The sequence below is a fragment of the Acartia tonsa genome, chromosome 9 (genome assembly GCF_053477335.1).
Source record: "Acartia tonsa isolate MP-2025a chromosome 9, ASM5347733v1, whole genome shotgun sequence".
NCBI lineage: Eukaryota > Metazoa > Arthropoda > Copepoda > Calanoida > Acartiidae > Acartia > Acartia tonsa.
This window is the reverse complement of record NC_137268.1, coordinates 3,659,484-3,781,503: the sequence shown is the minus strand read 5'-3', so window position 1 is coordinate 3,781,503 and position 122,020 is coordinate 3,659,484. Positions and strand designations below refer to the sequence as shown.

The following is a 122,020-nucleotide window of genomic DNA, read 5'->3' as shown; positions in this document are numbered from 1 at the left end:
GATACATGATGCTCATGCCACCATCTCTTTTATTTTAATGTTCAAAGCGTGATCAACTTAAAAAAAATTAAGTATAATCGATTTCATATATTTTTAAAAAATGTAATATCAATCTCAAAATTGCAAAATACTTTATTTTTAAACTAAATCAAAATTTTCTAATTTTCCTTAATAGAGGAAAAAAACAAATATTTTCTTTAATTTGTTGATTTGAAAGCAAAAAATCTTTTGGCAGTACTAAATCTAATAGCAAACAATAAAACATTTATAGAAGCGAAGCTCAATAAAAAATAAACTAACAGACATTTACGATTATTAAACATGAAAGATTTTACAAAATTACAAAGTTGCCTAAGGAAATACTTACCTTTTAGATTTTATCATAGAGAAGCTTAGGTATTTTTTTCGAGGGGCGATTTCTCTTTTGAGGGCAAAGTTACCCTATATAAGAAAAAGTTATAAAAATATTCTGAGACCTATAATATCTCTAATAATGCGATATCTCTTAGAAGTGTGTTGGGTCCCTACCCCAAAATACGTTTAAACCTTCCCGACCAAGAAGCTAAATTTTAAAGTTCGGTTCATCAGTTCATCGGTTAGCTCACAAACAGTGAGAACTATATCGGTATACCAGTTAGCGAAATCCTTTACTACAAACAGATAGACATCCTGTTACTTTAAAGGGAAACAAGAAGAATGTAAAATAATATATTTCCTGTAATATTTATCATATTAACTGGATACGATGATGGGATATAAACAACTTTCGCCTAAAAGTAATAATATTAACAAGGATGACAACATCCATAAGTAGCGAAGCACAAAATCTATTATAAAACAAGGATGACAACATCCATAAAAGCGAAGCTCTAAAACGGTATGACAGACGAACATTAACACTTGTAGAGTGTCAGAACTGCGTATAAAAAATATGAATATATAAGTTTTGACAAAGTTATACGTAAATTTGTTGAAAAAGTAAAGTTTTAAATCTATAGGACAATTCTAACATGCCTAAATTACCGAAAAAGCTATCCGTCTCGGACGTAATTACCAACCCTAACAATAGAGAAAACAAGGATGACAACATCCATAAAAGCGAAGCACTGAAACGGTAGGACAAACGGACATTAACACTTATATAGTATCTGAACTGAAAAATCGGAACATAAATGTATAAATGTCGAATCAAAAGTGTAGGTAAATTTGTTGAAAAACTGCTTAAAAACAGGATAATGTTTATGGACATACTTACATTTTTTGACCTGATTATAGAGTTGCTTCGCTTATAATATTGTTCTTTGTTGTCCCAGGAATCAATATACCAAAAATCAGATCAAACGGATAATTAAAACACTTGCAAATTTGTTGCTAAAATAGTAGAAAAATCAACATGTTTAAAATGGACGTACGGACATTCTGGTAATGATTATAGAGTTGCTACGCTTTCTGAATCGTACCCAACTACTACAGGAATCATCATGCAAAGTTTGAAATCGATAGGACAATTCTAACATGCCTAAATTAACGAATAAAAGCTATCTATCTCGGACGGACGGACGTACGGACGGACCGACCCTAATTATAGAAAAGCTTCGCTTTTAAAAATAAAAGAGAGGAATCGAAGCAACTAGAAGACGAAAATAGGCAGTGGGCCTAGAGGCCTACTCAGCGCCGTTGCCGCGCTAAAATTTATTGCTATTCCACTACTTTTCAAATGGGAGGATTAAAAATTATTTTAAAAAATATTTTTTACTTTTTACTATTTCCATATTTAGGGCAAGAATATTAGATTAGATATTATCGTTTTAATGATTTAATTAAAAATTACATAGAATTTTATTTTTATTTTAAAAAATTTGTTCATGAAAGATGAATCCTTCTATTTCTAAAAAGGGCGAAATTTTTTTCATAATGAACATTCAGCTGATTTTGACCGCCCACGGCTGTTTGCTAAATATCGCTTTTCTTTTTATTCAAATTATTATTTAAGATTGACTTACAAAAACCCTGGGCGGTTTTTGATTTTCGTCTGCTTCTAAATTTAGGGATGGGGAAGTAGTATTTTACCATGAAAAAGGGGTGAGTATTCATCCTCTTATCCTTTTTCCTTATGGCTTTTAATAAGGATAAATAAAAATATTTTTTGGATAAATACCTATTGGTTTTCTTATGATATGTTAGAGACAGCCCTAAACCAGAACAAAGCATTTCCAATACTTACTTTATGACTATGAGCAAAATCTACTAGTTCTTTATCTATCCAACCTAAAATTAAGATAAAGATTAAGACAGTAGAACAAACGGATATCAACACTTGTAAAGTTTCAGAAGTTAATAACCAGAAAAAAATGTATATCTAAAGAAAATTGTATGTAAATTTGTTGCAAATTTTCTTAATACAGAATACTGTAATGTTTATATATCATTGGTTCCTTTCATGCCCAATTTTTAAACAAAAAAGTTTTTAGGATAAAAATATTCTAGTACCTGCTAAAGCTACAGTAGTTATCTTATTCCAATCCATTCTAAAAATATATTCTGAATAAATGAATGAAATAAATGAAAGTTTAATATTGATAAACTAATGATTATTTCTAGATGAAATGTACTCTTTTCTTTACATTTTGAAATTAGTGGTTAAAAAATTTGGACTTGTATAGTTTGAAAAAACCCATCATTATTTATTTAGTACCCAAAGTAAAATAAATGAAGGAGAATGTATTGCTCATTGGGTATTATCCTCTTACAAATATATTTTTTCAGTTTTTCAAGTCAGAAAAAGTCTTTAAATGATATTTAACGCTTTTCTAATGATGTTGATTATAGTCATATGTTAAAATCTTACCTTTTCCAAACTGTTGAATTACATTTCAGAAGAAAAACAAAAACTTCGCCACCGTAGACAGGTTTAGAATCTTAAATATACATATAAAGGTTCGAATCTAGTGCAGTTCACGGTAAAATGTTCCTGGAAACGATAAAATAAAAAAAAAACTATGAATAGGCTGCTACCGGTCAAACGGCTGTACGTACATTGCAAATCAAGATAAAGTGTCTTTTATACAGACCGACACACACACAGAGATGCTGTTACTTTTATAAAAGGACTAGCGGTTTCGCCCCTAAAAAAATTTTTTTTAATTTGTGGGGGGGGGGGGTATTTTTCATTTTTTGGAGGTGTTAGGGGTGTCCCACCCCACAAGAAAATAGTTATAAACCTTCCCGGGACCTATAAGAAGCTACCCTGTAAAGGAAAACCCGATCGGTTCAGCGGTTAGCGAGATCCTTTGCTACAAACAAACAGACAGACATCGTTCTACTTTGTATTATAGATTACCTGTTTTCAAAATACTAGCATTACGTATTTGGCTGGATATTGTATTTTCTTGTAGTGTTGAATTCACACAGTCAAAATGAAATAGTAGACCTAAAATATTTTAGATGATTATAAATCATAGTTACATCATTTTATTTCCACTATTAAATTTTTTCCCCGTGGTAAAATATATTGGTCCCTATTTAAACTTAAACTATGTGTAAAAAAAAATACCCCAAAACATGCTTAGAGACAGTCTGGATGTTTTATAGTAAACTAGCGGCTACGCCCCTAGAGGCCTCTAGTGGCATTTAAATGTTTTTTTTTTATTTTAAATATCTAATTTGAGAAATAATTTGTCTGTGGTCAATCAGCTGTTAAATTCATGTCTCTACGCAGCGCCACTACGCTAGCGACACTAAGCGACGGGAATATTTCACATTTTTTCGATTTTATTGTGATTTCCCTCCCCCAAAATAGTTTTAAACCTTCTCGGGACCTATGAGAAGCTACCCTGTTAAGGAGAACCCGATCTGTTCAGCGGTTAGCAAGATCCTTCGCTACAAACAAACAGACAGACTTCGTTCTACTTTGTATTATAGATTACCTGTTTTCAAAATACTAGCATTACGTATTTGGCTGGATATTGTATTTTCTTGAAGTGTTGAATTCACACAGTCAAAATGAAATAGTAGACCTAAAATATTTCAGATGATTATAAATCATTGTTACATCATTTTATTTCCACTATTAAATTTTTTTCCCGTGGTAAAATATATTGGTCCCTTTTTAAACTTAAACTATGTGTAGAATAAATAGCCCAAAACTTGCTTAGAGGCAGTCTGGATGTTTTATAGTCAATAACAATGGGTATGTTGACAATTAGTTTCAGCCTTCTATCTTAAATAGCAGCCGAGAAAATCACATTTTCCCCATAGCTTTACAGACTGACTGACAAACGGACAGACATAGTGCAATATAGAGTAGCTGTGCTACTAATAAAAGCATGGAATAGCTGTGACTGCATATTATCCGAAATACAAGCAGCTCGGCTATGAATAAAATTTTGGCCTAAAATTAAATTAAAAATTAAAAAAGATTATAAAAATGCTTACCTAAACAAGACAGTAATGTTTTCCATAGCATTCTTATTTTATTCTGAAAATGTTAAACGTGATCATTTTTATTATTTAAACGAAACATCACATAAATCAACCAATTACGTGTAAATGTTTGATCAAAATAGCTTTTAAATAATGTTAAGAAAAAATAGGGAGTATTTTTTTCCAGGAACGATTTCTCTTATAAGGGTGAAGGTATCATTTCTCAAAAATAGTTATAAACCTTCCCTGTAACTATAAGAATTTTCACTTTAAGAAGAACCATATCAGTCTAGCGGTTTGTAAAATCATATTACAGTAAAACACTAAAAGGGGAAGGGGTTAAATAATTGTATGTCCCCATCTCAAGGACTTTGTACGGACTATTAATTAGGTCTTTGAAAATCAACCAATATTGTCGCGAATATTAAAACAGCAAAGTAGCATGCAGAAAACAATTTGATAGCAGACGAAAAAGGTCCTAGGGAAAGGGGGCAGGTAGTTATCTCTATAAACTTCCATACTATAGATCTGTTAAAATCACACATACACTTATATGTAACATATTCTTTTAAATTTTCCCACATGATAACTTATTTAGTCCTTAGTCGTGCATTTATGAAAATCCTTTTTATCCTTTAAAAACCTTATTCAAAAAAAGGCAACTACGACGACTTTTCCTCAAAATCTCCTTTCCAAAACGCGGCATTAAGAAACACCGTGTCAAATATGAATGATTTGGTTTAAGAATGATGGTGTCATAACTTTGTCAAAAGTATTTTCAGTCAGGGAGGGAAGGAACATTGGGCTGTTTATTACACTAGTTCCCAAAGTTTTATAATAACGTCGTTTTATTATTAGTGGCTTAACAACTTTGGTGGATTTTAACGAATTTCTATTCATTGATTCATTATGTGTCCAAATATTTCAACCACTAATTGTATTCTAAAGAATGGGTTATTTTGTGTATAATCATTAATTTATCTGCCATTGTATTACCTCTTTAGATTCCTGATTTTCAGTTGGCAAAAACTTTACAGCAAAAATGTGTCTTCGATCTTTGAAAGTACGTGAAACTCAGATATTTAGGGATGCGTAATTACTGACTATCAGCCTTGGTATTTTATAACTAATCCTTAGCCACAGTAAGTCCGCTATCTAAATAAACAGGTGGCATAAGATTAAAACTCCCTTTTTTTAAAACAATCTAAAACAACAAAGATGGTAATTTAACTGAAACCGCCATTTTTGCTATTTAATTCAGCAGCTATCATTTAACTTTCGCTGCCAAATTAGGACTAAGCTAATCGACTATTTTGTAATAAATAAGCCTTTAAGAGAACTTGATTTGATTTAAAAACAATCTTATTATCAGAGATATTAAGTCACTAGACAATGGTCGCTAATATTGGTTGAAAAGTTTAGATTCAAAAAAATTTTCCCTGGGGGTAAATTTTAGGGGGGGTAAACTAAATTTACCCCTGCAAACAGATTTCAGGGGGGGTAATAACCGACCCCCCCCCCCCCCCAAGCAAATTTAAAACCCGGGGTAAAATAATTTTGGGGGGGGTAAAAAAAATTCCCCCCCCCAAAAAAAAAAAAAAACGAATTACCCCCCCTTAAAAAATTTTTACCTCCCCACAAAAAAAAAGCTTGGACGCCCCTGCTAAGGGATGCATCATTTCCATTCCATTGGCCTCCCTCCCTCCCTGGTACAGTTTTTAAATAGGCAGCATAGTAATGGTAGAATAATACCTGAGCCAACGAATGAGAAAATGTGTTTATAAAACTTTGGGTACCAGTACAATTCAAAGTCCAATGTCTCCTCCCTCCCTAGTCCCATTGCACATTCAAAGAAAAAGTTTTTATCAAAGTTTGTTAAAGAAAATTTGATAGGTTCTTGGAATATTCTTTAACAGTCTGGCTTCGAAACCGATTAATATCCGGTAGATTACTAGATAGGAACCGTTTCTTAGCCACACTGAAAAATCATGTATCGTATTATATCCAGTTTTCTATGAATATAAAAAATTTACTATAATAATATTAAAACCAGTTTTGTTAGCCCGTGCTTTCGGTATCTTGGGGCCAGGGACGTCCAAGGTTTTTTATTTGGGGGGGTAAAATTTTTTTAATTGAGGGTTATTTGTTATTTTTTTACCCCCCCCCCCCAAAAAAAATAAAAAAAAATTTACCCCGGGGGTTTAATTTGCTTGGGGGGGGGGGTAATTACCCCCCCTGAATTATGTTGGCAGGGGTAAATTTTGTTTACCCCCCCAAAATTTACCCCCGGGGTAAAGTTTTGGGGGGGTAATTTAAATACCCCCTCCTAAATGGTTAGGGGTGCCTACGGCACCCCCAAGGTAGGGGTAAATTTTTAAATGGGGGGGGGGGGTAAAATGAAAAAAATTTTAAGGGTGCCTACGGCACCCCCAAATTCGTTTAGGGGGGGGGGGGTAATCCGCACTTTACCCCCCCCCCCTTGGACGTCCTTGCTTGGGCCTAACAAAACTGTTTTTAATCTCATAACTGTACATAACTCTTAATACATTTTTATATTCACGGAAAGCTGTTTATAATACGATGAGATAAATAACTGGAATAGTATCCGATGGCTTCACTGAAGCCTCTAGGGTCGGAGACACAAAAAAAGAGGGATAAGAAGGCCATTTGACTGTCAATAGATAAATTTGATCCACAGAAGGGTAAGTTTGGAAGTTTGGAAGCCCTAGGAAAATGGGGATAGATGTCACAGCTTTTGGCCTACCTATTCTATTGGCGTCATAGTAGAGGTTAAGAGAAAGGGAAGGGGGAAAGAAACTCCCTAGAAAAGAGACGGGTTACAGGGTATTTCCTGACGTGAATAAAATAGGTAGGCCAAAAACAGTGACATTTTTTTCCCATTTTGCTGGGGCACTATAGACAACTACTGCGATATAAATTGAGATAATTGTCAATGTTTAAGTCTACAAAATATTTCATATTTGGTTCATTAAATTTCATAACATCTACTGGGTATTTCCATTAGATTAATCGATATATTATTTCTTGGATGTTGCACCATATTTTCGCCTACTCTAGTGAAATAGTCATTCCAGCTGGCTAATTTAATTACACCACTATCCACACCGCTTATAACACCCCTCCCCGCCTACTGGATGAACAAACTGACCAATAAATGAGATCTATATTAGTAAACTAAATTGACGACAAATTTTTCCCTGTCAATATATCCACGTATATCATATATCTATTTTTAATATTATTATATATGACTGTTTATTTACATTAAGAACAAATATGTCAACAACCATAATAGCGAAGCTTACTTAAACAATTAAGAATTATTGTTGAATTTTAATTAAATTAAACTATCTTGAAGATTCCAAGACAAAAGTGATAATAACCAAATTTAATATAACAAATATATTAGATTTTAGGGGGTTGTTTTACGGGGGGATGTAGACCCTTGTCAAGGGGGGTGTATAGGGGTGAGCAGCTTAGGTGGTGTATCAATCCCCCTTCCTTAATTTTGCCAGGTGGTTGGGTGAAACACCTCCCTATACCCCACTTCTGCACGCTTGGGACCAATAATATAACCAACCATAATATTATTTAGTTATTCTTAGTTTAGCTACGTGATTTGTTTTATAACGATCAAGTTATCCAATAAATGTAAAATCATAGATGCATAATTCAGACAACTAACTGCCCCAAATGGTTGAGACCCCTTACTGTTTTTTTAGGTACTTGGCTGTGTTTATATTTCCGACGCTATTAGCTGATTGAACCTAGTAAAATGACGTTAAAAAAATTAGCCGATGAGAGGCCACTATAAATTTTACCATTGGTCAATTACAGTGTATACTGGCCTCTCATTGGCAAATTTTTTTTTACGTCATATTCAGAGTCAGACACTTTTACTAGGTTCAGCTGATTTCAATGACCCATTACAAAATCGGGACAGGGTCCATAGCCTGTGAATTGAATTACTTATAGCTCATTTCCCCTCTATTCTTTTACTTTAATAGTTATCCCATGCCAAAAATAGACCCTACCGTCACTAATGCAGTTACAACTTATTATTCAGGCCCTAATTATAGAATATCCTCGTTTTCACTAAGAATCAGTCATAATTTTCCATATTAAAGTTATCAGACATAAACAAATATCAGTGGTATAAAGGGATAAGACAATGCCCAATAAATTGATGTACATCCCCAATGCTGGGATGGAAGACCAGTTACGTGCACGCCGTCCATCCTGCACCGTGCATCAATGATCCTAGGAGCTACACCAGAAGAGTCCTACTGTGCTGGAAAGGTCCTAGGGTAGATGCCAGACTGAATTCTGGTCACTTCCCCCAGTTCAGGGGGTTTGGGTAGGGCTAACAATCCTTCCCTAGAAAAAACCTGCTCACGTTCAATCTGCACAAAGTAAAGACCAATTTAACTTTGGGCTCGGGAACGAAGTAGAGGTTGGAAACAACATAATGATGTTTGGCTGGCACATATCATTTTCGAAAACTATATACTTTCCGGAAGCCAATCTTTATGAGGAAGGTATTTTTAGAAAGGGGAAAATGTGTAGAAAACACCCATGTAAATTAGAAAATCCGCAGAAATCATTTTTAAAAGTTATTGGCAAACATTTGCAATGTTAATTTGCTAAATCAATTTTATGCCCTAAATGACATATTCTGAAATAAATCTTATATGAAAGTTTATTATCTTTGAGTTTAGGACATGCTTAAGACGTAAAAAATATTTTCAGTGTTACTTTTTTCGCCCTACATGTGAAAAAAGGCATTTCTCACATTTTATTATAAAAATTGCATATAAACAAAATAATTATTTTTTTCTACAGTCAACACAAAAATTGGCATAAAATCTTTCATTTTAAATGTAAAAGTCAGATAAAGAATCCTTTTTAGAGCAAATATAGTGGAAAAAGCAACCAAGACGTTTTAGCAAAGTATGAATATCTAATGAAATAGATACTTTTAAATTTTGATATACATATCAGATAAAAATATATAAAAAAAGAGATCAAAAACTATAAAACAAGGTATTTATTTTTTTCACTCTGTCACTGAATAAAGAGCACTTTTAGGTTTGATTTTAACCAATGCAGCACTTAAACACTCATTTTTCAAGGTAAATAAACAATATAAATGCAATTATACAATTAAGTCAGTTTAATAATACAGTAAGCCTTTTTATAGCAATTTTTTGTTGTTGAAATTATTCTTTATTTCTATAATAAATTGTATTAAAATCTAATGATTTGAAAATTCGTAATTAAGAACTTCATTTACACTGTTTTGACATATAAATTACAAAGAAAAAGATTAAATCCTTTAAGTTTGAATAATACTTTATACATTTACATAATAAAAACATTAAAATTGTTAAAGATTAAAAAAAAAGATAAAAATAAGTAATTTTTAAAATCATTTTGTGTCGTCTTCATAAACTATTTCCCCTTTTATATTTTAGTCTGGTAGAATTCATAATTATAAATAACCTTTCTTGAGCATATATATGTTTTATTGAAATTAATTATAAGAATGTAAAACATTTTTTTATTGATTTAATATTAACAATTCACCTAACATTTTGTTATTTTACTTTTTTTTGAAACTCTTTTATTCTTATTAATAATTCTATTTAACACAAAAAGCTCATAGGGAGTTGATAACCTTTATTTCTTGCTTTGTATTCTAATCAGGTATTTTATTTGACTAAATTTTTTAAAACTATACAGCATGCATGTTTGTGTCAATAATGAAGACATTACGGGTTTTTATGTACAAAAAGTTGTTTTAAAGCAAGAAAATATAATCTTTCTAGTAACTAATATACAATTTCGTAGTTTTATATATGTCTGTATTTTGGTTTCTAAAAAAAGTACTATACCAACAAACATGCATGCCTGAAAATTAGTTTCAATATTCGTATTAAACAGGAAAAAGAAACTAAGTCGTCGTTATAATTATTGTTTGTTATTTTTGGTGTAAGGTTTTTTTTTAATGAAACTTTTTTGGATCTCATGAATTTTATTTCTGCGGATTTTCTGGTTGCCAGAAATGAAATCTACGCATCTTTTTTAGCTAGATGGCATTTGTCTGGTTAAGATTGGATAAAAAATTCTTTGGTTGGTTAAATTTAATAAGTGTGCTGGGAAACCGCTAAAGGACCAGTCAGGCGGATGATTCTGAATTCCCGCAGACCAGCAAAAATTTGCACCTGGAATGTTCGGACAATGTTTCAGTCAGGCCAGACAGAAAACATTTGCCGAGAAATGCTTAAAGCCAAGGTTGACATCCTGGCTATCACCGAATCAAGGTGGACAAATAATGGAGAGTTTAAACATCATTCTGGCTTGAAAATACTTTACTCAGGCCATATGAATGAGGATCTAGGACATAACCAAGGGGTGGCTCTTATGCTGACCAAGCAAGCAGAGCAGGCCATGATCAGTTGGCAACCCCATGGTCCAAGAATCATGGAGGCTTACTTCAAATCCTCAGATAAAAACATCAATCTGAGAATAATAGTAGCATATGCTCCTACAGAACAAGCAGATACAGAGGTCAAAAACGAATTTTATGACCAGCTTGACTCTGTATTTAAGAATGGTCATAAAGAAAAGGACCTGACCATGCTCCTAGGAGATTTCAATGCTCAAGTGGGGAGTAATAATGAGAATTTAGAAGAAGTCATGGGCAGATATGGCCTAGGCTTAAGTAATGGCAAGGAAAATGACAATGGTGATAGACTTGTAAGTTTTTGTACTGAAAACAAACTTGTCATTGGTGGAACCATCTTTAAACACAAGAAGATTCATACTGCCACCTGGAGATCACCAGATCAAAGAACCTTTAATCAGATAGATCACATCTGTATATCTAGACGTTTTAAAGGTTCTCTCCTTGATGTCAGGGTTGAAAGAGGACCTGATGTTAATTCTCTTCTATCTTCTAAAGTTCGGCTTAGATTTAAAAAGCAGGACACAAAGCCTAACCCCAGGAAAAAGTATAATTTAACAACCCTTCAAAACTCTGAAAAGCTACAAGAGTTTAAGCTCACTCTAAAGAACAGATTTGAGTTGTTGACTCTTCAAGAGGATGATGGAGTTGAAGATATTTGGCAAGGTATCAAAAAAGTTTATAATGATTCTAGCCAAGAAAAATTAGGTTTCAAAAAGGCTAACCAAAAGCCGTGGATCACTCAAAGATCCATTGATCTCATGGATCAAAGAAGAGAGGTAAGACAAAAGACACTCTCCAGAAACTCTCCAGAAGATAAAGACCTGTATAAGATGCTCAGCAGGGAAATCCAAAGAAGTGTCAGAATTGACAAAAAAGAACACTTGGAAAACCTTGCTATGCAAGCAGAAAATGCTGCTAATCAAAATAGAATGAAAGATGTCTATGAGATTACTAAGAGCATTGCAGGTAAAGTACACAAATCAGGATCACACATCAGGGACAAGGATGGTTCACTCCTTAAAACTGATGAAGATATTCTAAATAGATGGGCAGAGCACTTCACTGAACTGCTAAATCTTCCAGTTCCAGAGGAAGAAACTGAGATTCCACCCTCAGATGCACTTGACATTGACTGTTGAGCGCCAAATCTATTGGAAATCAAGGAGGCCATTAAAAGTTTGAAAAATAACAAGGCCGCTGGACCTGATAACATCCCAGCTGAGGTCATAAAAGCAGACCTAGATACATCTCCTGAGGCATTCCTACCTCTGATCACAAAGATATGGAATGATGAGTTATGCCCAGAGGACTGGAAGAATGGACATATCTCAATACTAGCCAAAAAAGGAGACTTGACCCAATGTGGAAACTACAGAGGGATAATGCTCCTTTCAGTACCTGGCCGTATCCTTAGTAAGATTCTTCTTAATAGAATAAAGAAGAAGGTTAATGAAAAGCTAAGACCTAATCAGGCTGGATTTAGACCAAACCGTTCCACTATTGATCAGATAACCTCTCTAAGAATCATCATAGAGCAATCCAAGGAATGGAACTCTGAGCTTTTTGTAAACTTCATTGACTACAAAAAAGCATTTGATTCTTTAGACAGAAGATCTCTCTGGAAAATCTGCCGACACTATGGCATTCCAGAAAAGATAATCAATATCATTAAAGCTATCTATCATAAAGGAGGTGGAAATGTAATGTATAAAGGTAAACTATCAACCTTTTTTGAGATTGTAACAGGCGTCAGACAAGGATGCCTTCTTTCTCCCTTCCTTTTCCTCCTTGCCATTAACTGGATCATGAAGAACTGTGAAAGTAATGATGGCATTCGCTGGGAGCTATTTGGCAATCCCAAATATTTAGGAGATCTGGACTTTGCTGATGATATCGCTTTGTTAACAAGCAATAGAATTCAAATGCAAAGAAGGACTAACAGGATAGCTGAAACCTCCAAGAAAATTGGACTAGAAATAAATGTTCCTAAAACCAAAATACTCAGATTAAATGCAAATTCCCAAGAACCAATTACTATTGGAGACCAAATTCTTGAGGATGTAGCTTGTTTTGAGTATCTTGGAAGTAAAATTGATGAAGCTGGAGGCACTTTAACAGATGTTAAAGCTAGAATTAACAAATCTAGGACAGCCTTTGCCAGCCTGAACAAAATTTGGAATTCCAACAACATCTCCATAAAGACCAAGTTAAGACTGTTCAAGTCAAATGTTCTCTCTGTTTTGCTGTATGGGGCTGAAACTTGGTTCCTAAACACAGCAGTGGTCTCCAAACTTCAGACATATGTCAATAAATGTCTAAGGAGAATCCACAAGATCTTTTGGCCAAATAAGATCACAAATGCTGAGCTTCTAGAGCGCAGTGATATGTCAGACATTAAACTGACAATAAAACAGAGAAAATGGAGATGGCTGGGGCACACTCTAAGGAAAGGGCATGATGATATAACCAATCAAGCCTTGACTTGGAACCCCCACGTAGGAAAGAGGAAACCAGGTAGACCAAAAACAACCTGGAGGAGGGAACTCTTAAGTGAACTGAAAGAAAAGAAAATTCCATCTTTCAGCAATGCCTCAAAACGTGCCCAAAAAAAGGAAGATTGGAGAACCATTGTGCATGGCCTACGTTCTGCCGAGAACTAAAAGGCAATGATGATGACATCCCCAATGCTGATACACAAAACTACACATACTATGAATAGTCGTCGAAACATTTAGACACTTAATGAACTAATCAATCAAAATTCAATAAAAGTCCCCAACAAATATTAAACGTTAATATAAAACTTTCGGGACTAGTGTAAGAGACAGTCCAATGTCCCCTCCATCCCTGAACAAATATATCCTTATACTAAAGTAACAGGATGTTTGTCTGTTTGTCTGTGTGTCTGTTTGTTTGTCTGTGTGTATCGAAGGATCTCGCTAACCGCTGAACCGATCGGGCTCTCCGTAACAGGGTAGCTTCTCATAGGTCCCGGGAAGGTTTATAACTATTTTGGGGAAGGGTACCACCACCCTCCCAAGAGAAATCTTTACTTTTTCTTTTAAAATCTGAAATAAGAAATTGGGTTATCAAATTCGACTCTACCCTTCTCAAGTGCCCCTAGATGCCTCTAGGGGCGTAGCCGCTAGTATTTGTATAAATCGATTATGTGTCGATAATCCCTAGTGGAAACGCCCATATCCTTTTCTATCCATCCAGAGTATTTGAAAAATAGGTAAAAACCTGCCTGAGATTTATAAATGCTTACCAAAATGAAGATCCTAATCGATTGGAGTCGTTTGCAAGATTTTAATAACTAGACAAACAAGGATGGCAAAACCAATAAAAGCGAATCCCATCAAGTTTACAAGGTGTGTCTGTACCGAAGGATCTCGCTAACCGCTGAACCGATCGGGTTCTCCCTAACAGGGTAGATTCTCATAGGTCCTGGGAAGGTTTATAACTATTTTGAGGGAGGGTACCACCACCCTCCCAAGAGAAATCACAATAAAATTGGTAAAATTGAAATATTCCCGCCGCATAGTGTTGCTAGCGTAGTGACGCTGCGTAGAGACATGAATTTAACAGCTGATTGACCATTGACAAATTATTTATCAAATTAGATATTTAAAATTTTAAAAAAATTAAATGCTTCTAGAGGCCTCTAGGGGCGTAGCCGCTAGTCAAGAATATAAACAGAATACATAAATATTATAGACAATTGTCCACGAATAGGAAAATAAAACATGAAAAGTTTCAATCTTGTTTTTTTTGCCGTAGAAAATATTAATAGGTTTATCATTACTTGGATCTTACACCAGATTATCATGTACTCTATTAAAGTAAAACGTGTAGCTGGCTAAAATATAACGATATCCCCTATCAAACCCCCTTTACCCCATCCCCACCCCTCCTACTGGATGAACGAAGTATTAACTGTCCCATAAGTTATGTCTATGTCAGCAACCTACATTGACGATATTTTTTCCATTGTCATAATATCTATTCCAGTACGATACATGTTTTTCTTATTAAATTAAAAACTGGTTTTAATCCAGCTGAAATACTAACTGAAAATATTTTCTGCCGGTTAGTCTATGAAGTTAGCTTACTATTGCTTCGCTAATAAATTGCTTTTATGTAACTGTGTTTTATTAGGCGAAAAATATTTTAAACATTGCTCATATGTATTGAGTAATGAAAGCCAGAATTAACTGGTTAATTTGTCATTTAATATTTTTATATTTCTAATCTCATTTACAAATAAATTTATCATTTATCAGTTATACGTATGGTAATACTATACAGTCAATATTGAGTAATAGCTAGTCGTAGGAGAGGTGATAGGTTCGATTCACGGTCCGACACACCGTCATAGCTAGAGACGTTAAAAATGGTTCTTACTGCTGCTATGTCAGGTACTTGTCATTAGAGTAGGGGGGGGGATGTCTTGGCTATTAAACAGGCGCAACTCATTACAATGCATAGCTAGGAATTCACAAACAAAAATCGCGCAATCAAAGGGTTGTTTGTATATTGGATGTTACTTAATCCAACATCCTTGGGTGTTAGAGTATTGCATCCCATTACAAGCTGATAGTTGAAACTATATTTGCTAAAAATAAGATATTTTTACAAAATATATCTAGTCTTGGGAATCTATCTGTAATAACAGTCGAAAATATCTCATTTCTCCTTAGGATAGATAAAGTAAATATATGGTTGCTACTTAAACAAGGATGATAACATTCATAAAAAAGCGAAGCTCTAAAACAGAAAGAAATACAAACAAACTATAACTCTTGTAGAGTGTCAGAACTTAATAAACAGAACATTAATTTGAAAGTCTAAACAAAATTTTAAATAAATTTATTGAAAAATTGAGTAAAAGGACATACTTTCATTTTTAATCTGTAGTCATTGCCTCGCTTGTAATATTGCGTCTTGTTGTCCTAGGAATCATTATTCCAAAAATCAGATGAATAGGATTATATCCTTCAAAACGTTGTTGCCAAAAAAGTAAAGAAAATCAGCATGTTTTTAATGGAAGGACGAACAAAAGGACCGACCATAATAATAGAATAGCTTCGCTTTTGTAAGACCTATATTTAGCTAAATCTCAACGTTAATTTTGCTCATATAAAGGAACTCTTTGACTTATGGGCTAAAGTGCATGTTACATGGTGAACTGAAATTAGTTTCCGAATGTGAACACATTTTCCTAGGTGTTTCCCAATCCTATCTCAATATTTGCTACTAGCTAAAAAACCTTCAAACTTCTAAAAAAAAAATCAAAATTTGAAAAATTAAAACTTTGAATGTATAATGTATAAATCGTTAATACATTCAAATTTTGATTTTTTTTTGAAGTTTGAAGGTTTTTTAGCTAGTAGCAAATATTAAGATAGGATTGGGAAACACCTAGGAAAATGTGTTCACATTCGGAAACTAATTTCAGTTCATCTGTTACATACATGTGATTTACTGAATTTTAGTTTCCAAAAGTGTACCTAGCATCCGCGTTTTATCTCAATATTTACTACTAGCTAAAAAAGCTTCAAACTTCAAAAAAAAATTTAAATTTGAAAAATTAAAATATTGAATGTATATAATGTATAAATCGTTTATACATTATATCGCTTTTCCCTTTGACCGGAGTAGCTGAAAATAGCGTTAGCAATAATTGGGTTATCTGCTGTACACATTTGGAAATTATTGAAGAAATAGGCAATCCATTTTCAGCACATCATTACATGTGTATTTAATTAGTGTCCTAATAAACCTACTCATACAGCTAATAAATAAATTTACCAACACAAATAAATGTAGAGTTTCTTGGTTTTTTATATTCCCAATAAGTTAAAATTATTTTAATTATCGTGCTTCATTTAATTCATTTAATATATTTAATTATTCAGGGATGTAAAGGGATAAGACAATGGCTGATTAATTGTTTTACATACCCAATGATGATACACAGAATTAATCCTTCTGTCGATTACGATTAGCGGTTGAAACGTTTAGACACTCAACTTAATGAACTAACTAATGAAAATTCAATAAAAGTTTCCAAAGTTGCGAAGCCAACGAATAAGAATTATTATAAAACTTTATGGACATCCCAATGTCCCCTCCCACTCTGCTTTTCAATAATCATTTTAGTTTTGTAAAAATTTGAATTAGCTGTTTATATGAACACCTAATCACCCCATATATAGTTCTATCTTGATAAGATGAAAAACGAATGTTTTTCCACTGTGCATGCAGGGGTACAGCTACAGAGGAATGGCTGATATAAATTTTATTTTCCTTGTTAATATATCGAAAAGTCAGATTAAAATAATATAATTTGAAAAATAGCCCCGAGGGTCCGAAGACCCGGGCTAAATGAGATTACTTTATGATTTTTATTAATTTTTAATATTTATGGAAAATTGTCTGTAGTACGATGCTACGACATGATTTTTTAGTATGGCTGAGAACTTGTTCTTATCCAGCAAAAATTAATCAGTTCAGAAGAAAAACTGAATATTATTCTTGTTAACTTTAGATTTACAATGCAATGGTATAAATTAAATGCAAGCCTAGCTGAAATTACTCAAAGCAAAATTATTTTTGTCTAATTTAGATGAAATTTGACAATATTGAAGCAAAATTTGAAATTATAATTTAATTTGGAAACAAATATTGCTCCGTTGACAAATTTTACAATAATTTATAATTTAAAGTTTTGGTAATATTTTTTCTCATATTCATTTGAATCCGGTGGATAGGAACCGGTTCTCATGAATACGAAAAAACTATGTCTAGCATCGTATTATATCCAGTTTTCTACAAATATAGAAATGTACAATCACAAGATTAAAACTAGTTTTTTTAGCCGGTGCCTTCGGCACCACGGGGCTAAATTCTCGATTTAAAGAAAACTTTAATTGACTGATATTTTAGGATGGTTTTAGGCTATTGTCTTGTCCCAATTACAAAGCCTCCCCAAGCTACGGGTGAAGCAATTATTATTCTTTTATAAAAGTATTAGGAACTGTGTGTATGTTTGTAACGAAGTAACTCCCTTACCGCTGAACCAATTTGGTTCTCCTTTAATGTATAGTTTCACAAAGGTCCTAGGAAGGTTTATAACTATTTTGTGGACGGGTACTACCACCCTTTAAAGAGAAATCTCCTCTTTAAAAAAATTACCCTACCCCAAACATTGAAAAAAATAACCAATCAACCTCCCTTCACCTCAAGAGGCCTCTAGGGCCGAAGCCGCTAGTTTTATATAAATGAGATAAGATTGAGACCAAGCAATGTACTATATTATCTTTTTACTTTAATCTTAAATACATCTTGCTAACGGTAACAGTATTTGATAGTTATCTTACTGATATAGTAGTTATTTATAGCATTGTATTATAGACAGCTTTCCGGGGATATAAAAATAAAAAATTTTAGGACTAAAACCTGTTTTGTTAGTCCGATTGGCAAAAATTTGTATTATTTTTTTTATTTTAATATTTGTGGAAAATTTTCTTTAGTACGAAGCTAGACATGATTTTTCAGTATGGTAGAGAACCGTTTCTAATCCAGCGGATATTAATCGTATTCGAAGCCATACTTGAATAGTATTCAGTGATATAATTAACAATATAATTTACATAAATACATATTACATATAAGTATGTAGGAAAATCTCATCAAATATTGTTTTGACGATAATATGATGTCGTTTGAATAAAAGCATCTCGATAAATTGTCACCTATTATAACCTTTTTATTTAATGTCACTAGCGGCTATGCCTCTAGCACCTAGGGGCTCTGTATTCGAATAGCCAGAGAGAAAGCTAGAAAATAGCTTAAAACTATCCAAATACTTTAATCTGAAATTGAAATTGTGTAAAGCAATCACAGGACCTATTGGAAGCTTGTCAAAAATAGAGAACCCAAACTGTTCAGTGATTTTTGAGATCTTAAGCTTCAGATAAAAACCTTACTATTTTATGTAATTTTAATAGTCAATACAAAACATTTCAATGTAGATTACAGAAAACCACCAAAGGGGAAAGGGGTAAAATAACTGTATTTCCCCATCCTAATGACCTTGTTCGGACTCTCAATTAGGTCTTTGAAAATCAACCAATGGTGTCGGGAATATTGACAGCCAAGTAGCAGAAAACAATTTGCCAGTAGACGAAAAAGGTCATTGAAAAGGGGTTGGATCATTTAGTTATCTGTACATGTACATACATCTTTACTATAGATAAGCCGTGACCACTTTTATCTAATGCCACTAGCGGCTTTGCTTTGCCCTAAAGTATAGTATGAGAATCATTACATCTTCTGCTACTTACCCAGCCGAAAAATTGCTAATGGGTCGCAATTTTTTTAGGCCCCCCCATTTTTGTTTTTGTTTTGGGGACGCCTAAAACCACCACAGGACAGTAAGTATAATCTCTGAAGAGTAAAATCCAATCGATTCAGTGGTTACCGAGATCTTAAGGAACGGACGGACAGACATCATTATATTTTGTAATTTGTAATTTGAAATTTAATGTAAGAGATGGCTAACTATTTTTTTGCGGAAAATAACCTAATTTAATATTTACCAACTGAATTTCTCATTTTTAAAAGTGAAGCTTTTCCATAATTAGGGTCGGTCCGAATAGCTTTTTTCGTTAATTTAGGCATGTTAGAATTATCCTATCGATTTCAAACTTTGCATAGTGATTCCTGTAGTAATTAGGAACGATTTAGAAAGCGTAGCAACTCTCTAATCATTACCAGAATGTCCGTACATTTATTTCAAACATGTTGATTTTTAATTTTTTAACATTAAATTTTTATGTGATAAAATTATCTGATTGGTCTGATTTTTGGAATACTGATTCCTAGGACAACAAATTTCATTGTTATAAGCGAAGCATCTCTATAATCAAGCTCTAAAGTAAGTATGTATTAAACATTATCCTGAATTTAAGCAGTTTTTCAACAGATTTACTTACAATTTTGTTTCGTTCTTCTTTTATACAGTTTTATTCTGATTATTCAGTTCTGACTCTATACAAGTGTTAATGTTTGTTTGTTTGTCCTACCGTTTCAGAGTTTCGCTTTTATGGATGTTGTTATTCTTGTTTTACCATAAAAAGAACTTCATTAAAAGTTAGTAAAAAAAAGTTTAAAACTTAGTAAAATTGATTCCCTGATGGTTAAATAATCGTTTTTAGTTTTGCAGCTAACCTATAACTAATTAGGGGTGTGTCTGTCCGTAAGTCACTCAAAGACATTTAGTTGATATAATAATAAATATATAAATAATACTGGGAAGTTTCTATGCTCATTTTAAATATGATTCAAGCCAGGAGGTATGGAAGGGGACAATAGGCAATTAATTAAATTTAAGAGTTTTTGCTTAAAGGCCATGAAAAACAGATTTATCCAGAAAATTTGAAGAAAATGGTATAGTGTTACACAAGTATCACAGTATAGTTTCTATCTATGAAATGATAATTCATTGAGAAAAAAAATTGTAAAAACCAGCAGTAAAATTTTATTGCATATAAGTTTTTTTGTTTGCTGGAAATTGTGTTAATATTTTTATAATTTTATTTATTTTTGTCTGCTAGGATCATAACATATTAAGCGGCAAATGCGAGCGAGTCACCAAAGTCTTGTAAAATCCTTCACAAACACTTTGGGCAGGTCCCCAAGTTTTGAGACTCCTAATAATTGAATATTCAATCCATTGTCCCCCCTACTCCTGGATTCAAGCAGAATTTTGTTCAAAGTTCTATGTCATGAAGAATATAAAATGCATTGCTCTTTTATACATGTTTTTTTTCTAATTTTCTAATAAATTAAGCATTATTTTTTATGGATGTTGTCATCCTTGCTATGATAAAAGTTTACTATGATCTAAACTTAATGTTAATTTAGATAGATAGAGAAAAAAAAAGTATTAGCAATGTAGCAAAGCAACTCTATAACTCTGTTTCTGAAAGTATGAAAGTTCTTTTGTATCTAATATAATACATACTTTTTAAAAGCGATGCTTTTTCTGTAATTAGGGTCGGTCCGTTCATCCATCCGTAATAGTTAATCATTAATTTATACATGTTAGAACTGTCCTATCAATTTAAAAATTGGCATGTTATGTAAAATTTAGAAAAAGTAAGAACTCTATAAAAGATACCAGAAAGTCCGTACGTCCATTTTAACAAGCTGATTTGTTTAATTCTTTGACAAGAATTTTTTCATGCAATAAAATTATCCTATTCATGTGATTGGACAACATAGTACAACCTTATAAGCGAAGCTTCTCTACAATCAAGTCTTAAAAATGTAAGTATGCCCTTAAACAGTATCCTGTATTTAAGCAGTTTTGTACCAAATTTACTTAAAATTTTGTTAAATATTTATGTTCTTCTTATTTAGTTCTGACACTCTACACGTGTTAATGTTCGTTTATCCTAATATTTCAAAGCTTCGCTTTTATGTATGTAGTCATCCTTGTTTTTGTCAATTTGGGTGTGATTTAATTATACTATTATTTCAAACTTCTTTTTTAGACAATTGACCCCTAAAATATTGCAAATTTCTGTTAATGCTACACTGGTTGGGGATGTTACATTTGCAAAAACGTGAATACGTATTTTGTAGATTTTGCATATTCAATAACCATCCGTTATTGTACTAAAAACAAGGATGACAACATCCATAAAAGCGAAGCACTGAAACGGTAGGACAAACGGACACTAACACTTGTATAGTGTCAGAACTGAATAATCAGAATATAAATGTATAAATGTCGAATCAAAATTGTAAGTAAAATTGTTGAAAAACTGCTTGTTACAGAATAATGTTTATGGACATACTTACAATTTTAGGACTTGATTATAGAGTTGCTTCGCTTATAATATTGTACTTTGTTGTCCCAGGAATCAGTATACCAAAAATCAGATCAATCGGATTATTAGATCACATAAAAAATTGTTGTTAAAAAAGTAAAAAAAATCAACATGTTTAAAATGGACGTACGGACATTCTGGTTATGATTATAGAGTTGCTACGCTTTCTAAATCGTACCTAACTACTACAGGAATCACCATGCAAAGTTTGAAATCAATAGGACAATCTAACATGCCTAAATTAGCGAAAAAAGCTATCCGTTACGGACGGACGGACCGATCCTAATTATAGAAAAGCTTCGCTTTTAACAAGGATGACAGCATTCATGAAAGCGAAGCTCTGAAATGGAATGACAAACGAACATTAACACTTATAGAGTGTCAGAACTGAATAAACTGAATATTAATTTATATGTCTAATATCTACACAAAATTGTTAGTAAATTTGTTGCAAAACTGATTATATACAAGTTAATGTTTAAGGACATACTGACGTTTTTAGGACTTGATTATAGAGATGCTTCGCTTACATTGATGTAATAGGATTCAGTATTCAAAAAATCAGATGAATAGGATAATTTTAACATTCAAAAATTTGTTGTCAAAAAAGTAAAAAAACAGCTTGTTTTAATTGGACGTAGGGACTTTCTGGTAACGATTATAGAGTTGCTGCGCTTTCTAAGTCGTACCTAACTGTTATAGGAATCAGCAGGCAAAGTTTGAAACCGATAGGACAATTCTAAGCTGTTTAAATTAACGAAAAGAGCTAACTGTAACGGACGGACCGTTCAAATTATAGAAAAGCTTAGCTTTTAATATTTGATAGGATTAACTGAATAATTTTAGTATCAACATTGCAAAAGATGATATTATTATAGAAATTCTAAGGATGATTTTGTCTATAATTAAACTGAAAGCTTCGTAAATATTAACACAGCCGGGTCGAAACAAATGGGTGTCCGCCATTTGGGGCAGATATTTGTCGGGGTTTCACATCTATACTTTTACTATTTCCAACCCCGCCCGCCCCCTCAATGTACTATCAAAATGTTTAAATTATGAATATTAAAATTTTTCCATTAGTGCTCGTGATGAGCATATTTTGTTTATATAATACTCAGCGAGAGATGGGATAATTGGAATAAAAATTCTACGTGTACCCAAAGTTTTTAAAACTCGATCTCTCATTAGTTGGATAAAATACTGATTGTTAGGAACTTTTCAACTGATACCATAATATATATACTAGCGGCTTCGCCCCTAGCCTCTAGGGGCTTTGCCCCAAGAGAATTAATAAAACCAAATTTTCGTATTTTAGATTTAAAATAATAATGTAAAAAAAAAATTTCTTTGAAGGGGAATTTTTTTTAGGGGGGGGGGCCGGTAGTCGACCTCACTATTTTAATTTTAGTTTTAGGGGGGTTGAGGGTGTCCCACCCCCCAAGAAAATATTTATAAACCTTCCCGGGACCTATGAGAAGCTACCCTGTAAAGGAGAACCCGATCGGTTCAGCGGTTAGCGAGATCCTTCGCTACAAACAAACAGACAGACAAACAAACAGACAGACTGACATCGTTCTACTTTGTATTATAGATATAAAGGTTATCTTTTATATTCTTAGGGTGTGTAAATCATGACTTATCCCTCAATTTTATTAAAAACATTCCCAGTAGCGATGCTATTCTACTAGAGATCTCAGAGTTCTCAGCCATACTAAAAATAATGTATAGCATCGTGTTATATCCAGTTTTCTAGGTATAGAAAATGTACAATCATATGATTAAATCCAGTTTTTTGTAGCCATTGACTTCGGCACCTCGGCACCCAGTATGGCTTCGAAACCTGTTAATATCCACTGGTTGAGAACCAGTTCTCGCCCCTCGGAGATAACAAAACTGACTTTAATATTTTAACTTTTCTTTTTATCATCCGCGGAAAGCTATCTATAATACGATGCAAAAATCCTTATAGTTAAGTACCAGGACGTCTTTGTTTTTGTATGTTTGTAAGTTTGTACTGAAGGATCTCGCTAACCGCTGAACCGACCGGGAAGGTTTATAACTATTTTTGGGGAGGGTAACACCACCCTTAACAGAGAAATCAACAAAAATATATATAAAAAACGCCGCCCTGCGGACATATTTTCAATTAGCTAAAATTATAACTAACTCCATCTATCGGCGAAAAAATATTTTGGTGAATAGCTGATTTTAAAATAGATTAAAAAGAAAGAATTTACATGTCCTCAGAGGCCTCTAGGGGCGGTGCCGCTAGTAACTACTATTGAGTGATGCCGGTAAAAAAAAATTTTAGTTGGGAAGTTCTTTTACAATTAGGGTCAGCTGTCCTTTCGAAACGGATCTTTTCATAAATTTAGGCATGTTAGAACTATCCTATTGCCTTTAAACTTGGTATGATGAGTCATGCAACAGTTAATTTTTCTTAATCATATAATTATCCTATTCATCCTATTATTAAAATGATTACTTGTTCAACTAGGTAAAATATTTCACAACAAACTTTAATATTCGTCATATTTGAATCGGTTTAGATTTAGCTAATAATGGAAAAATTCAACAAAATTATTATTTTTTGCAAATTTATTATTTCTATGATACAAAATATGGAATATTACTATATACATTTTATAAATATAATGTTTCTAAATATTTCTATCCAAAGTGGGCAACTCTTTCAACATCTTTCACAATTTTTCCAACAACTCCCTTAACAAGGCCACCTAAAAGTCCACCACCACCAAACAGACCGCCTCCAAGACCACCACCACCCCCAATTCCCCCACCTGCTCCACCGCCAAAGCCGCCTCCAGCTCCGCCACCAATACCACCGCCAGCACCTCCACCAAAGCCGCCTCCAGCACCACCACCAATTCCACCTCCAGCGCCACCGCCAAAGCCGCCTCCAGCTCCGCCACCAATACCACCGCCAGCACCTCCACCAAAGCCGCCTCCAGCACCACCACCAATTCCACCTCCAGCGCCACCGCCAAAGCCGCCTCCAGCTCCACCACCAATACCACCGCCAGCACCTCCACCAAAGCCGCCTCCAGCACCGCCACCAATTCCACCTCCAGCACCTCCACCAAAGCCGCCTCCAGCACCGCCACCTATTCCACCTCCAGCACCTCCACCAAAGCCGCCTCCAGCACCACCACCAATTCCACCTCCAGCACCTCCACCAAAGCCGCCTCCAGCACCGCCACCTATTCCACCTCCAGCGCCACCACCAAAGCCACCTCCAGCTCCACCACCAATTCCGCCGCCAGCACCTCCACCGAAGCCGCCGCCAATTCCTCCTCCAGCTCCTCCACCAAAGCCGCCGCCAGCACCACCTCCAATTCCTCCTCCAGCGCCACCACCGAAACCTCCACCGCCTCCAAAACCGCCACCAGCACCTCCACCAAAGCCGCCTCCTGCACCACCACCAAAGCCGCCTCCTGCGCCACCGCCAAAACCGCCTCCGGCACCGCCGCCAAAGCCACCTCCAGCCCCTCCACCAAAACCACCTCCAGCGCCTCCGCCAAAGCCGCCTCCAGCGCCGCCACCAATACCACCACGTCCCTGCGGGGCGGGTAGGACACTTGATATCATCAGACACAAAGATATGCTCGTTATAGATCTCATCCTAAAATAGTTAAATAATTTTTTTAAAAGTTTTATCGTAACATGTTTGGTGTAAAAACAATTTGCTATTTACTTTGAAATATAATATTATCATTTATATATGTAGTCTCGATGTTAGTAGAGAATACCTTTCCGCAACTATTAAAATGAAAAATTATAAGATTAGACCAGATTTGTTCGCCCTAGAGTTGTTAATGGCTGTATAAATTATATATATGGGAAAAATTAAGCTTAGTATTGAAATACAAAACAGTATTTAAAAAATAAAACATACCTGAATTTATTTTTTCAGAGAGTCTTGTAATCCAATTGAAGGACCAAGAAAGACTGATTAGAAAACCCAGAGTACCATCTTTTTATACAAGTTTCACAAATAAAGCTTATGGGATTAAGCTTACCGCTGATCTCAGTAAGGAGGCGGAGTTATATGATACCAGACTTAAATCTAACATTTTAATGGGCGGGGCTGAAAGTTTTAACGTCTCGGAAATTTAATCCTACCCCTCCTCCCCATTTTCCCCCTTCTTGTTTATATAACACAACATATAGTTTTAAATAATATTTTTAATCGTTTATTACCTGTCTTTTAAACTTATTTTCCTTTTTTAATTTTATTATTTATTAATATCTACTGGATAAGAATCGATTATCCACCTTACAAAAAAATCCTGTATAGCATTGTATTACAGACAATTTTCCGCAGCAAAAAAAATAAAAATCATATAATTAGATTAAAACCATTTTTACACATTTTATATAAATCATACCAGAAACGCACAATCAACTCGGACCAACAATTTTTAAAAGCGAAGCTTTTCTATTATTAGGATCGGTCCGTCCGTCCGTCCGAGATAGATAGCTTTTATTCGTTAATTTAGGCATGTTAGAATTGTCCTATCGATTTCAAACTTTGCATGATGATTCCTGTAGTAGTTGGGCACGATTTAGAAAGCGTAGCAACTCTATAATCATTACCAGAATGTCCGTACGTCCATTTTAAAAATGTTGATTTTTCTACTTTTTTAACAACAAATTTTCAAGTGTTCTAATTATCCGTTTGATCTGATTTTTGGTATATTGATTCCTGGGACAACAACGAACAATATTAAAAGCGAAGCAACTCTATAATCAAGTCCAAAAATGTAAGTATGTCCATAAACATTATCCTGCTTCAAGCAGTTTTTTCAACAAATTTACTTACAATTTTGCTTCGACTCTAATACTTTTAAATTCTGATTATTCAGTTCAGATACCATACAAGTGTTAATGTCCGTTTGTCCTACTGTTTCAGTGCTTCGCTTTTATGGATGTTGTCATCCTCGTTCCAGATATTACTATCAATATCCACTGGATTAGAACCGGTTTCGAAACTTTACATTATATCGTATAGTATTATAGACAATTCTACATGAATAATAGAATAAAATTCTAAAATTATCCTTACAATTTTTTTTTCGTTTTCCGCGGAAAGCTGAATAAAATATGTCGATAAATAATATATTGAATTCAAACAATTAGTTTATAAGTAATGGTAATTGACTTATGTGTATTTAATATCAGAAATAAGAAAAGCTATTTTTCTACAGTGCTATGTTAACATGGGTGACAACATCCATAAAAACGAAGCTCTGAATTGGTAGGACAAACGAACATTAACCCTTGTAGAGTGTCAGAATTGAATAAGCAGACCATAAATATATAGACAAATTTGTCAGTAAATTTGTTGCAAAACTACTTAAATAAAGTATACCTACTGTTTTAGGACACACTTACATTTATAGAAATTGATTACAGAGATAATCAGATAAATAGAATAATTATATCACAAAAAAAACATTGTTAAAAAAGTAAAAAAACAAGTTTTAAATGAACGCTTTCTAAAGTTTACATAAGTGATTGAAATGTCTCATGATTTTTCATAAAGTTTAGACATATAGGGTTTGTTGAAATGTAAACAGGGACACATTTTATTTATAACAAAACAGGATCTTTGGGTATAGGACAATCCAGGATAAATAATGATATACATACATCTCTTATGTCAGTTTGAAAACTAGAGGAGATAAGCTTTTCCATTGGTATGTCTAACATTTTTTTAGTATAACTATGGTCTGAACAATAACTGTTTTAAAAAGCCTACCCTAACATTTTTTACCGTATTTTTAGAGGATTTTAGGCGAAAATGAAAAAAAAATATTTTGCGGATTTTCTCAAAAAGCCCCCAAAATAAAATTTTATTTTTACCTTTTCCAGTTGTTGAAATGTAAACAGGAACAAATTTTATTCATAACAAAACAGGGATCTCAGGGGATAAGACAACCAAGGATATATTATTGATATACATCTGTTACCATGATTAACAAAATTACCCATTCTGAAGATCAAATTATTGACAGATAAGTTTGTATAACCCAATCATAATATGATAGGTTTCAAAAGTTTTTAATAAACAAATGATAGAAGGGGTGTATATTCTTTGGGGACTGGTGTGATTTATGGTACAATGTTCCCTCCTTCTCAATGTACAAAAAAAAATCTAATTTTGGGAGGAAGAAGGAATACTTTCCAAAAATGGATAAAAACCCTCTTTATGATATGAGAAGATTTACTGAATTTGAGAGTGATATTGCTATTAAGGTTAGTGAGATCTTTCGGTACAAATCACCATACAAACACACTTCATGTTACTTATACAATGAAAGTCAAGTGTATTCCTTAAACCTTTTTTTATACTTTATTTGTGTCTTAATCCTGGAATAATAAAATGTTCCATATTGACATTAATTCTACTATTTCGAGGGAGGGAGGGGACATTGGACTGTAAATTTTTCTGTCCTCAAATGTTTTATTAACACGTTCTCTAATTTGTTGACTAACCATTTTAGACAAAGACTGGTAAAGTGGGGATTACCCCCCCCCCCCTCCATTTTAAATTTACCCTGGAAGTGCCGTAGGCCCCCCCAACCATTAAGGAGGGGTTATTTACCCCCCCCCCAAAAACAATTTTGGGGGAAAATACCCCCCCCAAAATAAAAAATCCCTAACAAAAAAATTTTTACCCCGGGGGTAAATTTGGGGGGGGGGGGAAATAATTTACCCCTGCCAACAGATTTCAGGAGGGTAATTACCCCCCCCCCCCCCACAAGCAAATTTTACCCACGGGGTAAAAATTTTGGGGTGGGTAAAAAAAATTTGCGGCGCGCTTCGCACTGTGCTTCTTTTAAATTTTAATTGTGTCCAAACTTTTAAACCAATAATATTTATCTTCAGAAGAGGATTTTTTTCGTAATTGGAGGTGTGCATCAAATTATCATCCATTGTCTTATCCCTAAAGTTTCCCCCTTCCTGTCTAACTCATGTGACTTTTTGTACTATAACTATGTTTGTCTGACACAACATTTTTACATTTTGAGATATTAAACGGGGAGGAAGAGGTTCATTGTCTTATCCCTTACTATCCATGGATATTAATAGCACAGAGAGCGAAGCTTTTCTATAATTAGGGTCGGTCCGTCCGTCCGTCCGTCACAGAGAGATAGCTGTTTACGTTAAGTTAGACATGTTAGAATTGTCCTATCAATTTCAAACTTTGCATGGTGATTCCTTTAGTAGTTAGGTACGATTTAGAAAGCGTAGCAACTCTATAATCATTACAAGAAGGTCCGTACGTCCATTTTAAGTATGTTGATTTTTTTACTTTTTTAACAACAAATTTCTATGTGATCTAATCATCCGATTTTTGGTATGTTGATTTCTGGGACAACAAAGTATAATGTTATAAGCGAAGCAACTCTATAATCAAGTCCTAAAAATGTATGTATGTCCATAAACATTATCCTGTATAAAGCAGTTTTTCAACAAATTTACTTACAATTTTGCTTCGATTCTGATTATTCAGTTCTGACACTATATAAGTGTTAATGTCCGTTTGTCCTACCGTTTCAGTCCTTCGCTTTTATGGATGTTGTCATCCTTGTTCTAAAGGAACTGCCTTCAAAAATCGCGGATTTTGGAGAGACGTTACTTTTTTTTGTTGCGCGATTTTTTCTAACCCAATAACCTACAATCAAGGGACATAAACCTTATAAATTTTTGTTTCGACTGAAAACGATCAGATCCCATGGCTTATAATAATTAGGTATTTTTATTAATATTGTTATTTGTTGGATTAATTTAACTATTTAAACATTTTTATACTTAGGTTCTTACATGAAATGAAAAAATATGAAAAGTCTAAAAGTACTTGATATGCAGAACTAGCTATAGTAAAATCTTGTTTCTTATAATCAAAATAGTGTTCTAGTAAATCAAAAAAAATTACATAAATTAGCAAATTTTTTTTTCAAATAAAATATATTAATAATAGAGCTTAATATTTGAAATGATTTGAAGCAGCTTAAATAGTGCCTAATAAAAAATGACGTCATACAACACAAATAACCAATGATAGGACAGTATACATTGGTCAATGTATGTGAATACTGGTCTATCATTGGTCATTTGTATTGTATGACGTCATTTTTATTAGGCACTGTAAGCTGCTTTACTTTTGAGATGTATTACCACCTCTAACAAAAAAAAAGCTTAGACATCATCCTCAAGAAGAGGATAAAGATCTCAAATACTATCGTATTTGATTTGATTTATTTGGGGAAACAATGAAACATTTGCAGAATATCTACACTTCTAAAAATTAGCCTAAAAGTATAAACACCATTACTTAAAGTTACAACGGAGAATTTGTAAAAACTCTTATGACTCCTAGAGGTTTACACATTTAAAACATAGGATGGACATGTGTATTAATATGTTTATACAAATCTAATTAATTTTTTTAGATAGCTAGAATTAATATTTATTTAACATTTAATTAACCGAAACTGAACAATTTAGATAGTCGTACAAACGAACCAAGCAATTAAAAAATTTTACGTATGAATGTACTTTGATTTTGCATTATAGATTTGCGATGTTGTTAAAATAATTCCCAATCGTACTAGGATCCTCTTTCACAGGACAATTGGCTTATTTACAGTATTGAAGACAAATTTAGGATCAGCCATTTAAAAGATTTTACTTTAAGTCTAAACCTATACTTTATAAATACAAAGCATACCAAAAAAATATATGATAATCGATATATTATTACTCGCAGCTGGCTAAAATAACGATACCCCCCATCCACTACCTATACCCTGTTTCCTCCCCCTCCCATTGGATAAACGAACTGACCAATAAATGAGGTCCATATTATCAAGCTAAATTGAAGACAAATTTTCCCCTGTCAATATGTCTAAGTATATCCTATATCCATTTATATGATTTACTGAGATATAAAAAATTATTATTCAGCTATTTAAGTAGATTACATACACTGCAAAAACATAAATTTTATATAAACTGCATAATAATACGAGGGGAAAAATTTTAATGTATGATCTTACTAAGCAATCAATTATCAATCATTAGTGATAGAAAATTAATCTAATAATCAAGTGATTAATATAGTACATGATAACTATTTTAATGTTATCAATAAGATAACATTCTTCAATTTAGGGGCTTGATAAGGGGCATTTTATTTAATCCCTTAGATTTTAAGATAAGAAACAGTTGCTTATAGACATTTAAAAAGCAAAGTTGTTAAATTTTTGGTGATTTTAAATTCAAAGTACAAATGTCATCAAAATTTTATTATCATGTGATTTTTTCATATGTTTAAATTATTCTTGGGCATGTTAGCATGTTAAGCAGTTTTAGTTGAACTTTTATGGGAATTATATTCATAGCTAGTAATAGTTATTTAAGGCATCTTATATATTTTAGACAGCTTTCCGCGAATATTAAATTGAAAAATTCTAAGAATCAAACCAGTTTTGTTAGCATCGATGAACCGAAGTTCCGGGTTAATTATACTGGTATTAAACTTATGACTTTTATTTTAATAGTCATAAAAAATTGTCTGTAAAACGATGCTATACATAATTTTTCAGTATTGTTGAGAACCGGTTCTAATCCAGCGGATATTAATCGGTTTCGAAGTCATATTGGAATAAAATATTGGCTAACCTATAATAATTTAGTGAGTATAAGCAATGGAAATTGAACGCTATAATAACAAGGATGACAACATCAATTTAATCAAAGCTTAATAAATTAGATGATCAGACAAACAAACCTTAACAATTATAAAGCATTTAACATTAAAATTCATTTAGAATCCTAAGAAAGAATTCGTAAAATATAAAGAATAAAGAAGGCTTAAACTTTAAGATATAAAGATGATAAACTTGCAACTTAAATTTTACCTAGTCGTTTTAGGAATCAGTTTTTCAGGGTTATTGATCACCTTATACCTTATTTTTTGAAGACTATTTTATAACAATTATAGAGTTTGAAAGGCCATCTCAACTCAAGGCTGTTTTATCGATCAAACTAACATCTTTGTACAATCCAAATTATAGAGAATCTACACTTTCTAAATTGTACCTTTTCGTCAAAAGTTTGAAATCGATATGATATTTCTTTTCTTGCCTTAATTTGATATAAGAGCTATCCGATCACCTAGTTTACTAAAAATTATCCATATTTCAGACCCCTCACATTGCATATTGGCAAACAGCCGATTAAATATTTTTAAGGTTTTTAATCACATCCACGGTCGAGAATAGATATTTATCGCATCGTATTATAGACAGCTTTCCGCGGGTATTAAAATGAAAAATTATTAAAGATTAGACCAAGTTGGTTAACTCCGAGGGGCCGAAGGAACAGGCTAATAAAACTGTTATTGATTTTAAGATTTTTATTTAAGTAATCATGGAAAATTATATCTAATACGATGCTATACGTGATTTTCAGTTTGGCTGAGAACCAGTTCTTATCCAGCGGTTTCGAAGCTGTACTGGAATAAACTATCTATAATACAAAGTAGAACGATGTCTGTCTGTCTGTTTGTCTGTCTGTTTGTCTGTTTGTTTGTAGCGAAGGATCTCGCTTACCGCTGAACCGATTGGGTTCTCCTTAACAGGGTAGCTTCTCATAAGTCCCGGGAAGGTTTATAACTATTTTGGGGGAGGGTACCACCACCCTATCAGGAGAAATCGCCCCTAGAAAAAAATTACCCCTCCCGAAAAAGAGACTCCAACGAAACATAAACCAATTATTTCTGTAATTAGATATTTTAAATAAAAAAAAACATTCAAAGTGCCACTAGAGGCCTCTAGGGGCGTAGCCGCTAGTAATTTTTAATTGATGATATCCCAAAATTTTCTATGGCCCCCTCAAAAATTGTTGTTGTTGGGGGAGGGGGGGGGGGTACATATCCATATTTATCCTGTAAAGTTAGTCAGGGTATATTACCCAACCCCCCACCTTAAAAATTGTTTTTGGCGCTTCAAGCTATGGCTTTATACCATCAGTTTATTCATATTTCATATTGACTACCTCCCCCCATATATTCTTTTTATGAAAGAAAGTGCTTTGCTGTACTAAAAGGTATATGAAAATGTGGATGTGGTTAAATAAAAGAGCTTATTTTTTTGTTAGACTGTGACAATGGCCAACCATTACCAGTCTATAGATGATGATCAGGACAGGCGGAGCAGGAATCAGTGCCAGCAGGTGGCGTAGATAGATAGATAGATAGATAGATAGATAGATAGATAGATAGATAGATAGATAGATAGATAGATAGATAGATAGATAGATAGATAGATAGATAGATAGATAGATAGATAGATAGATAGATAGATAGATAGATAGATAGATAGATAGATAGATAGATAGATAGATAGATAGATAGATAGATAGATAGATAGATAGATAGATAGATAGATAGATAGATAGATAGATAGGTAGATATACAGATAGATAGATGAAATCTAGCGGGCTTGGTGCCCACGACGCACCCTACACACTTACTTGCGGTGTAAAGTGTCCATTGCCCTATAATTTTCTACGATCTTTGTCTTAGAAGTCCTAACTGTTAAATGCATAGTAATGCGTTGCACCTGTTTTGGGCCTAGGCATTCCCTCTACTCTAACTATTTATGTCGTAGACTTGGCATAGCCGCAGTAGGAACTATTTTTAACGTCTTTAGTTATGACGCATTTTTAATCTGAGATTCGCACCTATCACCTCCCAAACGGAGAGATCTTAATTGACAGACAAAAATCTTACTACTTTATATAATTCTAAAATACATATTCATCTCCAAAGCAAAAAGTACATTTTATAATTAAAAAATTTGACATGTGAACGCTGTTTCTAAGTTCACTTTTAAAGCCGGAACTAGAATATACATAAATCATATGATTTTAAATGTCTTAAAAATTGTCTTTACGCAAGCTCAAACAAATCTGAAAATTTCCAGAATTTATTTACAAATTAACATATTTGATAATTTCAATTAAAACTGTTTATATCAAGCATCAAATGATTAATTATAAATTAAGTAGTAGTACGATAAACTAAAGAAAATTAGGGTATAGTCCCTTTCGTGGCAACGCACGTTAAGGGGCGATTTTTCGTATTTTTTACAGTAGCTTTTCTCCTATTTCTAGTCCCTGCGGGGGGCTCTAACCCTGCGGGGCCAATTGCGTAACCCTGTGGGGCAATCACCTAACCAAACATAACCTTACCTAACCTAAAATAACCTATATAAAGCCTTTTTAAAAATACGACTAAACGCCCCTTAAGGGGCGTTGCCACGAAAGGGACTATTCCCGAAAATTATTATGACAAATATTTGTATCTCCATCTTTATGTCGGCTTGCCTGTCAATCGTATTTCTGTCTGCCTGTCTGTAACACTAACATGTTTCGTATATATTTCTTTCTATTTAATTCCACTTCTCTTCCTTTTTAAAAGCGAAGCTTTTCTATAATTAGGGTCGGTCCATCCATCCGTACGTCCGTCCGTAACGGATAGCTTTTTTGCTAATTTAGGCATGTTAGAATTGTCCTATCGATTTTAAACTTTGCATGGTGATTCCTGCAGTGGTTAGGTACGATTAAGAAAGCGTATAAACTCTATAATCTTTACCAAAATGTCCGTACGTCCATTTTAAACATGTTGATTTTTTTTACTTTTTTAACAACAAATTTTTATATGATCTAATTATCGGATTGGTCTGATTTGTTGTATACTGATTCCTGGGACAATAAAGTACAATATTATTAAGTCAAAAATGTAAGTATGTCCATAAGCATTATTCTGTATCAAGCAGTTTTTCTGACACTATACAAGTGTTAATGTCCGTTTGTCCTACCGTTTCAGCGCTTCGCTTTTATGGATGTATCATGTTGTCATCCTTGTTCTATTTAATTCCACTTCTCCTTCTTTAATTCCACCTCTTAAACTCTCCTCTATTTTCTTACCTATTTTATAGGGAGTAAAAAGAGCAAATCCTAAACACAAATAGCTTTGCTTCTATGATCATAATCATTTAATTTAAATTAATTTTAGGCTGTTATGATGGGCGTATCGGTTGTCTGTATAATTTCTGTTGTTGCCTGCATCTGTGTCACAATTTCATATGCTAAGCAAGATTATAATAGGTAAAGTATATTTATCGTAATTTAGACCGCTTTCAATCGGCCCCTAAGGGTTAACAAAACTGGTTTAATTCTTAAATTTTTTGTTTAAATATTTGTAGAAAACTGGCTGCAATACTATACGATACATGATTTTTAGTATGAATTAGAACCATATATCCGGCATTAAAATCAGCCTGATATCTAGTATCCGGCATTAATAATCAGCCGGATATCCGGTATCCGGATAGTTTCAATATCCGGTATCCGGGCGGATATTGAAAATTGCCGGGTATCAAGCCGGCCCAACCCTTCTTACAACCTTGCAGAGTTTAAACTTTTCTAGCAATAATCCACTGAAGAGGTAATTTTGGGAAAGTTGCATTTATATCTATTTTCCTATGATTTATGATTACTGAAAAACAGAATTACAATTCAAATAATTTGGAGGAAGTTTAATTTATCTTTTGATGTCCTTTCCCTGAATTAATGAAATAACAAGGATGACAACATCCATAAAAGCGAAGCTCTGAAACGATATGACAGACGAACATTAACTCTTGAAGAGTATCAGGACTGAATATAGAAAATATGAATATACTAGAGTTGGCTCAATATAATTATCTCCCTATTGGCTAGTTTTCTATATGCATATCTATTTCTCAATAAATCTATTTTCCTCACCCGGCATTACTATCTAAAAGAAAGTAAATATTTAATAATTTAAATGATTTTTAAAAGATTTTTTTAAATTATATTTTTTTCTTTACATTACCATCACCAAAGGGTTAATGATGATGATTACAATTTTAGTTATTTGAACACACAAAATGTCGCCACAATCGAATTCTTTTAAAACATAGTTTTCTTAAATTTATCATATTATAAATTTAAATTTTCTTTTTTATGATTAGAAATTAAATACATCAATATAAGGTAAATAGCAACATGAAATTAAAAAAAATGAATTTATTTTTAATAAAGTAAAATAATGGGTCTTATCGTTCTGGGCAATGAGAGTTTATTATGGATTATTGGAGCACTATGAGTTTTAATCATATATTCCTTGGAAAACTTGAGCTCGTTTATAGACATTTATTTCCTATATAGATCTGACATGGATCTTGAAGCAATTAAGCAGGCCGTTTTGTACATGTTAAAAATTGGAAGATTTCATTAAATAAAAGTAATCGCAAATATACTTAGTAAATAAGTTTTGAAAAAATTATAAGTAAATTTGTTGCAAAACTTCTGACATTTTTAGGAATTGATTATAGAGATGCTTAGCTCAAAATATTGTACCTTATTGTAATAGGAATTAGTACTCCAAAAATCAGATCAATCGGATGATTAAATCACATAAAAACTGTTGTTAAAAAAGTAAAAAATCAACTTGTTTAAAATGGACATACGGACATTCTGGTAACAAGCCTTTCTAAATCGTACCTAAATACTACGGGAAATATCATGCAGAGTTTGAAATCGATAGAACAATTCTAACAAGCCTAAATTAACGAAAAAGAACTATCCGTTACGGACGGACGGACTGACCGACCCTAATTATAGAAAAGCTTCGCTTTAAATCATTGTAAATAAATATAATTTAATGATATGTTTAATTAAGATTTGTGACGCATGAAGATATTTTGCCACCTCAGTTTAGAAGCATCAGAAAACGTGAGTGTTATGTCTTTCTCGTATTCATTCGAATCCGGTGGATAGGAACTGGTTCTCATCCATACGAAAAAAAAACTATGTCTAGCATCGTATTATATCCAGCTTTCTACGAATATAAAAATGTACAATCATAGGATTAAAACCAGTTTTTTAGCCTGTGCCTTCGGCACCTCGCGGCTAAAAAAACTGGTTCTAATCTTATAATTGTACATTCTATATCCGCGGAAAGCTGTTTATAATACGATGCGAGCTTTCGTAGCAAAGCTTCTCTATATTTACTGCTGAATGACGGTTTGTCCACCAATCCGTATTTTCGATTCTTATAACAATGGATATAATTTATACGAGGATATATTGACAGGGAAAATGATTTCGTCAATATACCTTGTTTATTTGAACCTCATTTATTGGTCAGTTTATTCATCCAGAAGAGAGTATCGTTATTTGAGCCAGCTGCAAGCATTACTTATCAGAGTACATAAAATCTGTTTCTTAACTTCCGAGTAAAACAATATCGATTCATATAATATGGTTTATTTAAACTATCCTATAATATAAGGTAGTAAGGTTTTGTTTGTTGGAAGCTTAAGATCTCAGAAATTGATGGTCCGAATGAGTTGTACTTTTCAGTGAAGCTTTATAAAAAATTGGGGGGGAGAGTATGGTTCGGAGCACCAGAATTTTTTTTTATTTTTTATTTTTTTAAAAACTACCTCATGGGGCAAAGCCCCTAGAGGCTAGGGGCGAAGCCGCTAGTGATTTAATAAATTAAAAGTCTAAACGACATTCCAATGACATTATGACTAAAAAAATTGTAAAATTATAAGCCCACAAACTTATTACAGGGATCACATCCCGTTTCACGCCAATTACTCTTATTTGTTTGAAATGGCTAAACCGTCCTTACCTTACTTAAATATGTTCAACATATATCATAAATAAATTTTGTGTAAGATGCGCTTCTAATGGATAATAGACATTATTGTTCTTGGTTTAACAATTGTTATATTCATTAAAAAATAGATTCTTTTGTATCCAGGGATGGAGGGGATAATGGACTATAAATTTTAGTTGTACCCTTAGTTTTAAAACAAATTCTATCATACCCAAGCTTAATAGCTTTTGATCTAGTTTCATTATTTAAGCAATAAAGAAAATTTTCCTGAATTTAATGAATCAGTATAAGATGGATTTTTCTTTGGTATCGCGTAGTTTTTAGATAAAAACACAAAAAAGTGAGATATCCTCTTTCAACGTTTAAATATTTGAATAAATTAATAAAAATATGTTTTAATAGCAATTTATTGTCTATTTTTATTGTCTATTAAATAAAATAATATAGAAAAGTATATTCTTTTAAAAATCAAGGATGACAAAATGATATTGTTGAAAAATAAGAAAAATTAATTAAAATGGTAGACACAATAACTTATAAAATAGATATTAAAAGGCTTAGGGGATTATTCACAATAAAGAATTCTTAAGCAGAGGAAAGAACACTTTGACGTCCAAGGTTGTTTACCCCCTCAAACCTTTGACTCTCCTCATTTTACACCCACAAAATAAAAAGCTTGGACGTCCCTGCTATATCTTATTATTTAATGGATGGACAGACGGCCGGACGGACATAATTGTAGGCTAATAAATTAAGAAAAGCACTACAGGTTTTTTAAAAATATCTGTAATACAAAGTAGAACGATGTCTGTCTGTTTGTTTGTTTGTCTGTTTGTTTGTAGCAAAGGATCTCGCTAACCGCTGAACCGATCGGGTTTTCCTTTACAGGGTAGCTTCTCATAGTTCCCGGGAAGGTTTATAATTATTTTCTTGGGGGGTGGGACACCCCCAACCCCCCAAAAAATTAAAAATAAAATAGTGGGGTGTCGACTAACCCCCCCCCAAAAAAAAATTTTTTTTTTTCTTTTTATTTTTTATTTCAAATCTAAAATACGAAAATTGGTTTGATCAAACCTCTTGGGGCAAAGCCCCTAGAGGCTAGGGGCGAAGCCGCTAGTATCTTATATAGCAGCTGAGAAAATATACTTATTTATATTGTAGGGACATACAAACATGCTAAATATGCTTTAAAAGGCTTTGATACTTGAAAAATAGCTTTTATTGTTTATTTATTAACCTTATTTCAAATATTCTATTATTTCAAGTTGGATTTTTTTTCTTTTGTATGTTAAGTTAATCGATATATTATTACCTGGATGTTGCACCAGATTTTCATGAACTCTGATAAATTAATGCTCGCAGATGGCTAAAATAACGATAACCTTAACCCCATCCCCTTCCCTCCCTCTGATTGACCGAACCAATAAAAGATGTCCATATTAGCAAGGTAAATTGACGACAAATTGCCCATGTCAATATATCCACGTATAATCTATATCCATTGATATGATTTTATTATTTATATTATTTTCTGTTATGATTTTATAGAAATTGTAAACGTGATGTTATAAAATATATTCATCATTAAATGGAAACTCAGAAATTTAAACGTAAGAAATATAAAAAACAAGGATGATAACATAAATAAAAAACAAAGCTCGACAAATCAGACAGACAAAAATAAAGAAACAACGCATTCAAAATTTAACATTTTTTTTAAGTCTAAAAGCGTGTAATATGTTTAAACTAGCGGCTACGCCCCCTAGAGGCCTCTAGTGGCATTTAAATGTTTTTTTTTATTTTAAATATCTAATTTGAGAAATAATTTGTCTATGGTCAATCAGCTGTTAAAATCATACTCTACGCAGCGCCACTACGCTACGTAGAGACATTCATACGCTAGCGACACTATGCGGCAGGAATATTTCAATTGTTTTCGATTTTATTGTAATTTCTCTTGGGAGGGTGGTGGTAACCTCCCCCAAAATAGTTATAAACCTTCCCAGGACCTATGAGAATCTACCCTGTTAAGGAGAACCCGATTGGTTCAGCGGTTAGCGAGATCCTTCGGTACAGACACACAGATACACAGACACACAGACAAACTTCCTGTTACTTTAGTATAAGGATATTAATTGATAACAGTAGAGATCTATCGGGATAAGTTAATAGCCGATAAATTGATGTATATGCCCAATTGTGATACATAAAATTATCACTTAATTATAGAGTTGTTTCGTTTATAACATATTGCCTAATCACCCTAGAAATTATCATTCTAAATTTCATTATAGGGATTTAAAATACTATGATGTTGTAAGATAAGGTTAAATATCAAAATTTCACCAAATTCACAAATAGATCTGTATTTTATTTCTAAACTAAATAAATTGGAAGAAGGAAATCAAAACATTGTTCCTTTTAATAATATATGTTAGAGTTCAAATTTATTTGGTACTTGACAGTACAAGTAAAATTAGGAGCAAAGCTGCTACTAAAGTTGGTCTGTGGGTTGTACGTGTTTACACAAATAGTGCTACAAATCCTATTATAAAGCTTTTTGTCTGTAGCCTTAGATTTCCATAACTAATGAACCGATTAAGTTTTACATTTTAGGGAGACTTTATATAGTTCCCGGGATGGTTTTAGGCTATTTTTCATCCATTTACTCTATATCTACGAATTCAAGGCCCCTAGATGCTAGTATATATATAAAACAAAGACTTTTCTATTTATAATTCACTTTTAATAAGTTCTCAACTACTATTTTTTTCAAAAAGATTCGCCAATTCGCCAACAGTACCATATTTTAAGTTCTTGTTTTTTTAGATTTATTAATACATATATTTTTGAAGTGCCCTTGAATGGAAATGATGAAGTTATTGGATTCAGCTTAAAAGGTCTGCCTCCTCCAGATACTCCTGATCCACAGGTATAAAAAGACTGTCCAGTCTAAATTAATTAGGTTTTTTTCGTATTCATTCAAATCCGGTGGATAGGAACCGGTTCTCATCCATACGAAAAAACTATGTCTAGCATCGTATTGTATCCAGCTTTCTACGAATATAAAATGTACAATCATAAGATTAAAACCAGTTTTTTAGCCAGTGCCTTCGGCACCTCGGGGTTAAAAAACTGGTTTTAATCTTTCAATTATACATTCTATTTATATCCGTGGAAAGCTGTTTATGATACGATGCGAGAAATAACTATTATTACTCCTAAACCTGTTTCATAGTTATGAAAAGACTGTTCATTGCAAGTATAATTAAGTTTTAAAAGACTATTCTTCTCAGATACTCCGATCTCCAGGTATAAAAGACTGTCCAATATTGATTTAGTTTTTAAAAGGACTATTCTCTTTATTTTTACAATTATAAAAAAAACTCTCCATTTCAAGTATAATTTAGTATAAATAAGGACTATTCTTTCTATATACTCTTGATATATAGGTTTAAAAAGACTGTCCTGTCTAAATTTTGTTTAGTTTGAAAGGATTGCCATTTTCTTATGTTCCTAATCTGATTCAAAGTTACAAAAAGACTGTCCATTCTAAGTGTGATTTAATTTAAAAGCACAATTCTTTCCAAATACCATTAAAGGTACTAAGAAAGAGAGGTAATGTCTGATTGAGCCAATAGGAGAATCGCATCGGTACATACATTTAATTTCATTGGTTGAAATTGTGTGCACATTTTGTTACGAACGCATGTTTTTTTTTCATTTGATACATATATAAAAGTCAGCTGTAAACAGTATATTTTCTCAGTAGAAAGCTTTGCGAAATCAGAATTAATTGCCCAAAAATTACGTCTTCAATTTGAAAGTTTCAAACAGAGGTGGATTCTTTTTTAAAAAGTTAAGCTGGCTACTCGCTGGTGAGGCAAAATTATTTTTGAGGAAAATCCTCCAAAATCGAATAAAAAAATTTACAAAAAGTAAATAAAAATCTTAAAAGGGTTATTAACATATGATTTTGTTTAATTTTTGTAAATTTTTAATGTGCTCTTGGATGATTTTTCACAAAAATAATTTTGCCTCACTATCGAGTAGCGAGTCTATCATTTTTTGAGAATCCACATCAGCTTGAGTCAAAATTTGAGTCCAGTCTAAATTTATTTTAGTTATAGTATTTCTAAATCTGTCCATTGAAAAATTTTCTTAGTTTTATCAAGATTTCATACAGGTTAAGTGGGTAAGAGATAATATTTGTCATCAAAGTGACAGCCGGTTATAAAAATACGAGTTTGCTGCTGGTGCATTATTTGCCAAATGTACCACTTTTCTGCACTACCTCTCCGATTTTGTTAATACTCTATATTTTGGTCCGTTGGGTCATTCAAGGATGCTAGATGGGCAAAAAAAAGTTTCAGAGTCCCTGGATGTCTAGATATCTAGCTATCTATGAAGGTAGGTAACAAAAATGTAAAAAACACCCATTTTTTCACAATTTTAAAAATTAATTTTTTCATCAATCTTACATCCAATCTATACATTTTATACACCAAAATGATCGTTTATTCATGTAAAAAGCGTACATAATGCTATTTTGGCCAAAACTCTAATTTTACAGGGTGTCCAACAAAAAGTGTAAATTGGATATCTAGCGTAATACCCAAAATACCTGTCCGAAAAATCATTTTTTTTTGGCTTAAATCCTGTGTTTTATCTGTGTGCATATGTGGTATATAACGGTTCGGACCACCCGGGACTATAAGGTTGTCAAATTTCACTTTGGGACACCCTGTAAATGTGATTTTTGCATCTGTAGAGCTAAAACTTGGTCCAAATTGGCTATTTTTTTCAAATTACTCTAATATGTGTCTTAGTATGTTTGGCCATAGTGTTTTCTGACCAGATCAATATTTTCATATTTTTTGGACACCCTGTATATTCAAAAAAAGAGAAAAAATTTTTTTGTTTTTTTGTAATTTTTTTTCTATTTTTAAGTTACTTAAAACTGTCATATAGATACAGATTTTGACTAATAACAATAATATTTGCCTATTTTACAATTTCTTACACTTTTGGGACACCCTGTGCATGTTTTTGAAAAATGATGGTTTTTGCCCATTTTTGGGGGGAAGAAGTTGTTTTAGGGCCATAGACTATTTCTTCATTTCTGTAGAACTTTTCAAGACACATCATTTGTTATTTATGCAAAAACCACAAAAACCGAACCGTTTTGCGGTTATTCACCGCCAAAGGCAGAATTTTTTTACGTTTTTTGCCGTTCCCGAGGTTCTAATGGGCATTTGTAGTAAGAAGACGTTGATTTATCAAGATAACTGTGAAATACTTTTATTTAGGCATTTTAATTTACTAAATTTTATGTGAAGTAAATTTTTTTGTATATCCAACCGATTTTTGTCAAAAGGAATTTCAAATGCACATGATATATGTTTCTTTTATCACTTATGTTATAGCAATTATTTATATTATATTATATTCACTTTATTTTCTTGTTATAACAATTGAAATCTACCTCGACGAAAAACGGTTAGCTGCACAAAAAATTTTACTTAATATGAAATTTAGTAAATTAAATTACCTAAAAAAAAGTATTTAAGAGGGATCTTGATAAATCAACGTTTTCTTTTCACAAATGCCCATTACAACCTCCGGAACGGCAAAATTGTAAAAAAATTCCGCCTTTGGCGGTGAATAACGGCAAAACGGTTCGGTTTTTGCGGTTTTTGCATTAATAACAAATGATGTGTCTTGAAAAGTTCTACAAAAATGAAGTAATAGTCTATGGCCCTAAAACGACTCCTTCCCCCCCAAAAGAGGCAAAAACCATCATTTTTCAAAAACATGCACAGGGTGTCCCAAAAGTGTAAAAATTGTAAAATAGGCAAATATTATTGTTATCAGTCAAAATCTGTATCTATATGACAGTTTTAATTAACTTAAAAATAGAAAAAAAAATTTAAAAAAAACAAAAAAAAATTTTCTCTTTTTTTGAAAATACAGGGTGTCCAAAAAATATGAAAATATTGATCTGGTCAGAAAACACTATGGCCAAACATACTAAGACACATATTGGAGTAATTTGAAAAAAATAGCCAATTTGGACCAAGTTTTAGCTCTACAGATGCAAAAATCACATTTACAGGGTGTCCCAAAGTGAAATTTGACAACCTTATAGTCCTGGGTGGTCCGAACCGTTATATACCACATATGCACACAGATAAAACACAGGATTTAAGCCAAAAGAAATGATTTTTTTCGGACAGGTATTTTGGGTATTACGCTAGATATCCAATTTACACTTTTTATTGGACACCCTTTAAAATTAGAGTTTTGGCCAAAATAGCATTATGTGCGCTTTTTACATGAATAAACGATCATTTTGGTGTATAAAATGTATAGATTGGATGTAAGATTGATGAAAAAATTAATTTTTAAAATTGTGAAAAAATGGGTGTTTTTTACATTTTTGTTACCTACCTTTATAGATAGCTAGATATCTAGACATCCAGGGACTCTGAAACTTTTTTTGCCCATCTAGCATCCTTGAATAACCCAACGGACCAAAATATAGAGTATTAACAAAATCGGAGAGGTAGTGCAGAAAAGTGGTACATTTGGCAAATAATGCACCTGCTGTTTCTGTAGACTAAATAATATTTATAGGTTGATCCTCCTCCAAGTGAGAGTAGGATGGGTAAATACGAGTATGCTGCTGTTTCTGTAGACTAAATAATATTTATAGGTTGATCCTCCTCCAAGTGAGAGTAGGATGGGTAAATACGAGTATGCTGCTGTTTCTGTAGACTAAATAATATTTATAGGTTGATCCTCCTCCAAGTGACAGTCGGATGGGAAAATACGAGTATGCAGCCGTCTCCGTTGATTCTATTCCTTGCGCCAAAATTGGAAAGTAAGTAGAAAAATAAACTAAATAATATCATAATAATTATTGACCGCATTGTATTATAGACAGCTTTCCGTGGATATCAAAAACTGGTTTTTATTTTATGATATTCATTTTAATGTTCGTGGAAAATTGTCTTTAATACGATGCTATACATGATTTTTCACTAAGGCTGAGAACCGGTTTCAATCCAGAGGATATTAATCGGGTTTGAAGCCATACTGGAAAGCCATTACCTTGTTGAGAAATAATAAAATATGAAATAAATTGAAGTTTTGACTTAAATTGCGTCATGACTCTATAAAAAAGCTCATATTATACCTACTTTAATAAAAGTAGTTGCAAAATATTTTTATAACTTTCAGAGAAATATCCTTTTAATAAAGTAAAAGAAAAAGGGGGCATGAGCTATATGTAACTCTGCCCACAGTGCGGGGACCCTGACACAATTTTGTATTGGGTCTTTGAAATCAGCTGACATTGTTGGAAATATAAAAACAGCCGATTAGCTAACATATCTATTGTATAGATGAATATACAGACAACTACCTCCTTTTCTTTATCAAAGACCTCTTTCGTCTGCTTCTAAATTATTTTCTGCTACTTGGCTGTGTTAATATAAGCGACACCATTGGTTGATTTTCAATGACCCAATAGAAGGATTGCACAAGGTGGTCGCGATGGGGAGATACAGTTATTTAACCCTTTCTCCCTCTAGTGTTTTATACTTATGATAGTATATAGTTATACATTTATTATTTAATAATGTTATGTAAGCAGAGTGTCTGGTGCATTGTATATTCTCTTAGGAAATGAAAAGAATCATTAGTTATATGTCATATTACATTTATATTAGAGTCAGTATAATACTACTTCTAGGGATAATGGATATAGAAAATATGTGGATATATTGACAGGGGAAAATTTGTCGTCAATTTAGCTTGATGATATGGACCTCATGTATTGGTCAGTTTGTTCGTCCAGTAGGAGGAGTGGGGATGGGGGGGAGTATTATTATTTCAGTCAGCTACAAGTATTACTTTATCTAAGTACATGAAAATCTGGTGCAACATCCAAGTAATAATATATCGATTCTATGGATAAAGATGAATATGATTCTTGAAGAAAAAACACTGTTTTGCTTTAATCCTCAAGCTAATTCAATTTATGCTTGCTCTTCATACCGCGTCATATTGAAAGACATTAAAAAGTGTGCTTACTACTTCTATATCAGTTTTGCAATTTTACTGGTAAAAGTAGAGTAATGCTACGGCCAAAAACAGACGTTAGATGCTATACTCCAACCCCCGACATATTCCATATTTTAAAAAAAAAAAAAACGTTTATATATTGTCATTTAGGAAGCATTTTTTTTTAATCGGAGCATTCTCTAATTATTCAAAAGTAAGAATTTAAGTAATTCAAGAATTTAGTATCTTGCACATATTTTTGGAAGGAAGTTGTAATCCTTTGAATGGGAGGGGAAAAAAGGGGAACTTTTTGGCTTTTCAAATTTCAGTATTAGAGGGGGTGTTTACACCCATTTGCACCCCCATACCGCATACACATGTTTAAGATAAAATCTTAGAAGTCAACATTAAAATTTGAAATTTAATTATACAGAAATAGATATTCAAACTACTAATGTCCTAAATTTAGTCCTTAATAATAATTTTTGCCTGGCCGAAAATTTGTAGTCAAAACAGGTCTTGATATCCATGTCCATGATATATACACATTTTTTATGGCTATGTGATATAACAAGGACAGTTTTTTAATATAGTTGCACACAAAAAAAGAATTAGAATAAATCTGAATAAAGAATTTGGAGTGGGAAATTTTGGAATGGAAATATTGTAAGCCCCCTATGGGCAATTTTAAAATTATCTTTCTTTTTCCTATTTCAATTTTTCTCATTATCATTTTCTTTTATTCTTTTTTCATTTTTTTCTTTAATTATTCTCATTCAATTTTTTCATTAATTCTCTTTCATTCATGTGCTCTTTCATTTATTTCTTTTTATTTATTCTTTTTTTCATTTCATATTTGTTATTTTTTATTTATTCTCTTTCTCAATATCAATTTGTTTCAGGAATGTTATGTTGAGAGGTGGAAACTCGATGGATTCAGCTGTTGCGACTATGTACTGCAACTCTGTTGTAAACTCTCAGGTATGATAGAATTGTCCAACTAACTTTAAACTTGATGGATTCAGCTGTTGCTACCTTGTACTGCGACTCTGTTGTAAACTCTTTGGTATGATAGAATTGTCATATTATTTAAAATCCATAGAGTCAGCTGTTGTCACCATGTACTGCAACTCTGTTGTAACCTCTCAGGTATGATAGAATTGTCATATTATTTTAAAATCCAGTAGAGTCAGCTGTTGTCACCATGTACTGCAACTCTGTTGTAAACTCTCAGGTTTGATAGAATTGTCATATTATTTTAAAATCCAGTAATCAGCGATGCTGTGAGTATTGGAGCAAAAAATATGACGTAACAAAAAAAAATAGCCAATAAGAGGCCGTTATTGACCAAAAATTTATAGTGGCCTCTCATTGGCTAATTTTTTTTGTTACGTCATATTTTTTGCACCAATACTCACAGCATCGTAGTCAGCTGTTGCCACCATGTACTGCAACTCTGTTGTAAACTCTCAGGTATGATAGAATTTTCCTACTAACATTAAACTTAATGAATTCAGCTGCAACTCTTTTCTTAACTGTCAGGTATGATATAATTGTCATATTAATTTGAAACCTAGTGGATTTAGCTGTGCCACTATGTACTGTAACTCAATTGTAAGTTTTCATGTATGATAGTATTGTCATATTAACATAAAACTTGCCATCATGTACTGCAACTCTTAAGGTACAATAGAAATGTCCCATTAGCTTGAAACTCAGTTTGTTTATCAGTTTCCACAATGTAATCTTATTTCTGTATTCAATATTTGGATATTATAAAATTGTTTTACTGAATTAAAAGTACAGAAATTTGGTAGCATTTTGTATTTTGACATTTTTTTAATCGTATTTATATTGTAATGTATTTTTAGAGTATGGGACTAGGAGGAGGCTTTATCATGACTATTTATCTTGCCAACGGAACCAGGTGATATTTTTAACAAAGCTAAAATTGATTATTATATTTCGGTGGGTCTATACGTCAATAGCAACTTTATAATCATTTTCAATACATGATTATTGGGGCTTCTGTTAAAAAAAAAACAATAATAGTCCTATTCACCTGTTTTTTGGAATATGTATTCTTAATCAAAGCATCTTTATAATAAGTTTTTAAATTTAAATATGACCACAGGAAGTATACTGGGCTGGATCTTTAAATCATTTTAGTGGGGAGCCAGATCGGGGTGAGCCAACTTTCCACCAATGAGAGCACAGCATTTTATAAAATGCTGCGCTGTGATTGGCTGAAATTCGGCTCACCCCGATCTGGCTCACCACTAAAATGATTTAAAGATCCAACTCTGTATAGAAGTAAATGTAGGATAGATATTTAAATATGCTCGTTTGTCTGACTTTCTTAATCAATAAGCTATGCTAATATGGATGTTGTAATCCCTATTTGTAGTAGGAACAAGGATGACAACATCCATAACAGCGAAGGTCTGAAACTGTGTGACAGACGAAAATTAACTCTTATATAGTGTCAGAACTGAATATACAAAATTTGAATATGTAAGTTTTGCCAAAATTATACGTAAACTTGTTGCAAAGCTTCTTAAATACAGAATTCTGTTTAAGGACATACTGACATTTTTAGGAGTTGATTATAGAGATGCTTCGCTCAAAATATTGTACCTTATTGTAATAGGAATCAGTACATCAAAAATCAGATCAATCGGATGATTTTAACACATAAAAAATTGTTGTTAAAAAGTTTTTAAAAATTAACATGTTTAAAATGGACGTACGGACATTCTGGAGTAGGTTTCATGGCCTGTACTGGATAAAATAGCTTTCATTTCCCAAAATGTACAAAGTAGGTTTTACGGTCTCAATTGGAGGATATAGGTTGATAGCTCAAATTATATTATGTTTCAAGGCCGTAACTAGATAAAGTTTTCCTTATATATATATATTATAATTGTTTACTTCATTAGTCAAATAACAAGTATAGAGAAAAGAAAAAAAAAATTGGTACTTTCCCCTAAATTGAAATGGTGATCACAGGAATCCCCCCCCCCCCCATTAATTTTTTAGATAAATTGGAAAATATGGGTGTTGTGTTGCCCCGCAGGATTACAGGACCACGAAACCTTGAACAAAATTGTCTTTTATAGCTGGAATTTAACTGGATACTTTGTTGTAAGGGGTAACATCACAATAAAACATTAGCAGTCTATCAAAAATAGTATACTGCGAAAATCACATTTCCCACATAGGGTTTAGTGAAGCACTTACAAAAGGATATTTGGACAGATGGGTAGATAAAGTGAATTATAGAGTAGCTTCGCCTTTTAAAAAAACAAATTAAGTAAAAATTTTCGGTATTACATGAAATATGCAGGGATATAAAGGGATAAGACAATGTCCGAAAAAAAATATTTACATTCCCATTGATGATACACAAAATTGTCCCTTCTGTAGATTACAATTAGTGGTTAAAAAACATTTAACTTAATGAACTAACCTATCCAAATTCAATAAAAGTCCACAAAGTTGTTAAGCCAACAAATATGAAAACGTTGGGGACTAGGTAATAAGAAGCCCAATGTCCCCTCCCTTCCTGTGAAATATGAGAGTATGAATAAAAATAATTTATTATGATAATCTACAGGAGACACTTTTAGGATTAAGGTTCTTATCAGTATTAGTCTCTTCTCCCAATCTTGAGATAATATTATTTAATACTTATATTTGCGGGAACTTTTGTTTAATGAAATCTTCCAATTTTTAACATTTACAAAACAGCCTGCTTTATTGCATCAAGATCCATGACAGATCTATATAGGAAATAAATGTCTATATATGAGCTCAAGTTTTCCAAGCGATAAATGTTTAAAACTTATAATGCTCCAATAATCCGTAATAAATTCTCATTGACCAGAACGATAAGACCCTTTATTTTACTGTATGAAGAATAAATTAATTTTTTTATTTCATGTTGCTATTTGAATTATATTGAAGAATTAAATTTCTATCCATAAAACAGAAAATTTAAATAATTAATATAGTAAATAAAAGAAAACTTAGTTTTAAAATAATTTGATACTAGCGATACGTGGGTAATGTGCTCAGCTATTGAACTAAAATTTATCAGTTAACTCAACATTTTAACCCTTTCAGGACAATAATTTGAAATAAAAAAATATTAAGATCCTAAAATAGTTTTAAAAAAGAAATCGTCAGGAAGAAGATAATGGAAGAATAGGGTTAATAGTCAGAATTCAGATAACCAAAAGAAAGTAAACAAACCATTGAATAAACCTAGCCAATAGCGAGATATTTATATCGAGCCCAACTCTAGCGAATAATATTATTAGTAACGTAACTATTATATAATATGTACGTATGTAAGTCCGTCTGATCGCACACAACTTGATTGGTTGGTATAGACTAGTTCGGTATGGCTTCGCTGGCCCCTCGGGTCTAACAAAACTGGTTTTAACTTATAACTATTTATTTATTTTCATATCCGTGGAAACCAGTCTATAACAGGATGCGGTAAATAACTATTCTAAATATTTATATAGAAACAGTTATTTATCAATAAAAATTAGATCAATCAAATGGTTCCAGGACAAACGCAGGAGTCCCAAACGTCGGAGTGGACAAACACAGGAGTGTTAAAATATTAAATTTATTAAGTATATCTATACAGATAAGGTTAGGTTAAGATATGAATGAACAAATAAGCCCCCCGCAGGGGTTAGGCATTTAAAAAACCTATAAGATGGTCTAAAATAGGTTAGGTTAGGTTAAGTGTCCACTCCGACGTTTGTCCACTCCGATGTTTGGGACTCTTGCGTTTGTCGTAGGACCAATCAAATTTGCTGCGCTACATATGGACTTGATTGTCATTGTTAAATATAAAAATCAATGAATATATTATAAAGAAATTTATTCTCAAAGATGTCTGTTTTTATTCTAATTTCAAACCTACTCTTCAAATTGTAATTGGTTGGTTGGTTTGTAATGCTTTTGACGGTCTTGTCTTAAATATGAGTACATTTATTTCTTAAATACCTGCTCTATTTTTTTTCATTACAACATATCACAAATAAAAGTTTTTTTTTTAAAGTTTGATTTAGGTTATGTTATCCAGGGACTTTTTGAAAGGTTTTTGGGGGGTAATTGAATGGAAGCTTTACAAAGTGTCTCAGAAATTGAGCCACGTGACGTCATAAAAATGAGAGATGAGAAGTGGGAGTGAAAACCCCTATAAAAAAGAAATGGATAATCCCTCATTTTTTTTTGACGTCACATGGTCGATTTTTTGAAACACCTTGTAAAGCTTCAATTAATGTGGTTAAAAATTGAGTTTAGGTTATGTTAGGCAAAGCCGTCAAAGATTTTTATTTTGACAGTGGAAAATGAGGGATTTCAAAAAGTTTGAGAGGGAGTATCTAATGTAGTTATTAAAAATGGGGGGTAAAATGAGAGATTTCAGAGTTTGAGGGAGGGATGAGGGCAAAAAACACCCCTTTACCCCCACCCTTGGACTTCTAAGATGTTAGGTGAAATGGTGGCTAAATCAGCCCCGCAGGAAATGTGCCTTATTGGGACAAAATATATGTATTTCAAATCTTAAATGGTGCTTTCTTTGAAAAAAAAAAAGATGGCCCTAATAAACTATTAGAAAGAAATGCATACCTCCATCAATTTTTACATGTCCACGTGTAATATATGTAATCAAAAGCTTTACAAAAGTCTAACTGTTATTATATTACAAAATACGGTACTTTCTTACAGAACGCCAATTAATCACTGATTACCACTCACATCCCACCCCCTTTTTTATTAAATGAAAAATAAGGGGAATATTTTTTGGCCTGCAGGGCATCCGAGTACCTTATATATAACCTAACCTAACCTGATCTTAAGTAAACAAACCCCCCTTACTTTTTATTTATTTAAAATAAGAGGGAGGGGGCGGGTTATAAGTGCACAACAGGATATTTGAGTGAAGACGCCACTAATACATTTTATGTATCTTTTCCTATGTTATATTTATATAAACACGAAGACGAAGAAAGTCCCTCAAAAAAAAAGGCTGACTTCATAAAAATGATGGATTAGGAGAGGAGGAGTGGGAAAGAAAGCCCCTAAAAAAGAGATGGAAAATCCCTTATTTTTATGACGTCACATGCTGATTTTTTGAGAGACTTTCTTTGTCTTCTATAAACACTTTTTACAAATATTCAATAAGTGAAATAGGATTACTCACAAAGCTTTTTATAATATTTTTCCTTGTGGCAATATTTAGAACAAAAATAATCTGGTTTTTTTTGGAAGTCATTTACAAATATATTTATTTACAAATATATTTTTGTTTTGCTAAAAAAATATGTATCTTTTAAGTAATGTAGAAAGTTTTATGTGTTTTTCGCACCATAAGTCATGTTATTTTTCTTTGTGATAGTGTTTTTGGTGGTGGCACTTTCAATCCACTAGTTTTCAAGATATTAATATTAATTAATATTTCAAAGTCTTATTTGAACAATTTATTTAGCCTTGCTCTGATTGCCCGCGAGACTGCGCCCGCAGCCGCCTTCAAAGACATGTTCCATGGTAATTCCAACCTCAGCCATTATGGTCCACTTGCCAGCGGTATCCCAGGTACATAGATAGATAGATAGATAGATAGATAGATAGATAGATAGATAGATAGATAGATAGATAGATAGATAGATAGATAGATAGATAGATAGATAGATAGATAGATAGATAGATAGATAGATAGATAGATAGATAGATAGATAGATAGATAGATAGATAGATAGATAGATAGATAGATAGATATATAGATAGATAGATAGATAGATAGATAGATAGATAGATAGATAGATAGATAGATAGATAGATAGATAGATAGATAGATAGATAGATAGATAGATAGATAGATAGATAGATAGATAGATAGATAGATAGATAGATAGATAGATAGATAGATAGATAGATAGATAGATAGATAGATAGATAGATATATAGATAGATAGATAGATAGATAGATAGATAGATAGATAGATAGATAGATAGATAGATAGATAGATAGATAGATAGATAGATAGATAGATAGATAGATAGATAGATAGATAGATAGATAGATAGATAGATAGATAGATAGATAGATAGATAGATAGATAGATAGATAAATAGACATCAAGCTAATGAAGAAATACCAGAAATAAACTAATTGTTAAAATGGTAAATAGATTAATTCATGAATAGATAAATAGATTAACACACTTCTGAAATCAATGATAGATAGGCAGATGGGAAACAAACTAATGTAGAGACAATTATTTCTAGATTTGGTGTATAAATGGATTGGTGATATTTTATACTTTACAAGAAATAACCAAATAACTTTTTAGGCTTTATCATGGGAACTTGGGAGTTGAAACAGAAATTTGGAAACCCAAGCATTACATGGGAATCTCTGCTCAAACCTTCCTATGATATGTGCTTCAATGGCATCAAGCTAAACTACCATGCCTACCAGTAAGATTTTGAACGTTTTTGTTAGGTAAACATCAATTCAACTTATATCAAAATATACTTAAAATTTGTTTTAATGGCATTGAGCTAAAATCCATATTTAACAGTAAGATTTTGTGCTTTTTTTGAGGTAAAAATAAATTCAACTTCAATTAAAATTTACTTGAAATGTGCTTTAATGGTATCAAGCTAAACTACCATGCATACCAGTAAATTATTTTGTCTTTTTTATTGGAGAAAGATCAATTTAACTTTCATTATTATTTTTAAATTACTCTTATGACATGAGCTTTAATGGTATCAAGCTAAACTACCATGCTTACCAGTTAGTTAGTTTGTCTTTTTTTTATTTGGTAACATCAATTTAACTTACTTGAAATTTGCTTTAATGGAAGTGAGCTAAAAACCATATTGAATAGTAAGATTTCGTGCTTTTTTATTGGGAAAAGATCAATTCAACTTCCATTAAAATTTACTTGATATATGTTTAATGGTATCAAGCTAAATTACCATGCCTACCAGTAAGTTATTTTGTCTTTTATTGTTAAGTAAGATCAATTTAACTTCAGTAAAAATTCACTTATTACGCTACTTGTTTTCTATTCTTAATGATTGAGAATAGGTCAACTAAATATAAACAAATTCTTAAAACATATTTTCAGCCGAATATTTTAATCGTATATTCTTTTCGCTATCCTCCCCCCCCCCCCCTCCCTCTAATAAACTGACAGACAAATAGAGTTATAGAGTAGATACTCATTGGTCATGTTAATAAACGACGCAACAGAATGAGAAAATGAGCCGTCTATCCCTTATAGCAGCTAAGTAAATTTCAGATATACATAAATGGATCCTAGAGTATTTGTAAAATTTTACTGTACACAAAAAAATGAGGAAAATTTTTATTTATTTTGTTTTGAGAGTTTTTAATTTGAGCAGAAACAAATTATTTTGTTGTGAAATGTGAAGTAATGAAGTGGAAAAATAGGAATTAAGGTTTAAGCAAATTTTTCTATAAAATATTCTTTAAAGCTTGTAATGCTGGGTATCGATCTGGGATTGTGGGTAATTTGGTACACTTTTTGGTTGATTTCAGGAATAAGGTATAGCCAACAAGCGAAATAAATCTAAAATAATATTTGAGGACATATAAAAAGGTCGTCAAATGTTGACCCCCAATAAAAGCTGAAAATACTAAAAGGTTTCGTGATTTTTTCCGTTTTAAATTCGTTGTTAGTATAAGCAGAATTGATTTACTTACCATTTTGTGCAAACATCCTGTACTTTAAAATAGGTCAAAATGAAGAAAAATTTATTTTAAAATTAAAAATATAACTATCTTTATAATGTAGAACGATGTCTGTCAGTCTGTCTGACTGTCCGTCTGTCTGTCAGTCTGAAGCTTAAGATCTCAGTAATCACTGAATCGATTAAACTCTACTCTTCAGGGAATATAATTATACCTACTGATCCTGTGATGGTTTTAAGCTATTTTTTGGGAGGGTTAGGACACCCCCAACCCCACAAAATAACTAAAGATCCCCCCTCAAAAAAAAATTTACATTTTTTAAAAATCTAAAATACGAAAAATTAGGTTGATCAAACCTATTGGGGAAAAAAAAGCCCTTAGAAGCTAGGCGCGAAGCAGCTATTTATATTGAAAGTATGAAAAGCCAAATTTTAAAAGAAAAAATTTATACGAATTTTTTTATTTTGGTGACAGGGTTAAAGAATCGCGAAAAGCTCAACAAAAAACCTGCCAACCTGATTATAACTGACCGAAACATTATGTCCATGTTAGCAACCTATATTGACGACAATTTCTCCCCTGTCAAAATATCCACGTCAATTCTACATCCATTATTTTAGTATGTTGCATCAAGAAAGAGAGCGAGTGATGAAGGATCCCGGTCTATCAGGAGTTTTTGTCAACCCCAGAACTGGAAATATCTGGCAGGAGGTAAAAAAAACTATTTATTGGTACTTTACCTCAAAGTACCTAGCGAGCACAGACCCCCTCGTTTCTAAATCAAATTAAAAACAAGGGGGGGGATTTTTTCTCATAGTCTTTACCTAGCGGGGTTGTAGTTTTCCTATATGCCTAACATCTGCTGGCCATCCTATACCTGCATTGCCATAGCTCAGCAGGGCTAATCTCTACCCAATTTAACCTATCCTAAAGTAAATTAAAAACACATGAAAAATTACTCCCAAAAATAATCTCTTGCTAAGATTTTCCTGATAAAAAAAACAAGAATCAGTTTTGCACAAATACCTCATTTATCATCTAAAAAACTTTTTCATAAAACGAATATATAACTAAACATAAAATAAGGATATGGAATATTTATTATTTTACTTAAAGCTAAAAAAAAATTTTCATCTTTGCTACTAGCTAAAAAAAAGTAAACTCTTTGTTATCATGTTCTATAGGTCGACTTCTGCCTTTTGTAAACTATGTAAACTTAAATATGTAATATTTATTGTATCGTATTATAAACAGCTTTACGTGGATATAAAATGTATTAGATAAAGAGTATGGTTTAGAATCGGTTCTAATCCACCGGATATTTATCGGTTTAGAATTGTTACTGGAAATGTTTTCCCCTTTTAGAAAAAAATGTTCTTTATCTACTTTTAGTTTAATGTTTGTCTTTTATTATTTATTTTGTATAAATATGTCTTTAACAGAAAAATAGGTTTTAGGAACTAAAGTCTGAGGTTTGTTTGACATTCTGGTAAAGAGTAAAGTTTTTGCGAACTATATATACGTACAGTACATATGTAGTCCTTCTTTAAGCCTAAGTTTTATTATTACTTGGATTTTATCATGTACTCAAATAAATTAAAACTTGTAGCTGTCTAAAATAACGATCCATTTACCCAATTACATCCCCTCCTACCGGATGAACGACTTGACCAATAAAAGATGTCTATGTTAGCAACTGTCATAATATCAGTGTATATTCTATATCCATTACTACAATGCATTTGCTAGTTCAAATCTTGTTACGGGTGAGCTCAAACACATTCGCAATATTCTGGGTACCAGCCCAATGTCATATCCCTCCCTGTCAAACCAAAAGAAATTACCTAAAAGGTCGGTTTTATCTATCTCATTTTCTGTGTGTGAAAGATAGAGGGCTATAACAGTGTGACTTTTTAAATATGAGTATGACTGAGAGTTGGAATTTTTTAATATCTCTATCCTGGCGGGCACAGGATACAAACAAACCTGGCAGGGTTATCCAGGTAAATATCAAAAATATTTTTTGACATAAACACAGCATCTATCTTACCAAACTACTAAAGTATCCTCTAGTAGTAAATCCTAACTGTCAAAGGTTAAGAGTTTTAATTTAGCTTTTTGAAATATTAACCTAGCCTTCCTTTTTGGTAGGGGGGTGGGGGGATAAATTGTATGTACCTTGTCACATTATGGTTTACTAGATAAACAACAAACCAAAAATAACTTTCTTTCAAATACCAATTACTCAAGCTATCCGTCACAGACTTGCCAACTTTAATTTTAGAAAAGCTTCAGATTTTTAAAAAGTTTATTGAATGATTTTTGAACTGTCAAAACCAGACTTAATATTCCTAGAAAAATATTCAATTACATTTTCAAATTTAAATATTGAAAGGAATAGTTGTACAAACAGATTTTCTACTTAGCATATTTCCTTATTCATCATGGCTCGCAGCCGATCGTCAGCCGCCTGTAAGCCTAAGGAAAATCACCTATTTACTATTTTAAAAATCAGCAGGAAATCTAAACCTCACCCAAATATGGCAATTTCTTTTTTTGAATTTTTGAGAACCAAAACAGGTTTAAATTTAAGGCTTCGTCGCGGTTGACCAGCGGCTGCCAAGCTATAATATTTATGTTTGTCCGATTTTTCAAGTGATGCCCCGAAAACAAAATAAATAGAATGAATGTTTTTTCCACGTAATTAGTAAGAAACATGGAAATCCTATTATATAAAATGAAAAGCTTTTTTTGTCTGTAGCAAAGGATCTCGCTAACCACTGGAACGATATGGTTTTCCTTTGCAGTGAAGATTCTTATAGGTCAAGGGAAGATTTCTCCCACCAAAAAAGGATTTCTAGTAAATTAAAAAGCATTTCGTCAAATGTATGTTATTCTTAGGTTATTCTTAATGGAACAAATCCTACAGAATTTTTTAGGCTGGCCCAGGGGTTTCCTAGGATTTTCTAGTTCTTGAATATTCATTTAAGATTTGGCCAAGAATTTCTTTAAATAATATTAATATTTGATATATCAATCAGCCATTTTTAATTCATTTTATGCCATGTATATATAAATAATTGACATAGGTCATTGAAATTGCATTTCAATCGAATGCTAATATATTTAATGGGATAATAAGTTCATTTAAGAAGCTCTTTATGTTGCCTTTTTTGGTCTCCAGAATTGTTATTGTTAAACTTCAATGAAACAATGTGAATTTCACAAATTAATTTGCTTTTAGGGAGATACCTACACCTACAAGTCTTTGGGAGAAACCATCAAGGCCATTGCTGAGTAAGTTACGTTTTATCTATTTTTAATCCTATTTGTGTCAATCTATCTATCTATACATCTAACTATATATCTATCTATTAACCATTTATCTATCTATCTATCTATCTAACCCGCGACCGTGGCTCAACACGTAGCGCATCCGCTCGTCGTCGGGAAGGTGATAGGTTCGAATCTCGGACTAACATCGCATCATAACTAAAGACGTTAAAAATGGTTCCCACAGCTACTATGTCAGATGCGTGACGTAAATAGTTAGAGTGGGGGGGAATGCCTTGGCCCAAAACAGGCGCAACTCGCTACCATGCACAGTTGGGACTTCTTAGACAAAGCTCATGCATCTCAGAGAGTTGGTTGTCTGATGGGTGAATGGACACTTAACATCGCAATCATAAGTATTGTATGTATGTTCCAAGGTGCGTTGAGAGAGGTCTAGTACCCGAAGCGACACCTAGCCCCCTAGAGTCTTAATCTTTTAATCTATCTATCTATCTAGACAAGGACCTGGAGTATTCTATGATGGATATATTGGAGAGAACCTGGTGAAGGATGTACAAGCTGGTGGTGGTATCATTACTATGGATGATCTGAGATCTTACAAGTAAGTTCATCCATAAGGTGGCGATATAAATGAAGGCAATTGTGCTTTTTGTTCCTATCTTTGTAGCATTTATGTCATCGTGACTTGGCCCATGAACAGGCACATTTTGTATCCATGCAATGTTAGGCCATTTAGAAAACAATATGCCAAGAATAATATTTTTAAAAATTGTTATGATAATATATTCCGTCCACCTCTATGGAATGTTTTTCGATGTTTTCACACAAATAGCCTGTTTTGCACTTATAACCCCCCCTCCCCCCACCATATTTTAAGATAGATTCTTAGTTCTAACCCTGTGGGGCTACAAAGTACCAAACCTAAACTTACCTAAAGTTATATACAAGCAAACGAAAAACTACTCCTTCCCTTTTTCAATCTTTTATAAAATAATTACCAGTGCTCAACAAAGTACTTTGAGTAAAAGCCCCGCCAGTTCTGCTCTAACACTAGCAATCTATATTAAGGGTGCAATGGGAGCCCACAGTGAGCTACAAGCTGGTGAACAAAGGGCTGACCCTAATCTCCTCCCCTCCCCCCGGCAGTGGTGTCATCACCAACTCCATTGTTGGCGTCATGGACCTGTACAACCCTGACCCCCTGGACAAGCACAGGCCCCTCTATTGGCACAGGTAACAAAGCAAACGTATTATAGACAGATTTTCCGCGGATATTCAAAGAAAAGTTATAAAACAGTTTTGTTAGCCCCGATGGGCTGAAGGCCCGGGCCAACAAAGATTGTATCATTTTTCTTTTTGTTATTTTTGGAAAATTGTTTGTTACACGATGCTAAACATGATTTTTTTATGACTGAGAACCGGTTTAGGATATTAAACGGTTTCGCAAATATACTGCAAATATTATTATTAGCATCGAAGCTACTCTATAATTGGAAAATCCCGTCAGTCTGTCGCCCTTCCGTCCGTAAATTTCTTGTCTGTTGTTCAAGATAAACAACTGAAATTCTTCTTTGTAGATTCCCTTAATCTATGAGCATCCAGAACATAATTTGCGCGGTCGTTTGTCGGTCATGCTACAAAAGACCAATACATATTTTATGTAAAAAGGTTTTCACTTTCATCGTATATATTCATTACTTTATAACTGACTTTGTCCGTTTGCACGTCAATAATATTTTTTGGCGCTTCGCTACATTTTATTTTATTAATTCTAAAAGAGGTAACTATAACATTTTAAGATTAATAAAAAAATAATATCCAAGAAGAAGACAAAGAAAGTCCCTCAATGACGCCATAAAAATGAGGGATGAGGAGAGGAGGAGTGGGAAAGAAAACCCCTAAAAAAAGAGATGGATAATCCCTCAATTTTATGACGTAACATGCTGATTTTTTGAGAAACTTTCTTCGTCTTCCCCAAGAAGCTATTAAAGAAAACAAGAACAAAACGAATTGTTTTGTGTTTAGACTTGTGGAAGCCACCAAATTTGCTTTTGCCAAGAGAACTGACATGGGTGATTGGTCTATTCCTGAAATCAGGTATTATTATATTTATTATATACTAGCGGCTACGCCCCTAGAGGCCTCTAGTAAATGTTTTTTTTTTTTATTTCAAATATCTAAATTGAGAAATAATTTGTCTATGTTGCGTTCAAGGTTCTACGCAATGGCGAGAATATTTTTGTGATTTCTCGGGGGGGGGGGGGAGGGTGTTGGTACCCTCCCCACAAATAGTTATAAACATTTCTGGGACCTATGAGATGCTACTCTGATAAGGAGAAACCTACCGGTTCAGTGATTAGCGAGATCTTCGGTACAGACAAACATCCTGTTACTTTATTATAAGGATTAATTCTAGTGGTTATGCCCATAAAGGCATCTAGGGGCACCTAAGGTAAGGGGAGAAAGTCGACCATGTATTTTTATTTTATTTTATAGGGTTGGAAATTTTTTTGGGGAAAAAGGAATTACCTTCCCCAAAAATAGTTATACTTCACTGTAAAGGAAAACTATTTAAACTATGTTTAGCTGTTAGCGAGATCCTTTGCTACAAACAGACACAAATATTGTTTTTGTAGCAAAGCTTATTCATAAAAAAAAACATATTAAAATATCATGTTTTTATCTGTAGAGAGCACGTGCAAGAAATTGTTGCGAATCTGTCCAGCCCTGATTGGAGCCAAAACATCAAGTAAGATAATTTATCTATCTATCTATCTATCTATCTATCTTTTGTTCTATTAATCTGTCCAGTCCTGATTGGAGCCAAAACATCAAGTAAGATAATTTAAGTAATTTTAGTTTATGGAATTTCTTGGCCTAAAACAGGCGCAACTCATTACTATGCTCAGCACCATATTTAGAGAGGTCTTCCAATCAAGGAGTTGGTTGTCTGTTGGTGTTACCCTGGGCGAATGAGTGCATTACCCTGCAATTCCGACGTAGAGAAAGTTGAAGGTGGCGTGAAAGACATCTAATGTCACCTAACCCCCAATAGGTCAAGAGGTCAAAGCAATTTAAGTAGTATTGGAGTATTCTATCAATAGGATATTTCCATCATACTTTCCAGCGATTTTATTCATTTTATTAGCGGGTAGGTTAGCTGCAAATTGTTATTAAAGTGTTGCAGTTCTACTCCAATTTTTTTATGAGCGTTAAATTGAAGGGCATATTTTTAAATCCATGTTGCGGCAGCTATGGTATGTTGGCTGCGATTAATTATACGTTAAAATCATCCCTCTTATAATTTTTTTAGATGTTTTTTACTATTATTTTAGATCTCATTTATCTGTATTTAAATTTCACTGTCCTGTCCCTGTACTTTGATATTATAGAAATCTGATTTGTTATTGATTTAAACTTTCTAGGGATAAGATTAGCGATTATCAGACCTTCCAAGATCCTGAATATTATGGAGCTAAGGTAAATATAGACACCTTTCTGAAATATTAGTTTACCAGACTTTCCAAGATCCTTAATATTATGGAGCCAAGGTAAATATATACACGTTTCTGAAACATTAGTTTACCAGACTTTCCAAGATCCTGAATATTATGGAGCCAAGGTAAATATAGACATCATTCTGAAATATTAGATTACCAGACTTTCCAAGATCCTGAATATTATGGAGCCAAGGTAAATATAGACATCTTTCTGAAATATTAGATTACCAGACTTTCCAAGATCCTGAATATTATGGAGCTAAGGTAAATAATAGTTATTTCTCGTATTCATTTGAATCTGGTGGATGGGAACTGGTTCTCATCCATACGAAAAAACTATGTCTAGCATCGTATTATATCCAGCTTTCTACGAATATAAAAATGTACAATCATAAGATTAAAACCATTTTTGTTTACATGAAGGACTGAAGGCCCGATCCAACATTTTTTTGATTTTTTTTGATATTCGTGGAAAATTGTCAGTAGTTCAATTCTATACATATTTTATTTTTTTAAGTATGGCTGAGAACCGGTTCAAATCCAGCGGATAATAATCGGTTTCGAATACATACGTGAATAACCATTACGTAGTTTTGATCCAAGAATTAGGTATAACCAACAAGCGAAATAAATCTACAATAATATTTGGGGGCCAAATTGAGGGGTCGTCAATTTTATGATGTGTTGCCCCCCAACGACAGCTGAAAAACACATATAAGTTTCGTGAATTTTTTTTTTCGAATTAATTTCGTTATTGGTATTAGCTGGTTTTAATCTATTTCTTTCAATTTATTATAAGACCGTGATCTTAAGGGATAAGACAATGGATGATAAATTAATGTACACCCCATTGATGATAAATTACATCCTCTGTAGATTAAGATTTTTGGTCGAAAAATCTAAACACTTCTATTTTATAACAACCCAAGATTAGATAAAGTAATTAAGCCAACAAATAAAAGAATTTGTTTATTAACTTTTGGTATAAAGTATAGTATCGTATTATAGACAGCAATCCGCGGATATTAAAATGAAAAAAATATGAGATTAAAACCAGTTTTATTATCCCCTTGGAGCCGAAGGTATAGTACAAAACTGGTTTTAATATTATGATTTTTATTTTATTATTCGTGCAAAGTTAATTTCTACTACGCAATTATTTATTAAACTATTTTTTATTATTTTTATAATTTGTGTATATAAAATATTTTAGGTTAGAAAGAATTTATTTACATATTTATATTTTAATTAGCTCGAGTATCTATTAATTAAATATTAATTATAATTAATAAGAATATAATGTAAAGATAGCTAGAGAAAAAAAAGGTTATATAAGATTTTATAAAATATAGGGATCTAAAGGGATAAGACAATATATTAATGTAAATACCCAATGATGATACATAAAATTACCCCGTCTAAAGATTACAATTAGTTGTTAAAACGTTTAGACACTCAACTTAATGAACAAACTAATTAAAATTCAATAAAAGTCCCCAAAGTTGTTAAGCTAACGATTAGGAAACTTTATTATAAACTTTGAGGACTAGTGTAATAAACAGCCCAATGTGCCCTCCTTCCCCGATTAAGATGTATATTTCTCCTATTCCCTCACAGAATCACTTTAATCAGGAAATCACAAAATCTATACATGGTTTTCAGCTGCCATTGATGGGGCAACACTTGTTGACCTTTTTATCTGCCCCCCAAATATTATTTTAGATTTTTTCGCTTGTTGGCTATACCTTTTTTTCCGAGTCAACATGATTGTGATATCTTAAAAAGCGAAGCTTTTCTTCAATTTGCCAGTCCGGCCATAACGCATAGCTCTTTTCATTAATCTAGACATGTTAGAGTTGTCCTATTGATTTCAAACTTTGCATAATGATTCCAATAACACTTTAGGAAACGTAGCAATCGTAACAAAAAAGCCAATACTTTCATTTAAAACATGCTGATTTTTTACTTTTTGTATGTAATCAAATCATAATATTGAAAGTAGGTCCTTTTATATTTCAAGCAATTTTGCAACACGTTCATAAACAATTTTGTTTAGACTTACAAATTATCAAGTTTTGACACTTTGCTATATAGAGTTAATGTTCGTTTATCATTCGCTTGAAATCGCTTTTATGGATGTTTTCAACCTTGTAATATAAATGTATCTACATTTACTTGTCATTCCTAGGAATAACTTTTTTTTGGTAAAAAAAAGTTCTTCTTCAAATGATAAAAATTTCAATACTTTTTTCCATTTATATTCAATTTAATTTAAGTTTTATATAACTAAACTATATTTTATTGAAATATAAAACGAATTTAATACTTTAAAATCTAAAATTTTATCTTAGGTACATTGCTTAATGTATTTTAAAAAGTAAAGCTTTTCTAAATTTATTGTTAATCAGATCAGATTTATTTAGGCATGCTTTAATTTGCAGAATAATTCCTGTAATTAATATATAGGTACAATTTGGAAACATTAAAAAGTTCTTTTTGAGAGATATTATTAATTATTTCAAATCATTAGGGATAAGAAAAGGACGATAAATATTCTAAACCCTCAATTATGATTACAAAATTACCCTTTCTGTTGTTTAAAATCATAAGTTTATCCTTATAATAAAAGTAACAGGATGTGTGTTTGTCTGTTTCTTTGTTTGTACCAATAGATCTCGCTAACCGCTGAACCGATCGGGTTCTCCTTAACAGGGTAGCTTCTCACAGGTCCCAGGAAGGATTATGACTATTTTAAGGGAGGGTATCACAACCATCGCAAGAGAAATCACAAAAAAACGCAACAAAGAAAGGTTACATATTATTTTTAAAATAAAAAAAAACATTTAAAGTGCCACTAGAGGCCTCTAGGGGCGTAACTTTCCATCCATGGGTATGATACTTGTAGGAATTCTACAGTGCAGGGAGGGAGGGGACATTGGACTGTTGATTACACCAGTTCCCAAAGTTTTCTTTCCGTCTAATTTAAATTTTAGTGTATTTTTTCAAATTTTGATTGGTCGGTTCATTAAATGAAGTGTCCAAAAGTGTCAACCAATAATTTCAATCTACAGGGATAATTTGGTTATTATCATTGGGGATGTACATCAATTTATCGTCCGTTGTCCAATCCTTTACGATACCTGGATGTTATTTTTTTATTTTAGACTGTGTTTGAAGAGGACCACGGAACCTGCCATCATTGTTTCCTTTCCCCTGAAGGCGACGCTGTATCAGGTCATTATCTATCTATCTTAATTGTGTTATATATATTTATCTTCTTTACATGTTTTTATATATTCTACTATCTTTTTTCAGTAACTGCCTCTGTTAACTTGATCTGGGGTTGCAAGTTCATGTCCCCCTCAACTGGAATCATCATGAACAACCAGGAATAATTTACATAATTTTTTAAAAACTTTCCAATGTGGTTTTAAACTGGTTCTCAGCCGTTTATTTCAGACAATTTTCCTAGAATAACAAAATAAAATCATAAAATTGATACATGTTCTATTAGAGCGGGCCTTCGGCACTTCGGGCCTAAAAAACTGGTTTTAACTTCTTTTAATATTCGCAAAAAACCGGCCATAATACGTTGCAATAAATAATACAGTTCTCTAATAATTGAAATTTATTTTTTTTAAATTCAACCAAGTATTTTTTATTTATCATCATTTTTTAAGAATTTATTTAAAAACTACTTAATCAGAATATTTTACATTTAAATATCTTATAATCTCTGAAATTTGTTTTAAAAAATCTAATTAAATCTAATCTTATTTTCTAGTTTAATTAAAATTATTAAAAGCGAAGCTTTTCTTTAATTAGGGTTGATTTTAAACTATTTTAACAGCTGATTTTTATGTGATATAATAATCCGATTAATCTGATTTTTGGAATAATGATTCCTAGGACAACAAAGTACAATGTTTTAAGCGAAGCATCTCTATAATCAATTCCAAAAATATCTTAATTATTAAGTTCAGACACTCTATAAGTGTTCATGTATGTTTGTCCTACCGTTTCAGATCCTTGCTTTTATGGATGTTGTCATCCTTGTTACAAATTTGTTTACTGAGAACTAAATATGAGATTAGTAAAATACCCCAAATTTCTTTTTTCTAAATACAGGGAGGAAGGGAGGGGACATTAGACTGAAAATTACATTACACTGAGATTGGGTTTTTGAGTCCAGAATGCCGCGTTTTTTCGACATTTTTTAGACCTGTCGTCTTCCGTTAATCAATCATTATTATGAAAATGCCTCGTGTGAAATAAACAGAGTATACAACTTGGAGATTCAAAATTTTAAAATTATTATTTTACACATTTGTATAATGTCTAATAAAGCTCTAAAAAGATGCATTATTTAATATACAGCAAAAATAGATTTAAGATTATTTATTTTTCTTCTATAAAAGCCGTACCAACAAAAGCGAAATAATTAAATAAATAGTTGTATACTCTGTTTAAATCCTACGAGGCATTTTCATAATAATGATTGATTGACGGATGACGACAGGTCTAAAAAAGTCGAAAAAACGCGGCATTCTGGATTAAAAACCCATCTCTGGTATCCAAAGATTTATAATCAAATGGTTGTTTAAAACTAGCAGTGTCCAAACCATTCAACCAATAATTACATCTGCAGAAGAGGCACTTTGTTTATAATCATTGGGGATGTACATCTAATTAACGTCAATTGCCTTATCCCTTAAGATCCCTGGCGCAAGAGGAGTTTTCTACAAATTATAATTTAAGATCTTATTTACAATTCTTTAAATATTTAATAGTATTTATCATATATCCTAGTACTTATATAAAGATTTTTTTGTCTGAAACTTAAAATATTAATAAAAAAAACTTCTTTTTTCTTTTTAGATTTAACCCTGTAGATGGTTTTTGGCTAATTCTTACCCCTTTTGAATACTATAAAAATTCAATTAGCTACGACATACAGAAAGTTTCATGTGTGACGTCATAAAAATACGTCTAAAAAGGAGAGATGAGAGAAGAAGCTGTAAACGAAACCCCCCCCAAAAAAGAGATAGATACAGATGTATTTCTATGACGTCACACATGACACTTCCCGTAAATGCATTGGCTTTGCTGTTTCTAAGGTCCTATTTTCATGTTTCCCTAATTTTTTTTTTTTACATATGTAAATGATTTGCTTATCAGATGGATGATTTTGCCTCTCCTAACATTACCAGGTAAAACAAATTTCTAAATTAGACTTTTAAAAATAAAGTTAGAGTATAGTAAAGTGCCCCTAGAGGCCTCTAGAGGCACTTGAAGAGGGGAGAGTCGAATTTGATAACCCAATTTTATTATTTTATTTAAAATAAAAAGTAAAAAAAAAAATTTTGGGTGGGGAGGTGACCCCCGTATTTTATTTTTAGTTAATAAAATTTTACAAAAAAAAATTTTTTTCGGGTGGAGAATAATTTTCTAGGGGCGATTTCTCTTTGGAGGGTGTTGGTACCCTCCCCCAAACTTGTTATAAACCTTCCCGGGACCTATGAGAAGCTACCCTGTTAAGCGGTTAGCGAGATCCTTCGATACAGACACACAAACAGACATCTTGTTACTTAAGTATAAGGATGAAGCCTAATAGAATAATTTTCAGTGCCTACAATGTGCCCCCTGCACCCAACAACTTTATCTCCCCGGGGAAGAGACCAATGTCCAGCATGTCCACCACCATCGTTGTTGATCAACAGGTACCAAATCTATCTATCTATCTATCTGGTGCTTTCCCTCAAAGTGCTTTTCAAGCCCGTACTTATATTATATATATTATTTGAAAATAAAACGGGATAAATTTTTTTTCTCTTTGGGACAAAAACTCCTTCCCTCCCCCCCTACCTTATCTATAATACAAAGTAGCTTGATGTCTGTCTGTCCGTCTGTTCCTTAAGTTCTCCGTAACCACTGAACCGATCGGATTCTACTCTTCAGGAAATATACCTACTGGTCCAGTGGTGGTTTTAGGCTATTTCCTTGAGAAGTGGGATCTACTAGGTTACCGAGATCTTTAGGGACAGACGGACGGACGGACGGACGGACGGACAGACAGACAGTCAGACAACGTTCTACTTTGTACTATAGATACATTAATTCTATCTTTCTTTCATATATACATATATCTATCCGTCTATCTATCTATTTATCTATCTTCCTATCCATCTATATTTAGTGCAATATTTTGCAACATTAAAATAAGACGAATAATAGGAAAGTTATATAATACTGTATAACAATACCGATGCACAGAAATGCACTAGATTACGTCATTAATACCTTATATGAAATTTAAGGTAGATATCAACTTTCAATTTTAGTGTTTCGGATTTTTTTTTCCAGGGGCGATTACTCTTAGGATGGTGGAGCTACCCTTTTTTTCAAACTAATTATTAACCTTACCTAAAAGAAGCGTCGCTGTAAAAATAAGATATCGATCCAGTGTTTAGTGCTATATAACGACAGATTACAAAATTATGACTATCTATCTATCTGTCCTTCTATATTTCATGTATCTAACTATCTATATATATACATATATATGTATATGTATACGTATCTAACTATCTATCTATATGTTCATGTATTTAACTATCTATCTTTATGTCCATGTTTCTAACTATCTATCTATATGTTCATGTATCTAACTATCTATCTATACGTCCATGTATCTAACTATCTATCTATATGTTCATGTACTTAACTATCTATCTATATGTTCATGTATCTAACTATCTACCTACCTACCTATCTATCTTACTATCTATCTATCTAGGGACGTGTAGTAGGAGTGGTTGGAGCAAGCGGTGGAACTAAGATTATTTCTGCTGTCGCTCAGGTTAAATATTTACCCAGGAATTTAAAGGGATAAGACAATGGCCAATAAATTGATGATACACAAAATTACCCCTTCTGTAGATTAAAATTAGTGGTTGAAATGTTTGACACTCAACTTAATGAACCAACCAAATAAAAATTACTAAGATGGCCAACGAATAATGTATTGAGTATTAATTATTGTTCTGTGGAGTAACATGTAGTACTAAATAATGTATTTGTCTGTAGAGTATTATCCAATACGCTCTTTGGAATAAAATTCAATACGGTAGAAGTAAGTTTTTAATACTCTCCTTCGCAATTTTTGATACCCTCTATCATAATTTTTGATACTCTGTAGAGTATGAAACTGTTTTACTTTGGATGAAAGATCAGTTTATAATATATAATTAATAAATGTACTTATACATTTTATTATATCAACAAACATACCAAGCAGAGCCATAAAACATTAATTTAAATGTAAATTTAGTAAAAAAATGACTTTAAAGGTGTTTAGGGCTAAACATGATCCTTAAAAATAAAAACTATGGTCAGCCATAATTACAAAAATCAAAACTATAAATCTGAGCATAATTAATAACTTTTCATCTTTGTCTAAAACGACCAAGCATTGAAACACTTCCATGAGAGGTGTGCACGATTGGTGTCTGTTTCAATTATTCTTTACAGTACAGATTCGTACCCTAGAAGGTATGAATAGTTACTATTTTAATAAACTATTCTCTTGCGTATTGTCTGATACTCTACAGCGAATCAAATAGTACTAAATTAATAAACATTTCTGTAGCATATTTTCCAATACCCTACAGCGTATTAAATATTACTATTTTAATAAACTATTCTACAGCGTATTTTCCAGTACCTTAGAGCATATCAAATATTACTATTTTAATAAACATTTCTGTAGTGTATATTCCAGTACCCTAGAGCGTATCAATTGATACTAAAAAATGTATGGGTTCTGTATAGTAATAGTTATTGTGTTATATAGTATTACATAGTGTTATATATTAATTACTAGCGGCTTCGCCCCTAGCCTCTAGGGGCTTTGCCCCAAGAGGTTTGATCAAACCAATTTTTCGTATTTTAGATTTAAAATAAAAAAGAAATTTTTTTTTTTTTTTGGGGGGGGTATTTTTCATTTTTGGGGGGGTTAGGGGTGTCCCACCCCCAAAGAAAATAGTTATAAACCTTCCCGGGAACTATGAGAAGCTACCCTGTAAAGGAGAACCCGATCGGTTTAGCGGTTAGCGAGATCCTTCGCTACAAACAGACAAACACACAAACACACACACACACAAACACACAAACAAACAGACAGACATCGTTCTACTTTGTATTATAGATTACATAGTTGTAGCGTACTTACGTGTCCAATACTCTCCAGAGTATCAATTGATACTAAATAAAAAAATTATTTTTAACAGTGTAGCACCGTATTACAGACAATTTTTCACGTATATTAAAATAAAAATCTTAGAATCAATACAAGTTGTTTAGCCTATTTGTTTCATTTTATTATCCGCGAAAAGCTATCTATATAATACCAATCATAAATTCGTATACTAACTGCCTTTAAAAAAGATAAAATTTTAGACAATAATGTTTTTTATATTTTATGATAATTATTTTCTAGGTTTTGTTGAACGTATTTTACTTGAACAAAGATGTCAAAGCTGCAGTTGACGCCAGAAGGAAATTTTATCTTGTTTATTTCATATGTTCAATAGCAAAAATACTCTATAAGTATCTGTGTCCTTCTGTCCTTACTTTTTGTAGAAAAAAGAGAAAAAAAGGACGTCTAATATTTATTTTTTCTAATTCTTCTTTCTTTCTCCTTTGTTGATAATTCTACTTTCTCTCTCTCTCTCTCCCTCTCTCTCTCTCTCTCTCTCTCTCTCTCTCTCTCTCTCTCTCTCTCTCTCTCTCTCTCTCTCTCTCTCTCTTTCTCTCTCTCTCTCTCTCTCTCTCACTCTCTCTCTCTCTATCTATCTATCTCTTTTTTTCTATTTATCAATCTATCTCTTTTTTTCTATCTATCTCTTTCTCTCACTCTCTCAAAAAATGCCTTTATGTTTAGCTTATTTAGTAAAATTATTTCACTATTTCTAGACGAAATTGTTCTTAATTTTGATATTTAATCCTTTATCTATTACAAATAGAGTCCTCTAGGGGCCATTGAGGTCCCAATTTTAAATTCTATTTTTAAATCATTATTGATTTCTCTTGGAAGGGTGGTGGTACCCTCCTTTAAAATAGTTCTTTCCTAGGACATATGAGAAACTACATTGTAAAGGAGAACCACATCGGTTCAGTAGTTAGCAAGATACTTTGGTACAAACTAGGGTTGGGCCGGATATCCGGTGTGGCCGGATATCCGGCTCAATAATTTTTTATACTTTACACCAAAAATCTCTGCTTTTTAAAATCTTAAATGGCTATAATTTTCTATTATTGAAGCTAGAAGAACATTTTTTCTGAATAAGTTTAACTTTATGTAAATTTATATAAGATTTCTGAGGAAATTTTTTTTACTACTTTAATATCTGGTAATTTGGCCGGTTATCCGGCCGGATATCCGGTAATTTGGCCGGATAACCGGATATTTGCCGGATATCCGGCCATCGCCGGATATCCGGCCGGTTACAGGATATCCGGCATTTGAAATTAGCCGGATATCCGGTATCCGGCCAAAAAAGTATCCAGCCCAACCCTAGTACAAACGGACATACACAGATCCTGTTACTTTTATATAAGAATATACATAACTACATGAATATGCAGGGAATAAGAGAGGGGACAATGGATCGAATATTCAGTTTTAAGGGGTCTAAGACTTTGGGTACTGGCTTAAAGGGAATGTGCAAGAATTTAGCAGGTTCTGATTGACTTTGGGCACTAGCGCATCAAATGCCGCTAACTTAGTTTTGAATATAGCAGACGAGTATCAATAAAATTAATTTGTTATAAGATGGCTGGTTTTTAAAAAAAATTCTCCAGAAAATATCATTTCATAGATATAGACTTTGTTGTGATATTTGTGTAATGAACAATCTAAGAACCCTTTCAATTTGGGGTTATGGGGCTATGGGTTGGACAGGTTTTACGGACGATTTTCCTAGTAATTATTTACAGAATGGTTACATCAGTCTGGTGTGCTTGTAATCTAATTTTCAAATGAATGCTTTTTTTCTTGGAACTTTTTCTTATCTATAGTTTTATAAATTTTTTTAACACACCCTTTAAAATTTCCTTAACATTTTCTGGATTTCATGGTTTTTCAGCGAACACTCTTAAATTGAATTAATTGCCAATTGTCCCCTCCATTACCACCTGATGAATATGACAATGGCAAATGACTCAATCTTCCGATCCAATCCAAAAAATCTGAAAATGCTATGAATATGAATACTATGAACACAAGATAAAAATTTCATCAATTTATAGACTTCACCATCAACTGTTCCCTATGAATCTTAATTATGAAGACGGAACTACAACTGTAAGTATTTAGTAGCACCGCTACTATTTAATTAGGGAATGTCCGCACGTATAGAACTTAAAATTCGGTTCATATCAGAAATGAGGTATAACCAACAAGCGAAATAAATCTAAAATAATATTTGGAGGGCCAAAGGAGAGGTCGTCAATTTTACGATGTGTTGCACCCCAACGTCAACAATAAATCACTTTTATTTTCAATTTATTTCAGGAAATAAGGTAAAGGGGGAGGTCAGTGTTTAAAAGGCAATTTTTGGGAAAGCACCTAAACTCTTTCATTGATCTTTTTTTCTCATTTTAACTTTATTATTCGTTTATTAAATACGGGCGGATACGCCCCCTAGAAGCCTCTAGAGGCACTTAAAGTAGGGGGGAGAAAAGTCGAACCCTCATATTTTCCCTGGACCTGTAAGGAGAAACCTATCAGATCAGCGGTTAGCAAGATACAGAGAGCTTTTAACTTTATTACAAGGATAATTTTGTTATTAAGTGGTTGCTTGATGCCCTGAGAGACTACGGACACAACACAACATACTCCAAGTATAGAGTAGGAGGCGCAGCTGTTCAGGTTAGTACTGAGAGACTACGGACACAACACAACATACTCCAAGTATAGAGTAGGAGGCGCAGCTGTACAGGTTAGTACTGAGAGACTACGGACACAACACAACATACTCCAAGTATAGAGCAGGAGGCGCAGCTGTACAGGTTAGTACTGAGAGACTACGGACATAACACAACATACTTCAAGTATAGAGTAGGAGGCGCAGCTGTTCAGGTTTGTACTGAGAGACTACGGACACAACACAACATACTCCAAGTATAGAGCAGGAGGCGCAGCTGTACAGGTTAGTACTGAGAGACTACGGACACAACACAACATACTCCAAGTATAGAGTAGGAGGCGCAGCTGTACAGGTTAGTACTGAGAGACTACGGACATAACACAACATACTTCAAGTATAGAGTAGGAGGTGCAGCTGTACAGGTTAGTACTGAGAGACTACGGACACAACACAACATACTCCAAGTATAGAGTAGGAGGCGCAGCTGTACAGGTTAGTAAACTGAGAGACTACGGACACAACACAACATACTCCAAGTATAGAGTAGGAGGCGCAGCTGTACAGGTTAGTAATGAGAGACTACGGACACAACACAACATACTCCAAGTATAGAGTAGGAGGCGCAGCTGTACAGGTTAGTAAACCAGAAAGACTATGGTCACAACACAACATACTCCAAGTATAGAGTAGGAGGCGCAGCTGTACAGGTTAGTACTGAGAGACTACGGACATAACACAACATACTCCAAGTATAGAGTAGGAGGCGCAGCTGTACAGGTTAGTACTGAGAGACTACGGACACAACACAACATACTCCAAGTATAGAGTAGGAGGCGCAGCTGTACAGGTTAGTACTGAGAGACTACGGTCACAACACAACATACTCCAAGTATAGAGTAGGAGGCGCAGCTGTACAGGTTAGTACTGAGAGACTACGGACACAACACAACATACTCCAAGTATAGAGTAGGAGGCGCAGCTGTACAGGTTAGTACTGAGAGACTACGGACACAACACAACATACTCCAAGTATAGAGTAGGAGGCGCAGCTGTACAGGTTAGTAAACTGAGAGACTACGGACACAACACAACATACTCCAAGTATAGAGTAGGAGGCGCAGCTGTACAGGTTAGTAAACTGAGAGACTACGGACACAACACAACATACTCCAAGTATAGAGTAGGAGGCGCAGCTGTTCAGGTTAGTAAAACTGAGAAACTATGGTCACAACACAACATACTCCAAGTATAGAGTAGGAGGCGCAGCTGTACAGGTTAGTACAGCGCAGGGCTCGGCAGATGTACGCACACCATATATAAGCTTCAGGGCTTGGCAGCTGTCGTATGTCACTTACAAAAAGTATGGCTCGGCAGCTGTGCATACGCCACGTATAATCTGTTGATTGAATGTATTAAGTGGAAATACAAATTTTAACATAATTAATTTACCGGGTTATGCACGGTCGACGAGCCCTATTTAAAAAAATTCTAAATAAATCTTAGCAAATACAAAGAGTTTTCCAAACAATTATTGTATTAATAAGTAGTAATATGAAAGAAATCAATATATTATTATCCAACCCCCCTTGTCCCCATCTAGATAAACTAACGACAAATTTTCCACCGTCAAAATATCAAAGTATAACCTATATCAATTACAAAAGCCATGTACAAAACATCAAAGCACAATGTAAACTAAAGTTCTATTTCAGGCTATTATCAAAGACCCTCGTACTGGCAGCATTACAGCCAATGCTGACTTCAGAAAGCGGGGAGAGGTGGATGGATTCTAATTTATCTTAATTTTTATTCATAAAATATCCTCCGCTACTTTTTGATTCTTGTTTAATTTAATTCAATAAAAGTGAGGTAATTCTGTTGGTTATGGTAAAATAAAGAGATTAATCTACTCCTTTCTTTGACATATCCTTTTTTTGAAAATTAATATTTAAAAAACCCCTTAGCTTAGGAATTAATGAGTGAAGATTAATTTTGTGCCTCTTATTATAATCGATTCTCAACCATCATGTTTAGCATCGTATTACAGAAAATTTGCAGCATTAAAATCATAAAATTGATACCAGTTTTGTCAGCTAGGGTCTTTGGTCCCTCATGTGTAACAAAACTGGTTTAAATCTGATATTTTTTATTACGATGCAATAAAAATTATTAAAAAACTAAAATCGCGAAAAGAAAATAGTAGATAGAATCAGCTTTATTAAACTAAAAAGTAATTCATATCCTCACTATAAAAGAGTCTCATAAAAATATGAAATTTATGGCATTTAAACTAATATATTTGTAAATAATTATTAATTGTTATCTTGTAAAGTAAAAAAAGACTTATTCTGTTGTAAATATTTTTATAATAAATTATTGCTTATTTTGAAATGTTTTAGATTAGTAATTATTTTTAGTTTTTGTTAGTTTCGCAGTTACTCTATAATTCACTTTGTCTGTCCGTCTGTCAATCCGACTTCTTAAAAACAGCTTTTTAGCCGCTTATCACTGGTTTTCACATACCTATACTGTTTTGGGTTCGAATTAAAAATATAATTGTGGTTTATAGCATTAAAATTAGATTTCCCGTCGTTCCAATTAATTTCCCAAGTGATGATACTTAAAATTGACAGCTGAAACGTTTGGACACCCAATTTAATGAACCAACTAATCAAAATTTAATAAACCCCCAAAGTTGTTAAGCCAACGTTGGGACAGCCCAATGTCTCCTCCCTCCCCTTGATCACCGCTACTAAAAAATAAATTAAAAAAACTGCTGAACATAATGACAGATTTACAACGATATTAAACTCTTCAAGTGTTAATATTTCTTTTTAAAATATAATCTAGTCATCCTTTATGTAGAGATAGTGAGATTTAAATCTATTTAACCTAAAATGCAAAAATGTCAGTTTTTAGTTATATTGATAATTTTATCAGCAAATGTACCTAAAATAAAGGAATATTTGCCTTAAACATGATAATTAATTGAATATATCAAGAAGTTTTTTTTATTTCTTATTTGTGCTTTCTTAAAAAGTTGATCGGTGGTTTCCTTCAAAGTGCCAAGTTGAGAACAGAACCCCCCCTCCCTTTATTTTTGGATTAATTGAAATAAGGGGGGGCGGTAAGTTTGTCGTTGACTTGTGTTCTACACCAACAATCAGACAATCGATATATTATTACTTGGATGTTGCACCGGATTTTCATGCACTCTGATAAAATAATACTCGCAGCTGGCTAAAATAATGATACACCCAAACCACCCTCCCCACTAACTGGATGAACGAATTGACCAATAAATCAAGTTCATATTAGCAAGCTTAATTAACGACAAATTTTCCCCTATAGATATATATATATTTGCGTATATCCTATATCCATTAGTCAAACATACTTTAGAGCTTATAAAGTAGACTCTCCCCTCAATCCCAAAAACTGACAGGTAGTGATTTAAAAGCAAATAAACAAATGCAAAGGGAACTCCATGCGGAGAGGATGAGGGGAAAATTTCCAAAGCAGCCATTGAAATGGTTACTCAGACATCTACCATGATCATTGGATGGACTAAGTATAAATACATAGATGGATAGGTTGGGTATAGTCCCTTTTGTGGCAATGCCGTTTTGTCGTATTTTCCCAGTAGCTTTTCTTCTATTTCTAGGCTCTGCGGGGAACTCTAACCCTGCGGGGCAATCACCTAACCTAACTTAACCTAAACTAACCTAAAATGATTTAGCAAAAGCTTCTGTGAAAATACGACAAAACGTCCCTTAAGAGGCGTTGTCACGAAAGGAACTATACCAGATAGGTTGATAGATGCATAGATGAATGATTGAAAAATTATTAAATTGATAGATTAATAGATTGATATATAATATATAAAAGATATGTTAAATAGATAATGATTTCTTTTAGATTTAGTCCAGTTACAGCTCCACTATATTTGTTTCATGGTCTTATCAATGCAGATGGTGATAGTGTAAGATTTTTATAAATCATTTAGGACCTTTAGACAAATGTTGTGCAAGTAACAATAAGATAGGTAACATAATGGGTTGTCTGGATGGACCATAAAATCATAAAATAATCATTAGTCAGAGTTTTGCACCCTTATAAATATGATTTTTCCAAATAGTAGCGAAAGTGTTTAAAATGTTAAATAGTTAGGTCCAACAACCCAGGATAGGCCCAAACACCCAGGTTATTAGGTTACGGAACGCCCATCAGACAACCAACACTTTGATTTTGCAACCTTTGTCTGTAAGTCCTAACTGTGCATTATAATGAGTTGCGCCTGTTTTGGGCCAGAGAATTATCCTTATCTAACTATAAATGACATAGCAGCAGTAGGAACCATTTTTATCGTCTTAAGTTATGACGGGGTGTTTAGCCGAGATTTGAACCTATCATCTCACCGAAGAAAAGCAGATGAGCTATGTGTTGATCCACGGTTGCGGGAAAGAAAAAAGACCATTTCACTTTTGCATTTTACAATTTTTAAAAGCAAAGCTTTTCTATAATTAGGGTCGGTCCAAGCGTCTGAAGCCCGTATGTCTGTATGTAACGGATAGCTTTTTTTTCGTTAATTTAGGCACGTTTGAATTGTCCTATCGATTTCAAACTTTGCATAATGATTCCCGTAGTAGTTAGGTATGATTTAGAAAGCTTAGCAAGTCTATAATTGATACCAGAATGTCCGTATGTCCATTTTAAACAAGTTGATTTTTAACTTTTTTAACAACAGTTTTTTTATATGATATAATCATCCGATTGATCTGATTTTTGGAGTACTGATTCCTATTACTATAAGTTACAATATTATAAGCAAAGCATCTCTATAATCAAGTCCTAAAAATGTCATTATGTCCTTAAACAGTATACTGTATTTAAGAAGTTTTGCAACAAATTTTTGACACTCTACAATAGATAATGTTCGCCTGTCATACCGTTTCAGAGCTTCACTTTTATTGATGTTGTCATCTTTGTTTAAATTTGTTTTAGATTGGTACATTGATAGATTGTCATTTAAGAGAATATCACTTGGATAGATTGTCTAGTAATCTACAGCATTTTCAAGTAAGCTATTCATTTAAGCTATCATTGCTTTAAAATTGAACATCATTCATAAGTAGCGAAGCACAAAAATCATGGAGAGGAATACGGACAAGGAGATTTGATGACTTGTTAAAATCAAGTATAAAATTTCTTTTAAAAATGTAGTAGACAATTATAAGATACAAATATGAAACAAATATATTGAGTAAGTTTATTTAGATAAAGCAAAAAATAGTCAAAGCATTATTTATAATAGGTAATTTTACTCTACCACATTTGAAAAATTTAATATTTTAATTTTTAATTCTTATATTTTTAATAACATAATTGACTATTAACACATTTTGGTAAATTGTGAAAAAGAATAAGTATTAAAGGGCGGGGTAGTTTATATTTGGTGTACTGATCACCTCCTTCATGCATTGTATAAATAATATAATAAAATTTAGAGGCATTAAAAAATTATTCAAAAATCAAATTGCTCAAAATAATCAAAACAACACAACACCACACCCCATTATTATCATTGTCTATAAAATAGAGCAGTATTTTTAGTTGAGTTCATTTGAATAATTATGTCCTTCCAAAATTATTTCAACATATTGAATAAGTTTAATGATTATCTTTGTCCCTTAGGTTAAACATCATTTGGTGAACTTGCTTTTTTAAAGTTATATAAATACTATCTGCTACACCCAAAGCATCTAGTTACTTGGAAGTCCATAGAGGGACTAGAAAAAAGTAGAGAACTTAGTGGATCAGTAGTTATTGAGCTCTTTAGCTTCAGACAATAACCTTACTACTTTATACATGTAATATGGTAGGATTAGGTGTAAGTAGGTACATAGACAAGTAGGTATGTGGCAATTAAAGACCCTAATTTTAGCAAACATCTATCACTAGAAAGGACTTCATTGATGTCTGGTGATTCTGCATATAAACTTCTGGAATTTGGGCCAGATGATGACTCCAAAATCATAGAAACTGATGGCAGATATTCCTATAAAAATAGATAATTAAGAGATACAAATTGATATACAATATACATCAATTATCCAAGTTTAGAAAATGGTATGAAGATTGAGATACTAATATTCTTAGACCAATTGTATTAGGATTTACAGAAAAATTTCCTTTCTTTCAAAATCATCTAGATGCCATATATTCTAATCTCAAAGGAGTAGATATTAGAAAATAGCAGGAAAAAAATCTTAATCATTTTTTGATGACTTTAATCTAAAAATAAAATAGCCTAAAACTATCCTAGGACAAAATTAAACAGAAATCTCAAGGGGTTCGGTAGTTGTTGATATCTTAAGCTTCAGACAAACAAACTTACTACTTTCATAATAGGATTACACTGCTAAAGACTAAAAAGCCTAAAGCTTTAGGATATACATTTTAGTTACACACTAAAAGATCAACAAGGTGACAAATAAAATAATAGTTACCTAGCCAAAGTCCTAGTCCACTACCTAACTCAGTTATCAGAGCATAGAAGTCATAACTGTAAGCAGCCTTGTATACGGTAACTTTGTCTGAGGTTGTTCGAATTTTAACCGAAGAATATTGTCGTATATTTGTGTAGTGGACTTTTTCAATTAGCTTGTACTTTACAAAATAACATGGTTGCTGGCATTTCTTCATGATTTCAATATGAGTTCCATCAGTCAAAGCATCCAGGTAAGACCAAACTTTTTTGTATCTGTCATTTTCTATCCTGTGTGGATCTTTATCAATTTCACATTCTGGATCATCTTCAGTGGCAATCCATGGAGGAAAACAGCCATAGACCGTGAAAACATAATCTTTGAAGTGTCTGAAGAGGCAATCCCCATAGCCCTCCTGAAGTTTTCTTTAGTCAACACAACTGACCCCATCATGTATAGTATTATCATAAACCTCATAGGTGAGTTCATAACCCCAATAATGATAGGTACTATCTTCTCCGACATCCAGTGTAACTCCATGTCCAGAACTTCTTTCATCAGTTATCCTCAGATCAGTTGTTGCATGAAAAGGATAAATCCTTAAGTCTTTCTCCTTTGTAATTACACTAAGAGTTTCTTCTGTTAGGACAGACATTTCTAAGCAAAATCCATGATGAAACAGGAATTGTTTATCATAATCAACATTAATTTCCAGTCTGCTGTAATCAAAAACAAATATTTTCTTGGAATAATTTAAGAACTTTAAGTCTCCAGTATTTCCTTTCCATGTTGGGATTGTTGATCCTTGAAGACCGCCTCCTAGAAAGAGTGATAGTGACGGGTATCCATTTCTACGTGCTTCTGAGTAGTTGAAGAAATGTTTTGAGCAGATTCGAAAAGATGGTTTCTCATCATGACCAACAATTCTCTCAGAAGTTTGAATAACCTCAGGATAATCAAAATACCTTTGCCAAGCATTAACTGCCTGTTGCAAGAAGATAAATGTCATACACATTTGAAATAAGATCCTAAGCTGGATTAAGAGTTTTTCATGAAACATGCGCATATTTTCATGAGAATGAAAACTGGTCCGTCGTACTATTTAGATTATTTTCCATCAACTATTTACACAACCAGCATATGACAAGGTAACAGAATTAGAGACACCCATTAAGTAAACACCTAGTTATTAATATAAATGATTAAAAGGATTTTTACTTTTATTTAATTTTTAAAAACTTATTTCACCTTTAAAACAAGAAAATTATAAATTTCATACCTTGATCATTAATTTTTTTTTTAATGTCACTTTGTCTGAGATGACCTCAGGAAAGTTTATTTGAGATTAAAGGTTTTATACAAAATTTTAAGTTTTCAGAGTATATCTCTGTATACACTATGTTAGGCGTCATTTGAGTAAATTTATTGTGTTAAGCAAACAATATATGTCAGGCCTATAGATTAAAGTAAGTTCTAGTCACTCTAAAGCTTATTTTAAATAAAAGTTTTAACCATGTAGTACGTAAGTTTAACTTACCCTCTTGTGGTTATGTATCTTTTTACTTACAAAAGTAATTTTCCTTTTTGGGGGTGTTAAAAACTATAGGACCAAAAACTGAAGAGGAGTAGCGACCAATCGTTGCAACGGTTACCTAGAACTTAAGCTTCAGCCGTACATTAATTTATTAAAATTTAATTATTATTTCCTACAGTATTTATTGACGTATACATATATTTAATTTGTTAATGAATTCAACGTGAAAACATTTTCATGCAAAAGCTTTTCTTTTCAGTTACTTTATTTTCCAATTTTACATACATACATTTTATTTAGTAAAAGCGAAAATATTCAACATGTATATTTTATCGGTAAATAAAATCATACTCCATGTATGGGGACAAAGTGACTCAAATATCAGCCATATGACGTCATAATAATGAGGAAGATGAGAGGAGAAGTGGGAAAGAAAACCACTAAAAAGAAGATGGATAATCCCTCATTTTTATGACTTTACATGGCTGATTTTTAAGTCAATTTTCCCCCCTACGATAATAGATAGCTATGAACAATGATTCTGACATGTTAGAATCATCCTATCTGTTTGAATCTATATATGGTGATTAGTGTAATAGTTAGATACACCTTTGAAAGAGCATTAATTTTATTATTTACAGAAAGTATCATTTTTATAATTATTTAAAAATGTGTATAAAAATAAGTATAGATGTATAATCTAGACAACTTATTGCCCCAAACTACTTTTTGTTCTTTTTTGGGGACATGACTTCTGTAAGCAAAGTTACATATAGCTGATACCCCCTCTATTCTTTTACTTTAATTGTTTAGCCTCGCTTTTTTGGAGGTTATCAAATAATTTATTGTTTATTGTTCCTTCTCTCTATAATCTTATGAATACAATAATTATCAAAAAGAAAAAAGAAAAAATATCTAAAAATAGATTGAATAGAAATTATTCTAATGAATCTTGATAATTATGAATATGTGTTGTACACAAAGCTACTATATAATTTACGTGTGTCCATTCGTATAAATAACTTTCATGTTAAAAAATGAACAGATAGATTAATCAGTTTGTTACAATTGACATATCTAGATAGTCCAACTGAACCAATTTTTGTCAAAATTAAAAAGGAAATCTTTGCAGACAGACGTTTTGTTTACATTTTGTTATGTACTAGATACAGGCGACAAAATTTTAGACAAATTTATTTGTTGATATAATTTTTAGAAAGCTAACCTTAATAAAAGAATTTTATAACCAACTTAATTTATGTTTCTTCATACGCTTCAAATTATATTAAGAAATTTTTATACCAATCAATTTACCAAAGAAGAGCTAAAATATGCTACAATTTATAGCTGACTCGTAATACGAACCGAAATGAAAAAGTTATGCCCATACGTAACAAAATGTGTACACAATTTTAACCAATGAAATATCTTGTATGTTCCTTTAGTATTTTCCTGTTGGTGGAATCAGACAGTATGTCCCTTGAGTAACTATATTTTTGTTTGTAAAAAGTGTTTATTCGTGTACTTTTGACTTAAGTAAAGCGATTAACAATTATGTAAAGGTTGTCTTTTTTTGTTAAAAGCAAATTATATCAACAATTAGGGTCGGACCTTCCGAACAAAAGTAACATATTTCTAATAGTTATGTTGAAATTGAGTTATAGATTTTGAAGCTTGCAAATAACTCCTGTAACAAATTGATACATATCTATAATACAAAATAGCTTGATGTCTAGTAATCTAAAAAGCAAAAACTAAATATTTATTTAGGTTTCTTATACTTTAATTCAATACTAAAAGTCTGACTCTCCATTTTTCTGAGCTTTGCTTTTATGGATATGGTCCACCCTGTTTTGTTTCTTTTAACTTATATTATTCAGAATATATTCATTTTCATAGGGAGCTTTTAATAAATGGAAAAGCGATAAAGAAAAATTAAAAGATCTTTTGAACCAGGTACTTTTTATCCTTATATAGAAGTAACAGGATGTCTTTGAGTCTGTGTGTATGTGGCTTTCTGTACAAAGGATCTTACTAACTGCTAAACCAATATGGTTTTCCTTTACAATGTAGCCTCTCAAAGGTCCTGATAAGGTTTATAACTATTTTTTTGGATGGTATCACCAGAAAAATGTAATTTTAAGATTTAAACGAAAATTATGCTATTTAACAATGTTGAATACTAAATCAATTTGTTATCCTTGTTTAAGGTAGAACAATTGGATGTTATAAGTTCTTTTCAGTCCAGAAAGGATAGAGTTAAGGCGGCCATTTTCCCAGGAAAACAGGATTATAAATGGATAGTCAGATGGATAGATAAGTGGATAAAGATAAATAGATGGAAAGATAGATGGAAAAATAGATAGTTAGATACATAGATGTAAAGAGAGTAATTAAGTAGATAGATAGATATATTGAAGGATTAAGAATTAACTTTACTATAAGTACAAATAAACAGCCAATAGACAGATTATTAAGTTAATATTAGATAAATATATAATGGTTTTACTAGTAACTAAATACAACACTTAAAAAGAAAAAAGGCAATTAGAGTTAGACAGATAGATTATCTATCATCCTGTTTTCAAAATTAGATTTAGCCCAGACATATGTCTACTAGAAATCTATTCAATAGATCTTAGACGATGGAAATTTGAAACTGTCGGGTCAATATTTCTTTAATATTCCCCCTATTTTCTAACTGTCCAAAGACGTTTATAACAATTAGGGAAAGGGTTGAATTTGGACAGGAAACCTAAATATTAAAATCTTTTCTAAATTTATACGATCCTGAAAGTTAATATTTACTGATATTTTCCAATAAATTTTTTCGTTTCGTCAAAATTTGGAAAAATAGCCAATATGGCTGTCTAGAAAAAACACGAAACCTCTACACCTAATATTTTCTCAGTGTTTTTTTTTACTTTTTATACAATTTTTTTTAAAAATTAAATATTGATGAGTTTTTTATTTTTATAGAATGAATTATAAAAAAAATAATATTGGTTGATTGGTTTTTGCGATATCAGAACTCAGAACCATATCAGTTTTACTTTTAAACAATTCAATAAATATGAAAACTTTAAAAATTAAATATTGATGAGTTTTTTTTATTTTTTTAGAATGAATTATAAAAAAATAATATTGGTTGATTGGTTTTTGCGATATCAGAACCATATCAGTTTTACTTGTAAACAATTCAATAAATATGAAAACTTAGATATAAAATTTGTATAATAGATAAGACTTTTAAATAATTTATTCTCCCCTTTCTTTATTCCAAAAATCTCGATTTTTCTTTCATTGTCATATCCTAGTATTTATTATGTGTATTTGTATTGTCGTGTGAGTATGTGAGAGGGTTGTAAAGGATAGATAAATTACCACCCCCCCCCCTCTCCCTCACATAGCTGTTAAGACTTAAGATTTTTTGTTTCAGGCTTTCAGCGTATCTACTCTATAATAATCCACCTTCCAAAGATCCAACACCCTACATTATCCAACCCTCCACCCTGCTTACTGTCTTCTACATTTCAACTCAACCATATATCAAACTTGCTAATATCATAAAGTGAAAGAAAAGTTAAAAAATAAACCACCAATAACCATTAAATAATGTATTAATCATTCTAACTCAAGTAATATGTACTAATTTATTATTTAACCTAACATACTAACTAAACAATAATCATAACTTTTTTTACTTTAATGAAATAAATAATCTAAATAAATAAATAAACTATGTTGACTTAAATAAAATGAAAATAAATATTTTTATTTTATTTGGATTGGAGTTAGTTAGTTTTGTAAATTGTAACGATTTGTCCTTGTTCTCTAAGGTCTCATATTTCCTGTATCATGAGTTGACCCTTAGCTTTATGCGGTCATAAATGTTCCCCCCCCCCCAAAAAAAAAACGCTTTTATCAATATACCTTGTATATTGGGGAATATTAACAAGGATTAAAACATCCATAAAAACTAGTACTGAAACTTTATGACAAACGGATACAGGAAGCAAATGCCTACATTACCAGAAATGAAAAAAGCTATCCGCTTTCTTACGGAGATTGACCAGCCCTAATTATAAAAAAGCTATTGTTCTGTAAGATTAAAACGATTTCTGAAACTGTATAACAAACGGATAATAACACAAACACTTAAATAGTTCAGAATAGTCGACAAATAGTCGACGGACAAACTGACCCTAATTATAGAAAATTATTGTTCTGTATGAAGATCTCATATTTCTCATGTGAGTTCAGTTAAGTTGACCCTTCCAGTTTCCCTTCCTTAATCAGGTGACATAAATTTTTCCTCCCCGCCCCCCCCCCAAAAATAAATATTGTACAGCGATTAAGGCGCGAAGATATGTTAATTTTATTTACCATAAAAACGAGTACTTTTAAGTCAAGTTTTTATTTCTATATAATTACTGACCCAACGGTTTGAAATAGATATTTATCGCATTGTGCCGTATATGTAATTTAGAAGCCATATTGGAATAGATATTTATCCTATCATATTATAGACAACTGACATTATTCTTTTATTTTAGTAATTATGGGAAAATTGAAACAAATTTAAAATGCACGGAAAAATGTCTATAAAAATTTAAAAAAAACTTAATTATGAAATAGCTTCGCTCCAAAACAAAAAAAATACTGAAGGGAAACAAACTAATCTAAAATCTTAAATATATATGAACATAGCTTTGTAAGTATGTCTGTCCAGGCGATAAATTTAATTCAAAAAATAGATATTTATCAAATTATCACATCGTATTATAAGCGTATGACCGGAAATTAAAAACGATTTCTTTCAACTGAAGTCCAAAAAAACCGTATATAGTTATTCCGAATTTTACGATTTGTATTTAATAAAAGATAGACAGACAAAAAGAAAGAACTAAAATTATTAAAGTGATTATCTAAATTTGGTTACTATCATCATATCTTTGTATAATTGGTCAAAAAGCCTTCATAAAACTCCTAGGAAAGTACAGACGATATTTTTATTTACCATAAAAACGAGTACTTAAGTCAAGTTTTTATTTCTTTGTATGTAGATTTCTAGAATGATATCTATTTTTTTTAATAAAAAATTAAATCGACTTATATCGACAAATTACGGCTTTGTGAAAAAAAAAACTAAAGATATATTTTAAAAATTAAAATCCACGGAAAATGTCTATAATATGTTAAAAGTAAAAGTACTATAGAACCTATTTTTTGAAGCGAAGCTATTTCTGATTTATTTACATAAATAAAAACTAAAATGTCTATAATATGTTAAAAGTAAAACTATAGACACTAACTTTTGAAGCGAAGCTATTTCTGATTTATTTACATAAATAAAAACGAAAATGTCTATAATATGTTAAAAGTAAACCTATAGAAACTAACTTTTGAAGCGAAGCTATTGCCTATTTCTGATTTATTTACATAAATAAAAACGAAAATGTCTATAATATGTTAAAAGTAAAACTATAGAAACTAACTTTTGAAGCGAAGCTATTTCTGATTTATTTACATAAATAAAAACGAAAATGTCTATAATATGTCTATGTCTATAATACGATGCGATAAATATCTATTTTCTGAAGCAACATAAAAGATAGACAGACAAAAATCAAAATGTATTTCCGTGAGAAATTAAATCTTGTTGTTTATCTCCCTCCCCCACCCCTCCTTCTAACTAACCATTACTACCAATCTAATGAAATTCTCCCCTCTTTTTATAAGGTTTTAATTTAACACCTGCATTTATAATATGTGTATGACCGGAAAGTAAAAACGATTTCTTACAGATTTTTCTTTCTCATAAATTTAAATGATTTCTATTTCAAATATTATTTTTTCAAGATTATATTAAAATAGTATTAAACACAATTTTACGGATATAGGATGTATGTACAATTATAATTTCTACTAAGAGTAAGAGTTATCAAATATAGTAAATTTAAATGATTTCTATTTCAATCAAATATTATTTTTTCAAGATTATATTAAAATAGTATTAAACACAATTTTACGGATATAGGATGTATGTACAATTATAATTTCTACTAAGAGTAAGAGTTATCAAAAATATAGTAAAGACTTATTTAAGCTTTAAGTGTATGACCGGAAAGTACTTAAAATCTTAAAACCACGTTAAAACCATCGCAAATACGTCGTATGATGACCGGAAGAAAAGGCCAAAGGGGGCGGAGATTTAGTATAAATATCTGAGTTCTGTTCAAATACAACTTAGTTTAATAAAATATAAGAAGCATTCAAGACCAAGGTCAACCAGTCAACAACACCAGTCATCTTATACAGTTTTCCACAGTCATCCCTATCAGTATCATCTTATTCTTATCATCATATTCCATCGCCATCGTCCTGTTCACCATCGCCATCGTCCTGTTCACCATCGCCATCATATTTATCATCAATTATTATTAAATATTATCTGATTCTGTTAATAATGCCTTCAGTAACCAGGAGTATGGTACGTGCGGGGGTTGCGGCCCTTGAACCGGCTGTCCAGCCTGCCCGTGTCCAGCGTGCCCGTGTCCAGCGTGCCCCTGTCCAGCGCGCCCATGTACGTGGTGCACCACAACAGGCGGGAAATATAGGGCAAAACCTGATCATCATTGGTGATCAGGTTTTTAATGCTCCTGGAGTTGGACCTGCTGGTGTAGTACCACCGCTGCCAGTTGACCAGCCTGCCCCTGGTGCTCCTGCTCCTGGTGCTCCTGCTCCTGGTCCTGCTCCTGGTCCTGCTCCTGGACCTCAAGGTCCTCAAGGACCTCAAGGTCCTCAAGGTCCCAGGGGCCCTAGGGGCGCCGATGGCCCCCCTGGAGTGGGGAATAGGGTCAACAATACTTTCACCATTAATAATAATAATTATTATAATTATATTATTAATGGTGTAAGAGTCCCTATTCCTGTTCCTGAGCATCCTGGCCAACAGAACCAGATAAATATTCACATTCACCAGCACTATCATTAACCATCATCCTGTTCACCATCGCCATCTGTATATATATTAATAATCCATCGCCATCTATTATTACCTGTTCACCATCGCCATCATATATTCATCTAATATTAACTAATTATTTAACTATTTGTTTTGTATGTATTGTAAATAGAAACTTAAATAACTATATTGAAATTGAATTGTAAATATTATAAAAATAACTTTTGCGTGATATTGTAAAAAATAAATGTGATAGAAACTCAAAATAATACACTTTTTATATTCATTTTTGGTGGATAGTCTTTAGATTTAATTTTATTAGACACTAACACTTTCAAAACGATTCTGGTAACGATTAATTTAATTATAGAGTTGCATGTCAAAAAAAAATCAGTTAATACTTGTGTTTGGATTAGGAACTTCGGATAATTATATCGCATTATTGGATTTACGGCCTAAACTAACCGGCTGCTTATTATATACACTTTTTATATTGGTGGATAGCTTTTAGATTTAATTTAAAAGTTTAAAAATGATTCTGGTAAAAAAGAGAAAAGATAGAGATTTATCGCATCATATTATAGACAGCTTTCCGCTTTATTTAAATAAATCTGTTTTTATGTAAATAAATCAGAAATAGCTTCGCTTCAAAAAATAGTTTCTATAGTTTTAATTTTAACTTAATTATTAAAACCAGATTTTTTAGCCCCGAGGAGCCGTTTAACTATGAAAGAAATAGCTATCTGTCTTAAAGAACGAACGAATTAAAAAGTAAAAACTTTGTATATTTGTTTTACATAGAAAGATTCAGATTTCAATTTGAGATCCTTGGTAGAGAGATATTAACAGACATCCTATTATTTTATTTTTTGGTTTTCAATGATAACTATGACATATATAGAGTAGACAGTACAGAAAAAGAGTAGTTTTTATTGCAAATCAAATATAATTTTTTTCATTTGTTTTTTATCCGTGGAGATTAACAGACATCCTATTATTTTATTCTTTGGTTTTCAATGATAACTATGATATATAGACAGAACAGAAATGTACAATCGTTTGATTATTAAAACCAGTTTTTTTAGCCCCGAGGAGCCGTTTAACTATGAAAGAAATAGCTATCTGTCTTAAAGAACGAACGAATTAAAAAGTAAAAACTTTGTATATTTGTTTTATTCAAAAAGAGTAGGTTTTATTGCAATTAGAGTCTTCCAACTAATTCACTTACAATTTTGCTTCATATCCGTGTCATGTTATTTAGTTGACCCTTTTTAAAAAAATTTAAATTTCCCTTCCTTGCGAAAGAATGTTTTTAAAACTTAAAACATATGAAATGATATTATCACAGATATTATCATCAATCTATAATATAATTGGCCAAAAAGCCTTCATAAAGTGTTATAAAGCATATAGAGAAGATATCTATATTCCAACTTTCAATATGTAACTTTGAAGCAATTTTGTTTGTTTTCTACATTACCGAATACTTTGTGAAATCAATTCGTCTCAAATGTAACTTTTCTTAAAAATAGGTTTCTAAAACTTGAAATATAATTTTTAACTTTTCTCACCAATGAATGATGAAAGTATAAATTTAAGAACAATTTGAAATATTTACCCTCTAACGGCTAATTTATTTACTATAATTTCATCGTATTAAATCCAAATTTAATCTTGTTTCTCCCCCCCCCCCCCACCCCAATTATTACCATACCATTACCAGGTTGGTTACGATATTATATATTTGTTTTTTATCCGTGGACCGTGTGACATGAAAGATTAAGCATCAAATCCTCCCCCCCTCCTCAAAGGGGAAATTAGCAGAATTCTTACATGTCTACCTAATAATTATAAAACATACATAAGTAGCGAAGCTCTAAAATTATGAATAATAAATAGACCATTTGGAACAATGTATGGTTGTCTTTTGAAGCATTAAGCTAATAGAAAAACGTTAAAACTTAAACAATTGAATTTACAATTACATAATCCTAAATTTGCCTAAACTTAAAATTGTTTATTAATTATTTCTTATCAGTTCAGCATTTTGATTTTTGATTATTATTTATTATTGTCAACTGTCCTATCCCCTCCTAATATTTATGTTTTTCCCCCTTTTTTTTTTGGGGGGGGGGGGAGCTAAACAGATATCCTATTACCTCCTAATATTTATTACATACAACACCAACCCCAATTTTAGGGGGTTACATGGGGGGGGGGGGGCGCGCATTACCACTCCGCCCATATTCATAATGAGCGGTGAAAATGGACAAAAAAATTGTAAAATACGTGATAAAAAACACATTTATAACAATCTTTTTCTATATATAACAATATAGTGTATTTCCGTAAAAAGACTCGGACGGAGGGACGTATGGACATACCTTAATTATAGAGTAACAAGGATTCTTATAATTTCATTTTCACTATGTTTATATATATGAGAGGGGGGGGGGGGGGGTCACGATTAATTTTTAACTTGGGGAGTGGGTAAGATTATAATTTATTATACTAGTGTAGTCTCACCCCTCCCCTATTTGAAGGTTGACCGTTACATTACAACTTACGATACAAATATTGACCCCTCCCCCCCCCCCCCTCCCCAAGAAATAAGTTAACAATTCAAAACATATGGAAAATAGGAATTAGCGAAGCTTTTCTATAATTTGTGTTGGTTATAAACGTCAGTTAGTATTACTATTTTATATAATTTATAGACAGAATACTTACTTTATAATTATACTTATGCATTTATGTTAATGTTCCCCCCCCCCCCCCCCAAGAAACAAAACAAAACAAAACATATGGAAAATTCAAAATACTAGGAATTAGCGAAGCTTTTCTATAATTTGTGTTGGTTATAGACGTCAGTATGTTAGTATTTATATAATTTATACTTATAGACAGAATACTTACTTATAATTTTGATTATACTAATGCATTTATGTTAATGTTTTGCTTTAATGGATATTGTCATCCTTGTTAAAAATATTTCACACATCCCATTGAAGATATCTAGAATATTATAAATCTTAATAATTTCTTGGAAACCAACAACAAAGAAAAATTTGTAGGGGGTAATTAATGATTCCTTGAAATTTCATTTGCTTACAGACCTTTGAAGTGACAACATTTGAACATTTGTTTTATTTTTGCTATCGTTATTATGGCGGAACAAGGACAGAGAGTCACAGTTGGGCGCAGGCGCAAGCCGGTAGCGATGGATGACTTGGTTCCTTACTTCCCCCGTACACTTACCTGTACAGATCCAGAACCAAGTTTATACCCCGACCTGATGCCTGGATGGTACGCCCATTATCAGGTCCTTCACAGATCTTTTAAAGATATATCTAACCTGCTTTACAGGTCGGGGTTTCAGAGTGTTCGGAATATGCAGGCGATCAGACTATTTAGTGAAGGAATTGGTATATACCAATTCCTTCACCAAGCCCTTCCATCTTCTCAGCGTACACGCGAACAAAATGAACTTGTTCTGCAGCAAATGGAAGCAAAATGCAACGGTTACCGTGACGACGTTATCCAGGCGTTAGCTGTCTATGACCGTGCGATATGTTTAGATGGCACAGTAGATCTATCATCAGATGAAGACGAATATCCCGATATCTCCGGCGATGTAAATCCATCTTCCGATGATGACGATATTGACGCCATCCTGGAAGTTCTGGAACACGAAGGTGGCGCGAGCGAAGGTGAAGGTGATGACTCTGATGAGTCAGTGATCATTATCGATTGAGTTGAGATCGCATTCCTGTGAATATTTAGTTAGATTCCACATAAATAACATAACTTGACATATATATGCTATAATAATAAAACTATGAAAAATAATTTTCTTATTTTTATTTAATTTAATTTGTAATTGCGATGCTGCTCTATAATTTGAATTATAATTGAAGAAGTAAGCTCTGTTTGTCTGTAGCTAAGGATCTCGCTAACCACTGAACCTATATGGTTCTCCTTTACAGTACAGCTTCGTATAGGTCCTTAGATGGTTTTATTTGTGTACTTATTTTAACTTTGAATTGAAGACATAAATTTAAAATTATCAATAGCTATAGTATTAACTTTAACAAACAAAAACATTTAAAGTGCCACTAGAGGCCTCTAGGGGCGTAGCCGCTAGTAAACTTATAAAGAAGTAAGCTCTGTTTGTCTGTAGCTAAGGATCTCGCTAACCACTGAACCTATATGGTTCTCCTTTACAGTACAGCTTCGTATAGGTCCTTAGATGGTTTTATTTGTGTACTTATTTTAACTTTGAATTGAAGACATAAATTTAAAATTATCAATAGCTATAGTATTAACTTTAACAAACAAAAACATTTAAAGTGCCACTAGAGGCCTCTAGGGGCGTAGCCGCTAGTAAACTTATAAAGAAGTAAGCTCTGTTTGTCTGTAGCTAAGGATCTCGCTAACCACTGAACCTATATGGTTCTCCTTTACAGTACAGCTTCGTATAGGTCCTTAGATGGTTTTAGGCTATTTTTCTGCCCTTTCATATCCCTTCGAATATAGAGCCTCTAAATGCTAGGGGCGCAGCCGTTTGTATCCAAGGAAGAGACTCGAGAGACGTTTGATATAGTTATTTGATATACTTAGGTAGGTAGGTAGGTAGGTTCGAATATAGAGCCTCTAAATGCTAGGGGCGCAGCCGTTTGTATCCAAGGAAGGAAGAGAGACGTTTGATATAGTTATTTGATAAAACTTAGGTAGGTTAGGTAAGCGTTCCACGTATTTAAAATTATCAATAGCTATTTCTTGCATCGTTAACGAATAAAAGCTAACTATCTCGGACGAAAAATCAACATGTTTAAAATGGACGTACGGACATTCTGGTAATGATTATAGAGTTGCTACGCTTTCTAAATCGGACGGACCGACCATAAGAATGAATAAAAAAGTGTATTATTTCGAGTTTCTTATCACATTTATTTTTATCACGAATATGAATATGAAATGAAATGAATGAAATACAAAATGAAAATGAAACAATGAAATTGAAAAACGAAAAAAAAACAGACAGACAGACAGACATATTTACATTTAGAAAGTAGATTTGCTACTAAAAAATGAAAATGAAACAATGAAATTGAAAAAAAAATTAAATGAAAATATTAAAACTAAAGAAAAGGGGTAGTTTCACGAAATGCATTTGAACTTAATTTAGTGAACCGCATATTTTATCCTGGTTAAATGGGTAAACTACATTTATATGGCATATATTTGAAATGAATTCAATTTTCTACCACGTAGTTTTTAAAAATAATATCAAGACCTTAAAATTGTCTTTTTTGTGATTTTCAAGTCTTGACATTTTAAAAACTATGTGGTAGAAAATTGAAATTTTTTCAAATATATGCCATATAAATGTAGTTTAACCATGTAACCAGGATAAAATATGCGGTTCACTAAATTAAGTTTAAATGCATTTCGTGAAACTACCCCTTTAAAAAATCTGCAAATTTAGTAAATAAAGTATAAATATATCAAAAATAGTATATACAAAATTTGAAAATACAAAATAGATTTTTACAATTTTTATCCCCCCCCCCCACCAATAAAAATAACCGCGGGCGCTCGGCCCCCTAGCCATATAACCTAACCTAGCCTAACCTAATCCAGTCATTTAGTCGGGGGGGGGGGGGGGGGGGGATAACAACACAAAATAGAAATAATATTACAAAATTAACAATAAATTAACAGTAAATATCAACAATAATCAATAGAATTGAAATTGATTATTGTTGATATTTACTGTGGCGTGCGCACCTATTGTCAAATTACTAAAAATAATAATAAAATGTAGAGGGGGGGGGGGGGCAATTCTTGATGGGAAGAGGATAACATATAGTAATGGTGATAAGGTACAAACATAAATACTAAAAATAATAATAAAATGTAGAGGGGGGGGGGGGGCAAAAGTGACACTTTTTGAAAGCAAAACTAAAAGTCAAGAAAGGAACACAACTAAAAAAAGAGTTACAGGTGTGAGATTATTAAATAAAATGTTTAATAAAATTAAAATTACTTCAGGTTTATGTCTACTTGGTTAAAGTGCTTGAAGATCATGCTTACATGATCCCCAACTACCCTGGAAAGGGTCAGAATAAGACCCCGTGGGGGCGGGGGTGCAAATACTGTAACTTCCATACCTGGGATGGCACATACCACGTGAAAGAATACCCCAAAGAGGGAAAACCATTAGAGAGATTTATACTGCAAGAAACTAACCTTCTTAGGTAATAATATTAAGTTGACATAAAATAACATGATGTATTAACGCAACGTGCCGGAGCCGTATAATTTTGATGCGGCTCCGGCTCCGGGGAGCCGTATTTGGAAATACGGCTCCCGGCTCCGGCTCCAGCTCCGGCTCCTACCTTAAAATTAATATATCAATTTTTTTCCATTATTGAATTTGATAAAATAAGATAAATAATATAAAATATTTTGCTTTTATTTGATTAAAGCTATATAAAAGTAGAAGGATGTGTGTCTATTTGTTAAGTAACAATAGTTTTTCAGTTTATTATATGGAAATAGACCGTTGCCAAATTATAATATTACTTTAAAAAATCATTTTTACCTAGTCCGGAGCCGGAGCCGTTTTTAACAAAAAATACGGCTCCGGATCCGGCTCCACAAAAAATGTTGCTGCTCCCGGCTCCAGAACACTGGTATTAAGTATTCATAAACATTGATTAAAAATATATACTGACAGACAAGGTGAATTATAGAGTAGCTTTGCTAAAAAAAATAATATTAATTGCTTACCTGTTTAGGAGGTTTACCCGTCACTGGATCATTGACCACAGAGATGTTTACCGAGAGTATAGGAAGGGAGTGAACCTGGCCAGCTTTCAGAGGAAGTTTCAACAGGCCCAGGCAGATGCTATCCATGAAGTCAAAATATACGTCACTGCCCTAGAAGCGCTGCGCCACATAACAGGAAAACTGGTTAATAATGAAAGTTTCCTTCGCTTTAAGGTAAATGTATGTTTAATATTTTTGATCATATTTGCTGTTATCTAATGTCTCATACCTATATTTTTTTAAACAAAATTAATTGAAAATGATTGCTAAAATCGAAATATATCTTCATGTCAGTTAGAATAGTGTATTTTTTAAAAATAGGTTGAAAACATACTAACTTTAAAAAATTCGCTTTAAGGATAAGGATGCCAATGCCTTTGACCATATCATCGCCAAGCAGGTCGGTTTACTTGAGAAAGGCAAGAAGCAGGATGCACCCACCAGCAAACAGCTTCATAACTGGCTGCAGGGGCAGCACAAGTATTACATGGAATCCTTCAAGAAGATTTTAGAAAATAAAGGTATTAATAACTATTAACTATTAAGTATTATAATTTATAAACTAAAACATTACTAAATAATTTCAAAATCTGAAAGAAATAACAAATAATTAATTTAAATTATCTTCACTTCCGCGGGTGTGTACATTGCCGAAATCGAAGGAAAGGTGCACACCTGCGGAAAAAATGTTAATATTTAATTATTTTAAATAACAAATAATTATAATCAATATTATCTTTGTTTCCGCAGGTTTGCACCTTTCCTTCGACTTCGGCAATGTTCACCACACCGACTTCATTGCAGGTAACCTAAATAAAATAAATAAACTATTATTATTTATTAATGCAATTACAACTGCAGCAGCTACATAACCTGAATTAAATAAAGTAAAGTAAACTATTATGAATGAATAATATAAAAGAATTACTAATTTTTCAGTAACTGCAAACTATACCGATGCAGACGGTCCCAAAGAATTGTTGCTCGCCTGTGAACAGGTATAAGTTTAAAATTAATTCTTAGAAATTTAGAATGACCACAAATACCTAAATGATAATTTGATTAATTACTTATGTTTAGATGCCTAAACCCGATGCTTCCGGCCGCAGCATCTACGAATATTTCGAAGAACTGTTGAAAAGGTTTGGGCTTGAGCATTATCAACTTCTCAGCTCCACATCCGACTCGGCTGCCAACTGTGTAAAGGTAATGAAAAATTATAAATTATAATTATAAAATCATAACTATTTAATAGTTTTTTCTCGCATCGTATTTTAAATGGCTTTCCGCGGATGTAAAATGTACAATTGTAAGATAAAACCAGTTTTTTTAGATGAATATTTGAATGAATACGAGAATTAATATTATAAAACAATACCATTAGAAAGTAAATCATTAATTTATTTTTCATTCTTTAGTCCGTCAAGATACTCAATGAAGAGCACGGGAAAACCCCCACAGAGTATACAAGTTTCATGAACCATGAGGATGAAGATGAGGGAGTCAGTGATGATGATGATGATAGTGATAAGGAAGACACACCTGAGGCTGATAGTGAAGATGAAATCCCGTTGGATATGTTCATAACAGATTTAGATGAGGTTGAGGATGGTGTTGTAGAAGCCGAAGGTGAGGGTCAGGATGTAGAAGCCGAAGGTGAGGGTCAGGATGGAGATGAAGAAACCCTGGCAGGAACAAGACAAGGCGATGGCGGCATATCAAGTGCGATTTTCTACAGGTCCATCGCCATCAAAGATCCACAACAAAGAGAGGGTAAGTAAAGTTAAATTAAATTCATTCCCAAAAAATTCAATGAATTACATTTAATGATTTACAGGGGTAGTTTCACGAAATGCATTTAACTAAATTATATTAATTTATTAAATTATTTCTTTTCAGCAATCACAAATTTCGGGAAACTAATAGAAGAGAACATCCAGAAAACAATGGTTTGTGATGAGCAGAAATGTGGACTTATAGTGGGAGGTGTTTGCCTCAACCACCAAGTGGAGTTGGCGTTGAAGCAGGCTGCCAAAGTTGTAAGTAAATTAATTAAATGATTAATAGAACAAACTAAATAACTTATACAGTAACTTAAAAAGTTAAATAATAAATTATACAAAAACGTGAAAATTAACAAATATTATATTTTTTTTAGAAAGGGAAGGGGTACAACAGAACCATAATTAACCTGGCAAAGCTGGTCAGTAAAATTATGAATAACAAGAAGCTGCGTCGCATTTTGGTAGAGAGTGGACAACGTATGCTTACCAGATACGTGGAGACGAGATGGAGCTCCAGAATGAACATGATAAAGCGGTTCTTAGAGTTGTTTGACAACAAACAACTACTTCAGAAGGTGAAAAAATCCGTGCAGGATCAGAAAGGTAAACCCAAAAAAGTTAATTATAATTTAAACAACAATTTAAAACTAACAAAATTACCAACTTAAATTTCTCTCTGTCCCTTAATTAAACAAAAGAGAAAGGTAACAAATAGAAGTTTATTAAAATTTAAACTAAATAAATTATTTCTTCTCTCGTTCCCTTAATTAAAAATTAGAACTGTATATATCAATAGAATTAATTTTTAATTTTTAATTTTTATTTTAGTCAACAAGAAGTTTGACAATCTGTGGCCAACACCTGACCAGGTTCTTGCCCTCAGAGAAGTCCTGGAAGTGTTGGAGTGTGTGGATACCATGCTGACAATTCCTGCACAAGCCCATGAGGCCACAATCGTCCAGATGTTCACCATGCTGGATACGGTGTTCTTTACCCTACGGACAAGTATGCCTGGCAACTTATTCGCTAGACGTGTATTCAAGTTCCTTCACCTGAGAGTTAACAAGATTGTCCGTACTAATGCAGGCTGGCAAGTCTGTCTCTACCTACACCCCCTGTCACGCAGTCATTTGGAAATGATTGCGAGTGGCACACAAAGCTTTACGGTGACACAGGATGAAGCAAAAACAATTTTACAACAAGCACCCAAAAATTGTAGGTTGTTGGGTGAACGGCTACACCGAATCTCACTGAGAGCCAACCTAAGTCCTGAAGAAAAGGCAGATGAAGAGGCCGACCTGCGTAGAGCTAATGCGGATGCCGACAATGAGGATTCCGAAGCTGACGAGTACGAATCTCCAGAAACTGCACCTCCCACAGGTAAAGATATACAATATTAATTAAAATAGATAATAATAATAACATTAGTTAAATAATTCAATTATCATTTTTATTAATTATATTTATGTATTACAGGCATGATGACACCCATGTTTTGGAACAAACAACAAGAGTTCAAACAAATTCAGGCTCAAGCAGCAGCCAAGAAGAAAAAGAAAGAACAACGTGACAAACAGAAGGATCCCCTGGACGTCATGAAGAAACACCTGAAAGCTGGGCTGAAGGATTGGAATAACATAGAAGAATCCAAGTTGCATGCCTTGACATACGGTTACCAACGTGAAGTCGCTAAGATAAAGGAGGAAATTGCGAAAGTCAAAAAATCTAAGTCCAAGGATTTCGATGTTGAAGAACGCCAGAAACTGTACAAACAAGGAGCAATGACCGCAACCCACAGGATGCTTACTGCCAGGTATGAACATGTTGCAGAGAAGATATGTTATCCACCTGGACTTGTCAGTTTGATGACCAACTTCAACAACTTACCTGTTTCTAATGCGAGGTGTGAGAGAATTTTCTCACACCTCAAATTAGTTTACTCATCGAGGCGGTATAACCTAGAGAAAGAAACCATCCACGCCATCATGTTCTTGAAGATGAACAAGCTAGTCCCCAAGAAGTCCCAAGCATTTTGGGATAGGCAGGTAAAAGTTACCAAGAAGACAGCAACCAAGGAACTGGAAAAGTGAAATAATTTTTGTAAATATGTTTATCATATTAATTATGTTGGAAAGAAATAAAGTAGAAGTAAAGTAAAACAAATAATTTAATGAAATAATTTTGTGTTTTTTAAATATCTGTATCATTACCATTATAAAATAAATGTTGTAATAAAACCCAAAAAACTGTTTATTGATATATTTATTTTTTTTGCAGTATTGTTATTTAATTTAACAAGGATGAATAATCAATAAGTAGCGAAGCCAAAAACATTACTCAAATCATACTTGTCTTGTGTCTTTATGCGTGGATGGTCTCTTGCTCGAGGTTCTAGAGTAAATAAGTTGGACATCAAATGAAAGTAAATACTAAATATCCAAAAATAAATTTGAATTTCAATTAAAGGGTGATGGAAAAAAATAAAAATGCGTACTTGCCGCTTCGCTTATATTATTGTACATTCAAACATCAGTAAACCAAAAATCAGACCAATCGGATAATTAGGTCACATAAAAATTTGTTGTTAAAATGTAAAAAAAATACGGACATTAATGTCAGAACTGAATTATCAGAATGCGAATATATAAGAGTCTAAGCAAAATTGTAAGTAAATTTGTTTAAAAACAGCTTGATAATCAGGTTTAATATGAGCGTACATTTAAAACCGAGTTTCAACGCAAAAAAACGCGGAGCCGAATCTAGAAATACGGCTGCGGATGTGTGTATATTTGGTAACATATGGTTTTTAAGTTTAATTTAAGGAAATAGACCGTTAAATCATATTATTACTGTAAAAACTCACTTTTAACTAATGTGGAGCCGAGCCGTTCTGAACGACGTAAAAAAATGCACGGAAATTCTTTTCGAACACAGGGATTCAATATTTTTAGGTAAGACTTATCGATAAAACACACCCGATACTTTGTAATTTTGGAACGATATAAAAAAATAAAAAATAAACATAATTAAAAACAAAGTATGGAGCTTGCCGAATTATTCACAGTATAAAATCTGTGCGTTTAAAATTGAAATTACCAAAAGGCAAAATAAGAATAATTAAGTTATAACGAACAGACTTATCACTTTATATTTACAAATTATTACAAAATCCTTACCTTAATATACAGTAAATGATTATGTGTACTGCCTTCCGAAATAGAAAACATAGCCTATTATTTTGACGTGTATGTACTCTTATGACATTCACTCAAAACAATAGACTACAATAATTTTTTTCGGACGACAGTACAGAATTAGATCTTCTTGTGTTGACACTTGACTAAGACTTTGTTTCTTTCTTCTTTTTTTTTATAACTATGCAAATAATATTTATCACTTTATTTTATTGTATTAATATAATTCCATTTGAAGTTTTCACATTGAATATTAAATTTTTTATTATTTTTCACTTTTCTTTGTATCTAACTAACGCGTAGTATGACGTGTCAATACACTCTGAAATTCAAATAAGGACTGAAGAACTGTGTGTGTGTGCACGAGGTGCACGAGGTAGAAATGTACATGGGTAATTAGAAACTTCAATATAATTTATTTCGTTATATTTACATTTTTTAAAATAAGATTTTTTAATATGTTTTGACCACGGTAAATAATAAAAATTTGTTGGAGGAATTTTTGTGTATATATTTATCCCTGATATAACAGCATACACCGGAAACGGATGATATCAAATAACAGGGAATCTATAAATATATTGTTACAAATACAATTACAAACTATTATAAGTTAACTTTAATATATTTCATTATCGTTATATACTTTTTTTACGTAATGCAAAATTATCCTTTTTTAATATTAGGAAGAATTTTTATTTTACCCTGTAAAAAAAGCAATGAAAAAAGTAAGACGTCTAAAATGTCGTATTCTTAACAGGTAGACTTTTTGGAGTAAGGAAATTATGTCATCACATTAATTTCATAGAAAGAACCTAAAAGTCTAATATATCTAGTAAATTTTATTTCGGAATTGTTTAACGAACATACTTAATTTAAGATTGCGTGATTTATTTCGAAATAGAAATATAAAACGTAAAAATTTATTATTTTTCAAAATCTTCTATTTATTTACCAAGTACTTCGTATATAAATATTAAGAAATTTGAATATTTAGAAAAATAGAAATAGGGATGTATTTTTGAACGAAGGGAGAGGGGAATTAATATCCTATTTTTGAAATAGAATTCTTGCACACGTATATAAATATTCCCCAATTTCAATATTTTCATATGTCTAAATTCCCTTCCAAATTTACTCGAAATACGATACGTTTAGGGTTTAGAATAGTTAATATTTAAAATATCTAGTAGACACATCATTGATTTAGCCATTTGCCACCCCCTTCAGATGATAATGTAAACAATAGAAAGAAGGCTATTAGAGTTAGACAGATAGACTATATATTATCCTGTTTTCAAAAAGTTAGTTTTAGCCACTTGGCCACCCATACATTTATATACAAACGACCAATAGACAGATAATCAAATGTATAGTAGATAGATTCATGTTTAAACAATTAGATAGTTGAACACGTACATAGGAAGAAGGCTATTAGAGTTAGATAGATATACTATCTATAACCCAGTTTTAAAAATTAGTCTTTGCCCCCTGGTCACCTTTATATATAATTACATATAAACAGCCAATAGACTGATTATTAGATTGATAATTATATAAATGAATAAACAGGGAGAAGGCTATTAGAGTTGGACAGATGGACTATACATAACCCTGTTTTAAAAATTAGTTTTAGCCCCTTGGCCACCTCTACAACCAATAGACAGATAATCAAATGTATAGTAGATCGAATCAAATAGATTAAACATGCATAGAAAGAAGACTATTAGAGTTAGACATATAGATTATCTATTATCCTGTTTTCAAAAATTAGTTTTAGCCCCCTGGTCAGCCCTACATATTGCTTTGTATAAACAATTAATATCAACTACAAATGATACAGGTAGAATTTCTTGAGCGAAGCTACTCTATAATTTTTATGTGTCAGTTTGTCCTTCCAGGACTTTCATTATTCTTGTTTTGATTTTTGATTATTCTTGTTTTGGTTTTTACACAAAATATTTGTAAAAAGAATATGCACTGTTCAAGGACGTCCAAGCTTTTTTTTATAAGTTTTTATAAGGCTTTTTTATCAAAGGTTTTTACACAAAAAAATTTGTAAAAAGAAGATGCACTGTTCAAGGACGTCCAAGCTTTTTTTATTTGGGGGGGGGGGGGGGGGTGTAATCTTTATATCATAGAGGCAAGGTCGTCAAAGCTTTCTTTAATTGGGAGGGGGGGGGGGGTTAAAATCAAAAACTTTGGGGCACCAACATATACATTTGGGGGGGAGGGAGTAATCACCCCTCTACCCCCCCCCCCTCTGGACGTCCCTGGCACTGTTCAAATCGTATGCTTAATTGGCTTGTCATCCCGAAATTATTTTTAATTGGCAGTCTACAGTCGAGCCATGGCTTAAACCCTTGTATAATTTCAGGAAGAATAGCAGAATTGGAATCGATGTCGGACGCGTGGCTTTTATTTTATTCTCGACTCCTACTCAACTATGCCCGACCTCATAGGATAAGTGCTGTTAAGGTATATATGTTGGAGCGAGGCCAGTCTATAAGCAACACGTGTTAGTATGCCTGTTAGTTATGTAAATATAACAGGGCTAGGCAGCCGCGCATCAGCCGCGACTTTGTCTAAAATTTAAACCCGTTTAGATACTTTTAAAATTTTTTGAAAAGAGTGATGTCATATTTAGTTAGGTTTTGACTTACAGCTGATAATTAAGGTTGTAAATGGTTGATATCCATGAGGCTTAAAAGCTGCTGACACGCTGCTGCCGAGACTTTAAATGTAACGCTATACTAGTTCTTTATTTAATTGGTATTTTTGTAATTTGTGTGTCACCTATATTGCTTTACGTGTTAATAAGTGACATACATCATATGACATCATCCTGTTATTTATATAAACACTAGTGGCTTCGCCCCTAGCCTTTAGTGGCTTTGCCCCAAGAGGTGATCAGAAATTTTTTTTGGGGGAAATTCTTAAAAGGACCAAGGAAATCTTCAGCAAAAAAAAAGGGGGGGGTTTTGGTTTTTTGGGGGGTTAGGGGTGTCCCACTCCCCAAGAAAATAGCCTAAAACCACCACAGGACAAGTAGGTATATTCCCTGAAGAGTATAATCCGATCGGTTCAGTGGTTACCGAGATCTTAGGGGACGGACAGACGGACAGACAGACAGACGGACGGACGGACAGACATCATTCTACTTTGTATTATAGATTAAACAATCACCACACCATTGACTTTTACTTTTGTCGACCTTATAGAAGTAAATAAAATGGTCATGGTTGAAAAATATTATCTTAAAATCGATATTCTATTGTCATTAGGCCATTAATTAAGCTAATTGCCAGAGAGAGAGGGGACTATTTGGGCTGTTTTGTCCCCAAAGTTTTATAATAACGTTTTCTTATTTGTTGGCTTAACAACTTTGGGGACTTTATTTTTAATGTTTACTACATTAAGTTGAGGTTCTACAACTAATCTTTTGTGTATCATCATTGGGGAAGTACATCAATTTAATTTTTTTTTAGAATACGCGATATTCAATTTGGTGGCTACCATTCTTTACTGATGTTACTAGGTATGCTGATATAAAAGTAACAGGATGTATGTATGTCTGTCTGTCTGTCTTTAGTGCACCGATATTATTCTCCTTGACAGTATAGTTTCACATATGTCCAGCTAAGGTTTATAACTTATTTTTGGGAGAGTACTACACACCACCAAAGAGATATCGCCCCTAGAATAAAGGTACCCCGATTCCTTTTTAAAAATAAATTTGAAAGTGAGGGAGGGTCGACTCCTTACGCCCCCCTGGAGGCCTCTAGGAAGCGTAGTCGCTAGTTTTTACAATTATCTAGAATTTTATTCACTAATCGTTTATTTGTCTACTAGTAGCTACGCCCCTAGAGGCCTCTAGTGGCACTTTAAATGTTTTAAAAGTCTCTACGTAACATTTCTATGTTGCGTTTAAGTCTCTACGTAAATAATTGATTTTTATTATTTCTCTTGGGAGGGTGGTGATACCCTCCCCCAAAATAGTTATAAAATTTTCTGGGACCTATGAGAAGCTACTCTGTTAAAGAGAACCCGATCGGTTACTTTATTATTAGGATACATGCGCCTATCAACTATCATTGATGATAAACAAAATGCTCTTCACTATAAATGAAAATTATTGGTTCAAAAGTTTTGACACTGTTAGTTTGGACAAACCAATCAACATTAAATCAATATATAATTGTTTTTAACCAATCATTGCAGTAGTTATTGAAATCTTAAGCTTCAGACAAAAATCTTACTACTTTATATAATAGGATCGTGTCTGACTGATCATCTATTGAATTAGATCTATTGATCTAACTATTAATCTATGATCCAAGCATTAAAGTAAAAGAATAGAGAAGGCATGAGCTATATGTAATTCTACCCAGAGGGCGGGACCCTGTCCCAATTTTGCATTGGGTCTCAAACTCAGCTAAGAGGATCTCTGCCATTAAGGTTAGGTAGTTGTCTGGATTATACACTTATACATTTATTATCCTAGCATTCAAAGTAGCCCAATAATGAAATCTGGAGCGGAGCTGATAAAGAATTGGTCCACCCTTGCATACAATCAGACTACAGCAGATCTAATTGATCAATACAGGTTAGGATTACATATTTAGTAAATGTATTGTTTAAAAAAAAAATTTTGTCAGGTAATGGAAAGGCTTTCTGATCTTATAATAGCTCAATTTTGTATATTTGTTTCCAGTATCGCTTCGAAACCGCTTAATATCCGCTGTTTTGTTAGCCCATGTGCCTCGGTCCGTTCAGGCCTTAAAAACCTGAATTTAAACTTATTATTTTTCATTTTAATATCCGCTACAAGCTGCTTATAATGCAGGGAATCGTGCCGGCTACGTCCCGGAGCTCTGGTTCAGTTCCGTAGAGTTGGGGAATGCTTTGGCACCAAGCAAACTTGTTACAAAGAAGGAAAGATGTGTAGACGAAAATGGTGAGAATTCAGGAATTAAGAAAATTAAAAAAACGTAAAAATCTATAAATCGATCTAGCACCCAATTAATAGACAGACGGACAAAACAATGTATAGATTAGATGCGCATATGTCCTAGTAATCTTCACTAAAAATTTCAGCTGTCTATCTTTAATAGGAGCCGAGAAAATCACGTTTTCCCCATAGCTTTACTGACTGACTGACGGACAAACAAAGTGAATTATAGAGTAGCTTCGCTACTAAAAAGATTGATGTTCAAATGGACTGAAAAGTTGATTGTAAGATGTATAAAGCCTTAGTATAAAGTAAAAGGATGTCTGTCAGTAGTTGTGTACTGAAATATCTTATTAACTACTGAATCAATATGGTACTTCTTTACAATGTAGCTTCTCATAAATTTTGGAATAGTTATTCGTATTATAAACAGCTTTCCGCGGATATAGAATGTACAATTATAAGATTTAACCGCCTAAAAAACTGGTTTTAATCTTATGATTGTACATTTTTATATTCGTAGAAAGCTAAATATAATTCGATACTAGACATAGTTTTTTCATATGGATGAGAACCGGTTCCTATCCACAGGATTCGAATGAATACGAGAAAGGTTTATAACTACTTTGGGTACCACCCACCTCTTATATTAGTGATGAAGTCCCATAGTATTTACATGCTTTGAAATGGTTATTCAGTGATTCACATTTATGAATAAAATACAAGCTAAATTTGCTTGATTTACTTCACTAAGAGATGCGATTGATAATGAGTATTTTTAACTTGAAACATATTTCGAAATGATAAAGTAGAAATTTTCCTTTTAAATTGGGTTGAGAAAGATTTCTAACTGAATAGTTTCATACAAATTTAGTGGCAAAATTCAATGGTATTTGGAATGGGTAGTTTGTTCAGACTCAAACAATAGATAGAAATATTAAAAGGCAGATAGATAGATAGACAGATATATGAGCATATAGATTACTAGCGGCTTTGCCTCTAGCCTCCAGGGGCTTTGCCCCAAGAGGTAACTAAAAAAGTGGTGGTGCAGCACCATGGTTTTAATTAAATGCATCAGCCAAAAAATGGAAGGGGGATTTTTTTGTTTTGGGGGGGTTGGGGTGTCCCACCTCCCCAAGAAAATAGCCTAAAACCACCACAGGACCAGTAGTTATATTCACTGAAGAGTAGAATCCGATCGGTTCAGTGGTTACCGAGATCTTAAGGGACAGACAGACAGACGGACAGACGGTCAGACGGACAGACGGACAGACATCAAGCTACTTTGTATTATAGATAGATAATTTCATATACATTCATGTTTACCTAATACAGATGTATAATACACAGGGAGGGAGGGGTAATTGGGCTGTTTATTACACTAGTCCCCAAAGTTCTAAAATAACGTTTTCTTATTAATTGACTTAACAACTCTGTGGAATTTTTATTGGTTGGTTCAAGTTGAATGTCCAAACGTTTCAACCACTAATTGTACTATACAGAATAGGTAATATTGTGGATTATCATGGGGTATGTACATCCATTTATTGGCCATAGTCTTATCCCTTTAGATCCCTGCTAATGCTGCATATTTTTTAGTGACAAAGTGCGATGGTATTTGGATGATTTGGAATGGCTGGTTTGTTCTGACACACACCATCTTTGCAGATTTCATCTTTGTAACAAAGTAGGTTTTTTACAGACTTCAAATTGCACTTAAAGCAGGGCTCGGCAGCCGCAGGTCGTCGTCGGACTAAGCCTCAAATTTTAAACCGGATGCTCTGACATTTGCTGAAAAGACGGATTGCCATATCAGAGTCTGGTTTAGAATTCCAGCTGATTTTTAGAATTGTAAGAGGTTGATTTCCCTGAGGCTTACAGGTGGCTGACGCGCAGGTGACGAGCTCTAAATTGAATGGATTCGGCCCTTGCATAAGGGAATGTGGTGGTGGGTAAAAATATGAATAATATTTCTTGAGGAGGGGGGGAGGTTGGTTGTGGTAGAGACACTGCCCTGTAACCGTTTAAGAGATTTTGGTGGATCTCAATAATCTCAATAATCAATCAAAATTAAGTCACCGAAATTAAATGACAACAGTATTTTTAAGGTTTGATATGCATTTTTTACGATGATTTTTATTATGCTTTAAGATTTAAAGTTTGGAAATGTAAAATTTTTTCTGCTTATCTAACTATACTTATATGGTATCCTTAATAGGGGGCATCAGGATTTCATTGGTTTGGGGTTATGAAACGAGACTGTATATCTATAATACAAAGTAGAATGATGTCTGTACGTCCGTCTGTCTGTCCGTCTGTCTGTCCGTTTGTCTGTCCGTCTGTCTGTCCGTCTGTCCGTCCCTTAAGATCTCAGTAACCACTGAACCGATCGGATTCTACTCCCCCCCCCATTTTTTTTTGCTGAAGATTTCTTTTGTGCTTTTTTTTGCTGAAGATTTTCTTGGTCCTTTTACGAATTTTGTCAAAAAAAAATGTTTTGATTACCTCTAGTGGCGAAGCCGCTAGTAATAAAAAAATAACATTGCTTTCAAGTCGTCGATTATGCGCTTCTTAGAGCTATTGAAATCAACATGGTAGGTGGTTTACCTCAAAGTGACATGTCAAACACATAACTCCATCCCCTTATTTAGAAAGAAATGTGAGAAAATTAGCTTTTTGTGTTTTTTTTAATTTAGTTCAGGTTAGGTCATGTTATAATAGGTACAGGTAGCCCCGCAGGTATTGGTCCTACATGGGTATCTGTGTTTGCTCGGCCCTTTGAAGGAAAGCATTACATGATCAATATCTGAGGTACCCTCATGCAAATAATATACGCATATGTAAGTACTTTCTTACTTCTACATATTGAAGTTATCAAAAGTTGGGATCAATTTACAGTGCAAATAAAAGTTTACACGATTCCAATAGGATAAAATTCCTAGCAGTTATATACTAGAGCAACTAGATGCATGTTTGATTAAAGTAAAAGAATAGAGGGGGCATGAGCTATAAGCAACACTGCTAACAGCGCAGATACCCTGTCTCAATTTTTATTGGGCCTTTGAAATCAGCTATTAGAGTCGGAAATGTAAACATTGCCAAATCCCTACAAAAGAACATAAAGTAATTTGCTAGCTGACGAAAAGGATCTCCAACACTTGGGTCAGTTAGTTGTCCAGATTATAATCCTATACATTTATTCAAGTTTGTATAGACACCTGGCATTTTTACAACAAGCAGAAATGTTTAGTTGATGGGTTTATGTCAAATATTAGTGTAGATTGTATATATTGTTGAATAAAATGTTTATCTTGAAACAAATTTAAAACTTTTTTATCATAGTTTTAATGGATTTCTTTTACATATTGATGTTGTTTAAAAAATATACAGCTGTATTTCTGCAAGTTTTTTTTATTTGTTGTGGTCGAAAGTTTGATCCAGAAAATAGAAATCACCCCGAGTTTATAAGCTTAAAAATTCCTCATAAAAAATGAAACCTTCAAACAATTTTTTCATCCATTATTTATCTTTCAGATAACAGTAGGGCCTGAACCTAGTGCTCCTGCCCGAAACTCTACCTGGACCTACCAGAGCACTGCCTGGAATGCAACCTGGACCTGTCCTCTAGCTAAATATAAAGTTCACACAAACGAAGGATTTAACATTAGGAATAACACATAATAGAGAAAAAATTATTAAAGTCCAGTTAACAGTAAAATGTCCTTGGAATTGGTTATCTTTAGAAATTTACGAACTTGAAAGGCTTTCATCTGCCAAACGGCTGAACGTACAGTTTATATCCGCACAATGTTATATGCGGCATAAGAAGGCCTATAAATAATATGGCATAACCATATGATCTCATGATGCACAAGGAAAGCTTGAGTGAAGAAAACACGCCTAAAAAGTATTTTGGAGCAATTATGTGAGCTATGAAATAATTTTATTGAAATTTGGTTTGTACAGATTATTTGTAGCCCTTCTTTTGTCAATTAAAACTATGAATAAATTTGATTCCCGGAACATTTTAGCATGAAGAGCACCTCGGGGCTAAAAAAACTAGTTTTAGTCTCATAATTGTACATTCTATATCCGCGGAAAGCCGTTTATAATACGATGCGAGAAATAACTATTATAACTCTTTATAACATTTTATAGATAACTTTTTATATTTATTTATATTGATTTATATTTCTAAAAACCTTTGAATTTATATCTTTTTTAATGTTTTTGAAAATTTCTTTACCATTAGACTTATTGGGGCTTCGCTCCTACAGGAGTAGGAAGGTTTCACAATTTTTTGAGTTTGATTAAACAAAGTTTAAAAGAAGAAAAGTAATTTTTAAAAATGAAAAAAATATAAAAATTGTATAAAAAATTTAAAAAGTATAAAAATATAAAAAAGAATTAATAATTTTATAAAAAAAATATATATAAAAACATAAAGAACATTAAAGTTAGAAAAAAATAAGAATTTTTTTTTTTTGGGGGGGGGGGAATTTTTATTTTTGGGGGGGTTGGGGGTGTCCCATCCCCTAAGAAAATAGCTTAAAACTACCAAAGGACCAGTAGGTATATTCCCTGAATAGTAGAATCTAAAAGGTTCAGTGGTTACCGAGATCTTTATGTACAGATGGACGGACAGACAGACATTGTTCTACTTTGTATTATAGATAAGCAGCTGGTAAGATTTACTGAAAGAACCACGTACATCTTAATTTTGGAACATTTATTTTCTCTTAAAAGCATAGAATAGTTAATATTATAGGTTTTTTTTAGTTTATTTTTTGTGTAGATTCGATATTTGAAGCCAGATTTAATAGAGGATTTGTAGTTTTTGAGATATTTGACCTATTAAGAAGCCCCTTAATAAATAAATATAAATACCAAGAAAGCCACTAAAAATAATACCAAGAATATAGGCTTGATGTAAAAATTATAAAGTTAATGGTATCAATTAAAGAAATAATAGTTATAATTTGGTTTACTTTACAATAAGCTTTTGCTACCTGATATTGGGTTTAAACATCCTCAATATCAGAATTACAGTAAAATATAAGTCTAATAACAATTCATCAGTACAAAACTTTTTGAGAAACAGCATAAGCCAACCCTTTTTTCTATAATCTCCAATATTCCTATTGATCTCCTCTCTTTCTCCTTCTACACCATATATGAAAAAATGGCATACTTTGCCTATGTCTAAGTATGGAGAGGATGTTGAAGATTAAAGTCACCCCAAGTATTTAAAGGGCAGGCCTCTTTCCTTTAAGGGTTCTCAGTATTGTTCATATAAATTCAACTATTTTTCTCCACTAGACCTAACAATCTGCCTCAAATTGTTAAATAAGCTCCTATTTTGTGAGTTTACATGCCTCGTAGATGCAATACAGACTTGAGTTGTGCCACTTTTCTATATATGATGCATTGAAAGTCCTCAACATCCTTTCCATACTGAGACATAGACAAGGTATGCCATTTTTTTAGTATATGGTGTAGAAGGAGAAATAGAGGAGATTAATAGGAATATTGGAGATTCAAGAAAAAAGGGGTGACTTATGCCGTTTCTGAAAAAGTTTTGTACTGATTAACTGTTATTAGACTTATATTTTACTGTAATTCTGATATTGAGGATGTTTAAACTCAAAATCAGGTAGCAAAAGCTTAATGTAAAGTAAACCAAATTATAACTATTATTTCTTTAATTGATACCATTAACTTTATAATTTTTACATCAAGCCTATATTATTGGTATTTCTGTGTTGTGTGTAGTATGTTTACCGCTGTACAATTGGAGCATAGAGACTTGGAACGGGCCAACGTCACCAACAATTCCTTTTGGCTCAGGCAATAATTATTTCATCAGCAAGACTAATTGTGTGACTGTCTGATTGGTATGTTTGATATGTCTGTGTATTGATCTGGTGGTTTACATCAAAGTGCATAGTTGAGCCGAGAATACCCCTACCAACTTATTTTAAAATAAATAAGAAGGGGTGGGGGTAATTTTTCGTGTTTTGCTTCAGGTTAAGTTAGGTTATTTTGGGTACTTTGTCTCTTTGTCTATGTCTCTTTAAAGTTGTTTTGTATATTTATTTTTGTATCAAGACACCATAACCATACCCATTAAGACACATATGACAAACAATCAAGTTTTGAGAATAGTTATTTCTCGCATCGTATTATAAATGGCTTTCCGCGGATATGGAATGTACAATTATAAGATTAAAACCAGTTTTTTTAGCCCCGTGGTGCCGAAGGCACTGGCTAAAAAAACCTGGTTTTTATCTTATGATTGTACATTTTTATATTCGTAGAAATCTGGATATAATACGATGCTAGACATAGTTTTTTCGTATGGATGAGAACCGGTTCCTATCCACCGGATACGAATGAATACAAGAAAAGAATTTCACTAATAATAACCAGGGAGGGAGGAGACATTGGGCTGTTAATTTCACCGGTAATCAATGTTTTATTACCACGTTATCTTATTCGTTGGCTTACAAACTTTGGGTACTTTTAATGAAATATAAATGGTAGGTTTTTATCTTTTCAATTTTAATCTACATCAGAGGTTATTTTGCTTATCGTCATTGGGAAAGTATATAAATTTATCGTCCATTGTCTTATCCTCTAAGATCCCTGCTAATAATTGCTTCCTATTTAGGATAAAAGATAGTTCTATCCCAGTGCCTGCCTGGGTTATTGGAATGGTGGGAGTTTCAAATATTAAACCCAAGGTATTATTCATTTGGATACAAGTTGGGTTGGGCCGGATATCCGGCTGATTTATAATGCCGAATATACGGTTCCGGCCAGATATCTGGCAATCGTTCGATATCCGGCATTAAAAATCAGCCGGATATCTGGCATCTGGCCAAACCGGATATCCGACTTAACCCTATTTACAAGAAGGATATTGTGGGGTATTAATGGTCATGGGGGCAAAACCGGTCAGCGCCCTACAAACTTTTTTTTAAAAAAACCGTTTTTTAACAATTTTCTAAACGTCGACAAGTTTGTTTTCCATCGCTTGTTTCTCTAACGTTTAGAACATCGTTAAAAACAGTTTTTAAAAAGTTTAAAAGGGAACTGACCGGTTATGGCCCCATGACCAATAATATCCCACGATATCCTACCCTTCTTTAAATTGTGCCTCTCGGGTTCTTTAAAAAAATGAAAACTAAACTCAAAAAGAAACTTTTAATAATTTCAAGGTACTTAAGAAAACTAGAATTATCAAGCGGCTAAAATACTTAAAATGCATTGCTAAATATTTTACTTTCAATCAGCCCGAAACCAGTTTTTTTAATTGACGAAACCCACCTTTCAGTATTTTTGTTAACAATAAAAAATGGTTATTGTTGTTTTTTAGAGTGCTTAAAAATGTTCACTTTACCCTTAATCAGTTTGCCTAATTTTTAGAAATTTTTTAGAAATACACAGGTTGAGTAAAACCAATTTGTTCATATGCTAGATACAAGAATTCCTTTTAATAATTTTTACCTTAAATGATACATTATACTCTACTAACGGTTACGCCCCTAGAGGCCTCTAGAGGCACTTAAGGAGGGAAGAGTTGAATCACAAAACCCATTTTTTTAAATTTTGTCTCAAAAATAGTTATAAACCTTCCCGGGACCTATGAGAAGCTATCCTGTTAAGAAGAACCTGATCGGTTCTGCGGTTAGTAAGATCCTTTGGTACAGAAAAACAGACAGATAAACACACACCCTGTTATTTTATTTAAAGGATTTTTAACAAGATTTCTTTCTTTAAATGTTTTTAGGAGTGTGTTAAACGAACGGAAGAGAATTATTCCACCTGGTACTGTAAAAACACGGATCTAAGGCAATTTTAGAGTTTGAAACAATGGCGTGCGGTAGAGGGGTGTAGGTGGTGTCAACACCCCATTTAATATTGAAATTAGGATGGCCGCTAGTATTCTAATATTTAGCATATCCTTCTAAACTACAACTCACTTTGTCCATTACCCATATATTATTGTTTGTACTTCGGTATTTATGGATGTTTTAAAAGCGAAGCTTTTCTATAATTAGGTTCGGTCCGTCCGACCGTCCGTCTGTAACGGATAGCTTTTTACGTTAATTTGGCATGTTAGAATTGTCCTATCGATTTCAAACTTTGCATGGTGATTCCTTTAGTAGTAAGGTACAATTTAGAAAGCGAAGCAACTCTATAATCGATACCAGAATGTCCGTATGTCCATTTTAAACATGTCGATTTTTAACTTTTTTGACAACAAATTTTTGTATGTTAAAATAATCCGATTCTTCTGATTTTTTGAAAACTGATTCCTATTACAACAAGGTACAATGTTATAAGCGAAGCATCTCTATAAACAAGTCCCAAATATGTAAGTATGTCCTTAAACAGTATCATCTATTTATGCAGTTTTTCAACAAATTTACTTACAATATTATTTGTACTGATTCATTAATATTCTGATAATTCAGTTCTGACAATCTACAAGTGTTAATGTTCGTTTGTGGATAGAAATTAGTTTTTTATTTAATCATTCAAAAGCATTATTCAAACTAATATTTCAATAAGGCTGACCTAACATGTAAAAACTGTTGGCTTTACTCATGTCTTCGTCCCTAGCCACTAGGTGAGGGCCCTTTTGTTAAGTGGGAGAGAGGAAATTTAAATGAAAAAAAAGAACAAGTGATTCAGAAAAAGATTTTTTCCAAAATTATTTTTTCAAAATTTCTGGTGGGTTATTTTTTTCGGATGAGGGTATCCCATTTCTCTCCTAAATTATAGATATACTTAATGTCCTTAATAAAAAAAAACAACAAAAGAATATAAAATGTTGTTTTTAACCTTTGTAAGATAATGTATAAGTTAATACTTTAGTTAGATTATATAACTAAATTATGTTTTTTTTTATACTAACAAACACAAATATTTTCACAAATAGCACAGCAATAACATAATTTAATATATAATACAAAGTAGCTTGATGTCTGTCTGTCCGTTCCTTAAGATCTCGGTATAACCACTGAACCGATAGGATTCTACTCTTCAGGTCCTACTGGTCCTGGGGTGGTTTTACACTATTTTCTTGGGGGGTGGGACACCCCCAACCCCCCCAAAAAAAATAAAAAATACCCCCCCCCATTTTTTTTTGTGAAGATTTCCTTGGGTTTTTTTGGGGTTTTTTTTGTTGAAGATTTCCTTGGTCCTTTTACGAATTTTTTTTATCACCTCTTGGGGCAAAGCCCCTAGAGGCTAGGGGCGAAGCCGCTAGTATTTATATATTTTATCAAATATTTTATTTCAATGCGATATTTTTTTAAACCAGGATCTCTAGGGATAAGACAATAAATTAGTGTAAAACAAACGTTTTTTATGGGTACGAGTATAATATATAACACTCCAAAATCACATCCCTTCCTTAAAATAATCCTAAATCAGTTTATAATACATAGAATATTTATGTACAAACAGTCAAATTCTAGTTAAAGAGTAGCTTTCACCTCTCCTCTATCATTAATAATAGTGGCTACGCCCCTAGAGGCATCTATGGGCACTTCAGGAGGGGGACTCAAATTTGGTAACTTAATTTCTTATTTTAGATTTTTTTAAGTAAAAAATTTTTTGGGGGGTGGAATTTTTTTTTGGGGGGGTGGGGGTTCCCCCCCCCCCTCATTTATAATTTTAGTTAAAAAATAAACAATAAAAAAAAATATTTTTTGGGGGGGTATTTCTCATTTTTTGGGGGGTTGGGGGTGTCCCACCCCCCAAGAAAATAGTTAAAAACCTTCCCTGGACCTATGAGAAGCTACCCTGTTAAGGAGAACCCGATCTGTTCAGCGGTTAGCGAGATCCTTCGGTACAAACAAACACACAGACACACATCCTGTTACTTTAGTATAAGGATTAGCGGCTACGCTCCTTGCATCTAGGAGCTCTGTATACTAAAGAGGAAAGTAGAAAAATAGCCTAAAACCATCCCAAGACTTAAGTCTAAAAATATAGATATCCTAAAACCACCCCGATTTATGCCTGAATTAAATGAAGAACTCCGGTTCAGTTGTTAATGAAATCTTAAGCTACAGACAAAAAAAATCTTTCTACTTTATACAATAGAACTGACGGACGGACATATCATAAATAGAAAGAAGCGTAGCTGCGCTATAATTGATTTACAAACTCTATGTGTGACAAGATTGATGAAATGGGACGTTGTGGATGAAAATATTTATGATGGATCTTTTATACAACTGGGTGATCACAGTGCTCAAAGTAAGTCATACCCTAGTAATCTCTGTCTCAGCAATTAACCTTTTTTTGTGCTTATATAAGCATTTTTGTCAGATTTAAGTAGGACGTGCTCACATCGTGAAAGTCCGCACTTTACAACAAATTGGCTTACTTAAATCGGAAATGTCTGACTAACGAGCCATTTTCGTAGGTTAATTGCTTACTTGAAGAACTATTAAACATTTTCAAGCGTAGCAACTCTATAAAAAAAGTCTTACTGGTCCTGATTCGTCATTTTGTTAAAGAATGATTAAAATGATAATATCAATTAGGATAAGGTTTTATTTAGACGGACTAACAGACAAAATGATTTATGAAAAACTTAATGACAACATCCATAAAAGCGAGGCACTGAAACGGTAGGACAAACGGACATTAACACTTGTATGGTGTCAGAACTGAATAATCAGAAAATAAATGTATAAGAGACGAAGCAAAATTGTAAGTAAATTTTTTGAAGAACTGCTTGATATAGGATAATGTTTATGGACATACTTACATTTTTAGGACTTGATTATAGAGTTGCTGCGCTTATAACATTATACATTGTTAACCCAGGAATCAATTTTCCAAGTATCAGATCAATCGGATGATTAGATCACAAAAAAATTTGTTGTTAAAAAGTAAAAAAAATCAACATGTTTAAAATGGACGTACGGACATTTTGGTTATGATTATATAATTGCTACGCTTTCTAAATCGTACCTTACTACTAAAGGAATCACCAAGCAAAGTTTGAATTCGATAGGGCTATTCTAAAATGCCTAAATTAACGAAAAACGTACGGACGGACTGACCCTAATTTTAAAAAACCCTTCGCTTTTAATAAACAGTTAAAGAAATAAATCAGAGGACAGAATGGAATTATTAATATTCTCCTAAAGGACGAACGTCCTAAAATGACAAACCACCTAATGCGACATCTCTTAAGTAAAAACTCATAAAAAATTAGTTTTAAATCTTCCAAAATTAAAAAAAAATCTTCGAAAAGTTATGTACTAACAGTGATTCATTTGCAATTTCATGGAAAGAAAACAAAGTAGCGGGTTTCATCGTATTTTCAGAGAAAAGTTAGGTTAGATAAATGTTAATAATTGCGCCACAGGGTTAGAGCCTCCCGCAGGGGCTAGAAAAAGGAAGAAAAGCTACTGTGAAAATACGACGAAACCCGCTACTTCGTTTCCATTCCACGATTCCTAACTTTCTTTACTTTATGTACTCTACGTACATGTGAATGAACGTTAAAGAATTGTAAAGAAACGAAAAGTGCATATTGTTAAAAGTCACATTTAATTTATATTTCTAGTGAAAACAAGAACAACACAATGTCCAAAGTAGCCTATATACAATACAGACAATAACAGCAATTCTAGAGTATCACCACTTTTCAATTCATCTCTTTTAAAATTGCTTAAATGCAAGATTCTTAGTAGTAGTACTATAACAATATTTCAATCAGATGGAATCATTGTGCCTTGTCGTACTAGTCGCTTAAAAATTTAACATCATGATAGTTTTAGAAATCTATGTTCCTAAAATGGACGTACTGACTTCCTGAGTAGATGGACAAAGTGTCTCAAAAAATCAGACTTGTGACGTCATAAAAATGAGGGATTATTCATCTCTTTTTAGGGGGTTTCTTTCCCACTTCTCCTCTCATCTCCCTCATCTTTATGACGTCACATGACTGATGTTTGAGACACTTTGTCCTAATAATTCTACTGAGTAGCAAAGCTTTAATGATTTACCAAATCGTTTAAGAATCTTCATATAAAGTTTACAATTGATTAAGTGATTCATCATGCCCAAATACTGTAAGAGCTATCCATTATGGTAGAACACAACCTAAAAGAAATATAGTAAAGCTTCGCTTTTAAAAAGCATGTTTTATAAAATGATATTTTTCGAGGTAGAAACACACCTAACACCACGTGTTTGCAGCAGATTTTTAAATTAGTATTTTTGAATAAATATTTTAGTTATTATAATACTAATTTACTTACATATACTTTCTCAAAAAGTATGTGTAAATCATGTAAATCAACATATTACATTTTTTTTAAATGAAAATCTAAATCTGACCCAACTATGAAAACTATAAAAACTCAGGGAGGTAAGGATAGAGACTGAAAAATATACTTGTTCTTAAATTTTTATGAACACAATCTCTGATTTACTAGCTTGTAAGTATTTATGGACTTCCTAAAAGTATCAAAATAGCATGTCGATATTTTGTCAGCGACTACCACCAATTATTAAAGCCCTACAGTCGACATAAACCAATAATTGCATATCGATAGAATGGCAACAGTTTAAAATTGTTTGTTAAACAGGTGTGATTATAAAATTTTCTATATGGGGATTATTCCAAAACACCTACATGAAACACGTTAAATGGTCACTCTTTTAGTTTAGTATATATATTAAAAGTGCGCAAAAATGGCCCTATCAATAATACTAGCATTGTGTTTTGTACCCCAATATAAATTAAATTTAAGGTGGTGCGACTTTTTTTAACTTGTGATACATCCGTTGGCTGTTTTAGGGGGTGTTTCAGGGTTTTGTGGATTTTTCCAGGGGGGTGTATTCAACCACAAATCCCCCCCTCTCTCCAAAAAAAACATTAGCGTTCTTGTTGTTTTTAACCTAATTTCTTATTTGAAAAAAGTTGGGTATCTACATAGTATAAAGTCATGGAAAGAAAATTCAGGAATTGTTATTCATCGCATCATATTACAAACAGTTTATTACGAAGGGCTGGACTTGTAACAAAACTGGTATCAATTTTATGATTTTTATTTTGGTATTCTTGGAAAATTGTTTGTTAAACGGTACTCTACATGATTTTTTAGTATGGCTGAGAACCCGTTCTAATCCAGCGAATATTTATAGGTTTGAAGCCATAGTGGAAATAACATTGAAAGGAATAACATTGTGACTAAATGACAACATCCATAAAAGCAAAGCTCTGAAATGGTAAGACAAACGAACATTAACACTTGTAGAGATTATAGAAATTATAGAAAATCTTCGCTTTTAAAAATTTGTCCACGGTTTACACTTCTTAACACGTGTTATAAAACAAATACACTTGAAAATGTAGGAGTGTACTTTTAAACTTTCAAGGCTTTCACGAAAACAACCTACGATTTCCACAATGAATATGTAAATTCCAATAAAAACGGCTATAACCAAAAATTCAATTATTGGTTTTTAATATATTGGCATCGTCCTAAATTTAATAATAAAATATTCAAATATAGCGTAAAATGTAACACTTCCTATTAAATGGTCGGTAAAGAAAAACAAAGACTTGGACTAATTGGATAAAAATCTAAGAACATCGAAATATAACCAGCCTATGTGATTTCCAGTATGGCTTCGAATATCCGCTGAAGTAGAACTGGTTCTAAGCCATAGTGAATACTAACAAATATTAAAATAAAAATCATTAATTAATACCAGTTTTGTTAGCCCAAGCCTTTGGCCTCACAGGGCGGACAAAAATTCGGTATTAAATAAGGAAATATCACCTTTCTTAATTTTAAAGCATAATTAGTACGTTCAGACAAAGGCTAAATAAGCAAATATTAACTTTCTGGTACAATTTGAATGTATGGGAAATTATCACGTTTAATAATTGGATATTGAAATATTTTTGAAAGAATTTGCATCGTTCAGATTAAACTTGGATATTTGTTATATTTTAATCTTTTATGAAAATGTCCTCAGCATAGGCATTTTATGTAACATAATATCCTTATACAAAAGTAAAGATGTCTGTTTGTGTGTTTGTATGTCTGTACCGAATGATCTCGCTAATTGCTGAACCGATCGGGTTCTCCTTATTAGGGTAGCTTCTCATAGGTCCCTGGAAGGTTTAAAACTATGTATTTTGGGTGAGGGTACCACCACCCTACCAAGAGAAAACACACGAAAAATTCGCCCTCTGGCTCTAATAGAAGCTGAGATAAAAAGTGGTCATGACTAACGTATGTATTATATTTCCTGTTTTTAAATTATGAATTTTAACTTTATGATATTAGATATATATTTTGTTAGAAGAGGCATTCTATAAAACGATGACAAATATCCAAACTAAATCTTAGCAAACTTATGTATATATTATTTTTAACCTAAGAATCAATAATTAATATTACGTACGTAAATGAAAAAATATTTATTATTTGTTCCGATGTAAAACATGTGTAATTGTATTTTTAGAAGATTTTAATAATAGGATTTACATCCACATTGTCATACATTTGTTTTTGTTTTTGGAATTTTAATAATGAATACTCTAGATTCTGGAAATGTGTGATTTCCAAATTTTCAAACTATTCACAATACTGTGCTTATTTATTTTATACTAGCGGCTACGCCCCTAGAGGCCTCTAGTGGCCTTCAAATGTTTTTTATTTTTTATTTTAAATATCTAATTTGAGAAATAACTTGTCTATGTTATCAATTGTTAAATTCATACGTCTACGCAGCGCGACAACGTAGCGCGACTATGCTAGCGACACTATGCGGCGGAAATATTTAATATTTTTGATTTTATTGTGATTTCTCTTGGGAGGGTGGTGGTACCCTCCCCCAAAATAGTTATAAACCTTCCTGGGACATATGACAATCTACCCTGTTAAGGAGAACCCAATCGGTTCAGCGGTTAGCGAGATCCTTCATTACAGACACACAGATACATAGATACACAGACACATACACAGACAAACATCCTGTTACTTTAGTATAAGGATGTATGTCTGTTGAAATAACTCTATCTATACACCAGGTGTCCTCAAAAAACTGTGTTTTTAAAATCCTGGGACAGCCAAAGAAAAAGTTGTAGGCTATGCTCTTCTATAAAGAAACACATCAAATTGTTCTCCTGTATTTCTTTACTAGCGGCTACGCCCCTAGAGGCTCTAGTGGCATTTAAATGTTTTTTTTTAAATATCTAATTTGAGAAATCATTTGTCTATGTTATCAGCTGTTAAATTAATGTCTCTACGCAGCGCGACTACGCTAGCGACACTATGCGGCGGAAATATTTCAATGTTTTTACAATTTTATTTTGATTTCTCTTGGGAGGGTGGTGGTACCCTCCACTAAAATAGTTATAAACCTTCCCGGGACCTATGAGAAACTACCCTGTTAAGGAGAACCCGATCGGTTCAGCAGTTAGCGAGATCCTTCGGTACAGACACACAGACAAACATCATGTTACTTTAGTATAAGGATATCTTTAAAATTCAGATTTTAAGATTTCAGATTTCAGAATACGTGGATATATTGACAGGGGAAAATTTGTCGTCAATTTAGGTTGCTAACATGGAATTCCTTTATTGATTATTTCGTCTATCCAGTAGGAGGATAGGGTATGGGGAGTATCGTTTCTTTAGCAAGCTACCAGTATCACTTTATGAAAATCTGTTGTGATATCCCAGTAATTCTATATAGATTTTTAGAATTATGCAAGACCTTTTTCTTCCCATGCACCTATGAGCACAGTATTCCCTATATATCTATCCTAATATATAAACTAGTTTTTTTGGTCTAAAGTTTAAGATTTCAATAACTACTGAACCTATAAAGTTATCTTTTTCTGGGAAGCATCATATATATACCAGCTCCCTTTCTTACCCCTTAGAAAATAGGAACCTTAGATGCTTGGAGTGCAGCCGCTAGAACAATTATATGCTACTCATATGTTTATCTATCTATTTTAGTTTATGAGATGTATATAGAAGGATCAGAATGTGGAAATTCGGCATGGATTCAACCTCCAGCAATATAATGTGGAAAATTTACTAAAAAATACATAGATAATAAACCAATTTGAATTATTATTTCATGCCATAAAGTCGACATAAATAGTAGGATATATAAGGGAGATTTGAAATCTGCATCAAATTTTAAGGATTTTTTATAAAATTCGTTTTTTGTATAATTATTTATCTAAAAGCGGAAATACAATTTAAGTTCATAAATTTTGACCAATAGGATAGGTGGATTGGAAACTACCTGCGCTCTAATTGGTTGAATGATGTGCGACACTTAAGTTTCTCCTATCAGAGCGAAGATAATTTTCAATCCACCAATCACAGATGTCAAAATTAAATAACTTAAATTGTATTTCCGCTTTTAGATAAAGAATTATACAAAAAACGAATCTTATAAAGAAATCCTTAAAATTTGATGCAGATTTTAAATCTCCCTTAAACATTAAAATTCTTTCCAAGTTATATATCTTAATAAATAGATATTGTTATAGACTACTAGCCTACAGCTCACGTTGTTCGCTGGTCTGTAATGCTATTGAGAACATTAAATATCTGTAGGGAAAATGTAGAAGGCTGATGCAATTATTATAGTATAAAATCCGGTCAATTAAGAATTCGTAGAGGGCCTGATATTTCAGGGATAAGACAGAAGGCTTTTTTATGTTTGCTGACCTATAGCACCTCTACTCTATGAATAAAATTGTCCGTCGATCTATCGTTAATACTCTAAAATATTTTTTTTCTTCAGCTTTTATCAAAGATAAACTTTTAAATGTTGTGTAAATATTCAAATACCACTAAGCATCATTACTTACTATGTCTGTCTGTTGTGCACCATTTTTGCTTTCATTTGCTTTTCCTTTTATTTTTTTTAATTCAAGAGCTTCTATAGTTATGGATGTTGTCATCCTTATTTATCTGCTAAAAGTTTTATTCCTCACCTTCTTCGTTATTCTGTCTATAGGGCTTTGGAATTAATAAAAATAATGTGGGGGATTTGTTTATTTTCCCTTCTGCTATTTAACATAGAAGATTGAATTTTTTTGAGACCAATGCACTTCTGCCCGCCTAACCATCGATCATCAGTACTGCATAAACACAACTTTATTTTCTGATATCAAAGACTGCTAATATTTTGTTTGAAGATTTGTATGACCACTGCACTGATCATTGTTCGTCATTCTGTCGGTTATGCTCCTTTTCTTCTTTTTGCTTTTGTGTTTTTACTTTTACAATTAGGAACGTTGCTACATGTGGATATTATAATCCTTGTTGATGATTTTTAAACTCAGGGATCTTAGGAGATAATGTACTATATTTATTTTACATCCCCGATGATGATAAATAAAGGTAAGCCTTCTGTTGATTGAAAGTTCTTGTTAGAAGTGAAGAAACACAGATAAAGTTTTTTAGTCAAAGTGGTTACTAAACTTTGGTTTACAGTGTTATTTACAGTCAAATGTTCCCTCCTTCCCTAAGCAAACGAAATTTTGGTATTGAAACTATCCTTCTTACTCTATAATCACATGGTCCATTAGTCTCTTGGATCGAGGCATAATATTTTAATAGCTAAAATATTTGTTTTTTCATATGTTATCAAAATTAGATGGCTTAAATTTTTAATTAAGATTATAATGACACATTTGCAAAATTCATTTTCATTTAGTAGCGAAGATTATCTATAATTCAAAATGTCCTTCCGTTCGTCTGTTGGCTATGATTAGAGGAAAATGTGATTTTCTCATTTGCTATTCAATGGCTGAAAAGTTCTGTAAATATTCCCTACATAGCTTGCCAGTATGGGCCTATACTATTGTTCAGTTCATTCATCCAGTAAGAGGGAAGGAATTTGGTAAAAGGGCTGTATAATGTTGTTAATGATCTAAAAGCAAAAAAATTTTACAGTGGGGGTTTGTCTGTCCATCTGTACGTCTCTAACAGATAGTTCTGATTGTTAATTTAGGCATATTAGAATTGTCCTATTGAATTTAAACTCTACAATAAAATTCTTTAAATTGTTATGTCCTGCAATGAAGTCAAAGTAAAAATCTTAATGTTTTACTATTGCTTTACATAGTTGCCCTATC

The 122,020-nt window shown here is 32.7% G+C and overlaps 5 protein-coding genes across 5 annotated transcripts; 4 read left to right on the top strand and 1 right to left on the bottom strand.

The window, feature by feature from the left end:
- Positions 1-24,396: 24,396 nt before the first annotated feature.
- LOC145328037 (uncharacterized) lies at positions 24,397-25,461 on the bottom strand. Its single transcript, XM_080171588.1, has one exon. The coding sequence runs from the start codon at positions 25,456-25,458 to the stop codon at positions 24,487-24,489; it is 972 nt and encodes a 323-aa protein (XP_080027714.1). The 5' UTR covers positions 25,459-25,461; the 3' UTR covers positions 24,397-24,486.
- Positions 25,462-32,056: 6,595 nt separating this feature from the next.
- LOC145328036 (scoloptoxin SSD14-like) lies at positions 32,057-74,496 on the top strand. The gene is made up of 26 exons (XM_080171587.1): positions 32,057-32,099; positions 33,007-33,081; positions 34,928-35,019; positions 36,620-36,672; positions 40,423-40,499; positions 44,362-44,450; positions 46,537-46,615; positions 47,506-47,561; positions 52,146-52,252; positions 53,011-53,137; positions 55,004-55,094; positions 57,628-57,680; positions 58,174-58,278; positions 58,746-58,910; positions 59,703-59,774; positions 60,367-60,426; positions 61,103-61,157; positions 64,342-64,411; positions 64,493-64,566; positions 66,356-66,387; positions 66,804-66,897; positions 67,974-68,036; positions 69,675-69,733; positions 71,486-71,540; positions 72,030-72,107; positions 73,818-74,496. Exons 2-26 carry the CDS (start codon positions 33,016-33,018, stop codon positions 73,896-73,898), a joined length of 1,953 nt encoding a protein of 650 aa, XP_080027713.1. The 5' UTR covers positions 32,057-32,099; positions 33,007-33,015; the 3' UTR covers positions 73,899-74,496.
- Positions 74,497-75,586: 1,090 nt separating this feature from the next.
- On the top strand, positions 75,587-120,327 carry LOC145327688 (uncharacterized). The gene is made up of 17 exons (XM_080171244.1): positions 75,587-75,676; positions 76,024-76,087; positions 77,110-77,184; positions 82,027-82,083; positions 82,338-82,407; positions 100,681-100,749; positions 101,284-101,384; positions 102,395-102,444; positions 103,411-103,512; positions 103,753-103,863; positions 105,457-105,544; positions 107,392-107,525; positions 109,630-109,704; positions 110,528-110,600; positions 111,650-111,711; positions 114,056-114,132; positions 119,880-120,327. Exons 1-17 carry the CDS (start codon positions 75,636-75,638, stop codon positions 119,945-119,947), a joined length of 1,317 nt encoding a protein of 438 aa, XP_080027370.1. The 5' UTR covers positions 75,587-75,635; the 3' UTR covers positions 119,948-120,327.
- On the top strand, positions 94,735-95,718 carry LOC145328035 (uncharacterized). Its single transcript, XM_080171586.1, has 3 exons — positions 94,735-94,926; positions 95,009-95,134; positions 95,347-95,718. Exons 2-3 carry the CDS (start codon positions 95,009-95,011, stop codon positions 95,707-95,709), a joined length of 489 nt encoding a protein of 162 aa, XP_080027712.1. The 5' UTR covers positions 94,735-94,926; the 3' UTR covers positions 95,710-95,718.
- Positions 96,031-97,182, top strand: LOC145328034 (uncharacterized). The gene is made up of 2 exons (XM_080171585.1): positions 96,031-96,315; positions 96,541-97,182. The coding sequence occupies exons 1-2, from the start codon at positions 96,144-96,146 to the stop codon at positions 97,110-97,112; spliced, it is 744 nt and encodes a 247-aa protein (XP_080027711.1). The 5' UTR covers positions 96,031-96,143; the 3' UTR covers positions 97,113-97,182.
- Positions 120,328-122,020: the final 1,693 nt, after the last annotated feature.

Bases quoted from the DNA above. Each gene is read 5' to 3' on its own strand.
- LOC145328036 (XM_080171587.1), top strand. From the start codon at position 33,016: ATGGCCAACCATTACCAGTCTATAGATGATGATCAGGACAGGCGGAGC. The intron at 33,082-34,927 runs GTGGCGTAGATA...AATTAATTTTAG, and splicing joins GCAGGAATCAGTGCCAGCAG to GCTGTTATGATGGGCGTATC. The intron at 53,138-55,003 runs GTAAGATTTTGA...CCATTATTTTAG, and splicing joins CTAAACTACCATGCCTACCA to TATGTTGCATCAAGAAAGAG.
- LOC145327688 (XM_080171244.1), top strand. From the start codon at position 75,636: ATGGTTACTCAGACATCTACCATGATCATTGGATGGACTAA. The intron at 100,750-101,283 runs GTAGAATTTCTT...GTATAATTTCAG, and splicing joins ATCAACTACAAATGATACAG to GAAGAATAGCAGAATTGGAA. The intron at 110,601-111,649 runs GTATTATTCATT...AAATGTTTTTAG, and splicing joins TTTCAAATATTAAACCCAAG to GAGTGTGTTAAACGAACGGA.
- LOC145328037 (XM_080171588.1), bottom strand. From the start codon at position 25,458: ATGAGATCTATAACGAGCATATCTTTGTGTCTGATGATATCAAGTGTC.
- LOC145328034 (XM_080171585.1), top strand. From the start codon at position 96,144: ATGAATAACAAGAAGCTGCGTCGCATTTTGGTAGAGAGTGGACAACGT. The intron at 96,316-96,540 runs GTAAACCCAAAA...TTTTTATTTTAG, and splicing joins ATCCGTGCAGGATCAGAAAG to TCAACAAGAAGTTTGACAAT.
- LOC145328035 (XM_080171586.1), top strand. From the start codon at position 95,009: ATGCCTAAACCCGATGCTTCCGGCCGCAGCATCTACGAATATTTCGAA. The intron at 95,135-95,346 runs GTAATGAAAAAT...TTCATTCTTTAG, and splicing joins CGGCTGCCAACTGTGTAAAG to TCCGTCAAGATACTCAATGA.